This window comes from Vombatus ursinus, unplaced genomic scaffold, assembly GCF_900497805.2.
Source record: "Vombatus ursinus unplaced genomic scaffold, bare-nosed wombat genome assembly UNPS02014779.1, whole genome shotgun sequence".
Taxonomy (NCBI): Eukaryota; Metazoa; Chordata; class Mammalia; order Diprotodontia; family Vombatidae; genus Vombatus; species Vombatus ursinus.
The window spans coordinates 66,753,522-66,897,700 of record NW_020954557.1 but is presented as its reverse complement, the minus strand read 5'-3'; the positions used below and the strand labels follow the sequence as shown (position 1 = coordinate 66,897,700).

General features: G+C 36.9%; 1 protein-coding gene across 1 annotated transcript; it reads right to left on the bottom strand.

Moving 5' to 3' along the window:
• Positions 1-142,350: 142,350 nt before the first annotated feature.
• Positions 142,351-142,919, bottom strand: LOC114045812 (protein reprimo). Its single transcript, XM_027865991.1, has one exon. The coding sequence runs from the start codon at positions 142,695-142,697 to the stop codon at positions 142,368-142,370; it is 330 nt and encodes a 109-aa protein (XP_027721792.1). The 5' UTR covers positions 142,698-142,919; the 3' UTR covers positions 142,351-142,367.
• Between the last annotated feature and the right edge of the window lie 1,260 nt (positions 142,920-144,179).

The window sequence follows — 144,179 nt, the reverse complement described above, 5'->3', positions numbered from 1 at the left end:
CAAATACTAGGTTACTAGGGTAATTTACTTCTGTATATTGTTTACCTAATCTATTCCATTGATCAACCACTCTATTTGTTATCTAGTACCAGATTATTTTTATGATTATGATTACTGCTTTGTAGTATACTATGAAATCTGGTATGGTTAGGCTGCCTTCCTTAACTTTTTTTTTTTTCTGTTGATTCCCTTGCTATTCTTGACCATTTGTTCCTCTAGTATAATTACTCCTGCTCCAGATGAATTTTGTTATTATTTTTTCTAGCTCTGCAAAATGGGCAACTGGATGGCACAGTGATGGAATGTTGGGCCTGGAGTCAGAAAGATCTGAGTTCAAATCCAGCCTTAGTCACTTTCTAGCTGTGTGATTCTGGGCAAGTTACTTAACCCCATTTTCTTCAGTTTCATTATCTGTAAAATGAGCTAAAAAAGGAAATGGCAAACCACTCTAATAACTTTGACAAGAGAATTCCTAAGAGATTTTCCCTTTCCAAGACCATTTCAATAGCAACTCGGAGCATTTTTCATATGATTGTATTTTGATTTTTTGTCTGAAAACTGCTTGTTTATATCCTTTGACCTTTTATCAGTTGGGGGATGACTTGTATTCTTATAAATTTGACTCAGTTCTCTATATATCTGAGGAATGAGGCCTTATCAGAGACATTGGCTTTAAATCCTTCCTCCCTCCAATTTTCTGCTATCCTCCTAATTTTGGCTGTTTTGGTTTTGTTTGTGCAAAATCTTTTAAATTTAATATAATAAAAATTATACATTTTACATTTCATAATGCTTTCTTTATCTTGTTTGATCCTAAAATTTTCCCTTATCCATAGATCTGACAAGTGAATTATTCCATGCTTTCCTAATTTGCTTATGGTGTCACCTTTCCTGTCTAAATCATGTTACTATTTTGACCTTATCTTAGTAGATGTTATGAAATATTACTCTATATCTAATTTCTGCCATCCTGTTTTCCAATTTGTTCAGGAGTTTTTGTCAAACAATTAGTTCTTGTTGCAAAAGCTTGGGTCTTTAGGTTTATCAAATACTAAATGACTATGGTCATTTACTACAATGTATTGTGTATCTAATCTATTTTGCTGATCCTATTTCTCAGACAGTACCAGATTATTTTGATAATTGCCATTTTATAATACCATTTGAGATCTGGTACAGTAGAACATTTTTCTTTATATTTTTTTCATTGATTCCCTTGATATTCTTGAAATTTTGTTCTTCCAGATGAATCTTGTTATTATTTTTTTCTAGCTCTACAAAATAGTTTTTTTTGGTGGTTTGTTTGCTATGGAACTGAATACGTAGATTAATTTAGGTAGAATTGTCATTTTTATTATATTGGCTCAGCCTACCCTGAACAACTAATCTTTCTCCATTTGTTTAGATTTGACTTTATTTGTGTGAAAAGTGTTTTGTAATTGTGTTCATGTAGCTCATGTAATTTGTCTTGACAGGTAGACTCCTAAGCATTTTATATTGTCCACGGTTATTTTAAATGGATTTTCTCTTTTTATCTCTTGATACTGAACTTTATTAGTAATCTATAGAAATGTTGATTATTTATGTGGGTTTATTTTATAGCCTGCAACTTTGTTAAAGTTTTTAATTATTTGAAGTAGTTTCTTTAGTTTATTCTCTAAGTAAACCATCATATCATCTGCAAAGAGTGATATTTTTGTTTTCTTGCTATCTGTTCTAATTCCTTCAGTTTCTTTTTCTTCTCTTATTGCTATAGCTAGCATTCTAGTACAATATTGAATAATATTGGTAATAAAGGACTTTCTTGCTTCACCTCTGATCTTATTGGGAAGACTTCTAGCTTATCCCATCATAGATAATGCTTGCTGATGGTTTTAGAGAGATACTACTTATCATTTTAAGAAAACCTCCATTTATGTCTATGCTCTTTAATGTAATTTTTTTAAAAATGGGAATGGCTGTTATATTTTTGGAAAGGCTTTTTCTGCATCTGTTGAGATAATCATATGATTTCTGTTGGTTTTGTTATTGATATGGTCCATTATACTTATAATTTTCCTAATATTGAACCAACCTTGCACCCCTGGTATAAATCCAACTTGGTTATAGTATATGATCCTTATGATATATTGCTGTAATTTTGCTAGTATTTTATTTAAATGTTTTGCATCAATATTAACTGGGGAAATTAGTCTATAGTTTTATTTCTCTCATTTTGCTTTTCCCACTTTAGGTATCAGCACCATATTTGTGTTGTAAAAGGAATTTGGTAGGACTTCTTCTTTGCCTATTTCCCCAAAGAGTTCACATAGTATTGGGACTAATTATTCTTTAAATGTTTGGTAGAATTTGCTTGTGAATCCATCTGACTGTGGGAATTTTTTCTTAGGGAGTTCATTGATGGCTTGTTCAATTTTTTCCCAAAGATAGGAGCTATTTAAGTATTCTATTTCCTCTTCTGTTAATCTGGGCAGTTTATGTTTTTGTAAATTTTAATCCATTTCACTTACATGGTCAGATTTAAGCATATAATTGGGCAAAGTAGCTCCTAATAACTGTTTTAATTTCATCTTTATTGATTGTGAATTCACTTTTTTCATTTTTCATATTGGTAACTTAGTTTTCATCTTTTAAAAAAATCAAAATAATCAATGATGTATCTATTTTTTTCGTAAAACCAGCTCCTAGTTTTATTTATTAGTTAATGGTTTTCTTACTTTCAAATGTATTAATCTCTCTTTTGATTTTTCAGGACTTCCAATTTGGTGTTTAATTAGGGATTTTTAATTTGTTCTTTTTCTTGTTCTTTTAGTCGCACACCCAATTTTTTTGATCTGCTTTTTCTCTATTTTATTGATGTAAGTATTTCCTGACATAAAATTTTACCTAAGTACTGCTTTGGATGCACCCCATAAATTTCAGTATGTTGTCTTATTGTTGTCATTCTCTTTAATGATATTATTATTTTATAATTTGTTCTTTGACCCATTTATTCTTTAGGATTAGATTATTTAGTTTCCAATTAATTTTTAATGTATCTTTCCACTGCCTTTATTGAATGTAATTTTTATTTCATTATTATCAGAAAAGCATACAGTTAATATTTCTGCTTTTCTGCATTTACTTGTGAGGTTTTTACACCCTATTACATGGTCAATTTTTTGTGTGTGTAGGTGTCACATATCAATGAGAAAGGTATATTTCTTGCTATTCCCATTCAGTTTTCTCCAGAGGACTATCATATCTAACTTTTCTAAAATTCTATTCACTTTCTTAACTTCTTTCTTGTTAATTTTTTGGTTATATTTATCTAGTTCTGAGAAGGGAAAGTTGATAGTTTTACTGTCTGTTCTTCCTGTAACTCATTTAACTTCTACTTTAAAAATTTATATGCTATACCATTTGTAGCATATAGGATTAGTATTGATGTTACTTCATTGTCTATGGTACCTTTTAGCAAGATATAGTTTCCTTCCTTATCTCTTTCCATTAGATCTATCTTTGCTTTTGCTTTGTCTGAGATCATGATTGCTACTACCTCTATTTTTGTTTTCGTTTTTTTTTTAACTCCAGTTGAAACATAATAGATTCTGCTCCAGCCCCTTACCTTTACTCTGTGTGTATCTCTGTGCTTCAGATGTGTTTCTTGTAAACAGCATATTGTAGGATTCTGGTTTTTAATCCACTCTGCTATCTGCTTCTGTTTTATGGGTGAATCCATCCAATTCTCATTTATAGTTATGATAAGTAACTGTGTATTTTCCTACATCCTATTTTCTCTTGTTTATCCTTCTCTCCTTTCATCTTTCATCTTATCTCTCCTCATTACTTCTGACCACCACCTCTCCTAATCTGCCCTCCCTTCTATCTGCCCCTCTCCTTGTATCTCATTCCTCCTATTTCCCTATAGGGGTAAGATCAATTTCTATATCCAACTGAGTGTGTATATGGCTTTTTGGGAGCCAGTTCTAATAAGAGTAAGGTTCAAACATTGCCTGGCACATTCCTTCCCCCCATCTTCCATTCCACTGTAATAGCTCTTTCATGCTTCTTTTATGCAAGACAATTTACCTCATTGTATCCTCCTTTCCCTCTTCTCCTAGTGTAATCTTCTTTCTCACCCATTAACTTTGGTTTTTTTTATATCATACCATCATAGTCAACTCACAACTGTACTCTCTGTTTATATTCCTTCTAGTTGTCCTAACAGTGGTGAAGTTCTTAAGAGTTACGAGTATCATATTGCCATGTAGGAATACCAACAGTTTAACCTCATCAAATCTCATGTTTTCTTTCTTGTTTACCGTTTTTATGCTTCCCTTGAATCTTGAATTTGAAAATCAAATTTTTTTGCTCAGGTCTGGTCTTTTAATTAGGAATACTTGAAAGTCCTCCATTTCATTAAATGTCTATCTTTTCCTCTGAAGGATTATACTTAGTTTCGATGGGTAGGTGATTTTTGGTTGTAATCCTAGTTCCTTTGCCTTCCAGAATATCATATTCTAAGCCCACCAGTCATTTAATGTAGAAATTCCTAAATTCTGTGTAATCCTGATTGTAGTTCAACAATATCCTGGCTGTTTGTTGTATTTTCTCCTTGGCCTGGGAGCTCTGGAAGTTGGCTATGATATTCCCAAGAATTTCCATTTTGGGATCTTTTTAAAGGAGTGATCAGTGAAATCTCTCTATTTCTATGTTGCCTTCTGGTTGTAGGACATCAGGGCAGTTTTCCTTGATAATTTCTTGAAATATGATACCCAGGCACTTTTTTTTAACCATAATTTTCAAGTAGTCCAATAATTCTTAAATTATCTCTCCTGGATCTATTTCCCAGGTCAGTTGTTTTTCTAATTAGATATTTCACTTTTTCTTCCATATTTTAATTCTTCTGATTTTGCTTTATCATTTTTGACATCTCATGTAGTCATTGACTTCCACTTGCCCAATTCTAATTTTTAAGGAATTATTTTCTTCAGTGAACTTTTGTACCTCCTTTTCCATTTGGCCAGTTATATTTTTTAAGGAGTTGTTTTCTTCAGTTAATTTTTGTATATCTTTTCCCATAAAAGCTTCCTTTCCTCAGCTGTTGACTCTTTTTGTCATGATTCTCTTGCATTATTGTAATTTCTTTTCCCAATTTTTCTTGTACTTCTTTTATTTGCTTTTAAAAATCCTTTTTGTACTCTTCCAGGAGCTCTTTTTGGGCCTGAGATCAATTCATATTTTTCTTTGAGACTTTGCATCTAGCCATTTTGACATTATTGTCCTCTCCTAGGTTTGTGACTTGCTCCTCCCTGTCACCATAGTAATTTTCTATGGTCAGGTTCTCTTTTTTTCTCATTATCTGCCTATTTTGTGACTTTTTAACTTTATATTTTACTTGGGCTCTGATCCTGGAATGGAGAGTGTAACTGTCCCAAACTTCTTGTGCTGGGCTTGGGGCTTAGCTGCTGTCTTGCACTTGAGGGGGGCCTCCCTGCTGGCCTGCCCTGGGAGTTGGCCTTACTGTTGGGTTGCACTGGAGGTGGAACCTTATTGGTAACCTGCAGGGGGAGGACTCATTGCTGATCTACACTCCTGCTGTCTTCCCTGAAGACTCTGACTTTTGCTGCTGGTTTGCATTGGGGTCTAGGTCTTGTTGGTGTCTTGCGCAGGGGCTGTGGGCCTCACTGCTGGCCTCCTGGGATGTGGCCTGCTGTTGACTTCCTTGTGAAATCACTCTTTCTTCCCACAACAGCAAAACAGACCTTTCCTGTTGACTCTCTGAGCTGGTAAATTGCTTCACCACTATAAAATTAATTCTGAGACATTATTGTAAGCTTGTTTGGAGGGGAATTTGGGAGGGTTCAGGTGAATTCTTGCCTCATTCTGCTATCTTGGCATTGGAAGTCTCAGACCACATGTTTAAGTAATGTTTATTATCTTTAAAATCTTAAAGAGAAAAAGTGACTTGAGACCTAAATTCTTATTGGTATATATTTTATCAAAACATGTGCTAAACTCATCAAAGTCACATCAGTCCTAGGTTTATTTTCTTTTAAAAAAATGTAACTTATCTTTTATATTATTTATGTCTCTACAGCTTTATTTCATTTCATTGTAGTCAGTTTTTACTTTAAATTGTGTTTGCATTCTGCTAAACCTCTTTAGATCAGAATCCCATATCTGATATGAGGTCGTACCAGAGCAATTTTAATTGACTTGCATGTTACCTTCAGGTTTAATATCTTCACTGGTTCCATGATCTTATTCTTAGAATCCCTTTGATTTGGTATTTGGTTTTCATTTTGCTTTTTTTCCACTACCAGATTTCATACTACTTTAAAAGAATTTAGGTTCCCTTTTGTCTTTTTCTTAGATTTCCTATGTTTTTTGTCCTGACTGTTGACTTTGAGCCAGTAATTTCCAATCTTGACTTTTTCATCTTCTTTGGTTTTCACTACCAGATATGCTTTCTTTTTGATTTGATGCTTCTACTTTTTCATCATTTTCTATTACTGCTTAGCCTTTTCTCAACCTCCTGACTGTTGTTGATCGTAGGGCCTGATGCATTTCTTCTTAGAGCTTCAATATGGTACCTACTTTGAGAAAAACTTCTGTCATGAGCTTGCTTTCCTCTCCTTTCTTCCTTTTTATGTTTCTTTTTATCTATTTCCTTTCTTGCTCCTCCTTTCTCCGTTCTTGCTTTTTTTTTAAAGTCATCACATTCAAGATTTTCAACTTTTTTCCTTAAAATTTATTTAAATTCCTCTATAGTTCTTTAATTTTGGCAAAACACATGTTGTTTTCCCACTGAGCAATAATATACTTGGTATTGTGAATATCCTATTGTTAAAAGGCTTCACAAAATTCCTTCTCTTTCTTGAGATGCAAAACTCAATAAATGATTTTTGTGGATCTAAGGAATTCTTTTATTTTAAGCTGTTCAGCAAGTTTCAACTTCCACATTTTCCTTCTGAGCCCAATTTTTCAATTTGCTATAGGAATGCATCAATTTTGCCAGCCAAAATTTAAATTTTCTAATTCTCTCCCCCAACTCCCATAGATCCGGCTACCCCAGAAAACTACTGACTGGATTTTATTCAGTGTCAAAATGAGGAAGCCCTCTTTGAATTCCTCATTCCATTTTTGCAAATAAGCTTTGCATATTAAGAAAGTCTCTTTCATAACCATGCTTTTGCGTAAGAGCTCTTCTCATACTATTTCCATAGCTTTCATTACATATTTTTTTTTCTCAAGAGTTCAGGTCTGATGTTTGTAAACAATTCACTGGAGCAAATCCACAAAAGTAGCATTTAAAAAATAAAAAAAAAAACTGTTCATGTTCCCACCATGTATCACTAAGCTCATGAGGAAACAGTTTCTTTTCCTGGTCCATTAACTCAAACAACTTCAACCTAAATTAGATACTTCTTTTAGGTGGTGGCTTGTAGGCCAAGGAATTCAGAGAAGAAATCCCCATAACACTGACTCCCTCTAGCCCACACAACAGCTGTTGTGGAGAAGGAGATAAGAGAAACATATAGACTGATTTTCTAAAGCCGTCTGTTATTTAAAAGGAAAAAAGAGATAGCATAGTACCTTGGGATTAGAAAGCTTATGGAAAGAATTTTTTTTTTTTGCTTAGAATTGTGAAGATGAGAGCATGTTTAGAGGCAGACCTCATAGAACCAATAGAAACAAAAGGATTTAAAATGTAAAAGAGTGAGGGAATGATTTTTGGAACATGCTGAAAGAGACTGAGGAGGATAGAACCAAAGGCATATGTAGATAGAATAGCATCGGAAGGAAGTGGTGCCACATCTTCCCGTTAGATAAGAGGAAAGAATGAGGAGGGAAGATACTGAGACATTTTGAGTTGGTATAGGAAAGAAACTAAGGACACATGCCTTGAGTGACCTCAATAAAGCAGTGCTGTCATCTGCTCTAAGTGTGATTCTAAGGAATTTGGTTTGAGGACTTGAGAAGAGAGGAAATGGTTTGCAACAGCTTCAATTCAAAATGGTCAAACCAATCTGTAGCCTCACTTGATGTGAGTATCTCCTCCAACAATGTGAAACATATTCCATCCTGGGCAACTCTTGTCCATGCTCTTTGATAAGGTTACCAAAGAGTGTTCAACATTGTACACAGCAACAGCAACATTGTGCAATGATTAACTATGATAGACTTAGCTTTTCTCAGCAATACGATGATCCAAGACAATTCCAAAAAACTCCTGATGGAAAATGCTATCCACATGCAGAGAAAGAACTATGTAGTCTTAATGCAGATCGAAATATACTATTTTCACTTTTTTTGTTTTTTCTTTCTCGTGGTTTTCCCTTTTTGTTCTGATTGTTCGTTTACAACATAACTAATGTGGAAATATATTTAATATGATTGTACATGTATTACCCATTGCTTGCCATCTTGGTGAGGGGGGAGGAAAGAAAGGGAGGGAGAAAAATTTGGAGCCCAACATTTTACAAAAATGAATGTTGAAAACTCTCTTTACATGTAATTGGGAAAAAAAGGAATACTATTAAATTAAATTAAATTAAAGAAATACTATTAAATACTATTAAAAGAAAAAAGGAGTATTCAACCATGATGCTGTGTAGTCTCTCTTGTTTTCTCTTGACACACTGAACACTTATTATCTTTGACTCTTTGTCACCCTTTGTGTGATTGTCATCTTAAAATCTTTGAAGACTGAAATGTTCCATAATTTGAAGCCACAAAATAGGACTTGAAGGATATTAATTATTTTTTTAAAGATGGGTCTTAATTTCAGGAAGAAGTTTGGAGTTGCTAAAATAACTTTGCAACTTCCCAAAGACAATTCTTTTCTTCCTGTTCAATTCTGTTTATCCACAGTATGTGCCCAAAATATATTTGCTGAGAGATAGGTTCTACAGATTGCCCAACCAATTACTTATCACAGTCTGAACAAAGAGGATTCTTTATCCACTTATTTTTTTCCTGGATAAACAAGTCAAATTTTTGAGTGCTTGTAGATAGTTTTTTATTTTATATTTTTTAAAAGTTTTTTTTTTTGCTTGTAGATCTTTTGCAAAGCATTTTGATATTTAATCAAAAATTCCATTGGCAAATAGGAGCGTCCAGAAGACCTTACAGTGAAGACAGTGAATCTCTTTCCAGCTTGTAGTCTACTAACTCTCCACCACAATAAAAAGGAACATCTTTGATGAGCCTATATTTCCTCATTTTATGCCTTGCCTTCCCATGATGGTCTTTGAATACTTTTATTTTGCTTTTATATTTTTTCAAAAGTATTGTATAATTTTGATATATGCATTAGAGGCATCTTGTTTTTTTAATTTTTTCTTTTAAATGATATTTTTGTCAATTACATATGAAAACAATTTTTAACATTAATTTTTGGTGAAATTTTTAAACTAATTAATTAAGTTATTTTTAGTTTTCTACATTCACTTCCACAAGATTTTGAGTTCCAAATTTTCTCTCCATCTCTCCCTTTCCCCCATTGGAAGACAGCATGCATTCTGATTACCCTTTACCCCAATGTGCAACATTTGTTTTTGAGCATTGAAAATCGTGTTTTCCTTTACTGAATCAAACACATTTTTACAGTCAACAAATAAGAAGCACTGTTTTAATCTCTACAAATTTCAGCCCTTCACAATCTGGCTCCAGTCTATCTTTCCAGGTTAATTCCACATTACTTTCCTTCCTGAACTCTAGGCTCCAGCCAAGTTGCCTCTACTTGTTTTCCCCAGAGAATCCATTTTTAAATATCATGTCTTTCATGGCTGTTTCTCATGACTGGAATGATTTCCTTCATCACCTTTGCCTTCTGGAACCCTTAGAGGACTTCAGGACTCAGCTGATGTGCTACTTCCTTCAAGGGGCCTGCCTATCAACTGATTCCTTTAGTTGTTATTTCCCTGCCCCTTCAACTTGCCCCACCAAATCTCCGAACATGTTGCATCTTTCCTCATCCTCTGGAATGTAAGCTTCTTGAGAGCAGGTACTATTTCACTTTTGTGTTTGTATCCCTACTTTTTATTTGAATTGCTTAGCAAAGAGCCTGCCACATAGTAAACATTTAATAAATGTTCTGTCTGTCTCTTTCTCAGCAAGTAGAGTGCCTGGCACAAAGTTAGTACTTAATAAATGCTTATTGATTGATCAATGGGAAAGAGGTGGCCTATTGTATGATACTACTTATGAAAGTCTTCCTCTAATACACTAATCAAGGATGCCCTTGGTGTTTGTGTGTTTTGTTCTCAGGAAAGTAGATCTACCACTCCAGCAGCCTTTTTTTTTTCTCCTTAGTCAGGGATGGGGTAAGATGGTTTCAGATTTTTTCCCATTGATTTTCTTACACTTTCTTCAATCTCTCAATATCTTTAAAATTGTTTTACTTCTAGCCTAGCATGTCTTCGTTGTGCATACTTGGTCTGGTCCAGCTGCTTTTTACACCTTTATTTTCTTTAGTACTCTTGCTGCTTCTAGTAAAACCAAGGCTGGGATAATAGAAGATGAATGTGATAGTTCTGTGGTCTATAATGGTAAAAGGGATTTGTTACAAAAATCCTAGAAGAATTTGAAAATCTTTCAGTTACTGGCTCTCCTTTTTGTCATTCCATTCTTAATGAATTCTGCATTAGTTTGCTTAGTTGAGTCTCTCATATTTTTGTCAACCTAGTTTTCTTTTCATGTGTCTCATGCTTTATGAAATGATATTCTTCAAACCTTTCATCATTTTTCTCTGTAAAGTTTTACAAATCAGTTGATCCAAGTCAATGTGATACATAATACTATGCTTTCTGTTGGCAATAATTCAATTTGTTTGTTAAGGTAATTTTTGAGGGGGAGGGAGCTTGGTCTTTCATCCTCCCTTTTGTGCCAATTAATTTAAATACTTTCTGCTTCTGTTTGAATTATTAAATGTCAAGATAATTTCCACCATCAAATCTTCTGACCCGCCCTTTTTTGGGGGGAGGGGGAATGTCAGTAACTCATTAAAAAGTTCAGATTTGAATTGTTTTAGCTACTTCATATTTTTCTCATATTTTTTCTAGGTTTGTATGAATTTTGATTTTTACTTTAAGTCAATAGTCTGACTGTACACAGAGTGGATTCAAGAATGAATGTATCTCATATCAGTAACAAGTTGCTTCTGAACTGTTAAAAAATATAATACATTTCTTTTTTGGGGTAGAAGGAGTGATATTATTTGGTACTTGCCTTGCTAGCACTTTCTAATTATTTTGTCTTGAAGAAAGTATTCATATTTTATAAGGATGAGGCTTCTATATAGTTTGCCAGTCTTTGACCTCTCACATAATTTCCTCTGAAATAATACTTTCCAAGACTATTATCTTTGACATCTTTGAAAATTTCGTACTTTGCGTTGAAGTCAGCAAGTATAAAAGAAAACGTTAACCCAATTTGTAGTGTCTTATATAGTTATCAATCATACATTTCTCCTCCATCCCCTGAAACAGATGTTAGTAAATAAGCTGCAATTATTTTCATGGTGGACTTTTTACAAATATTTACCCTTTATTTCCCTAAGGAAAACATGTCAGCCATTTTTACCTATAAATATTCCCCAGGATTCTGTCCTGAGTTTTCTTCTCTTTCCTTCTCCCTCTGTATCAGTAGTGTTAAATTCAAATAGAAATGAACTCATTAAACCATACATAGGAGATCCCTTTAGGCAGCCTATTCACTTAGAAAACCACATAGTAATATTAACTGTGTTTTATTACATTTTTTACTTATTTTATTAAATATTCCCAATTATATTTTAATCTGGTTCATGTTGTACTCTGGAGTGTTGTAGGTTCCATGTGTCTTAATGCCCTCTGCTTTTTACTATTTTACTTAATGATCTCATTAGTTCCTATGGATTCAATTATCATCTCTATGCTGATGATTCTCAAATCTACTATTTCAGTCCTAGCTTCTCTGTTGACCTCCATTCTCTTTTTTCTAATTGTCTTTCAGACATTTTGAACTGGATGTCTCAGAATCTTAAATTCAACATGTCTAAAACTGAATTCATTATCTTTCCCCCCAAAATCCTCCTTCCAAACTTCCCCATTACTGTCTACATTCTTCTAATCACAATCCAGCTTCATCATCCATCTCTCATTCTCTCTTATCCTCCACATCCCATCTCTTGCCAAGATCTGTCAATTTTACTTTCCTAAATGTCTTTCTCATATGGTTCCTTGTCTCTTCTGAAGCTGACATCATGCTGGTGTAGGCCGTTATCACATCATGCCTAAACTATTGAAAAAACCTGCTGGTTGTTCTGTCTGCCACAAGTGTTTCCCCATTCCAGTCCACCCTCCATTCAGCTGTCAAAGTGATCTTCCTTAAGTGCAGGTCAATTCAAACTTCAGTGGCTCTCTATTACCTCTAGGATAAAATATAAAATTCTGACATCCAAAACTCTTCCTGACCTCTCCTTGACCAGTTCTTTCTTCTTACATCCTTTATACTCCTTTATCCAGTGACACTGGTCTTCTTGCTGTTCTTTTAACAAGAGACTACATCTCTTGACTCGAGGAATTTTTTTTTTCCCTTAGGCAATTGGGGTTAAGTGACTTGCCCAGGGACACACAGCTACTAAGTGTGAAGTGGTTGGTCTGATGATAGATTTGAACCCAGGTCCTCCTAACTTCAAGGCCGGTGATCTATCCACTGTGCCACCTAGCTGCCCCATGACTAGAGGAATTTTTACTGGTTGCCCTCTATGGTGTGGAATGCTTTCCTATCATCTCCATCTCTTGGCTTCCCTGGCTTCTTTCAAGTCCCAGTTAAAATTCCAGTTTTCTATAAGAAGCTTTTTCTAATCCCTCTTAATTCAGGTGCCAGCTGTCTAGTGATTGGTCCCTCCTTTTCCTGCATATAGCTTCTTTGTACATAGTTATGTTGTCTCCCCCATCAGATTGTGAGCTCCTTGAAGGCAGGGACTTTCTTTTGCCTTTCTTTTTATATTCGGTGTTTAGCACATTTCTTGGCACATAGAAAGTGCTTAATAAATGCTTATTGACTGATTGGTTGATTTCCATGTTTTCTGGTTTCATTATAGTGAGAATGTCAAGACTGATGTGATTCAGCTCCTCTAGTAACATGTCTCCTTGGATTTTTGGCAAGGATATCACATTAGGTTTAACACTTAAGTTAATGTTTGTAGATAAGTCTAAAAATGTGTAATTTTTAGCACCTTTGTGCAACCTAAAAAACAAAGAAAAATACAAAGTGGGACTGTACTTTTTGTTGTTTCTTGGGTTGCCTCACCCAAAGAATTTGTCACCAAGCATTTTGCTTCCTGATGATGAATCTCCTTAGGTAGAGTAGTCCTTGGGGCAAAAAAGAAAGGCTATAACTTATTACTCACATTGTACTTGAAGCCATGGTAGTAACTGCTAGAGCTTATATTCTGCTGCAAAGACTTTGATAACCCAGGGTCATGCCCAAATCATGGTGAAACATCTGTGGACAGCACCATAAAATATGCAAATAATAAGTGCTGAATAAAATTACCAGCAGAAATGAAGACCCAGGTAAGGTCGTACAGTATTCATTTCAAAGCAGACAAAATAAGCAAGATTTATTAGGGAGATTTAACTGTAGGAGTTACCTAGTACTGAAATTTAAAAGGGTAGGAATAATAATAGGTAAGGGGGAAGGAGGAACTCTACATTGGGGGCTAATTGAAGTGACTGACTTTGGAGCCAAGACAGCCTATACAAGTGAAGACAAAGTGTGGAAGGGAGATAGACTCTGAGAATAGGAAAAGATCCACAGATCAGAGGTCAAGATGTTGGGAAAGAGGTTTAACTTGTCAGAGTAAGAGGAAAAGTAAGAAGACAAAAAAGGTACAAGACAATTCTAAAGGTGAATAAACCTGCAGGCCTTTTGGAAAAACTTCTGGTTGGTTCAAAGAGAATCCATGCAATTACAAATCAATAATTACCAAGTTGCTTTAGGGAAAGCAATGTTATTAGTGGGGCTAATTGAGATGATTAGGGAAGTAATCAAGCTTCTTTGTACTCAAAATAAAACCATTTAGTGTGAGGTATTATTTCATTTACCCTGATTAGTGTTTTTATTTAGAACAATGGTGGCACTTAAGGTAAATGATGATATATACTACAAAATTGTAAGGTGAATGGGAATTAACACTATCATGTCTATCTATGTACAAAGCAAAAACTCCCCTCAAAGGGGAGTGACCCTTTGGAATCCACATTTTGATTGGTTACAAGTGAAATCACTTCCACAGAAAAACTAAATAAGCATCAGCCCTCCTTGCTATATAACTTCTATCCTTGACATTACAATGGTCTTGGTTACTTTAATAAATTGGAGAAAAAAAGAAAAGAAAAGCTAAATAAGGTACAAGTGGGACACAACATTCATTGTGGCTTACTGTATACCTAAGGGAGGTATAGATGAAACAGCTATACTCAGAGGACAAGTCCCCACAGGCCAATAAAAAGAGGAAGCAAAGGCAATGATTACCTTGGATAACTCTGGAGAACATTTTCTGGATGGAGTACAGGTCCAGGAGGAGCTGAATTATCTCAAGTTGTCTCTTCTCTTTGACCTAGTCATAACTCACTTTCGGCCTACTCTAAACATGTGTAGTAGATATCATATACTATACTGTAAACTCAAAGACTTTTCTGATTGTCTTAGTCAACTTTTGCCATATTTTCATCCCCGACCTTATAGTGAGATCATTGAAGAAAGGCAATGTGAGATAGTGCATTTAGGGTTAACCCTATGATTTGAACAGAGTGAACCTTAGATATCTTAAGTTGCATCTTACTTCTCATTTGATACTTATAAATTATTGTCTTGAAAGTCAGTTATCTTTTCATAGGTATATTTCTTATTCTTATGATTAGATTTTAGGATCCTTAAGGAGAGGGACCAAGTTTTATTTAATCATTATATTCCCCAACAGTGATTGGCACAATGCCCTAAACTTAGTATATGCTCAATATTTATTTGTTGAACAATTAATATATTTCTTGAAACCATAGAACATTTATTCTCAGCCTTTTAAATTTTAACAACACTACTTGGTTTCAAGACCATTTGGAAATCTCAAAAATAGAAGATTCTGGATCAGAACTCAATCCTTACATGTAATAAGAATTTAATAAACTCTTGTTGACAAACTGAATCGAACCAAAAGTTGGAACTACTGACTTTTGAGCTTAATCCAGGGTACCATATTGTAATTCAGCTGGACTAGCAGTTTGTTTTATAAAGTGAGAATAAGATAATAAGCCCTAAGTGCCTAGCATGTGGTAGTAAATAAAGCCTTATTGATTGATTGATTTTTCACATATCTGAACTATATAGATTTTTTTTTTATAAATCTGAATTGTCCCTGGGCAGAAAAAAAAGATAAAATAGGACATTCAATGATACAAACTATCTTTACCTGTGAGTATAGGGAAAGATCACTAATTCTGGAGTCAGAGACCTGGGTTCACAACTCACTTCTGTCTCTTACTATCTGTGTTCCCTCAGATGAATCACTTAGCCTTCCTAGGCTTCAATTTCCTCATCTGTGTAAGGTAGAGGTTGTGATAGCTTCTTAGTTTCTTTCCAGTTCTAGTTCTATGATCCTATGTATCAGGCAACAGTGATATTGTTTGCTACTCGTTATTCAGCATCAAATTTAGTGGGTAGGTAGGTGAGGAATTTGCTTCTCACTGATAATACATAATGAAAGATAGGAACAAAGTCCAGGAAAACAGAGGATTCTTTTATTTGGCTTTTGTTCTGGGTCAAATTCATCTGAATGCAAGCTAAAGAAGTGGGCTTTGTTCAGTACTAGAGAGCTTTTGTTGTGTTTCTTTGACAAAATTCACCTCTCTTTATTCTTGCCCAAAATTGGTACTTGGTGCATAGAATTCATATGAATGATTAAATGGAGGTCATGCAGAATTTATGGCCTTAAGTTGTATAGATGTCTAGAATAATGTACTGTGATTCAATCAAGATAGCAGAAGCTTAAAAAAAAAGCTGAAGACCCACATACGGCTATGGTGGTGGAGAGGTAGGTAGATGCAAAATATAGTCTGGAGAACTGGAGATGGTTCCCCAACATGTATTCCCTACATGTTTACTCCCATAAATATTTCCTTATCATTATCATTGTGTATGTATGTCCCTCTTATTGCTGGCATTGTAATTTATAGGAAAACACCTGTTATGTACATCAGGATATATTGTTAATTTGCTTACTATGCTATTTGATTAAATGTCTTTTGTTTGAACTAATGTATTCTGGTTAGCTGGTAAAATTAAACACGTTTATTTGTGTTCATGTATTATGGTTTCAAATAAGTGTTCACTCAAAGTATCTTGAACCTGAGAAATAGTTCTTAGGGACCTGTGTAAAACCAAAGGTACTCCAGGGGACATTCCCACATAATACAGCATTTTATTGTGATGTTGGCTAGACATATCTGATGTATTGTTATCACATGAAGGTGATCTTATGCTTCCAAAGGCTATGACAGGCAAGCATAATCTCTTGGCAGGTCATACCAAACTGGAAAGTCTAGAAACAGGGCTTAAGATGGAACTGTATGACTTTTGTCCAGTCTAGCTGAATTGGGGTGGCTCAAAACCCAGAATTCGGCTATCAGGAAAAGTCAGATTTTTCTGGAATGACTGTCTACTCCTGATGATCTCTACCTAAACCCCTCTCTTCTCTACTACTCTCCTTTCTACCCTACTCTAAAAATCAAGGATCATTCTTAAATTCAATAGCATGAAGTATTTGTTGGTCTGAATTAGAGCAGATAATTGCTTCATCTGGACACATTACATTGGCTATGCAAGTGAAGTCTAGATATAATTGACCTGAATATATTGTGAATTTTAAATATGACAAATTAGAAATATTTAGGGAAGGGATATACTTTTTATTTATATTAGTATTAATTGAATCAGGGTTCAAATCCTACCTTTGACATTTACTAACTGTATGACCTTGAGTAAGTCATCTAAACTCCCTAGGGATTGTTTCTTCATTTATAAAATGAGGGGGTTGGACTGAGTGACTTTTCACGTCTCCTCCAGGTCTAAATTTTTCATCTTTTATAGGGATAAGAACTAGATCTGTGATTTCATTGGAATAGGGAACTCCCACATGAGAAAACTCCCCACTACTAATACAAATCAGATCATTCTCTTCAATTTCTACTCCTAGAGCCTAGGCACATGAAGGTTAAATGACACATAGCAAATATGTGTGAAAGGCAGAACTTGAAACCAGGTCTTCCTGGCTCTGAATCCAGCTCTCTACCCATTGTCTCATGCTGCTCCTTATGACCCCATATAATGATAATGAAATCTTCAATAAAAAATATACCAAGCATGTGTCAGACATTCCATACCATAAACCTTGACTCCTATGGGCATTCAATCAGTGTTAAATTCTACGGTATGAAGAGTGAAATATTATCAACAAAAGAAATTGCTGCAGATGGCAGAGTCTAAGCTAAGCTGAATTTTCTATTTGTCTTTATTGAATCAAATGAAAAAGATCTTTTCATTAAGGAAGCATACAAAAAACAAAATGTGATGCCATTTTATCCATATAGCAAGTCTATAAGCAAACAAAAGATGAATTCTGACTTTTTTTTTACCTAACTATATTTCAATCTATTTGAGAAATCATTTCATTTGTTCAGGTTGTTGCAGCAGCAAATTCAAGAATATAATAGACAGTGTGTCTCACATCTGCTCTAAAGCCAATTTGAATTGGATAATTTTATCATTTATTTTCACAAATAATCATGCTTCTTAAAAAATGCTGCCCATCCTCCAATTAGACAGAAAGAACCCCTAATATTTCTACTTAGTAACCATTGCTAAGGAAACCAGTTTCTTGGTATCCATGCATTCCAGAGTTCAGTAGATAGGTCTTTCTTAAGCTTCCAAAATATGAAATGAGAGAAGGGCAAGGCCCAAGATATGTAAATAAAAGCCATGTTTGATTTCCACACCCACACTCTGCCTCTTTTTTTCTATATGTAGGACAAAGGAGCTGTTTGTTTTCTCCATTTTCTGAAAGAAAAACTCTGTTTTATTGGACTTAAGAATTGTATTAACAATTTGACTGAAGTTTATTATTTGAGACCATGAACTTCTGTCAGTTTGGATGTTGTTCCTGGGAAAGAACCAAATCCCTGCTTGAAAGAATGGTGTGATTCATTAGGTAGGGAGTATAATGTAGCACTTGTAGTAATAAAATTTTTATTTTCATCTATGATCCTATGGTTGATTATTACCAGTATCTCCTTAGTGATCCTTAATCTTTCAGTTTTTCATTTCTTCATCTCTAAAAGGGGCCAATAGCAGACAGCACCTCCATAGGATCATAGGAAGATGAACATAAAGATTCTCTGTAAAAGCTTGGTTCTTGCACTGTTGAAAAGGCATCTGTGGTAAGAAGACATTTCACAATGTTTATATTTATATTCAGTATGCAGGCCAATTTAAAAAAAGCTCAATGGAACTGGGATCTTTCTTTGGTTAGATGAATTTAAGATGCCTTGCTGGGGAATGAAGAATATTTTTAATGGGTTGTGGATATTTGAGAAAACATAGTCCAATGATCAGAAGTAGGTAGATGTGGAAATGATGTAAAAATATACACAAGGCAGAGAGTTTTAAACTTCATGGGTAAAACTTTGGAAAATAACAGATTCTGAGGAAGTCTTGATAGTAAATAGAAATTTTCTTACTCTGGTTTGCAAAATTACAAGATATTTTTGCAAAGAAGGGCAAAGAATCAAAATAGATGAATTATGTTTTGCTGATAATATTCTTGGTACCTAGTGGGAATTCTCTGTTTGAGAGATCTTGGTTGGTTACTTTGGAGCTGAATGTGTCACAAAATAAATGGTGATTAATTAATAGGACCACATGAAGTCTGCGGACATTCTTTCCCAATAAAAATCTCTCCAGAAAACACCATCAGAAGGATTTGATTCTGAAATGCTGGCAGAACCTAGTAAGTGTACTGGCTTTTAAAAAATATTTATTTTCAAGATGACTTTGGAGACTGAAATGCTCTGAATCTGAAATGCTGGCAGAACCTAATAAGCATACCAGTTTTTAAAAATATCTTTAGTTTCCAGATGATTTTGGAGAGATGAACCACTCTTGAAAGATTATTTGTTCAGGAACTCTGCATATAAATGGAAGAAACTTTAAAATATTGTAACCATTTCCTATGACAAGAATTCAGGAAATTACCTCAGAACAGAAGAAAAAACAGAATTATGAAAGGTAGAATTGAAAGAAGTCAATAAAGATAACTGAAGTTAAGCCTTATTCTGCATTTGAATGGAAGTGAATCTTTATTTCAGGAGCAGGTGGGGGCTGGCTGGAAGTGCAAAATGTTTCTATGAATTCTTGTTTGTTTGTTTTTTTCAAACTTCCACAAAGGAAACCTCAGTCCTGACATCTATTAAAGGAAACTACATTCTCTTCTGGCTGCAAAGCTCTAAATTCAGCAGTGTATGTTCCAGCTGTAATCACTTATTAGATAATTGAAAAATACTGAAGCATTACAAGAACATCTTCCCCCTTCTGCTTCAATGGAACGGGCATTTAGCACTTAAGTCAGGAAAGCAAAGAAAACTTTCAATCTTAAGCTGGTTATCAGTTTGAACTAGGAAGGGTTGGTAAAGGAATTGTTAATGTCTTTTTTATGTTTCTTATTTTTCTGAAGGAGGAGGCCACACTCAGTGGAATATCTAACTTGTTGAAAAGAGGGAATAGGAAATAGCTGTTCTCTTAAGATAATTGGGGACATTGTGAAAATCATACAAGGAAATTCTAATCAAGAATAGTGGCTCATTCCTTAGTTTTTCATTGAGCCAAGTACAATTAATAGCCCTCTGAACTTAGCAATGGAGCCAAGTGGTGTGAACGATAGGGGCAGATCAGGGTAAAGGTTGGAGGATGCTTTTATTGTTATACTCCTCTGACAACCCATGACATTTCACTTATGCTTCTAGACAAACTAGTTTGGGGAACAACTCACACTCCAGCTCAGCTTGACTATAAAGTGCATGGTAGGGACTAGATGAACTAATTCTAGGAAGTTATATTGGGACCACATTGGAACAAAAAAAGTGAAATTCCAAATAATTATAGCTCTTTGTAGGAACAACACCAGCATGTTCTAAATCATGTTCCCTAAGGCAATGTCAGTGCAAGTTTGACAAAAATGTTATTTCTCTGAGCTTTATTTTCCTCATCTGCAAAATAAGGAAGTTGGACTAGATGTTCTTATGGCCTCTTCAAGATTCAAAATTCTACTTGGTTTTATTCTATTCTAAATCACCTGCCTGAGGCATGGCTTGTTACCTTGTTCCTTCCCTACCAGATAAGGGGAAATGGGTGGAGGAAAGGGGGGAAACAGATGGCTAACCAGCCTTCCTCCTTTTATCTATTCCAAAGGAAATGGGAATCTGCTCTGCAGCCTTTCCAGGTTTACACTCCTCTCTTCACTCTTTCTAAGTGTCACAAAAATAATAGAATTTATATGACACTTTAAAATTTGCATTTTCCATATGTTATGTCATTTGACCCTCACAACTTTGTGAAGTAGGCACTATTATTATTTCTATTTCCCAGAGGAGAAAAATGAGGTTGAGAGAGATTAAGTGACTTGTCCAGAGTCAGACAGCTAAGTAAGTTTAGGAGGCACAATCGAAACACAGCTCTTTCTGATTCTAAGTTCAGTCCTTTATCCACTACTTCCAAGCTGCCACAGAACCCAGTAGGTACCAGCCATATGGACAATGCAACAGTCAATCCTAGATCACTCTCCTTACCCCTCTTTGTTAAATTCTAGGATTTTAAAATAATAACAGCAAACAACAATGGTGTTAATCCATACTTACATAGCACTTTTTATTTTGCAGATTACATTCTGCACAGCAATCCTACGATATTGATGATACCAGACCATGAATGGATTATGAGAATGACATGGTGGTTCCATTGGATATAAAGTCCAAGGACCAGGGTTGGAATCTCAGTTCTGTTTCTTATCATTTCTGTGATCTTGGCTAATGCCATTTTGCTTCTCTAGCAAATGGGCAGGTTTTACTAGATGACTTCAAAGGTCCTTTCTAGCCCTTTAGTGTTTGTTCGGTCATTTCAGATGTGTCTGACTCTTTGTGACCTCTTTTGGAATTTTCTTGGCAAAGATACTGGAGTGGTTTGCCCTTTCCTTTTCCAGCTCATTTTATATATAAGGAAACTGAAGCAAATAGGGTTAAGTGACTTGCCTAGGGTCACACAGCTAGTGAGTGGCTGAGGCTAGATTTAAACTCAGGGAGATGTCTTCCTAACTTCAGGCCTGGCATTCTATCCACTGGGCTATCTCACTGCCCCCTTTCTAGCCCTAAATACTCTGAAATATTTTAAAGACTAATTTTGTAAAAAGGGGGTAATGTAAAGTTTTTAGAGGTATCATGTTTTCCCTTATGGAAATAGGCTCATTGTCAGTATAGTCATCTGCAATGGAGGTACCTCTGAAAATTCTCATTACAGTTTAACAAGCCAAAAGGTGCTCATTTTCACTAATATATAGACATAAAAAGATCACATTCTATATTAAGTACAATGCTGGAACCAGATCTTTTACTTTTATGTTTTCCAGACTTTGGATTCCAGTTACGCTGTGTGTTCATGTGTACATAGAGCAGATTGTTTGGAAAATTAGACAGTTGTAAGTAGTAGCACTTACTGTTGTAAGACACATTCTTGTAGCTACAGCATGAGGTGTTGTTATTCTGAAGATTTAGTAGAGGAAAGAAAAGTTAAAAAAAAAGAAAAGAAAAGATGAACTCAAGACATTCAAAAAAGATGTTCACTTGCAGGAAGCATAAAGTGTAAGAATCAAAAAAATGGCATGTTTCTAATACCTATATTATTTTGAATGGTAAAAGAACCATATACCTTACATATGATGCATTGCAACATGTGATAGGAATATCTACCAAACTTTTCAGTAGCCTTGTGACCACAGGATAGGAAGGATAACCTTGCATTTATTAATTATGCCACAGAATCATATAACAAATTTAGAGAGAGAAAGGGACTTCAGAGATAATCTAGCTAATTCCCTTTGAGGGATTTAAGACCCAGATAAGTGGCACAGTGGATAGAGCACCAGGCCTGGAGTCATGATGACTTAAGTTCAAATATGGCTTCAAATACTTGCTACCTGTGTGACCCTGGGCAAGTCACTTAACCTCTGCTTGCCTCAGTTTCCTCTTCTATAAAATTGGGATAATAATAGCACCTATCTCTTAGGGTTGTTGTGAGGATCAAATGAGTTAACATTTGTAAAGTGTCTGGCACACAGAAGGTGCTATATAAGTGCTAGCTATTATTATTATATATCATTATGTGTAAAATGATTATGATAAAGCATGTTGATAGAAAGTTAGGAGTATGTAGCACTCCACTGGAGATTTGTGAAGGAAAGACTCTGCTTCTATTTCAGAGCAAGTACTGATATCCTTTGATTGCTTCCTCTGCTATGAGGACACTTTTAATTGCTTATTAAGCTACAACACTGTGGATATACCAAAAGGGCAACTTCTCCCCACTCCCCATCACGTTTCTCTCTCCTGCTGGCCTCAAGGTGTAACAATGGCTCTCCTAGCCCCAGAGGACCAATGGAGGGATGCCTTTACCCCACCTGGCTGGCCCATGACTTCCAAGGCAAGCCTGTATCTGGAATGGTCTTCCTTCCTTTAATATGGTAAAAGAACCATATACCTTACATGGGCCTTGTGAGATCTTGAAATTCAAGTGGTACCTTCCCTGTTTTCAGATATCTGAGCAATAGGGTCCTGGCTACTAGGACAGCTGCTGAGAAAATTGGCAGGGAGAGCAATAAAAGTAGGGGCCTCAGTTTACCAACCAAAAGGAAAACAGTTACCCACAGAGAAAAAATTCACCAGAAAGAGTCCACTTGGCATTCATCAGGCTGTACTCAGTGGAGGTCAAATGGAAAATAGCTCTTGAGAAGCATCATTTCAAAGGTCCTAAGGAGACTTACATATAAACTTCTCAATTGATTGTAATCATCCTATGATTCTTTATTGTTCATTATTTGTTTCTTTCCTTTGTGGCATTAAAATTGCCTGTCCTATGCCTGAAAAATGTTTATGCTCTGGTACTCCCTGGGTAAGGAAAAGTCTTTTTATTAGTGTCAAAAATAGAATTATTCTTCAGGAATCCAAGGTAAGCATGGAATTGGAGTCCTGGGAGGCTTAGTTCCTCCCTGGTGAGCAGTCCAAAAATGGGAGAACAATGACCTAGGATAAACCTTGATGACAGTTAAAGGAGAGGGATTGGCAAAGGTCACCAGCCCCTGTGGCCTCAGCCTTGTTAGATTGCTAGAATTAGAACCCATGCATTCTGATTCCCATTCACCTCTTAATCTAGAATCCAGGATTCTTTCCTTGACCTAATGCTGGCCCTCACTATTGAAAGTGCCGATGGGATGTATTTAGAGTTCATAAATCCCATAAGAAGTAGCTGTTGATTGTAATGTAGGAAGTTTACTTTTGGGGTGTCAATTGTATCTTTCAAGCCCACCTTTACAGAGAGCTCTCTCTTCTCCTCTCTTATCTCTTATCACTCAGATGCCTCTGCCATTATATTCTTTTTCACCTCTGTCTCACATAATGAGGTGTGCCTTTTTCTGGCCAATGTTAAACTCTTCTACATACACAAGTGGTCTCATTCTATCCTGGCTTCTCCAGTATATTTCTTCTTTAGTCATCCCTACTTGCTCACTTATCCTCCATCACTTTTTGTCAACTACCTGCTTCCCCATTCCCTACAAACTTGCCCATGTCTCCCTAATTCTCAAAAAACCCTTACCTTTCTTTCTTCCTTTTTTCCTTTCCTTCCTTCCTTCCTTCCTTCCTTCCTTCCTTCCTTCCTTCCTTCCTTCCTTCCTTTCTTTTTACTGAAGAAGAACCAATGTCTGTACTTTACAAAAAAGGATAGGGAAGAGATTAGAGTCTGCAAACTCTAGGTTAATGAGCTTTCTGGAAAAATTATAGAACATATTGTTAAAGGGATAAGTAGAGAACATACAGGAGGGGAAAGCAGTGACCACCATGAACAAGCATGATTTCACTGAGCAAGAACAGGTAATGCCAAGCTAAATTGCTTCCCTTTTTAGACAGTTATTCTATTGGTAGATCAAGATAATGTTTTAGATATCATTTACATAGCTTTTAACACAGCATTTGACAGTCTCTCATGCTATTTGTGTGAAAAGGTGGAGAGATGTGTAATATGCCAAAATAAAATTAATTCCCAAACTGATTGAACAGCTGAATTAAAAAAGTAGTCATTAGAAGTTTGATGACAACTTTGTCTTTAGCTTCTACCACAACTGAAATTGCTCTCTCTCTCTCAAATTACCAATTTTTAATTTTATTTTTAATTTATGGAATAAAACAAGCATTTTCACAATTGTACAATAAAAAAGATGATTGTGCATGAAACTGCAAATCTACAGTGCTCAACTTGCTATTCCTTTCAAATATACCACAAAGTTATCATGTAAATTTCTTCTTTTTTCTTTTTTCTTCTTTCCCCCCTGCCCTAGAGATGGCTACCATTAGACATAAGTAGGTATCTATCTATATCTATATCTATGTAAATTATTCTATACATACTTCTATTCATCAGTTCTTTCTCTGGATGCAGGTAGCATCTTTCTTCATATGTCCTTTATAGTTAATTTGGGTATTTATAATAGTCAAAATAACTTCTTTGTTCAAAGTTCTTCTGAAAACAATATTGCTGTTACTGCACAAAATGTTCTCTTGATTCTGCTCATTTCACTTTTCATTTCTTATACCACAGTACTATTCTATCACAATCATATACCACAACTTTTTCAGTCATTCCCCAATTGATGAGCATCCCTGCAATTTCCAGTTCTTTGACACAACAAAGAGAGTTGCTACAAACATTCTAGAACATCTAGAACATTTTTCTTTTTCCTTAATCATCTTTGGAAATAGACCAAATGGTGTCTATTTGGTGTATAGGTTGTTCAATAACTCTTTGGACATAATTCCAGATTGCTCTCCAAAATGGTTGGATCATTTCACAATTCCACCAACAATGAATTAGTGTCTCAATTTTTTTCACATCTTCTCCAACATTTGTCTTTTCCTCCCATTATTTTAGCCAATCTGGTAGGTGTAAAATGATATCTCAAGTTGTTTTAATGTGAATTTATCTAATCAGTAATGATTCAGAGTTTGTTTTTTATATGACTATAAACTGTTTTGATTTCTTCATTGAAAAACTGCCCATTCATATCCTTTGACCATTTATCAATTGGGGAATGACTTGTATTCTTATATATTTGACAAAGTTCTTTATATATATTAGATATGAAACCTTTATCTGATAAAGTATAATTTTTCCCAAATTTTCTGCTTTCCTTCTAATCTTGGCTTTATTTCTTTTATTTGTACAAAACCTTTTAATTTGATGTAATCAAAATTATTCATTTTACACTTAATTTTGCTCTCTGTCTCTTGTTTATTCATAAATTGTTCACCTATCCATAAGTCTGATAAGTAATATATACAATGATTTCTTAATTGACAAGTCTGATGGCACTTTTTTCAATCTTCAGTCTTCATCCTTTTTGACCTCTGATTTTGAGTATAACTACAATAAAAGATGAATGCTTATTTTTTCAATGAAAACAAAGTTGAAATCAAAGTGAGACTAACAGTGAATTTACTCTGCTGAACAGTGGATAGGACAAAGCAAATGTTTAATGTTATATGTGAATGAGGTAAAATTTGAGTCAACTATGTCAAATCTCTTTGTAGGGGCAGCTAGGTGGTACAATGGAAAGAGGACTGGACCTGAAGTCAATAAGATCTGAATTCAAATCCAGCTTCAGACATTTATCGGCTGTATGACCTAGGCAAGTCATTTAATTTCTATCTGCTTCAGTTTCCTCATTTGAAAGATGGGGATAATAACAGCACATACTTCCCAGGATTGTTGTGAGGATGAAATGAGATAATACATGTAAAATGATTAGCACAGTACTTGACACACAGTAAGCCCTATCTAAATGTTAGTTATTATTATTATTATTATTATTATTATTATTAGTGATATGTCACTGTTATTGTCAGTCTCCACGGGCTTATGACACAAATGACTTATGCTACCACACTGCTTACTCTATTTGTATTTGAAGAAGTTTTTTTTTGTGGGAGAAGTTAAAATACCATAATATCTTCATTTTCCAATGTCATTCATTTTGTTTAATATAATAAGCTGGTTCTTCTCCCACAAACCCTGTAACTTTTAAAAAAATGAAATGACCCAAGAATGGTTATAGATAATATTTGAAAATCTTAACAATTAAATTTGTTTAATTTTCTTACATTTTTATTTTTATATTTTAAGTAAAATAATAATCTTTCATAACAGATAAATGCATATCCAGATCTAAATGGAAATTCACTGGTATCGATGAAACTAGTACAAATAGGGAAAACAGCTTAAATGAGAGATATAAAAACTAAAAGTAAAAGACTCAAATCCAGAAAGTATGATCAATTATATCTACCATGGAATGTCATAAATACTGTTACAGGTGGAAACAAAAGACTGTTGTTTGATTTGTATGACTCCTCTAGCCACAGATAGATCAAAATTCAATAAATCAAAATGATATCTTAAGTGTATATTGTTCCCATTGGTGAAGATACCATCACTGCATCCATGTGGAATCAGCAGTCTTTGCCTTTCCTACTCATGACTCACTGCTGTTCACTATTACTGAGGTATAAGTAGGTCAGGAAGCCACTCCATTGCCATGACATTTAAAGACAGTGGCAAGACACTTGTGGAGCCTGAAGTGACCATTCACTGGATCCATATCACCCTCACCAGCTACAATGTGAAATCGCTGGAGAATGTGTGTACTGACCAATGAGAGGAACAAAAGAAAAGAAATTGAAAGTTAAGAGACCGGTTCAAATGTTCACTAAGACACTTTGAATCACAATTAGAAAAACTCCTTGCGGTGAAGGGTCAAAGACTTGGGATCAGTTCCAGAGGAGAATTCACAAACACCTTATTGATTTGCACTGTCATTCTGAAATTGTTAAAGAGATCACTTCTGTTAGCATTGAGCCAGGTGTAGAAGTTGAAGTCACCATTGTAGATGCCTAATTAATCATCTCTTTTAATAAATTCATTGCAACTATTAAAACAGTATATATTGACTATGCTGACATAGAAGGATATATTGACAAGATGAGAACTTTTCCAGATAAAATTGTATGCTTTTAATGAGCCAAAAGAAAATTTAAAACAAAAAGACAACCATATCTTTAACATCAAAAGAATTACTTCCATTGTACAGAATTGAGTGTAATGGGACAAACCCCTTTTGTTAGTGATTTGGTGGAAACAGTTGTTGACAAATGATATTCAAAGCAACTTTAAATATTTCTATTTGTAGATAATATAATAAGAAGTATTGACCATATATTAGAATACCTTGGTAATTGCAAAACAACAACAACAGCAGCAATAACAACAAAACCCTTTCTGTTTTGGATTTAAAGTAAATGAAACAACATGTAGTGAAAATACTCATTTAATGACACTATGCTATATTATTGAAACTAAACAATTTGGGAGATTTGTTACTTTGTAAATCTATCTATGTCAATTCCATATTAAGAGAAAATTTCAATATGATTTACTGTGTTAAGGAAAATTTTGTTACGTGGGGGGAATTTTCTTGTATTCTGTAGTAACATAGTTTAATTGGTATCAGCTTGAAATTCAGGACTCTATCTGAACAAGAATGGTTAATGGAGTTGTCTTATGATAGTAAACTGAAACAAGTATATGGACCTGAAAAATCTTACTGTGTTTTGGCTATATATAAATAAAGAGATCTCTAGCTTCACTATTTTTTTCTGAAGAGAAAGATAAAAATTCCATTACCATTCACTAATACTTTACTTACGATGGATGAGTTTTTATGCTATAACTATTAAAGACAAAATATCAATCCTGATTAGTGGTTAAAAAATTATGAGCTAATGATATAATTAATGGCACCATATTTTGAGAAAGCCCATATTAATTATACAGTTGAGTTAGGGGAATGGCTACCCCAAGCCTGTAAAGACTTCCCCTGGTGGAATGTGCTGATGAGAACAATTTGTTCTAACAGCTATGAAGGAAGTTGAAGCAAGCACTGTGGAGCGCTTAGAGCTTGGCCAGACATCAAAGACACCAAGGTCATTCACTGTATCCTGGGCCATCACCAGTCATCTTGACTTGTCTTTCCACTGGACTTCAATGACTCTGGAACAGAGTGAGGCTGATGACTTTGTGTAATTCTGCCTCACTTAGATCCAATTCGTGTATAAGTCAAGGCATCACCCCATGATGTCACTGGTCTTCTTTGAAAATGAAGGATGAACAACACTTGATGTTAGCCAAAAAGCTGAGAGGTAATAAAGGGACCCTAATTGTAAGTTGTGGTGCCCTTTTTTCACTACCTGTTTTCTCTCCTTTGATCTTGAAATTCAAACTTCTGAGAAAGAGAGAGAAGTGTTTAGTAGGATCAGGGACATGATGGAAAGGCTCAGATACCACAACCAGTGCTGACCAGAAGAACCATGGTGCCATGAGAACATCTGAGTTTGGAACAGAGATGGCATCTTGGGGGAATTTGGTAGGAGTCAGTCAATAAGCATTTATTAAGCTCCTATGTGCCAGACCCTGTGGAATATTGGGATATGAAGAAAGGTCAAAGACAGTCCTTGCTCTCAAGGAGCTCTCAGTTTAAGGCAGAAACAACATTCAAACAACTATGTAAAAACAAGCTATATACAAGATAAATAGGGAATAACCAATAGAGGGGAGGCACTATAATTAAGGAGATAAGGAAAAGCTTCCTGTAGAAGGTAGGATTTTGTCTGAGACTTGGAAGAAACTGGGGAAGCTAGAAGATGGATATGAAAGAGAATTCCAGGCATGGGGGATAGCCAGTGAAAATGCCTGGAGTCAGGAAATGGAGTGTTTTGTTTGAGGAATAAGAAGTAGCATAGACTTCCAACTATTATGAAACCTATCTGGCTGGTGACTTAGAGGAAGCCATTTTCCCTTTGAAGTCCATGAGTTTGAGATGGGAAATAGAAGCCATTACTCTCCTGAGAAAAAGAGTAAACATCTCTCCCTGTTCACACCTGAAGATCTGGAGGGAACAGATGGTTAGAGATGAATGTCCTTATAGCACTGCTTGGTCTAATTTGTTTTTCAATTAATTCTATATTCAATAGACTATGTGATCACAGCATGCCAAATCTTTGAATCTATATGGTTACTGGGCACATCTCAACTCCCTGGCTTTGCTGGATTCATTCAAGTCCCAGCTTCTGCAAAAAGACTTTTCTAGTCCCCTCCCTCATTAAAATGGGAACTCCTTGAGAACAGGGGACTATTTTACTTTTCTATTTTGTGTCTGTAGTACCTAGCACAGCGCTTTGCACACAGTAAATGCTTAATAAAGTCTTTATTCATTCATATGTTCACTCATCCATTCAGTTTAATGCCCTCTCTTTGAGATTATCTCCTAATTTCTCTATATACATCTAGTTTGTACATAGTTGTTTGCATGTTATCTCTGTCATTAAATTTTGACTGTTTTTATCTTTCTTTGTATGCTGGTGCTTAGCACTTTGCCTGGAACATAATAGTTGTTAATAAATGCTTCTTGACTTGACTAGTAATCAGAGAGAGTAAAATTCGCTATAGAATTTGGTCCTTGACCTAGGTGCAGACAGCTAATGTCACATTTTAATATTTTGAGCAATAGTTTATTCTGAACCCTAGATTATATTCAGATTTGATCAGGAAGGGGTAAATCAAAGCAGTTTTAAGATTGTTCCCCAGTGGGGAAGCAGTCTAAATTTTTGCAAAGTAAGTACCCTGTGATGTCCAATGGGAATACTATAGCCTTTGAGGAAGGGTTATTTCCTGTGTGGATCAGAGAGTAACATTCAAAGCCTGGGCTGGTGACTTACATAGAACATCACTTAGTGGTCAATTCAGATACTGAACTTAGCTAATTAAGCTCCCTTGTTGGATAATTTACACAGTGCCATGCTATTTTTCTGTGGCCTTAAGGAAAGTGGCACTTGAGTCATAAAACCAAAGGGTTCCATGTGAGACCAGTGTCACAATTGAATAGAAACAGAGTGGAGATTCAGAGAAATAATAATACTGCAGTTCAGCTGCCAAACAGATTTATCACCAGGGTATAATAGACTGTCTGCTGTTCACAGTTTAAGTACAGATATGGCCAACAGCTTGGGATAACATGGACATATTTTAAAATACATCTTGTGATGATACAGGCTTTGAGGCATTTCTTCTGGCAATATTAAGTAGCTTTCAGAAGAACTGGTACAGTATTCTTCCTTAGTCTGTCATTCTGAATTTGAAAGATGCAATGTGCTTAAGGGAGGGATCTTAAAACCAATTCCACTTTCACAAACACTATGACTTCCTTCAGGGTCAGGAAGGAGTTTCAAAATATAAGGCTGAAGTACCTCCATTTCATTCTCACCAGGAATGAAAATTAAGATGAGATTCTTTATGTTTTTTTTCCCCCTGTAGCTGTTTCTTCCAGGCCTTGGACAAAAAATAGAAGCGTACACACGCTACTCTAAGCAATAGTTTTCTACATGGTCAGAAACAGTGAATGGTGTCATTGTACAAGTTTTTGGAATAGGGGCCAGAAGTACAGGTCAGGATACTCACATCCTTTCATCTGAATATAAATTAAATATGTTGTAATTTGCCCTTAAGAGATAGTCTTGAACGTCAGGGTCAGTAACATCCTCATGATCATGAACACAATGAAATAGGAGAAGGAGCTGCTGCTTCCTCAAACCCTCATTCCTCCCTTTTCTCCATTTCAGATTTCTTCTCCTCTAGGTGTGTAGCTTATCTTTCCTAATCTCTATTTCAGTCTCATGGCCAATTCTTTCCCAGCATATGTATCATATGCATTTCAGACATGCCTGGATCAAGATAGGAGCATTGGCAAATGATCATTAATGGTGTCAGGGTTTGGATTTAAGAGGCTATAACAATAGTCTATATGAGAGATAATGAAGACTTAAAGCTAGGGTACTGGCTGTGTAAGTTTAGAAAAGGGGGCAGATATAAGAGGAGTGGTAGAGGGTAGAAGTTATAAAATTTGGCAACTGATTAGATATGGAGAGTGATGGAAGAGTTAAAGATGACTCTGAGATTGTAAACCTCAGAGATTAGAAGAATGGTGGTGCCCTTGACAGAAATAGGGACTTTTTGGAAGATGGATGGACTTTTCTTAGGGGAGGGATGAAGATAATGAGTTCTGTTTAGGAAATGTTGAGTTTGAGGTTCCTATTGGATCTCCCGTTTAAAATGTCCAACAGGTAGTTGATGAGGAAGAATTGTTGCTCAGGAGAGACTAGGCCTGGATATATAGATATGGGACTCATTGGTATAAAGATGACAATTGAACCCAAGGGTGATTATTAGCACTCATTCCACTCAATCTTGGCCTGTGGTAGTCCTGGATGCTGAAAGGAAACCATCCACCACTGATTTTCATTGCATTTTTTGGATAGGTTTACTTTTAGCTTTGCTGAGTGTTTATGTTGATTATGTCACTAACCCAGTCAGTACATATTTTGGGAGCATAAACAAGATGCAGTTTATACTGTCATAGGTTCTCAGGGCAGATTGTAATGAATATAGTCTTCTCCCTAAATTTCCTTTTTTTTCTTCCAATAGGAAACCAAACCCAACAAGCACATATTTTATAGAAATGTATGTGTGTGTAACAGCCCATACATATAAACTCATCTATTTGTAGGCCAACATATTGAGAAATATACAGAAATGCTGAGATGCAGTCAGAGATGTTGAGTTACAGTCATACAGAGCTGTAGACAGATGTGCTGATTAGCTTTGTGCTGGATAGTCTTTCCCCAAAGAAGGAAAATATGAGTGGTCCTTCAGAAGCCAACAATTTCAACTTATAGTTGTAATCTTTGTGTCAAAGACTATAATATGAAGGCCAGGATAAAACTCTCTGGAGGCTTTTCCTCCAACTCTTCTGGCTTGTAGCCTTAACAAGAAACCAAAGATTCCATATGTGTGAGGGGAATTGTAATGTATTGGAAAGTGTATTGAACTTGGGAAGATTTTTAACCTTTTTAGTTACTTATCTCTAAAATGGACATAATGCTAGTACTACCTATCTTTCAAGGTGTTGTAGGAAAACTTTTGTTAAACAAAGTGATATAAAATGTGAGATTTTTTAATTGTATGCCTACTCAAAGAAAAGTTAATTACCCAAGTTTAGAAAGTGTTTATTTCATTGGTAATGGTTTTGCATACACACACGTATATATTTACTTAGATTATATTATATTTATTACATGCATGTATACACAAATACACATGTTAGTATGATCATCTGGTTTGGTGAAAATGGAGTTCAGGTAATTTTACAGATATTTAGTTGATCTGTATTAGATACTCAATGGTACAGTGGATTAAAATGCTGGATTTGGAGTCAAAGGACCTTGGTTCAAATTCTAGCTTTGCTACCTACTACCTGTATGACCTTCAGGAAGTCTCAACTTCTCTGGGGCTCAGTTTCCTCATCTGTAAAATGACATAGTTGGATGTCATATCCTTTGAGGTCCATTAATCTCTAAATCTATGATCCTATGATCAGAGCCCATTGATTTCCAAAATACTTTACAGTGAGTCCACAATTCAAAGAAATCTAGTATGCAATGAAATGTAGGCTACACTAGAATAAGCAATCATTAGTTGCCAAGTTGTATGTAAACCCCAGTCTCCTTCAGGTCCCTCCCTTTTTTTTTTATACAAATCCTGTTTTGTCCAGCTATTCCCTATGGATCAAAGTTGGGGAAGCAGAAGGATCTTCACTGACACTTTTATCTTTGTGATCCTGCTAGCAAGGATTTTTACAATTTCTCAGAAAAGTCAATGGCAGATTTAATCTCCCCATACCACTCCACCCTGTGTGCATTATGGACAAAACTTACCAATCTTCTGTTCTTCCAGGTTGCCACGGTTCTCTTTTTGCTTCACTTCTATGAGAACCTTTCCCTTTTCTCTCTTTTTAAAAATCTCTTCCAGTTGCCAGCCTCACCTGTCAGCATACATTGGGGCAAATACTTTATTTTTCCCAGTTACTTAAATGGGAAATGAAGTGGAAGGTTAAAAAAAAAAAGAAAGGCTTCACCAAATAAGCACCTATTCCACAAAGTGCTGTGTTCTATGTGCTACATAAATGGAGTTTTGGTCTGCAAAATACAAGCACACTAAGGAAGAGATCCATTGCAATTTAAATTTGAAATGATCTGTATTTGTAACATTCATAATAGCAAAAGAAAGACATGAGATAATCAAGACTTTGAGAACTTGGCTTAGAATTGAGAAAGATGGAGGAAAAAAAGCAGAACTAATTCCCATTTGGGAAGGGTTTTGTTTATCCTACTTATTTGAAATCACTGCCAACAGTCTTAATTATTTTGAATAAAAATTCTCCAAATTTGGGCTGAGAAAGATGTGCTTACCACAAATGGTCTGGTTTCTGCATATGGGAATGATAAACTGTGTATATATAAGCATTTGAGAGCCAGAGTGGATAGAGAAAAGGGAAAGGTTCTCATAGAAGTGAAGCAAAAAGAGAACCGTGGCAACCTGGAAGAACAGAAGATTGGTAAGTTTTGTCCATAATGCTCACAGGGTGGAGTGGTATGGGGAGATTAAATCTGCCATTGACTTTTCTGAGAAATTGTAAAAATCCTTGCTAGCAGGATCACAAAGATAAAAATGTCAATGAAGATTCTTCTGCTTCCCCAACTTTGACCCATAGGGAATAGCAGGACAAAACAGGATTTGTATTAAAAAAAAAAAGGGAGGGACCTGAAGGAGACTGGGGTTTACGTACAACTTGGCAACTAATGATTGCTTATTCTAGTGGATAGACAGCTGGCCTCAGAGACAGGAAGACCTGGTTTCAAGTTGAGCATCTGATACACATTGCCTATGGTCTTCAGCAAGTCATTAACTTCCCAGGCAATACCCTAAGACTTTAAGTTGCAAAGAATGTACGCATATACATTGACAGATGAAGTTCCTCAACGGGAGTTCTCCAACACCAAGGAAGTCACAGATGTAGTCCAGAGAAAAATGTGTAAGGCCACACAGTAGTCCTGAAGTACATTGAGAGGAGAGTCTGGAATTGTGTTAATGGCTTGGAGAAAACATAGTGTTAATCAATCAGTTTCCTCAATTACAGACTCTTCCACTTAAAAGTATATTAAACTGTGTAACATGCTATATAATATATGTTGTCATCAATATGAAGTCTTCAAATTGCTCAGTACATCAGAAAATGTTTCTTCTCATACAGTCTAGAGTCCCATTTCAGAGAAATAATTTCACACAAGGATGCATAATGTGATCATACAGTGAACTGGAGAATACTCATACAACAAAGTGTGACAGAAGATTTGATAGAAATGTAAGACCTACATTTCTATTGGTAGATATGAAATACACAGATGTTTCACTGGGTCAAGTGATGATTTTCAGATTGGTGATTTGTCTTCCATTGGGGGTGAGAGGAGTCAAGACTTCAGTTCATTAAAAACTGTTTTTTCCTCTTTGTTTAGTCTTCATCACACCCCTCATTAAGATCCTGGAAGAGCCTACACTCAGTCAAAATAGAAGCTTCCCATGGCTGGGAAGACATTGGATGCAAGAGTCAAAAGTCAAGTTTACTGACAACCACATAGTCATACAAAGAGTTTAATTATAAACAGGAATAATGACATGAAATACCACAGATTGAAAAGATATGAAATCACATATCTTTCCCTGGACCACAAATAGAAGCATGAACTCAGACAAACCATGGATTACATTGATTTTAGTATTATCATAGAGAGCCAGAATCAGTAAGTATCTTTTCTTCCCTGTACTATGTTTATAAGCATCATTGCTGGTGGAGATCTACTCACTAGATTATGGGATTTCAATTTCTAAACCCTATTCAATCCACTTCAATTCAATTCAATAAATATGTTGCTCATTAGAGTTCAAATGTCTAGCCAATATCACTGGGGCCACTTGCTGCTCTAATGAAAGATGCCATTAAAATTGTTAGGGTCAAATATTAAAATTATGTTTTCATATACTCTGCTTGGGGGAAAGATGTATCCCAGAAGTACTTTGCATGGCTTTGTCTTTGTGCCTTTAAACCCGCTTCACTGTTGGCCATAAATTATACTTTTATCTCAGCAGCCAGGTGACTGCCTTATTTGGTCATGAAGATTAGTTAGCGTGCACCAGGCTCCTTAACAGAGTTGTACAAAGCAAATGAAAAAAAGCCTCCTAGAATGGCTGTGGGAGTTTGATATGGGAAGAATAGAGTTACTGGCTACATGGAGGTAATGTGTGAATGCAGGAACCTATTGCCTTGTAACAATAGAAACATCAATGACAACAATGATTAACTTTTCTATAGCGCTTTAAAGTTTGCAAACAACTACATACATTGTCTCATTTGAACCATAGAACAACTAAGTGAGGAAGGCATTACAGGTGTGTTTATCCCCATTTTACAGGGGAGAAAATTGAAACTCAGAGAGTTTAAGTGACTTATCCATGGTCACACAGCTAGAAAGAGTCAGAAATTCAAACCTAGGTTTGTCTTTCTCCAACCCTAGTAGCCTATCCAGCACTGTCTCTGTATGTAGTATGCAGTAGCTGCACAATAAATGTCTGATGACATAATCTGCTGATTAAATCTAATATATATTAGATTAACAATATATATTCAATTTATATTATATTATAGGAATACATTTTAAAAATCTGTATATATGTATACATATAGGATATGGATTTCCATCCATACACATATATGGTGCTCCATATCCATATATATCCATCTATCTATTAGCTATCTGTCTATCTATCTATCTATCATCTATCACTCAGGAGAGACTAAGCCTAGATATATAGATCTGGGATTCAATGGTGTAGAGATGACAATTGAACCCAAGGGTGATTGTTAGCACTCATTCTATGTAACCTTGGCCTGTGGCAGTCCTGGATACTAAGGCTAAACCATTTATCATTGCTTTTCCCTGAATTTTTTTAGTTGAGTTCCTTCTCGCTTTACTGAGTACGTATGTTGAATATATCATTAGTGAGTCAGTATATATATTGGGAGCACAAATAAGATGCAGTTTATACTACTGTAAGTTATATATACTTCTGTATATCTATATATTTTGTTTATACATAGTTGTTTGCATGTTGTCTCTCCCACTATATTGAGAACAGGGACTGTGTTCTGCCTTTCTTTGAATCCCTGTCACTTTGTACAGTGCCTGACACATAGTATGTGCTTAATAAATAAATGATCATTGACTAAGTACAGAGTGGGTAAATGAATGAAATAATGAATGAGCATGATCTTATTGCTGCCACCTTGAATGTTATGTTCAAATTTATGTTACAGAATTGTCACCAATTTGGTGAAAAATGAAACATGAAATTTAAGAAAATATGTAGTAATCCATTTGCATTTTAATATTATGCATTTGTTCATGTTATTTTCCATGTTGGAATTATTCTGTTTTTTTGCTTCCAATCAATGGAGGTGATACAAAGTTGAGGAGCCTACACACACACACACACACACTCTGTACCATTCTAGCTTTCAGCACAAAATTTACTCCTTACGATGCTGCTTTTACAATATGGAGGAAGCTACCTATGGCATATGATTTCAGAGGTGCCACAGGAAGGAAGGAAACATATATTAAATGTCTACTATGTGCTAAGCATTTTAGAAATGTTATTTCACTTGATCCTCAGAAAAACTCTGGGAGGTAGGTGCTATTATTATCCCCATTTTACAATTAGGGAAACTGAGGCAGATAAAGATTAAGTAACTTGCCCAGGATTACCCAGCTAGCAAGTGTCTGAGGCCAGATAAGAACTCAGGTCTTCCTGCCTCTAGGCCCAGTGCTTTATCCACTGTGCCCCCAGCTGTCTCAGAAGCCCCATATTCAGAAAAAATCCTCCTCTGCTACTGACTTAAACTTTAAATTATATCTTTCATCCCTTAGTTTTGGCCTCTTATGCTCACTGAAATGTAAATTGCTCTAGGAAACAATACTTCAAACTATCAGTTTTTTTGTACTTTAGTTGGAATAAAGTATCTAAGAGGTGTCTTAAAAGCTGAGAAGGGTGAGGCAGAGAGAGTTTAAAGGCTCTAGGCAAGTGGAAAATAGGTATAAAAAAAGGACATTTAAGGGTATCTTTAAGAAACTTCTACTTTTTCATAATCTTGTCTAGGAATTAGCCTTTGCCTTCAGGGAAAAAGAAGACAGTGTAGTAAAGATTACTTTAAAATTACTATTATGCTTTTCCTAGTCATAGGTTCACAAATTTAGAGCTGAAAAATACTTTAATAGCATTGAGTTCGGCTCTCTTATTTTGCAGATAAGGAAACTGAGGCCCAAAGAGGTTGAGTGACTCATTCAGGGTCATGGACAGTAAAGGGCAGAACTAAGATCTGAACCCAGGTCCTCTGACTTAAAATCTCATGCTCTTCTCATCAAAATATAAAAGAATTCAATCAGAAAGAGCTTTGCTAGTTAATATTCTCCTGACTACTGAACAGATGAATAAAATGGCTGGTTTTTATAATTGAATAAAAGTATTGGGATATATGCTCACCTTTAGTGGTTTTACTGAGAATATCTTTGGGACAACTCAAGTGAACGATAGAATGACAGGGAAGACACTCCATTTTGTTCTAATAGGTATCTATATTTTTAAAGTCTTTTAAGCTGTGTAATTTGGAGAATTACACCTAGAAATTCAGTATGATTAAAAATGATATTCTTATTTTTTTATGGGTTGGTGTTATATCCTTGAGCAACAGTTTTGTCTACGATAATGCTCTTTTCTAGCCCAGTTTATTTGTTGATTTCCAGGCTATGGGGGGAGGAGGTGTGTATTTGTCATACGGAAACTTTTCATCTATTAGTTTATTGTCATTCATTATAATTAATAATGAGATACTGTCCTCAGTAATAGCTTCCTGAAAATAAGACTTTTTAAGGACATGAAACAGAGAGTAGAGGGTATAGTTCTATTAGAAACATGTGATGAACACCATTCCATAGTTGGTGGCACATACTTTGTGGTTTCAGTAGTTATGGAAAAATGGATCATCAGCATTGAAATAAAGGGCATTGTGTATTATTGTTAACTGGCCCAGGAGCTGTAATCAGCTTCTGCCTGAAGGGGTAATAAGAGTTCTTAGTCTGAGTCTTGGTCAGGAAACCAGTCCATGAGGAAAACCAGGAATAAATGGAGAAAAAGGACAAGGAACAGACAGGGAGGAGGAATAAATTGAGAGCAGGCACCAAGTAGAGTTGTGATCTTTAAGCAGGACAATGACCTGTAACATCCAGGGATGTAACCCCAAATCCATGAAACACAAGAATCCGGGGGTTTTGGATGAGTTCTACAGAGCTAGTACCTAGGGGATTTCTTTGGATATTTTGTGCTGTGAGATGCCTCCTTTTTAAGACCTCTTGAGAATACAGTGCTAGCCTTCCAACAAACATCATCTGGATCTGACATTATGAAATCTTGAGACTTTGCCTCATGCCACATGTCATAAAAAGTTAAGAAATATATCCAAGACATAGAGCCAAAAAGACTTCAGTGGTCTGGGAACTTGTCTGATGTAAGCTCCTCTGGAAACCTATGAACTACAGTTAAGATTGGAAAAAATGACTGACCAGTAAAGGTAAGCCCAATGTACAATATAATAATAGTACAGTTTCATAATGAATAGATAATATGTGTCAAAATCATGTATATTCAATGTTAAAACACATGAAACAACAGACAATGGAAAACAATGCTTATTCAAAGTCTTACAGACATAAAATGTGTTTTATTGAATAAACCAATTTATATAGTAATTTTACTTTGTTCCAGTTAATTTGCTATACTTTTGTGTACATAATTTGCCATATACTTTACAAGATGTAGTCATGTATCTAGAAGTGATTTCTATCCAAATATTTCAAGGAAATGCTATTGCTAAGTAAATAGCAAGTATAGGTTCTCTCTTTTTCCCCAACCCCAGTTCATAGTGCCTGAAGTCCCAGAAAACGTGAATCAAACAGATGGAATTTTTTTTCATCCACAAGATGAGACTGAGTGTGTTCTAAGACTATAAAACCTGAAATTTAAAGACTAGCTTCTATATTTTGTGCTTTTGGCAAAATGTCAGTTAAGGGGCACCTGAGGATAGCAATTTCTGGTTTCTCTACTTCTGATTTTTCCAATTGAAAACACTGAAAATTCCTGAAAACAGATAAGAATTTAATGACAAAAGAAACTGATTTCAAAACTCTTACTTGGCCCTGAGCCTGTTAATAAAAGAAGCTAACAATCTGGCTAGAGCCTTCATTTAAGCACTATCCTCTTTTTGTGTAAAGACTAATCAATCTGCTCTTAAAAGAAGCACAGTTATTACAGGGATGGAGTTACAGGTGAAAAGAAAGGGAAACTGTATTACATAATGAAGAAAAGATTAACAGGTCATCAAGTGACATAAATGGAGGCTTTATCTGTCCTGTAGTAAGGGGACAGGCTTTTGTACTCACAGAAATGGTTTGCTAATTATTGATCACATAAGCACCTTGACCTTTCATCATCTTTGGTACTGAACATGTTTAGTAACTGGGGTACCTTTCTTTCACATATTGGGCCCCTAGATTAGTTACACTATTTTCAAGGTCCTTTGTGGGTCAACATCCACTAAAAACCAGTTGCTCATGAACTCAGGAGTAAAAACTGCTATTTCCTTTTTTTCTCTATTCATATGAAGGACACAATTAGTTTAAGCAAAGATATTTAGTGAAATAACATTGAAAAATCACTATACAATTTTCCCTCTATAAACCTGTCTCACTTCCCCCCACACATACACACTATTAGTGGGCTGAGTGAATATGCCTAGGGACACCTGTGTATGGAATATGTGTGTGACCAGATGCACACATGAAGGGATAACTCATACCTCAAAAACAGCAGAACTATTGATGTCTTCTGGTGATCTCATGATGTGTTCTCACTGGGTCTCTTCCTTGCTGGGTGTGGCATAAACACTGGGTGAATTTCTCCACTAGTTGCGATTCTGTTTAGTTTTATGATGACTGATAGGCATGAAAGTATTTACCCAGCCATGTTCCATGCTACAGCTTCTAGGCTTCAATTTTTTAGTGCTACAAGTATGCCCTCTCACCTCTAGTATGCTAGGGAATAGTGGCTAGAATTTCTATCTGGTAACGGCAAACTATAAGCTCTTTGTCATTGCCACCATACAGCCAACAAAAGCCAAGAAGACTACTCTGAAGCTAAGACACTTTTTTGACCCTTGTGTCTGGTCAGAGATTACAGCTTTCTCTCCCAGGCAACTATCTTCATTTAGCGTTAGGCATTCCCAAGAGTCTCTCTGGCTTTGCATTCAAACGACTTTTAGTAGGAACAAACAGGTAAGCTAAGGAGGCAAATTCACTATTCTTCACCCAAATGGCCTTCGTTTCTATCTTTTTGATGCATATCTGAAAGTAGTGAAACCTGTTGCTTTGGGGTAGTATCATGGCCAGTAAAATCTTTGCTGCCTACCTGCACATGGAAGAAAAATATGCTTATTCCTTTAACAGATATTTTTGAGCATAGTATGACACTAACCTGGCACAGCCTCTGATCTGAAGGAGCTAATGGTGGAGCTAATAGGGAGTCACAACATGAAAAGAAATTGAGAAATATTACGAGATTCCAGGACCACTTCAGCCTTCATAAATGGTTACCAGGAGTTCATATCATCTGAAAGTTCTCTCAGTGCCTGAAACACAGAATGAATACTTATAAATTCTTTTTGATTGATTGAGTGATCTGGAAAGAATTCTAATAAACAAAAAAAAATGAATGAAAACCCACTATTCAATAAGCGTTTGACCAGACAAAATCTTGATCTCTAACTTAATTGCCAATCAGATTTCTAGCTACTTCAACAATCATGAACTTGGGAAAGAATTGGAAAAGGACTTAAAGAGCAGAGAAAAATAGCCTTCACAAAGATCATAAGCTTTATTCCCATGAGAGGAGTCACTTTCAAACCCTAAGACTAAAGCCTGTTTATTTAGTATTGTCAATACAATCTGAAAAAAATTAATTTTAGAGTAAGTTTAAGAAACTAGGGATGTTTATCATAGAGAACAGAAGCCTGCAGGGGGCGTAGGGGGCAAATATTTTGCTGTCTTCAAAAATCTGAAGAACTGAAATGAAGCTTGATATGATGGGAAGAGAGTTGGCCCTGGAGACAGGAAATTGGGTTCCAGTGTCACTTCTGCTGCACACTACCATTGTGACTCTGGGAAAAACCACTGAACTTCTCAGTGCCCCCCAGCAAGTTCTAAAGGATCTAAGTTACTGAGAAGTTGTTGATCTCTATTGTTAGAGGACATTCTTCTCCAGGAACTTTCTACACTGATAAAATCTCAAGCACGATCCAGGAAAAAAAATGGAGCTCATAATGTGGAAAATAGATTGATGGGTTGGACTTGTGCTTGGCCTCAGAGGGCAGAACAAGGAGCAATGGATGGAAGTTGTAAAGATTCAGATTTTGACCTAATGTCAAAAACTGCCTAAAGTAGCTTTCCAAAAGTTGTATGCACTACTACAGTAGGTTCCCCTACAGTGGAATTCTATAAATAGTGGTTGGATGGCCTTGTTTTATTTTATTTTTTCTTGCCACTAGTTACATATATTATAGTATAGATTTCTTTCAGGGCATGTATTAGACTAGATGGCTACAGAGGTTTCTCAGAATTCTTAAATTATTTGATATTGTGATTAATTATAATAGCATGACCCTTTTCTAGAGAGTTGGATACTTCCATTTCTGTCTTTATTGTATTAATATCTTCCTTCCTCCATCCTTTTTGGCTTAGGGAAGTTACAGACATGGGAGACACAGACCCAAAATAATCATACCCAAGTACTTAGAGACAATAAATAAAGAAATGATTGAGTGTATCTTGTCAATCTCTGGGCCTGTGGGACATAGGACACTTGGCTAGTGCCAGGAAGTAGGAAGGACACTGAGAGTTTTGTTCACTTTACTTGAAAAAAAAATGAAGTTTTCTTGGGAAATATGATACAGCAATATGGCAGATGAGCTCTTTGGAGAGGATTTGTTGTGACATGAAGACTTTGCTCAGGGCTAAGTTAATGTGTTTTAAAAACTTCTGATACAGATGTGGCATAGCAAAAATCAAAGGACTCAGAAAGTTTGGAGTCTATAGCTTGTTAATGCTGTGCTACAGACTCATTACTCTCTCAATATCTTTTAGTGCTCTCTGTGCCCAAGATATCAGGCTGCTTGCAGTGTGGCCTAGCACAGAATACTTCAACATGAATACACATAACACAAGTAAGTGCACACAAACACACAGGAAAAGACATCAAGGAACAACAGAACTCTATATCCACAGTGTTTTATTATCTCACATGGTGCACTATCTTTACTTCCTTTCAGCCCCCTTTACAGTAGAAATAGAATGTTGTTGTTGTTCGGTCATTTCAGTTGTGTCTGACTCTTCATGACCCCATTTGGGGGTTTCTTGGCAAAGATACTAAAGTGGTTTGCTATTTCGTTCTCCAGCTCATTTTATAGATGGGAAACTAAGGCAAACAGAGTTAAGTGACTTGCCCAGGGTCACCCAGCTAATAAGTGTCTAAGGTTGGATTTGAACTCAAATTTTCCTGAATTCAGGCCCAGTGCTCTATGCATTGCACAACCTAGATGCCCCAGAAGTAGAATGGGCCAATTTAATAATCACTTGCTCAGAAGCTCTACCTCTTTCTGTTTTTACCTGCTGTTTGTAGGCAGCTTCAGAATAAGGAAGACAGGTTGGTATAGTCCTTAGGGCTGTTGCCTTCAGCTGCAACCCACCAACTCCACAGCTGTTATTTTCCTTTAGAGAGAGAGATACATTGCTTCTTTGTGTACTCTGGGAGTTGGAATGGGAAATCTCAAAGGTCCTTCTTTTTGCTTGTTATTCTGGGCTGTTAACATCAACTCATTTCTCCTGGACCAGTCGTTATCATAAGTTAATGGCTGATGGACTAGTGTTTCTTTGTTTAGTATGTTCTTTGCCTTCTTTCTATTGTTGCTCCTTATTTCAGAGAACTAGATCATGCTTGAGTCTATTCCAATTATTTCTTCTAGTCTTTTAGGTCCTACCAAAAGAATTACTATCTAGTGTTCTTTTAGGAAGGGCACTGAGGGACGAACTGCTGACTTTTGTATCCTGTTCTTTTACGATGTCTTTATCTGGTTTGCAGGAGTGAACTTAAAGGTCTTGCCTACTGGGAAGTTCTCTTTGGCCCTATACATGAGGAATCTCAAATCACTTTCTTCTTCACCTAGAGGATGATTGTCTCTGTATGATCTTGTAACTTCTGATAGGTCTTTGTATTTTTCAATTTCTCCTCCCAAGAGTAGTTGAAATTGCTTCCTGTTGATGTACTACAGTATTAGGGGAAGGACTTAGGCCCCCAATCCCCTACAATCCTGATCTGAGAGAGGTGAATTGATCTGCATTCCCATTAAGTTGGGGTGGTGGGGTACTTCTTATCCAATTTGACCCAGTTATCAAGGCTAGCACACAAAAAATAAGAGTCTTAGAAGGTTCAGATGGCTTTGCCATAGACACTGAAGTCTGTTCATTTCTCCTGTTCTAGTTGTGTCATTCCCCTATTTTCTTTAGCATGGCAGGTTTTCTATTCAAAAGACTTGGACTCAAATCCTGTTTGTATTATTGATGTGATCTTGGGCAAGTTATATAACCTGTCTGGGGCTCATTTTTCATATCTGGAAAATAAAGGGTTGAACTAGATTATCATTAAAGACCCTTCTAGTTCTAATTCCTGCAACCTATGACCCAATGATACTTACCCTAGGCTTTCTAGCACTGACAGATTAGATAATCCTGAGTCAATACAGATCATATTGAAGTCAGCGATGCCAGCACTGAACTCTGTCATTTTCAGGTAACTTTCAGCTTCATGAACTAAGTTTTCAATGATATCTCCCTTCTTTTTTGGTTCTCAACCTTGTCCCTCTTCTAGTCCAATTGGCTGTCATCCAGCTAAAGGAATATGTCCAAGAGACTAGTAAGAGGTGAGTGCCATGCCATAAATTCCTCATTTAACCCCTTGTTAGAGATTTAAATTAACTCTGCCTCTTCCTAAACTCAAATAGTTCTCAAATGGCAGAATTTATTTATGTATGCAAGCAATGATATCTTTTTCTGCCCTATACCTAATAAATTAATAGTGTAACCAAACATTGGTGGACAGTACGCCTTAAAATGTTGTTTATCTCCAAATCAGGAATTAGCTACTTTTTTCCATTAGAAAAACTGCTCAATCCATTATGCTCAATCTAAATTTTTCTGATAATAAAATCTACACTTGGAAGGCCTATTGCAGTGGTTCATGAGTGAGTCTTGAATGCTAGTTCACAATAATCTAAGAATAGTTTGTCTACTTATGTTGCTTTTAGAAATTGTGCAAGAATAGAAAGTCTTCCTATGTCAGTTGCAAAGTCACCATATCCCGAGGCATGGATAGAGTGAAATGTAGTCACTTCTATGAGATGCTTCCGCAAGGTCACAAACTGAGCAACCCACCCTTCACTGTAGTTTCTGTGCTACTTCCCCAGTCCCTGAATAACCTTCATTAGACCCTTATGAGAAGAAACTATACTGAAGAGTGCTCTCCATGGTGCTGGTATAAGATTACTGTCAGAATGCCATGACCTCTGACTCAGGCATAAGTAACAGAATACAAGGGTTCAGGAGATATTGTCAAGGATGCAGCTTGTTGCTAACAGATTGATTCATCACCAGCAAGACATTTCATTGTTTGCTTGCAAAATGCCTTAGCGAGCACACAGCATGTGGCAATACTCAAGACTCAAGACTTTATGGACACACACACACACACACAAACACAAAGCTGAACACAGAGACACTCAGAGAGATCCACCGAGGTATTACAAACTCTTACAGCTGGTGTTTTAGGTTATGAAGAGTTCTTATTTGGCATATATTCTCTCATTTCTCCCTTGATAAACAGCTCTGAAACAGTAGCATTGTGGGCCAAGCTAAAAACACTAGCTCAGATTTTCTGCTTCACTTGATTCCTGCAGGCACCTTCAGAGTAGTGAAAAGACAAGTGTAGTCCTCTGGGCTATTGCCTATAGCTTGTATTTCCCACCTGCATATCTCAGTTGCCCAGGCTCCCTTTTTGTGGTAAGAGAAAGATTGCTTATTCCTTCAGGCTCTGAATACAGGTATTTTATAGGCTTCAAATCTCTGTCACTTTAGCATCTAAACATTACCTATCCTTGCCCTTCAATTGATTGGAATTTTTCAAAGAATGCAAACTTTGTTATGTGTGTGGTGAAAAATCTATAAACTTTGAAGCTATTCTAAAAATATGGAACCCACTGGGGACAGTGGGAATAAAAGAGCAAAAATGGCATTAAATTAGTTTTTCTGTCTGCTGTCTGCAGAATTTAAGTCAGAAAGTTTAGGACTTTTGAGTGGCTATGGTGGTGAGATGTTTTGAAACAGACCATTGCTAATTGGGGTTGGAAGAAGTAAGCATCTTGATTTGGAATGCCACCAAGCTGGGGAAAAATGTGTTTTGTTTTTGTAATTAATCTGTTCTGTTGCCACAGTACTACAAGATGAAGCCATGATGAAAACAACCAAGTGAAACTTATGCAAGTAATTCAAGAAGAAAAATCTCATCACCAGTTAATGGAGCTGGGATTTCATTTATAAACAGAAGGCATATTGAATGCATAAGACAATGGATCAGGACTCTCATATTTAGCAGGTAACAGTTGTTTGAAGAGTAAGAAAACACCCACTAGTTTTCAGATTGCTTGCAAAACACACTACAGTCTCCCAATCTAGTTATTTCTTTATACTAAAAAAATACAATTTTCTCTCAATATTATCGAACATGGAGCTTAAGATTATTGGTAGATTCGACAGACCCTATCCACAGAGGCTCCTGTACCTGTATAAAATCAAAGTATATTAAACTGTTTTGTGTCAATGAATGAGATCAAATATGAATATATGTAAAGTATTTTTCCAACATTAAACCATGAATGATGCTGCTGTTGCTGTAACATCATGTAATATTCATGTTAATGTAATATTCATGACATCCCATAAAAATGTGAATTGTTATAAGTCTGTGGTCTTATCTTCAGTTGCCTTTCTGTCTCTGGCAGTAGAGGCTCCACACCCCTCAGGAAAGTCCCTTTCTGTTATAACTCCTTGACTTGGTTCCTGAACACATCAATTTGTCCTTTTTGTGGGATTTGCTGCTTGTAGAAATGAGAAGCATTTAGGTTCATTGGACTGTGGAAAACCCTTCAGCTTCAGTGATGAGTCTTCAGCATTAGATCAATAATAAACACTGTTGCTGTCCATCCCTCACAAGACTAATCCTCATTACAGATGCTAGGTGTGGGCTGGCTCAGTCAAGATAATGGATGCCAATAGGCTGAGCCTAGTCTATTTACTCTAATTGTGCCACAATCTAGCTAGAAGATTATTGTAGTTGCCCTGTAAGAGACAAACAACCATTCAGATTCAAATGGTCAAGAGCAACGGGTGTAAGTATTTCAACCAGCAGGGCTCCTCAAACTGTCCTCAATGTTATAGCATCCAGGAAATGACTCTCAGCATTGGTTTCATTTGAATCAAATAAAATGCCCAGCTTAGGTAGGGGGCAATCCTTTAGTTCTGAGCTACTGAGGCCAAATTTCAGTTGGTTTAAATTAAAGTCTGCAATCATGTTAGAACATGTTGCTATGATTCTTACTATAGCAATTATAGACCCCTTTCAGGACAAATAATTTTTCCAGGTAGCTCACCAGAGTTTTAGCTCATTCCTTAAGTCATAAATAAATAACCTAAAATGGGTTCCAACAGAATTAGTGGTGGAAATGAAATATAGATATAAAAGTTACTTACTATTAAAGTCAGCAATAACCAGAGCCCTGTATTTAAATAGTCCATGGTTTATAACCAGTTAGTTTTTCTATATGCAAACCACCATTGCATTAAGATAAAAAGAATTTATTTAAGTATTCCTTGGAAAAAGCTAAGGCACCCAAATCCATATGTCTGGGCACCTCTGTTTTAAGAGAACCACCCATATGATGCCTTCCTCTTATACTTCTGACTTTTGGGGTTTGATACAGTATGTGAATATTAATAAATAGTAAGTATGAAGCAAAATAATTTAATTATCACTTGTTGGCATCCTTGATCTAAACTATATGAATCTCTCTGCCAAGGGTACAAAGGCATCATATGGCCAAGACTGGCACACTGGGATTCTAACACTTTAATGCCAAGATGGATAATTCTTTTTTTTTTCCTCTCAAGGACAACTGACTCATAGGAAAAAAAAAAAGATTGGTTAAGTGCCACTGACAAGTAAAAAAGCAACAAGATTAGGGTTGTTGTCCAAGATTTTTGTTGTCATAATTCTTGTTTTGAGAAATGCAAAAGCAAAATGTTCAGTTCATTCTCTATTGTGCCTGTCTTTAAAAAAATCAATCACATAATAAAAGAAGATACATCAGTTCTACATTATTGCCAATTAAATGGGGAGATGGGCATGAGGAAATAACAGAACATGGAAGAAAGAGAAGAAGAGAGAGGAAACATATACATTCTGGGCATACATAGGGAGCAGGCAGTGAGACAGTGAAAGGAGTAGAGCCAGTATTTCTACCAGGGAAGCAGTAAGTACAGAGGCTTAGAGGGATGGTTTGCTTCCTCTACATGTGAGAGGTTGTTGGCTTGACTGTGATAATCAGCTGGACCTGACCTACACTGATTTCAGCTTCTCTTCACTGCAGGAATTCAATGCTTATGGCCCTGGCCAATTGGAACAGTGATTTTCCTGCCAGGGACCTCCCAATGGGTTCTTTGTGCTGCCCATTAGGAAGATCTTTTCACAAGAAAGCAAGCTTGGCCTCCTAACTTACCCAATCCTTTTTCTTTTCATTTAGATGAAGGACCTTTTTTCATTAAAAGAACAAAGGGTTCTTTTAACAATAAACAAAACCTAAAAACCTGTTTCATTGAATGTTGTATTTTGTCTTATGTTCCATGGACATAGGTCTCCCCTAATGTTTAATGACATTTTATACATTGCCTTGAAAACATTTTTATTTTCTCTTTTTCATCTCCATAGAGTCCTACTTTAATTCTTCATTGTGTAATGGAGATGACCCATAGGTGGCCAGTGAAATGGAAAGTCTGGCAGCTTCTACCAATCTGGAAAAATGGGAACTATGCTAGTTCATAATTACTTTTCTTTTCAGGTGATGAAAAGGGAAAAGAAGATATCTTTTTCAATTCAGAATAGGGAAATGTGACCCAGCCCTATTAATCACTGGGGAAGTGATGACAAATTGATATTCCAATACACTCATGCATTCTGGTGTAACAGAAAGTTAGGGCCACATACTGGTCAGTGACTTCAGGGCTTTGACCCTCTCATTTCACTTAGGAAAGGAGGACTAGTTTTCCAGTTTATGTATGACTATCTAAATCATAGCATCAAGACAGTTTACCAGTGGTTGAAGAGCAGTGAATGCTGATCTGGATTTCTGCCTGCCATTAGGCATTTGCCTGTGTCATGTTACATTCACAGTTACAGAATGGCACTGGCACTAGAGTCAGAGGACTTGGATTCTAATTCTACCTCTGATGTTTACTTTCTATGTGGCCTTGGGCAAGTTACTTTAACTCTCTTGGCTTCAATTTCCTCATATTTCAAATCAGGGTATTGAACTAGATGTCTTCTAAGGTTCCTTCTAACTCTAGAAATGATCCTATATCCATTCAGATTTAGCAATCTGAGTTAGGGAAGTGATTGACATCAATGGCTAAGAATAAAAGATGTCCAATGACCAGAGAACGTCTTGGGATATCTTAGTTATCTCTCAGATGATCTTGGCCAGTGAATAGGTAGCGAGAGTAGAACTACCAGGAAGTATAGTAGGAGGATAAGAGAACACATTTAGCTATTTCCAAAAAGTGTCTGATGGAGAGTAGCAAAAATGAGAACAACATGGGAGATGGAGATGGGGAATCAGGTTCATGAAAAATAGAGTCAAGTCAACAAGCATATATTAAGTGCTTACTATGTACCAGACCTTGGGCTAAGTACTGAGAATATAAATACAAGCAGAAAGAAAGACTTTCTCTGTTCTTAAAGAGTTCACATTCAAAAGGGGAAAGACAACACATTGAACTGAGGTGATGTACCTGAGCAGAGACATGGTGGAGAAAATCCAGAGAATTATGGGTGGACACCAGAGAATAATAAAGACATGATTGGCCTAGGAACTTTCCTTAAAATGGAGGTTCTGGGAGGAACCAACCAATTAGAGGAAGGGGCTGCAGGGGTAGAGTGAATTGTCAGTGTGAGAAGGCCAAGATTCAGGGGCACAGTGAACTCACTGAGTGACAAGGCTGCTGGGGGATGATGGAGAAAGTCTGGACAGTCAGTAATAAAGCCTAGAGAAGAATTTATTACTCAAAGAGACATTGGATAGATCAAATGGCAAGAATGACATATGGCAAATCACAGCATTACAGAATCTAAAAATGTTAGGGAGCTCAAAGGCCATCCAGTCCAATCCCTACCTAATCAAGAATCCCCTCTACAACCTTCCTAAAACATCCACCCTCTGCTTGAAGGCCTCCAGCGGGGGAAGATGCATTTGTCACCTCAGGCAGCCTATTCCACTTTTAGATAAAACTATTACAAAATTTTTCCTTACATCAAGCCAAATTCCATTTCCCTACATATTTCATTCATTGCTCTTAGTTGTGCCCTCTGGGCCAAGCAGAGCAAATATAATTCTTCTAACTTATGATAGCCTTTCATATACTTGAAGACATTTATCATAGGTCTAGAGGTAGAAGGGAATTCAGGCATCATCTGGTCCAGCTCCCTGATCTCTGGGCTAGACATCCTTAGTTGCTTTAATTAATTCTCAGCTCACTGTATTTTAAATTTCCTCCACTTCCTGATTACCCTCCTCTGGACATACTCATCAATGTGGTGTCCAGAACTGAACACTATACTTCAGATGTGGTTGGGTCAGGTAGGAGTATAATAGTACTATGAGTACTCTCTTTCTGGGTTCTAGAGCCTTTCTTTCTATATGGCAATCTAACACTTAACAAAAGCTTAAGATATTTGATAATTTAGAGACAATCTAATGGCCATATTAAACTTGTGTTTCTCTAGCTAGCTCCTTTAAGTTTAATCTCTATCTTAAATTATATCAATTTCCCAAGCTATTTTAAGAGCTCCTAAAGTTCTGCCTAATGTATTAATAGAGTCTGTGTGAATAAATTTTGATACTAGAAAAAGTTCATGGGGAGAGGGATTGCTCTATATTGTAAACAAACTGGAATTATCTGAGGCATAGGTGTCAAACATGAGAACCACAACAATCCTGAGTGCTGCTGGAACTAGATTAAGATATAATTGGGAAATGTTTAACAAAATAAGTAAAAATACCACATAGTATAGATAAGATTACATTTAAAAACTAAGTTGCCCACAAGGATCCTCAAGTGTGATTTAGTGGTAACCATTTCTATTTGAGTTTGACACCACTAGTCCGAGGTACTAATAATGAAGTTGCTGGAAAGAGATCATTGTAATGCCTTTAATTATCCTTATCTGGGCTAAAGATTCTCTCTCTGCACATAAGAACTCTATCCCTTCCAATCCCCATTCTCTGTTTCCCATATATCTCTTACACACCCCTTACAAACCTCTGTTTCCCTATAATCCTTACACACATGAGGTATGCTATCACTTTCATATAATCCTATATGTGCATATAAATATATATATCATATATGTATATATATGTATGTACACACACACACATATATATTCCTCTTCTTGTATATGTATAAATATGTATATGTATAAACATATGCAGATACATAAGTATATTACAAGGATACTCTCAAGGTCTCTTTGGAAAACTTTTTAATTGATGTCATGGGAGACACTGGAACAGGACCACCCAGTATGGTGTGCCCTCATCAAAGAAGGTGCTGTGCTCTATGAGCAAAGTAGAATTGAAACAGCTCAAAAAAAAAAAAACATGAGATGTGCAAATCTACCCTAAATGTTTATGTGGCCTATTTTACCAGACTTGTGGTACAGCATTCCGAGTTCATATTGGTCTGATCAGCCACAGTCAGACACACTGTAACTTGACTCTAACATAGTTAGGACATTTTGGTCCTCAAGAATGAATGACAGCCATCAACCATATATGTATATGTACACATACAAACATACATACATACCAGCATCTTCCTTCATATATTCATAGTCTGTCTTCATACTTTTATTTTGCTCAATGGATCAACTCACTACCTCTGTGATTCTGGAACTTTTAAGACATTTCCTTCCCTGACTATGATTCTCAAGTGTACATTGTCTTCATGTTGTCTTCCCTCATTAGATTATAAGCATCTAAAATTGAAGAAACTATCCTATGTTTCTATTTATGTCTTCAGTGCTTTGAACAGTGCCTAGTGCATAATGCTTAACAACTGCATTTTCATTCATTTTTTCATCACCTTATCACCTCTCATAATATGTCTCCATCACAACTCTCTGTCCCCCTCATATCTTCTTCCCTCTCTCTGTCTCTCTCTGTCTATCTCATCCCACACTCACTGTGTCTAACATGTAAAATTGAGATTCATCATCTCACCACCTTATGTCTTATAAAAATACACTGTAGACATTTCTCAGATTGTGTGATACACACATACACACATTGTAATCTTTCCTCTAGAACTGTATTTCTAATATACCCCACTAACCCCTTCATATGTCATGTCTGACATGGATATATGTCACCATCTTCACCATCTTCTTTCTTCTCACCTTTTCCTATCTTTGGTTTTGTGGTAATTTTTTAAATGTCTCTTGAAACCAAGAATTCCATTTCCCCATAAATCAAATTTTAGATCCCATAAATCAAAATTTAAGGGTTCTATCACTATAGTTTAAGCTCCAAAATAAATATTTCAGGATAGATCAACTAGGTAAACTCTATTAGATAATCAGGAAATCACATAAAAAGATAATGACATCACTGCCCCCTGCACAACTGCCTTCAATGAGTTAAGATTTAATGTTAAGTCCTTTGATTTTAGAGAGGGTAGGGGGAGAGGAAGGACATGTATCTGAAGTGTTTCTATGTTTTTTTGCAAAACTATAGTTGAAGACAATGTTCATTATGTTACCTACTCAATGTCCCTTAAGGAATGATGAGTGTGATAAATTTCTTCTTGAATCCAGTGCCAGGAAAAAGTGAGTCTTTCCAGATAAATGTGCATGCCTTATTTTATCAGACAATGGGGATGATATCACCCAGTGTATTTCTCTTTTCCCTTTAGCTGCCAGGAAGGTCAGAGTTAAGTCCAATCCTAAACTACAGTAATGAAGTCACCCTTAGTTTCTGGTAATACCTATTTTTCTAGTCCTTCTAACTGCTGGATTGCTCTGTTTTTGGTTTTAATTTGTATTGTTATATATGTATTTTAACCTTGAATGCTGCCCTAAATAATTTTTGGAAAGAAATTAGGCAATCATAAAACATTCAAGACACACAAAAACTATTTCCCATCCAGTTTTCATTGCCTCAGACTTTACTCCACTCTGATTTTAGAACTAGTGTAAGCTAAAAGCTTGCTAAAATCTTTCTCTTCTAGAGCCTGAACTCTTTGAAATATTTCCATAGGGGCAGCTAGGTGGCATAGTGGATAGAGCACAACCCAGGAGTCAGGAGAACCTGAGTTCAAACTCAGCTTCAGACACTTCCTAGCTGTGTGACCCTGGGCAAGTCACTTAACCCCTATTGCCTCCAAAAAAAGAAATATCTTTTACTTAGGCCTCTACTCCACCCTGAGCTTTTCTTCCAGAACCCTGTTCCTAATAACTTTTGCCCCACAGAGATGGATTGTAGTCTCAGTAAAAAGCTGATACATCCTTGCCCCATTCCCCTAAAGATGGGCCGTTGACCCAGGAGGCATTGTAACCAATGCACATCTAAACTACCCCTCACAGATAGGTCTCCCTGATAACTAATCCATGTTCAGGGCATATTAAGTCAACATCCATTTAAAAACATAGCTTTAGAGCCTGCACTGATGTATTTCTTTTACCAAGGAGCCAGAAACTGCATCATTTCAAAGTAAATGGCATTTAGTTAATAGCATAGTAAAATAAATGACAATAAAGATTCCCTGCATATCCTCTCTCACAGATTATTATGTCACCCTAAGGAGAGGAGATGTAAACCAGTAACGCCCCTGGACAACTAACATGTATGAAGAAAGCACACATGAAACGAACTCACATAATTAGGAAACTTACATAGCCAAGACAGCTCATATTGCTATGATGGCAACCCCACTATAACCTTTCTCAGTTTTCATTACTGATGCTTGTTTCTCTATGGAGTCATAGATGTCCTCTGATGATGTCATCCATCTGTGAGCTGCTTTGTCCACTCTGCTAGACTTCTGCTATTCTTTCTTATCAACTACATTGCTTTCTCCTGGAATCTTGGTTGAGCTGCTCTCACCTGCTACCTCTAATGAACTGCTCTCTACCTTTCTTCTGGGACCCTCACTGATCTAGTTTTTCCATTGTTCTGCTCTCTGCTGCTCTGTGAAGTCATCTGCTGGCTTTCAGCTGCTATGTAGTCTCTTCCTCCACAATGGGAGTACTTGTCTATTAAGTTCAATGCCTCTACAACTGTTCAAATTGTCTCTGTCCTAAATTCTTATTTGAGTTATGATAGAAACATTCTTTTCAATGTCTTCTGTATTCCTAGTCACTTGTCTGAATCTCTGCAATTTATCTCAGGAGCAAGACTAAAGGGGCAAGGTAGAACTGGGGACCTTTTCCCTACTTTTTACCCAGTAATCAAATTATCCCATTCTCTACACTAAAAATACCACCAAACTCGCCTTCATGTAGCCTGGTCAGCATAGATCTCATCGGGAGCAGGGAGTCTGTGGGCGTTTCACAGATATTACAGTATAATAAGTATATTTTTACTGTTAGAGAGCATTGGTGAGGGCTTTGTTACATGGAGGACATGAGTCATTTGCCTTGTCTGTGCTTTTTGAAAAGCTATCTTCATAGGGCCTTTCTGTGAGTTAGTTCAACAGAATACCTGAAGTAAGGGCAAAAACCAGTAGAATTTTTCAACTCTCCAAGTATTATTGAACTACTGAAAATAGCTAGTGGAAAGGGCATGATTTCACAACATATTTTTAAAGAATTGTGGAAAGAGCATGTGAATTTATTGCCCCTATGGCTAACTACTAAGGGGAAAATAAGTGCATATGAACTATACATGATTGAGGTGAAATTCTTCCTTGTGTGAATGTTAAGATTCTTAAATGCAATTTTTTTTTCTTTTAGTGGGATCATATTCCTGAAATTATAGTCAAAATCAATGGGAAAATTATTGAGAGTGCAAATATTTGCTGGGCATGTAAGTTTTCATCAATATATCAAAGGCAAAAAGGGATGAAGAGGCATGTAAGAAAATGCCAAAAATAAGTATATGAAGCTTTTGAGTCCTACCATAAACACTGCTAGAGTTTATAATGATGTAAAGTAATATAGAGGCAGACCCACTAATTATAGCAAATACATCATGTATTGTATTCGATTTCAGCTTCATTAACATTAAAGTGACTTCTTCAGGATTGTTCTCCTTTCTCATTTTTCTTTGGTAGTCATTGTTTCTGTTGGTCATATCTCTGAGCAAAATTGTTAAGGCTCATCTCAGACATCTTGAATTTCTACTCTGGGTTTCACTGAACCTTATTTATTAGATTTTCTTAAGGCTAAGTCAGGAATAGTTGAGTCAGTGAATCAATAATGTAGTTCACCTCAGCTAGGTACCCTCTTCCATGCCCCACATGAGACTTGCTCACCAGGCAAAGAATATGTGTTTTAAAAGGAGGACCAAAATAAATGTGAGAGGGACACTTGGAGAAATGGCACCCATGGAAGGGGAATCTGTACCTTCTACCTCAAGCAGTGAAGATAGAACTGGGAGAGCTAGGTTATTTTCATTTGCCCTGTACAAAGAATTTCTTCCTCTCATATTTGTCTATGAAAAAAGTTGTCATTTGGTTTATGGATGTCAACTCTCAGATTTAGCAGCTCCTTTGAGAGAAGAAGACCAACCATCCCCTAATTCTGAAGCTTTTGTGGGTATTTCTTTCTTGGGTGGGTTACAATATTAATTTTAGTACCTGTGAGCACTCTCTCTCCCAAGTGCCACTATGTGTCCAGGCTATCCCACATCCCAGGTTTGGGCTACTATGATCCACATTCACTCAAAATCACACTAAGGAGACTTTACCAATGAGTTTACCATTTCCAGGGAGCCAGAAGAAACAATTCAAAGCAAGATCACTTAGGAAAATATAGTAAGAAAAGCTGCAATAAAATATTTTCCTAATAATCCAGAGAGCATACTTCCTCCACCAATACACACATCACCAAGAAGAGCTGAAGGTCACCCACTTTATATTTACTTTATGTACATTTTTTTTGTAAGAGGGAACAGCAGTTTGCTCTTCCTTGGAGAAGCTGCTACCACCTGGGCCAGGTGGATTGCTTGGCCACTTTTTTTTCTTTATCAGGGTATAGAATCTCTGCAGGATGGGTAGATTTGCTGAACTCCTCTGGCTTGCTCTTTCATGAACAACTTCAGTTTTTTTCCACTTTTTTTTCCGCTTTCAACCACTGGCTTAGCTAGGTGGTACTGTGCTTTTTTTTTTTCAAGTAGGGTGCTACACAGTTTCAGCTAGGGTCATTAATTTGTATAATGCTTACTATGTGCCAATTCAAATCCACCTGATTTTTTAGACTGGGACTTGGTCCTTCCTGACATTCTCCCAGATTTGTTCACTCCTTCAGGGAACAGTTCAATTGTGTTTTTGCTTTGCTTTTGTTTTAGTTTTTCTCTTCTTCTTAAAGTGACGCCTATAACAAGAATCTTCAATACTATAGATCAAGCTTGACCAGTCAAAGCCCCAAAGCAATTTAAATGGTGGAAGGTTCTCTAGTAGACTTTAAGGGCCTTACCACTAAGGGGTGGAGTGGAGTAGGAAGAAAATCATAACCTCTCCCCCACTCAAGTTAGGCTAATTTTTCCTTAAAATCTATTGAATTCCTTGAGTCTTGGTTGACTTAGGTGGCTACTTTACTGACTAGATAGGGTCAAAAATAAACCAAAGTAGCAAAAATACAATGAAAATCCCCATAATTAGAACCTGAGAACATGAGGGTCCAGAGGCAGTAGGATCATGAACTACACTATACCACATGGGGGAAAGTATACCACTGAATTACATATTCAATAATTTTTCAAATTTATAGACTCTCAACATATTTATTTAGAAGAATTGAAATAATTTAGGATTCTGCATCCTTGCTGAGTTAACGGGTTTTCTAATGGAAACCAGTAATGCTTAGCTGTTGATCTAGGAATAACTTTCTAAAACTTTAAACCCCACTTTCTAAAACTTTAAACTACAGCAATTAAGGTAAAATTTCAATAGGTATGCAGATGCTTTGACCTGAGAGTTACACTCTGAATTGAGGGTAAGCAACAGGCCTCAAACCCATTGGTGAGATAGGGATATGTCCACCTCAAGCATGTGAATACTTCTTCTGACAGACTGGGTAGATGAGAACCATTTGTTCCCGTGGTTATGAAGATAGCTGAAGCAGGTGCTGAGGAGCACCTAGGGCTTGGTTAGACATTGAAGATCCCCAAGTTATCCAATGCATCCCAGGCTTTCACCAGTCATCCTGACTTTTACCTTGCCACTGGACTTTGAAAACTCTGGAATAGAGAGTGAAACTGATGACTTGGTGTCCAATTCACACTCAAGTCAAATCAGGAACCTGTGATGTCATTGGTCCTCTTTGAAAATGTAGGGCGAAGTGGATAGAGCACTGGCCCTGAAGTCAGGAGGACCTGAGTTCAAATCCAGCCTCAGACCAAACACTTGACACGTACTAGCTGTGTGACGTTGGCAAGTCACTTAACGCCGATTGCCTCACTAAAAAAAAAAAATTGAAAGACGAACAGCAACAACATACTTGGAATTGTAAGGCACTCAATCTTTGAAAGCATCATTTAGGAGACCAACAGTCATTTTAAAGTAGCTTTTAAAAAACTTAAAAAGGTCAACAGCAAATATACTTGGTTTAATACAGCAAAGCTAGTGTGCTTAGAAGTTATGAGGCATCTTAAAAAGCCACAATTTTTCAGTGATAAAACTTCATAGTAATAACAGTAACTAATAACTATATAGCATTTTAGGAGTTGAGAGGCTCATTACATGTATCATCTCATTTTATCCTCATGACGACCTTGTAAGAGAGGTACTATTGTTATCCCCATTTTACAGAGGAGGAACCTGAGACAGAGAGACATTAAGTGACATGCCCAGAGTCACACAGCTAGTAAGCATCTAAGGCGGGATTGAATTTCAGTTCTTCTTGATGCTAAGGCCAGTATTCTGGACACCATGACACCTACTTGTCCTACTATCAGTAGCTGTGGTAATATTATACTATAGCATAAATAGTACCCTATTTATTTTTAAATTTGGTCCTTAACAAACACCATACAGTAGTCTTTATAAATATAATAAAAGAAAACTATACATGAAAGTGTAGATCTCTACTATATATTCTTTTCTTTCAAATATACCAAAAATTCATTATGTAACTTTCAAAACTGTACTACATATTTGTGATTCTTTATGTCTTTTCTGCTTTCCTCTACTTCAATTTTTTTAAGTGTGGCAATCAGGGTTAAGTGACTTGCCCAAGATCACACAGCTAGTATTATGTGTCAAGTGTTTAGTCTGAGGCTGGATTTGAACTCAGTTCCTCCTGACTTCAGGGCTGGTGCTTTATCCACTGCACCACCTAGCTGTCCCTACTTCAATTTTTTTTTAAAAAGATACTTCAATGATTCTTTTCCTCTTTTTTGTTTTTCTATTTTAGTTATTTTTCATTGATCCATTCATTCAGTTTCTACCATTTATTCATTTATTTATTCTCATATTTATCTATTCATTCATTTACTTATCCATTTGCTTATTAATTTACTTATACTCTCTCAATTTCTCTTCCCCTAAACAAAAATAAAAAAAAACAAACAATTCACCTAGTCTAGTTAAAATAAACAGTAATACTAACATTTTCATCAGTTATTATGACTCAGTCTATAAACCCTCTTTCTAAAGGAGTTTGATAATTATCTCTTGGTGACACTTAAAGTTCAAGGTGGTAATTACTAGGTAGTACTGGGATGTTGTTAGGTAGTGTAGCCCACATCAGAAAAATTCTCTCTAGTAATTGGTAGCTGTATAGTGAAAAGAGCACTGCTTCTGGAGTCAGAAGACTTGAGTTCAATTCCTATCTATGGCATTCATGTGTGTGTGACTTTTAGCAGGTCACAAACTTCCTGGGTCCAGTTTCATCATCTATAATGAAAGAGTTGGACTAGATGGTCTCTGAAATCCTTCCCAGATCTTTATTTATGACAAGAGAGAGAGCTATTGAAAATAGTGGATTTTTGCTTTTTCTGAACAACAAAACTACTAAAAATAAGGAAAATATAGGCTTAAAAAAGTAACCTATTCATAATACAAATTCACAGATTCTGCTTTTTCTGTTCTTTGCATATATAAAAATGTTATCTTCTTTGGTACTGGTTAATTTCAGAATGAAAAAAGAAAACTTGTTATGGATAATTATTAAATAGGAGATAAATAGGCTGTAAATGAGGAAGTAATATTTCAGTTAATTGAAAGTCTGAACACAACTCTATAACTGCTATCTCACTAAGATGTTTCTTGTGTATGCTATTTGACATACTTGGGTGGTTCAACTACTCTTACCCTTCCCTTCATATACGAAGTCTTTAGGAAAGTCTTAATACTTTTTTATATTATTAAAACTTGGAAATGTGGAAAATCATGAAACTAGTTAATTGTAGAAGTCTTTAACTAAATTGTAGGCAAGTGGGTTATGGTGGTGGTCCTTTATGCAGGTGGTAAATATCTGCACAAAAAAACCTACAAAAAAGTTGTAATAATACTATACTATAACATAAATAGTGCCCTATTTATTTTTAAATTTGGTCCTTAACAAACACCAAATAAAATGGGCATCTCCATAAACACAGTACAACAAAAGAAAACTGCACATGAAACGGTAGTTCACTACTATAAATAGCTTACTTCTCTTGAAATCTACAAGAAATTCATCATGTAACTTTCAAGGATGTACTACTTGTCTGTGATTCTTTGTGGCCTTCCTGCTTTGTTCTTTGAATTTTTTTAAAAAAGATATTTCAATGACCCTTTCTCTCTTTCTTCATTTTTAAAATTTTATCTATTTATTCATTGATCCATTTACTCAGTTTCTATCATTCATTCATTTGTTTATTCTCTCACATTTATTCATTCATTCATTCATTTATTTTTTTACTTATGCTATTTCTTACCTCCTTTCCCCCAGACAAAAACAAAAAACAAAGAATTCACCTAGCCTACTTAAAATAAACAGTAGCTCTCACAATTGCATATCCCCCCTCCCATTTTGTTCAGTCCTTTTCAGTCAAGTGTGACTCTTCATTGACCCTGTTTAGGGTTTTCTTGGCATCAATACTGGAGTGGTTTGACATTTCTTTCTCTAGCTCATTTTACAGAGGAGGTAACTGAGGCAAACAGGGTTAAGTGACTTGCCAATATAGCTAGTAAGTGTCTGAGGCCAGATTTGAACTCAAAAAGATGTCTTCCTGACTCCAGGCCTGGCACTACCTAGCTGACCATATATGCATATATATGTGTGTTTATATGTATATAAATGTATGCATGTACGTCTATGTATGTTTGTTTATGTATGTATATGTATCTCTCCAATGTATCTTGGATCAAAATGGCCAATACTTCATATTGAGAAAGTGTGTGGTGAGAATTAGTAGAATGAGTACAGAGGGAAAGTCAGATGAGGTTGGGAAGATGAGTGTAGCTGATAACAAGCATTGTGTTTGGTCTGGGATAAATCAGAAGACCCAGTGGATCTTTTACCTGCTTGTTCTCTTTGAAGCACTTGGCTCTTTGGATATGTGCAAATTGAGGGGGCTGGCTAAAGTGTTCTCTTAGGTTCCTTTTAAGTTTACATCCTATGATTCTATGTGTTGTATTTGTGGCATATGGACAAACTTATGAGAGTCTGTGTCAGTTTACTCTTGGGTGGTGTTGACCCATAGCCCCCATTCATGGTTTACCAAATATAATAATCAGAGCTGTTATCAAGTCCACAGCTGCCTATCCAAATTATCCAAATAAGCTTACTCCCAATTTGTCATTCTAAGAGCAAGGTGACCATTGGTGGGCATAGATGACTTGTTCTTTACCTGACTCACACTGGCGCTCAACTCATTAATAAAGAAGATGGCACATGGAAGAATAGATTGTTTTTTTGCTTTCTTTGTCTTCAGGGGGCAGGACTGGATGCAATGGGTAGAAATTGTAAAGAGCCAGATTTCAGTTTAATGTTAAAAAAAACCTTCAGAATTTAGCCAACAGCTCAAAGTTCATTTGCATAAGACTTTTTATTGGTAGAAATTGGTCATTCAATGCTCTGTGCCGGAGGGGGGGTAGGGTTGGCTGGAACTGAGGCAATTGTGGGAATTGAGTGAACTAGACTGACTTCATCTTATGGACTCAATTCTGAAGTTCCCTTTCAATTTAATTAGAGGTCTAGCCCAATTGCTGTCTAGTGAGAAAACTTTATTCAATTATGGAAATTGTGAGAAAACTTTAGTACATTGTTTGAACCTTGTCCTGCATGACTGGGAAGCTGGACCCTCTCTACTTGTTGCTTACAGACTAAGCAACTAAACACTGAGATTATGCTGGCCAGGAACCCACTCAGATCTGAAGATTGATGCAAGGAGTTTTCTCACAATTACACATTTCAAACAACCTATATGTCTTATCTGAAAACTGTCTCCATACTGGTAAACCAGTTATTGTTTCCATGTTCCTTTAATTGAATACAGACACTTGGTGGGAGTGGGACACCTCTTTTTCTGATTTTAGGGAATTGCATCTGTTCACTCTCCCCCACAACTCTTGAAACTCACTCATTCTCTTCCCAATTCAGAAATCCCCTAATCTTTCTTCCAATTAGAAAGCAGATCACCTAATTCTACATCCTGTTATCTATGCTATTTATTGTTATCTGTTGCAGTGTAGGATGTGTTCAAAGAAGACCAGTACCTCTGATGGGAGGGCTTACTTTCCACTTTTGGTGTCTACCTGATTTATCCAATTCTCACCTGTAGCTCTAAGAAGCTGTAGCATGTGCAGCAGTCACACCCCAATAGATCATTTGGGCAGATGGTTGAGGGTAACCAAGGAGTCTCATATGTTTCAGTGAGTTGGGGGGGTATCTACCCAAAGTATGTGAAGACTCCCTTTAGTGGAATGGGTGGATGAGAACAATTTGTTCCAATGGCTATGAAGATGGCTGACACAGGAACTGTGAAACACTTAGAGCTTGGTCAGACATTGAAGATACCAAGGTCATCCACTACATCCCTAGCCATTGCCAATCATCTTGATGCATGAATCAAAAAACATTAGCCATCTAATTTTACCATTTTTATCTACCTCAAAGTCCTGTGGGACTTTGACATAATTTTGTAACCAAAATGAATCTAGTCAACAAACTTAGTATGCCTACCAAAAGAACTGAACAACAGGCTCCTGACAATGTGATTACCACTTGCAGGAAAGTGCCACATCACTATCATCATGATGTGAATATCCCACCATGGAAATCCTGATGAAGTAAAAAAATTATGAATACCTGGAGACCCTCATCATCAATATGCCAAAAGAGGATAAGCTTATAATTCTGGGTGACTTTAATGCAAGAGTAGGCACAGACTACTAGACACGGCAGGGAGTCCTTGGGAGGAATGGAGTTAGAAACAGCAACAGTAATTACTACTGAAGACTTGTGCATCTCATGACCTTCTTATCACCAAGATTATCTTCCATTTACCTAAATACAATAAAATTTCATGGATGCACCTTTGCAGCAAACATTGGCATTTAATAGATTGTCATTGTAAGGAAAAGAGACAGACAGCACGTGAGAGTGACAAAGGTAATGTGTGGCACAGAGGGCTAGAATAATTGTAGACTTATCCTCTCTAAACTAAACATTCAACAAAAGAAGTGGCAAGGTAACTAACAGAAGACTTAATGTCAACAGAGCATGGCACTTCAAGTGCGAAAAGTTCATTGCTAACTTGGAGTGAGAGCTGAGTCAACACATAATTGGCAACAGAGAAACAGAAAAAGAGTGGGCAGCCTTTGGAGATTTGCTGTATAGCACCATATTTACTCATCTGGGCCAGAATACTTGCAAATATGAAGATTAGTTTGATGAAAATAATGGGGAAATTCAGAAGCTGCTAAACCAAAAACGAGAACTACACAGAGTTTACCAGCATGATAGTTCATCCATTTCTAAGAAGGTAGCATTTAATTCCAACAAAAATAAAGTGCTAGTGAAGCTTAGAGAGATGCAGGATTCTTGGTTCAATAAGAAGGTAGATGAAATTCAGTTTTATGTTGATAGGGCAATCTAGTTATGATGCCCTGAAGGCTATTTATGGGCCAAAGACATATGGTGCATCTCAACTACTCAGTACTGATGGAACCACATTGATTAGTGATAAGGACATGATCCTGGAAAGCTAGACTGAACACTTCTATAGTGTTGTCAACAGACCTTAATCAGTCAATGCTGAAGCCATTGACTGGATACTTCAGGTTGAAGTCAATCCCTCTCTAGCCAAATTTTCAACCGAAGAAGAGGTTTTGAATGCCATTAGGCTCCTCTCCTGTGGCAAAGTGCCTAGTGCTGGTTCTATTTCAGCTGAGATTTACAAGGTGGGGGGGGGTCCACCACTCATTTAAAAGCTGACTCAAATTTTCTGTGTTGTATGGCAAGAGTTATCCTCTAGGAAATCAAGGACGCCTTATTGTCCATCTCTATAAAAGTAAAGAAAATAGGTTGTCTTGTGACAATCACAGGGGTCCTCTCTCTTAGTCACTGCTGGCAAGATTATTGCTAGAGTCCTCCTTAATAGGTTGATGCTTCACCAGGAAGATGGTCATTTACCTGAGATCCAGTGTGGCTTCAGAAAGGGCTGAGAAACTATTGATATGGTGTTTGCTGCCTCACAACTCCAAGAGAAATGTCAGGAGCAGAACAGAGGTCTGTGCACAATGTTCATCAATATGACCAAGGCCTTTTGATACTGTCATTCACCAGGGCCTGTGGAAAATTATGGCAAAATTTGGTTGCCCAGAGACATTCATCAGTATTGTACAACAGTTTCATGATGGCATGTTTGTATGGGATCTGGATGATGGATGATGCTCTTGCATTTTCCCAGTCACCAGTGGAGTGAAGCAAGGCTATGTGCTTGCTCTCATGCTTTTTAGCATGATGTTTTTGGCCATTTTGTGAAATGCCTTCAATAAGGATGAACACAGCATCAAGGTCAGCTACCTCACTGATGGTAAATTATTTAACTTGAAAATGCAACTAGCCAAGACTAAAGTGGAAGGAGAGTCGGTGCATGATTTTTTGTTTGCAGATGATTGTGCATTCAATGCAGCCTCTGAGACTGAGAGGAATCAAAGTATGGATCGATCCTCTACTGCTTGTGCTAATTTTGGCCTAATAACACCAAGAGAACAGAGGTTCTCAGTCAGCCAGCACCACACCATGCATCCATGGAACCATCAATTACATAAAATGGAGAAATTTTGAATGCTGTGGATTCAAAGTATACTTGAGAGTATACTTTACAGAAATATACACATAGATGATGAAGTTGATGCACACATTGCCAGAGCTAGCTCAGTGTTTGGGAGGGAGACTCTGAAGGAAAGTGTGGAAGAGAGGAGGTATTAAACTGCTTACCAAACTAAAGGTCTATAGAGCCATTGTGCTGACCTCATTGTTGTATGCCTGTGAAACCTTGACAATATACTAGCACCATGCCAGGAAACTGAATCACTCTCATTTGAATTGTCTTAGGAAGATTCTGAAGATCAATTGGTAAGATAAGATACCAGATACTGAGGTCCTTTCTTGAGCTAAACTGTCAGACATTCAAACTCTACTGCAGAGAGCACAACTCTGATGAGCAGGTCACATTGTTTGAATGTCAACCATTTGTTTACCTAAAAAAGACTATTTTACAGAGAACTTACACAAGGGAAGTGCTCACATGGACATCAGAAGTGATACAAGGACATTCTCAAGGTCTCTGAAGAACTTTGGAATAAATTGCATGACATGGGAGACACTGGCAAAGGACTACTTAGCATGGGCTGCTTACATCAAATAAGGCATTGCATTCTATGAGTGAAGCAGAATTGCAGTAGCTCAAAAGAAATGTCAGATGCACAAATTTAGAGACATCTCCACCCCAAATATTCATGTGAACTATTTGTGCCTGACTTGTGGTAGATCTTTCTGAGTTCATATTGGTCTGATTAAACATGGTTAGACAGGCTGCATCTTGACTCCAACATAGTCATGGTCATTTTGGCCCTCTCTGAGAACTAAGGACAACAACCAACCAATTGTCGTCTTTTAATACATGAAAATCTGTCTCCTTCCGCATTAGAGGTCCAGTGCCAAAGCTTAGGGGTCCTGGTGCTGATTTGTTATGCAATTGGTATCCATTGATTAAAAGATTGATATGTTCAGAAATTTGAAACTTTCTTTCCTCAGTTACTTCATCTTTCACCCACAACAATTTTGACAAGCCAAGCCAGGTAGAATTGGACTGAGACCCCCCCAAGTCTACAAACTTACCAAAAAAAAACTTCCTAGAGTATTCTGGCTAATTTTTCACTGAAGGACTTTTTAATGGAAGACTGCCCTCCATCAAAGGGCAGACTCCCCTCAATTTCAAATTTTTCCAAATTAAGGTAAGGTTTACCCCAACACTGCTGGAGATGGTTTACGCCCATTCTGAAGGTTGGAGAAAGATTACTTAATTCATGAGAATCTTGAGGTTAGTTTTATCCCCATATTAAAGGGGGAAAGATTACTCCTTTTAAGGTAATGATGAGTTTGAGTAATAGCGAAATACTGATGGACTCTCCCTTGGATAAATTTTTGTTTGGCATGAGACCAGGGGAAGGACATGCAGTTAAATTGATACCCCTTAGGGAAATTCTTATTGACCTGGAACTTCCCATACAGAAGTGGATGGGGTGACCAAAAGATAGAACTCTCAAGTTATGCTAAAATACATAAAAATCCAAATGGGTTCCAAAATTGGCCTGAAGAAGGGATTTTTAATTATAGCAAATTAAAGACTTTGACTTTCAGTAGGAGTTAAGGAGTATGCATTTGTTGTATTGTTTTGTCTGTTTTTGTTTCTTTGTCAAATGCTTAAAAAAAATCTTTGTCTTGTGTCCTATTTAGTGTTGCTTGTAGATTCTGCTACCTTGAAAGATTTTTAAGGGGTAAGTACAGATAGCCCAGAGAGACTGCTGAAAAGCTACAGCCAAAATGTTTAATATGCTGAGGAAGATTAATGAAGTTTTATACTTGAAGCAGTTCTCCTGGCTTTCTGTAATCTGATGCTAAACACTCTGTCCCAGTAAGCACAACTAACTCACACTTTAGGTTTTTAGCAGGAGAGTAAGTTAAAAAAACAAAAACAAAAACAAAAAACTCTGCAAGATACTTTCTCTCTGTCGTTTCAACCATAGTTACATTGGGATTACAGAAATAAAGTCAGGTAAATGAATTAGAGATTCCAAATTATACTGACCACTAAAAACATTTTAATAGTTTTGGAGGTTTGAGTATTAAGGAGATTGGAGATTAATCATTTTAAAAATTGCTGGGGAGAATTCCTGGGACTTTGGGTAATTACAGGAACTCACTTCCTTCCTTTTGTCCCATTTGATAAGGCATTTAGCAGAGGCTTAACATGTGCTGAAATATCTTAGTGAATTTTGGGGTACTACTCTGCAGAATTTGTTTTAGTGAAAAATAAAAATTAAACTTTATGAAAGTTTTAGGGGCAAATAACACCAAAATGATTTTTTTCCCCTTGATGCTTGATATACTTTTTGCTTTAGTGTAATGAAGGCAGGTAGCTAGTTTGAAAGTAATCCCAAAGTGAAGGAAAAAAAAATAGGTCTGTAGTTTCCATTTTTAATTTATCTAAAACTAAAATAGCTTCCTCTTGTTAACCCTTTCTTGACTATGAAAAGAGAAAAGTTTATTTAAATCATGGAGCTACATAAAATAAATAAAATTTAATTAAAGAATGGAGAGGATAATTTAAATGGAAGAGGATTCTGTGGGAAGGTGATCAGGAACTACAAATGTCTTTTGGGAAGACTGCAGTAGAACTTTCAAAGCATTATAAAACAGAATTAATTGTTAAAGTAAACTAGAAGCAAGATCACCAAAGAAAATTAGAAAGAAACCATTAATTTGTAAGCTTTTTAGAAACCCAAAAAGGTAACAGGATTGCAATTAATTAGGGTTGTGTAAAATTTTGTGCTAAATTACAAAGGAGAAATTCTGTGGAATAAAGATTAGTTATTTAAATAGTTTGGGATATGATTACAAGATACAGTACTCTGCTCTTGAAGACCATTCCTGGGTGTATTCTCCAGTGTTTAAATCTCCTGAGCTCCAAAGTAAGGGAATAAGAATGCAAGGCTGCCAAATGACATCTCTCCCTATCTTTCACCTGTGGTTAAAACTGAAAAGCCTTGGGGAAAGGGAGGGTGGGGCTAGGTTATGAACATGAAAAGAATTTATTTGGTTCTTTGAGTGATTTTTAAAAGAAAAAAAAGTAAAAGTTTATGGAAAGATGAAAGTACTACTGCATACCTTGGAGTTTTGATTTTGTCATTGTAAATCTAGGTTTGATTTCATTGAGATTTTTCCTGTAACTTAATTATGATGTGGTGAAATGTGTTCTATTAATTGTGGCATTAAATGCAAAAAAAATGCTAGAAACATGCAGGAAACTTAAATTACACTCCAGGTCTCAGAAACTTATTAGCTGTGTTATCTTAGGCAAGTTATCTCTGTTTATCTCCATTTCCCGAAGTTAGGAAGAAAATAATAATGGTACCCATTTCCCAGGGTTATTGTGAGGTTCAGATGATATGATTGTGAAATACCTAACACAGTGACAAGCATATGGTAAGCATTATGTAAATGTTAACTATTGTTATTGCTTCTTTGAATGTATAATGTGTTGACTCTACATAAGGTTTTAGATGTAATTAGCATAAAATGCTGAAGGTGAAAAATAAATGATTTTTTTTATGTAAGACAATTTAGAAATGCATTAGGCTGAATTGATGTCATATGATTGGTAATTTTTTTTTCGTGTTTTAAATACATGGTATTGTGTATGTTATTATTATGCTTCTAAACATCTTTTTATATTGTGAAATGCTGTGAGAAACAACTGTGTCAGAAAACTTCATAGAAAAACAACTTCTTTTTTTTAAAATCTGGACACTGTTATATTATAAATTTAGCTGTTAAAAGAATGGGATAAAATAGATATTTGAAAACTGTCAAATATTTAATGGGTTATATTTTGTAACAGATAATAATAATTATTATACTTTACTATTTAGGGAATTTATACATTTATTATGATAAAGAGTGAGTTTTCACTTGAAAATTTTTGACTATCACTTATAAAAATTATGAAAATGTATAGGGTGGTTTAAAGCTGTAACTTCAATACATCAATGTGAGTCAACTATCAGTTATCTGCTGTGTTCCTGAAACCCCAAAATGTGATTGGTTTTAATTTATAAGTAAAAGATAAACGAATTGTAACTGTTAGGGGAACATCAGAAAATTAATAATATTCAAGCCTTAAGTTATGATTAGTGAAATTTTGCTATTTGTGGAAAAATTTCTTGGGACTATAATTTAATTTTGAGTTTTGATTACAGAGACAGTTGTCTGAATTGTTGTGCATACAATAGTCCTCCAGTCAAGGGGAAAATGGCATGTGCTATGGTCTGAGAACTACTACTGATAGATGTCTGTCCATAGGAAAAGTTGAGGGGTTGATCTTGGCATGGCCTAAGGTAGTATTCTCTTGACTAATTTTCCCCATTATATTATTTCCTTAATGAATTGTAAATTTCCCTACCTGGTTAATCCTGAGCCTGGCTTCTGATACCCTGTGACTACATGATTAGCTGTCAGATATAATATGTGTTTGGAATCAAATGGAGCTAAGAGAGCATTTCTCCTGTTATAATATATGTAAGGTCAGTCTGTACCCCTGATTGGACAAGTATTGACATTGTTATAACCATACTTCCTTTTCCTTTCATTGAAAATTTTTATGGGGCAGGTGAGCAGTAGAAGTTTCATAAACACAGTACTAAACCTATTAGTTAATAAACTGAAACTGGAACATCTCTGAGTTATTATAATAGGATGCAAGTATAAAAAAATCTTACAATTTTAATCTGTATTTATGGGCAAATGATAATATAAGGATGATATCCTCCTAAGGAAGGGAATTAGACAAAGTCATAAAATAAAGATGTAATGTTTTCTAATTAAACGAAGTACTAAATTTTGAGAAAGCAATAGGATTAGACTCTTTTTTTTCTAGGATATACACATTTGTGTATGATTGGATTCCAAATGTGTCTAATGGGAAATTCAGGTTTTGATTATGTTTTAGGAATAATTTTTCAAAATTGGATTAAGGATTTTACATATAAAATTACATTGATAATTGTAAAGTGAGTGAAATTATTTTTATCATTTTAAAGTATCTGTCTGATAATTTTCAAAGATAGAAAGGTTCATTTTACGAGTGAGACCCTCATGAATTTTTTTAGGTTCTTATATCAGGTACAGGGTTTAGGTAAAGATAAAAACAGCAAATGGTATATAAATACTGAAATTCTCTAAAGTCTCAGGTGAATTATAGGTTCATAATCTGATGTTCTTCTTATAGATCTGTTGTTAATAGGATCAAAACCATAAGGTTTGAGCTGCTTTCACCACATAAACTAGTTATTGGAAAACCAAATTTAAGAGATTGTATTAAATTGTATTGCTTTGTTACTGGCAGATTCTAGCAGAATGTTTGATCTGAGGCCAGATTTGAACTCAGGTCCTCCTGACTTCAAGGCCAGTGCTCTATCCACTGCACCACCTAGCTGCCCCAAGAGAAGATATTTGAAAGGATCAGATGACTACATGGGACATTTGAAACTCAAGACAAAATGTGTTAATTAAATGAACATTGGGAGTGGGTTACTAGGATACAAGATGACTTGATGTTATTTAATATCGATGATCATCATTGTATTACTTTGGCCTTTTGTTTCACGGTATTTATGTTTGATGAGCTTTCTTGGTTACCTTGGTGATGTGTAAGTATCCTCTCTCAAAATTAGTCCATTTTGAGCCCTTTAAGTAGTTTGATCTGTAGCCTCACTTATGTGATTCTGATTACAAATACATGAATAACCTTATACATTTGGCTAATAGATAAGTGATCCATGAGAGGAATGGACTGGCCACTGCCCCATGAATCAAAAGGGGGAATTAAGGGAATTGTGGGAATTAAGTGAACCGCATTGACTCAACTTGCAACTCAGTTCTGGAGCTAGATCAGTTCCTTTTCTATTCAATAGTTATTGTTTCTGTATTCTTTTGATTGAATACAGACACTTAGGGGGAATGGGACACTTCTTTTTTCTGATTTCAGGGAATTGCACTTGTTTACTGTCCCCCCAATTCTTGAAATTTATTCATCTCCTTCCCAACTCAGAAAGTCCCTCATCTTTCATCCAATTAGAAATCAGATTGCCCATTTATATGTCCTGTTTTGTATACTGTTTTTTAGTATCTTTTAATGTATAAAAATCTCCCCACTCCTCCACACCTGTATTCTGGGCCCAGTGCCAAAGCTGAGGAGGCCTGTTCCTGATTTGTTATGCAATCAGAATGCATTTCTTAATAGATCGATATAATTGGAAGCTCAAATCTTTGTTTCATCATTTAGTTATCTTATCATTCACTCATCACAGAAGTTGGAGGAAAAATCTTGGCTTCTTACTATATCTGGAGTAACTTCCCCCCAAATACTAAATACATAAAGACCACACATAGAGAATGGATAACAAACACATTTATCTAAGCTGATAAAAAGCAGAAATCAAAAAATTATACAAATGAGAATACTGTATACCATGCAAAACATGGAGTGAATGAATTCTTCCTCCAGGAGTGAGATATCTCAGGTCAAATAGGAGAGAGTGTTCCAAATTTTATCCAAGGGGAAATACTTCAAAATCTTTAGCATGGTAAACTAGAAATAGAGGTATGATTGAGATGCTGGCTCCTGTACATGTCAGAGACTTCCCAGAGGCTTTTCTTGCTATTAAGTATCTCTTAATGAAGAGAATCCTACTTTCCCTTCTTGAAGTTGGAAGCCAGAAGATCAAGACATCTCTTCCAAGCTCTTGTCAACTCAGGCACTGAGCACTGAATAACCAATCTCCACTGATTAGGAGAATCTTATGCAAATGGGTTTTGAGCCATTGGTGATAAGAACAATTAGAGCAATGCAAAAAAATTAAAATTTTTTAAATTTTAAAAAAGGAATAGTGGTCCTGGGGAGAGGAGGAACACGGGTGTGGTGGAGCTTGTAGTGTCAGTGGAGAGGAAATCCTCCTCACAGTTCCAAGACAGAAAAGAGTGCTTGTGGTCACTCATAGACCAGAGCACAGGCCAGGAAAGGAGTAAACACTTCGCCCTTGGAAGAACTGAAAATTTACAGGTGCCTAGAAGTATCTCTGAAAACAGCTGCACAAAACCCCTGAAGCTTGGGACAGTACATTCTCCACACTGGAAATAGACCCCTACCTTAACAAAGAGTTTATAACTCAAGTAATTGCCCAGAATCATGAGCAAGCAGCACAAAAAGAGTCAGATTATATTATCTTACTTTAGTGACAGAGAAGATCAAAACATAAAACCAGAAGAAGACAACAAAGCCAAAGCTCCTATATCCAAAGTCTCCAAGAAAAATATGAATTGGTCACAGGCCTTGGAAGAGCTCAAAAAGGATTTTGAGAAGCAAGTAAGAGAAGTAGAGGAAAAACTGAGAGTGATGCAAGAAAATCATGAAAAACAAGTCAACGGCTTGCTAAAGGAGACCCAAAAAAATACTGAAGAAAATAACACCTTAAAAAATAGCCTAACCCAAATGGCAAAAGAGGTCCAAAAAGCCAATGAGGAGAAGATTACCCTAAAAAGTAAAATTGGCCAAATGGAAAAGGAAGTCTAAAAGCTTACAGAAGAAAATTCTTCCTTAAAAATTAGAATGGAGCAATTGGAAGCTAGTGACTTTATGAGAAATTAAGGCACTATAAAACTAATCCAAAAGAATGAAAAGATAGAAAACAATGTGAAATATCTCATTGGAAAAACAACTGACCAGGAAAATAGATCCAGGACAGAGAATTTAAAAATTATTGGACTATCTGAAATCCATGATCAAAAAAAGAGCCTAGACATCATCTTTCAAGAAATTATCAAGGAAAAGTTCCCTGATATTTTAGAACCAGAGGGCAAAATAGAAATGGAAAGAATCCACCGATCACCTCCTGAAAGAGATCCCCAAAGGAAAACTCCTGGGAATATTGTAACCAAATTCCAGAATTCCCAGGTCAAGTAGAAAATATTGCAAGCAGCCAGAAAGAAACAATTCAAGTATTGTAGAAACACAATCAGGATAACATAAGATTTAGCAGCTTCTACATTAAGGGTCTGGAGGGCATAGAATATAATATTCTGGAGGACAAAGAAGATAGGATTGCAACCAAGAATCACCTACCCAGCAAAACTGAGTATAATCCTTCAGGGTAAAAAAAATGGTCATTCAGTGACATAGAGAACTTTCAAGCATTCTTGAGGAAAAGACCAGAGTTGAAAAGAAAATTTGACTTTCAAATACAAGACTCAAGTGAAAGATGAAGAGGTAAACAGGAAAGAGAAATCATAAGAGACTTATTAAGGTTGAACTGTTTACATTCCTGCATGGAAAGATGATATTTGTAACTCATGAGTCCTTTGTCAGTATTAGGGTAGTAGGAGGGAAAAAAATTATATGTATGTATATATATATATATATATATATATATATATATATATACAGATAGGTAGATAGATAGAGGGCACAGGGTAAGTTGAAGATGAGGGGTTGATATCTGGAAAATAAAATTAAGGGGTGAGAGAGGATTATAGTGGGAGAAGGAGAAAGGGAGAGTTAAATTGGGGTAAATTATCTTACATGAAACAGACAAGAAAAGGCTTTTACAGTGGAGGAGAAATGGGGGAAGGTGAGAGGTAATGAGTGAATCTCATTCTCATAGGATTTTGCTTAAGGAGGGAATAACATACACAATGGGGTATGGAAATCTATCTTACCCTATAGGAAAATAAGGGGGGGAAGGGGACAAGAGAGCAGGGGGATGATAGAGGGGAGGGCAGATTGGGGGAGGGGATAATCAGAAGCAAGGACTTCTGAGGAGGGGCAGGGTCAAAAGAGAGAATAGAATAAATGGGGGGTAGGATAGGATGAAGGGAAATATACTTAGTTTTTCACAACAGGACTACTATGGAAGTGTTTTGCATGACTACACATCTATAACCTCTATTGAGTTGCTTACTTTTTCAAGGAGGGTGGGTGGGGAGGGAGGAAGGGAGAAAATTTGTAACCCAAAGTTTTAAAAACACATTAAAAAAATAAAAATAAAAAAAATCCAAAAAAAAGAAGGGACAATTTCCTAACCAGGTCATCATAGAAGAAGCTATCATGGTGGAATCCCAAGAATGGTGTGTTTTGATTCAGGAGAACTAGATCTCCTACTTACTAGTTTTTTGACCTTGGACAAGTCCCTTCACCTGTCTCAGTCTTAGTTCCCTAATTTTTTAAACAAGGATGGTAATATTTGTACTGTGTAACTCTCAGGATTATTCTGAGGGAAGCATTTTTATAAATCTTATAACTATATAGACGACTAAGCTATTGCTCATTTTCTTTTAAATATCATAACACATTGCAGACATAAAAAAACCACAATGAGACCATTTTAACTAATTACATGCTAAGCAGTAGGTGTGTTTTCTGAGAACCAGTTGATGTACAACTATGGAAGATAAGCAGTAAAATAACTGATTTTATTTCTTCAATGCTTAGGAACCATCAACAAAGAAAGCATTAGGGGCAGCTAGTGGTGCAGTAGAAGAAGCACCAGCCTTGGAGTCAGGAGGACCTGAGTTCAAATCTGGCCTTAAACACTTGACACTTACTAGGTATGTGACTCTGAGCAAGTCATTTAGCCCCATTGCCTAACAAAAACAAACAAACAAAAAAAAATGAAGAAAGTATTAAATACACAACCAATAGCAGAAAAAAAAGCAGGTAAAATTGTAAACTATATTATTTAAATATTTAAAAATACATCTATTAATTTCAATAAGATTAATCTGACCCTGGCTGACAAGCATCCTTTAAGATTGTTTTGTACTGTGTGTTTTTAATTATTTCCTGCTGTTATTGTTGTTTATAAATTGTCAGGGTACATGTCATTGTTCTAATTCTGCTTTTGTCACTATGTCATTTCATTATATTTCTTTGCATGACCGTATTTCTTTGTGTTCTTCATCTGATAATTTCATTTGGTACAGTAATATACCATTTTGTGCTCATACCACTATTTTTTTCAGTCATTCCTCAGTCTCTTAACATTAGTTGTTTCCAATTTTTTGCTATTATGATTAAAATTGTTAAAGAAAATTCCATTATTTACTGAAGCACAATTTCACACCGCCATTTACTCTTTGACTTGAACATTATAATTGTAGCATCAGTTAGAGCCATAACTAGGGTAGGGCAATGGGACTGCTCCAGTGTGGAAATTTTAAGACTATTTACAGAACTGTCTAACAAATGCATTCCTTTTACCCTCCCCAACCTCACTTCTTACTCTGCCCTTGTGATGACAGAAGTAGCATACATTTTGGCTCCCTCATCCTGGGGCAATACAGAGTAGGGGCAACAACCTAAACACAAGGGTGCTTACTCACCCTTTAGCTATTTAGAAATCCCATGGTTGTCATGGGATTCACTTCCTCCCACTAGCAATCACACTCAGGTGAGCCTTACTCTCCTATCAGTATTATTTGTTCCATGTGTAGAAATTGCTAGTTATCATTGACATTAGCAAAAAAGTCTCCCAGATTATTCTAGTGTAATGGAAGATTGGCCAATGAGCTCTGTTCTTATTATCATGCAGAATGCTTCATAGATTAAATTCTCATGTGGACTTCAGAAAATGTGTAGACCCTGGGGTGGGGGGGAGAGGAGGATCTGTGGCCTCAAGGCCACATGTGGCCTTCAAGATCTTTGGGTACAGCCTTTTGACCGAGTCTGAGTTTTACAGAACAAATTCTTTTATTAAGGGGATTTGTTCTGTGAAGTTTGGATTCAGTCAAAGGGCCACACTTGAGGACCTAGAAGACCATATGTGGCCTTGAGGCTGCAGCTTCCCCTCTGCTATAGACATACTGTAACTGATTCTGGTGCACTAGGTGGTGAGAAGTCTTTTTGACTGGCTTTGTTACCAGAGCTAGGATATATTCAAGACACTAGTCACATGGTACCAGGTTTAGTTTACCTGTTTTAGCTGCTGTTCAGGTCAAGGAGACAATGATATAAGAGGAGAAGTACTGGACCATCCATATCTGAGAGCAACATGTAGCCCATTAAGAAAGATCTTTCTTTGACTCTGTTTTTCTCTTTATGATTTTAGGTGGAGGATATTGGTGATGTTTTTGACCTTGTGAATTTCATGGAAGCTAGAACCCATGACAGGACTTTCTGGAAGCCAGATGTTGAGATGCAAAGTCCAGAACAACTTGTTTGACCTTACTGATCGGGGTAGAGATGGGAGCTCACTTACCCATTGGCCATGCCACATTTGAAGGTGAACTTGGTGGAGTGAATGCTGTAAAGAAGAGGCATTAAGTCTGAGCCCATTTCCTTCAGCAATGGAGGACATAGGGAAAAGCCTCCCTTTAGGTTCTGGGGGAGGGAAACATCTGTACATCTGTTCTTAACTACCTCTTTAAAGTACATGCCCCCTTGTAAAAGGGAATAAATATTGACTAACTACAACAAAGGAGTTAAATATTGAGCTAACAGTGAGGAGACCATAGCAGAATGGGGTCTTGAGCCAAAAGCATTTGAAAAAGAACCCTAGAACCTTGAGGAAGAGATGCAGCCATCTTCACTCTGGGAGAGCAAGGCCAGAAGTATCATAACACAATATTATGTTTACCCTCCAGGAACCCATGAGTTTCTCACTTATCTTTCTGCTTTTTTAAGAACATATATAACAAGTCAATCCTTTTATTATTCTTTTCTTTGTATGACTTGGATAGATAGCATAAAAATAACTACCAAAGAGCTGTTCATAAATTTCTAATTCAAATCAACAACCTTTTTTAGCCTACTGCTAAAGTAGAATCCATCAGAGGTCTCTAATCTACCCATGAGAGGTCACTTATGTCTGCTGTTTGTAAGCTGCAGAATGTTATTCCTGAGTAAATGTGAATGATACTTAAGTGATTCCATTGGAACCACTGTTTCTATGCACACCACAAATAGTATTCATGAACCCCCTTATAAGAAATAGCAAAATACCATCTGCAAATGGTTTGAAACCAATCTGGATGAGAAATGGTTTAATAACTTGTCCAAAGTTATATAAATAGTAAGTCAGAGTTAGGATTTGAACCCAGGTTCACTGACTCTAAATATAGTGTTTTTCATTATACTATACTACCACTCATTCAGAGCACAATGAAAACTGATTAGAGGTTTCATGGGATTTTCACTGAAGTGGTTTCTCATGGTCACATGGATATCAGATCTAGGGTAAACTTCTAGGTCTCCTGACTCCAAATCCAGAAAATTCTAAATCAAAACATCAATCAATTTATGGAAGCCAATAAAATGTGTCATCTGATCAGAATTTTAGATTAACATCTACCTGGGTTTTGTTTCAAGTTTTGCTCTATAAATCCTTGGTTTTCCATTCTGAAGCCTTGTGAGTTATCCAGCATCCCCTTTCTCTTCCTAACAAACTTTTCTCACAAAACTCCAGTGTAGTGATTATTGACATCTCATTGCAAACAGTGCATGGCTTTGCTTTAATTATTTCAGTGTCAGTACTGATGTTCATTTTATCTCCTGGATTATGAATTAGCAATAACTTAGAAAATAATAGCCTGTGAACATTTTCCATAGATTTGTTTTTGTTTTACCTTTTGAAATATTAAATATTCATATTCAGCCTCAGTGGAGTTATCTAATAATTTAGTAAGATTACATTGCATTTAATTATCTCTAAAATTTTTTGCTATGTCTTTCAGTTCTTCCTTGAGGCTAGTTTAAAACAAAACAAAATATGCTACTATCTCAAGCACTGGAAAATTTTCCCTGTCCATCATGAAGCAATGCAAACTCAGAGACTTTATTCATCAATGAACCTGAGAATGTAAAAATTGGTTGGGGATAATGATTTGAGGGTATATGTCAAGGGAAAACAGATTCTACTAACTATTCCAAGGGAGAGGAAATGGTAAAGCAGTCTCATTGGAATTATAAACAGGATGTGAATCATTGCACATTTTTACTATCCCTGCTTAAACAATAATAAATTGCACAGTTTCTAGGTTATCATTTTCTAGAGTTTTCCATACTTTATGTTAAATTTCAAGGAAGTAATCTAATTTATTTCTATGGTATGTCTATTCAGTGTCAAGAAGAATGACGTAAGGGTTATGTGAATTATCTTTTGTAGATAGTTTCTTTCCTAAATGGTTTATTGTCAACACTTTTTTGTTTCTTCAATATATTTTCATGACAAAAAATAAGCTCTTCTTTATTTTGTTTTTTCTTTCTACATATTACTTATAATTTTTTGAAATCTAATACAAAGTAAATTAGCAATCCTAATATAAGAAGTCAAAGTTAATCTCATAGGCATCACTCATAGGCAAGACCTATAGAAATAAAACTTGTCACTAGAAAGATATACCTTGTACAGAAATTTTAGAATAGGTGGAGTGGTGGTGAAGTAAAACATATTATGTAAGACAATATGCTTATATGAAGAAATACAAGAATAAAAAGGGAGACATATGGTGTTAAAGCATTGGGAAAGATCAATGGAAGTAGAAACACAAGTAATGCTGTCTTCAGATTATTACAAAGTACCTGGATAGAAAGAGACAAGGAATTCAGAAATCCCAGCTCACATGTCAGACAAAAAGGCATAGCATAATTGTAATGTGGGGCTCTAGTTATCCTGGAACTTGTCCAAATCAGAACAACTAATAATTTCTTGACTTGCTTAATCATAATTTCACACTTTATAAGTTCAAGGAACCATTGAGGGTAACTTTGATTCTGGATTTTCACCAACAAGGAGGAACTAGTAACTGGTATAGAAGTGGTAGCAACCTTGGAAGGAAGTAACATATTGATCTTAGAATGAGAGAAAAATAAGAAAGGGTGGCCGCAGTCTGCATGCTTTATAAATTTTAGAGAGATTTCAAATGGTTAAGAGAAAGGATAAAGTGGATCCCTTGGATGAGAATTTTACAAGGAAAGTCAGCCCAAGAGGAATGAGAAAAATCTTGTGAATTCCAAAGACAAACAGTCTTGATGAGGAGAAAACCAAGTTGGCTACAAAGCCTGATATGCTGATGTGGTTGCACATCATCTTAGTTGTTAATGCATCTCCTTTTTTTAAAAAGAGACAAAATATAAAAGGGTAAGGTATAGAAGATGAAACAAAAATCTGTCACAGTATTATTGTAGCCTGGGAATGGCCACATGATCCACTTATCCTGGCAGTATTACCTGTGGTGGGATATTCCCCCAAAGCCATGGTTCCTGCACCACCTTTTTCTTTCTTTGGGCTGCTCATTAACTCAACTTTTACCCACTTTGACAGATCTTGGGTATTTTCTCAAAGCAGGGAGCTGGTCATGGCCATGACTACACTGGTTATTGGTTGTTGCCCTTCATTTTTGAAGGGGACCAAAAATGACATCACTATGTTAGAGTCAAGTTACAGCGCATCCAACGGTGGCTGATCAGACCAATATGAGCTTTGAATGCTCTGCCACAGGTTGGGCACAAATAGTCTGTGTGAAAATTTGGGGTGGATTCTCTAAATTTGTGCATCTCACATTTCTCTTGAGCTACTTCAATTCTGCTTTGCTCATAGAGCACAGCACCTTCTCTGATGAGGGCATGCTATGCTGGACAACCCTGTGCCAGTGTCTCCCATGCCACACAATCAACTCCAAAGTTTTTAAGAGAGATCTTGAAAGTGTCCTTGTATTGCTTCTTCTGACCACCATATGAGTTGTGCTTGCCCTGTATGAGTTCTCCATAAAATAGTCTTTTTTTGCAAGTGTACTCTTGGCATTCAAGCAACATGGATAGCCTATTGTAGTTGCACTTTCTGCAGCAGAGTTTGAATGCTTGGTGGTTTAGTTCAAAAAAGGACCTCTGTGTCTGGTATCAAACCTTTCCAGGTGATCTTCACAATCTTCTTAAGATAATTCAAATGGGAGTGATTCATTTTCCTGGCATGGTGCTAGTATACTGTCCAGGTTTCACAGGCATACAACAATGAGGTCAGCACAATGACTCTGTAGACCTTCAGCTTGGTAGACGGTCTAATACCTCTTCTCTCCTACACTTTCCTTCACAGCCTCCCAAATACTTACCTAGATCTGGCAATGTGTGTGTCAACCTTATTATCAATGTGTACATCCCTAGAAAATATACTGCCAGGGTAAGTGAACTTATCCACAGCATTCAAAACTTCCCCATTTGTTGTAACCGATGACTCTACATATAGATGGTGTGGTGCTGGCTGATGGAATACCTGTTTTTTTCTTGGTGTTAATTGTTAGGCCAAAATTAGCACAAGCAGCAGAAGATTGATTCATACTTTGTTGCATCTCAGCTTCAGAGGCTGCATTGAGTGCACAATCATATGCAGATAAAAAATCATGCACCAACACTCCCTCCACTTTGTTCTTGGCTTGTAGCCTTTTCAAGTTGAAGAATTTACTATCAGTGAGGTAGCTGACCTTGATGCCTTGTTCATCCTCATTGAAGGTGTTTGACAACATGACTGAAAACATCATGCTAAAAACACGGGAGTTGAATATGAATAAGATAAAAAAAGGACTTGCTACAATAAATACATTTAAGGCCAAGAGCAGATTCATAGTCGGCAGGTAATACTGATCCTTTATTAAAAAAAAGATTGTTTTTAATCATGGTAATATTAGGGACACTAGGGCATCTTACAGAAGCCTTAAATGAAAGATAATCAAATTCAGATAGCTCTATGTCTGTGTTTGGTATGTGTATACATCTGTCTCTGTGTGTGTGCATGTGCATGTATGTGTGCACCTATCCATGCATCCAGTGTTTAAAGCATGTAGAATAAGCATGGAGACATATTGGGGAGGATTTGCACATCTTGAAAATATGCTTGTTGCTTTGGTATGTAAACTATTCTTCAGCATAAATGCATTCATACTTTAATAAAAATATGTTTGAGTTAATAAAGCTCAATAGTTTTATACTCTTTTTGGTGTAAAATGCCAAAAAAAAAGCTTGGGAGCAACCACACAGTCTTGTTTAACTCCATTGGTGACTGGGAAAGTGCAAGAGCATCATCCATCATCTAGAACCTGGGCAAGCATGCAGTCATGAAATTGACATTTCAATACTGATGAAATTCTTTGGGCAACCAAATTTTGACATAATTTTCCATAAGCCCTTATGACTGACAGTATGAAAGGCCTTGGTCATATCTACAAATGTGTACAGACCTCTGTTCTACTCTTGGCATTTCTCCTGGAATTTTAGGCTGCAAACACCATATTGACAATTCCTTGGGCTTTTCTAAAACCACACTGACTCTCAGGTAGATGACCATCTTCCAGGTGAAGGATCAGCCTATTAGGGAGGACTCTGGCAAGAATCTTGGCAGAAATGACCGAGAGAGAGACCCTCCTATGATTGTCACAGGACAGTCTATTCTCTTTACAGAGATGGACAATGGAGGTATCCTTGAACTCCTGGAGGATAACCTCCTCTTGCCATACAATCCACAAAATTTCAGTAAGCTTTTATATGAGCAATGGGACCCCTACTTTATAAATCTCAGTTGGTATATAATGAGCACCAGTTGCTTTGACACACAAAAGAAGTCTAATGACATTCAAAACTTCATCATTGGAACTTCAGCTAGGGAGGGATTGTTCAGCCCATCTCTCTAGGATCATGTCCTTGTCACTAATCAATGTGGCTCCATCAGCACTGAGTAGTTGAGATGCACTATAGGTCTTTGGCTCACAAAAAGTCTTCAGGGAATCATAAAAGCTCTTTGGATTGTTCCTATCAGCATAAAACTGAATTTCATCTGCCTTCTTATTGAACCAAGAGTCCTGCATCTCTCTAAGTTTCATTTGTACTTTACTTTTGATGGAATTAAATGCTACCTTCTTAGAGATGGATGAACTATCTTACTGGTAAACCCTGTGAAGTTCTCATTTTTTCATTAAGCAGCTTCTGAAAAATGGGTATCCAGCTCTGGCCTTTATTTGCCAGCTTTGTTTCACTCAGGGCTCTTATTTGAATGTGATACCCACTGAGTTCTCTTGCAACAAGAACTGCTCGTCTTTCAAATCTACTGGATTTTCTGTTGTCTATAAGTACGTGCACATTCCATGTACCAATGGTGAGTAGAATCATCTTTGTAGAAGTTTTTGTACATTTTTTTTGTGTTTTGACTGCAGGGTGGGATCCCTGCCTGCTGTGGTAATCAGGACAGGGTTGGGTAAGAAGATAATTTTAGGGTACCTTTTCTAGCCCATTTCTCACACCAGGAGGAGAGCAGTGTGATCCTTAAAAGGTTGTTTAGATATCTAGGGGGCAGCCAAATCCCAGTACTGCTTCCAGTGAGAAGATGACCCTATGGCCTGTGCCACCTATGTGCAGGGTTGTGACTACAGTTCCCAATGTATCTGCATCTGCTGCTTCATCACTTGCCTGTCACTACAGGACTTTGAGATTGGTAAAAATGATAAAATGGTATGAGTAATGTCTTTTCATTCAAGTGAGGCAGAGTTGCATGAAGCTTCACTCCCTCCTCCAGAGTCATCACAGTCCAGTGGCAGTACAGAGTCAAGATGACTGGTGATGGCTCAAGATGCAGTGGATGACCTTAACATCTTTGACATCTAACCAAGCTCTAAGTGCTCCCCAGTGCCTGCTTCAGCTGCTTTCATGACTGTTGGAACAAATGATTTTTGTCTGCCCATTCCACATGTTTGGGGTAGACACCCCTCCCCAACTCACTGATGGGTTTGAGATCCCCTTGGTTACCCTCAACCTGGTTTAGCCCGTCTTCCAACATGGTTTACCAGGGTGTGGCCGCTGTGCATGCTACAGCTTCTTAGAGCCACAGGTGAGAGTTAGGCTGATCAGGTGGACATCAAAAGTGGAAAGCATCCCTGAAAAGGCTTGACAGCCCTCACACCAGAGGGTCTAGTCTTCCCTGAACACACCCTACACCCCATGATCACCCTAGATTCTAGAGGTAATCTTTGTAGAGGGGAAACCTCTGTTTACTTATCATTGTGTCTTCTGAGTCCTTCCCATTTGCACAAAGTAGTTACATTATTCTTAAATATAAATATATTAGTTCTTAAATATAAGATATTTAGTAAATGAAAAGACAAAAGCAAGAATAACCATAACATTTACTCAATAGAAGGCAAAAGCAGGAAAAATGTGAACATAACCATCCATTTATAAATGTTGGTTATACTTTTTCACCAATGTATAGTTTCCATGAGGGGTATGGGTGGGTAGTGGTCCCACACTGACACAAACCTAGTTATGAGGCACTTGGGTAGGAAACCTATGCCCTAGGCAGCAACTCATGACTCTGGATTAAAGGCTTTAATGTCTTTGGTCATTTGAGAAGCAACATGAGAAATTGATACAGCATTGACTTTGTTATAAGACTCAGAGTCTTCTCTGAATTCTTACTCCTTGTGTAACCATGAACAAATTACTTAACCCCATTGGGTCTCAGTTCATCATCTGTAAAATGAGGTGATTGAACTACATGGCCTCTGGGTATTTTTCCAGCTCTCGACCTAAAATCTAAGATCTTAAGTCCTCTCAGTCTGCTCAATGCATCACCTGTTGAGCACAACAGCTTTTCTGTTCTCTGCTTCTCTTCTGGTCTTCATAGTTCTGCTAGGTAAAGCCACTTCTCTGTGACTCTTAAGATGCTGAAACTTGTCAAGCTAGCTTAGCACATAGTTATCCTTGACAGTGTGCTGAGAAAGCAATACACTCTATAAGCAAAAATTTACCAGCATTATACTATTTCAGTGAACCAGAAGCTCTAAGCCTGAGGTCTACTTGCTACTGAGTTCTCTTGTAACAAGAGCTGCTCGTCTTTCAGGTCTATTGGATTTTGTGTTGTCTATAAGTATGTGCACATTCCATGGACCAATGGTGAGTAGAATCATCTTTGTAGAAGTTTTCGTACTTTTTTTGTGGGTTTCTTTTTTTTTGCTGGACATTGAAGAGCAAAACTGAGTAGTACAGCCAGTTCTACACATGGGAGAATTCTGGTTTTATTCTAAGCAGTTCCCAGCAATAATGCTTCTTTTCCAATCATTAGAGATCCCAGTAAAACAACTGAAAAGCCTGTCTTCCCCTTTCTCTTACCCCTTTTCTAAAGTAGAGGGCAGTAAATGGAAACAGACACACCTGAGAGGGTTCCCCTCTTTTAAACTGTAAATGGTGGCAAAGGGCACCTTTGTTCAATCATTCAGCTCTCAGCAAAGTAGTACATCTCTTCCAAACAGCATAGGTCTCAGTAAAGCAGCCGAAGAGCCTATCTGATTCCAGTCAGATCTTTTAACTTGAAGCAATTACTATTCTCTCCTTGTATGTTCTATTTTCTGATGCCTTATCTTCTATAAGCAGCTTCTCTTGTAAACTTCTGGGTCTTCTGGCCCTGACTTCTGACTTCTTACTTTGCTCAGCTTCCTACTTCTTATGAGTCAGAGCAAAAACCCAAATACTGTATACTGTTCTATCAGGTATGGCACAAACAGACAATATGTTTTCCCAAATTCCACAACAGTTCTATGATTTATAGTTTCTCATCTATATCCTTCAAAACACAGAAAAGTCACATGTTAAAGGGCTGGTAGGCCGCAGTGACTTACAGTCATCTTCACTTCATTGAGTGCTCTTGTCTTACACCAGCTTTCAGACATGTCCTCTCAATACATTATCAGATAATGTATTTAGTTCATCAGAACTGTCAAGCTGCTTTTTTCATGTTAATGTCCTCTTCCTATAGTAAGTGAAATGTCCATATACTAGAGGGGCAGTATTTGCACAGGTAATATTAACATTTCTAAGATTCAGAATGAATTGAGCCTCAAGGAAAACAAAAAGGTTTTGAAGGCTATGTTGGAGAAAAAAAGGAGGAACTCCTCCACCTACTGTGGGGGTGGAAGAGATTATGATAAAAAATAACAGAGAAAAAATGAGGCTGTCCAATTCTTATTTTTTCTTGTATTTCCTCAGTCAAGTAGAATGATCTTTGGACTCAAAGGGAAGCAATAGCTAAGAAGCGAGATAGTAAAAGAGTACCAGAGTAAAAAGTAGTGTCCTTCTTGAGTTCAATAAACCAGGTGGATCCTTATGAACTATATCCCAGGATACTGAGAAAAAACTGGTGGTTGTGATTGCTGGAGATCCTGTTAAAATTTTGCAGAAGATTGTGGAGAACAAGGGAATTGAAAGAAGACTGGAGATATTATCCTGACTGTGAAGAAAAATAAAGAAATAAAACTGGAGCCCTTAAATTGTAAGCTGATGACCTTGCTACTGCTATCTTTATATATGCCAACACTTTGAACATATTATTAAAGATACGGTTAATGAACATACAGAAAGTGAGCCTACCAAGGCTTCATTAAGAACGGATGATGCCAGCCTAAACTCATGTCTCTCTGTCTTTTTTTTTTGACAATGTGACTAGGTTGGCAAATTAGGGGGACTGTTACTGATATAGTTTACTGATATAGTGGCAAAGCACTTAAGAAAAATTTCCATATTTTCCATACTTAGTAAAAAATTGAGAGATGAAAACTAATACATACAGCTAATAGAACTTAGTACAGCTAATTGAACTTAGAACTAATTGGATAGCTAAATCCAAAGAGTGATTATTAAGTGTTCAATATTCTATTGGAGTGTCCTGTGCCTTGATGCTTGGCCCTACATTATTTAATTTTTTGTCAATAACTCATATACTAGCATAGATGTCATGCATATCAAATTTTCAGATGACATAAAGTCATAAAGTTAAGAGATAGTTAGAATACTGAAAGGCAAAAGGAGGCTCAAAATAATCTGGACAGATTAAAACACTGAAACATTTCTTTGAACAAGGAAATATTTAAATTTGGAGGAAATTTTATTTTTTCCTTAATTAATTTTTAGTTTTCAATATTCACGTCCATAAGCTTTCCCCCCCTTTTTTTGTAGACAGTGGGGTTAAGTGACTTGCCCAAGATCACACAGCTAGTAAGTGTCAAGTGCCTGAGGCCGGATTTGGACTCAGGTGCTCCTGACTTCAGGGCTGGTGCTCTATCCACTGCACCACCTGTTTGACCCCATAAGCTTTTGAGTTTTAAATTTTCTCCCCCTCCCTCTCCAGCTCCCTCCTGAAGATGGAGTACAATCTGATATAGGCTCTACATATACACTCCCATTAAACATATTTTCACATTAGTCATGTTGTAAAGAAGAATTAGAACCAATAGGAGTACCCACAAGAAAGAAGAAACAAAACAAAACAGAAGAGAAAAAAAGAGCAAATAGTATGCTTCAATCTGCATTCAAACTCCATAGTTCTTTCTCTGGATGTGGATAGCATTTTCCATCATGATACTTTTGGAGATATCTTAGATCCTTGTATTGCTGGGAAGAGTTAAGTCTTGAAGTTAGTCATCACAAAATGTGGCTGTTACTGTGTACAACATTCTCTTGGTTCTGCTCACTTCACTCAGCATCAGTCCATACAAGTCTTTCCAGGTTTTTCTGAAGTCTGCTTGCTCATTGTTTCTTGTAACACAATAATATTCCATTACATTCATATATCACAATTTGTTCAGCCATTCCAATTTGGAGGAAATTTTAACAGAAACCTTTTGGATATTGGTTAAACTAGATGTCTACTGAAAATACACTTAGGCTGAAAGTGCAAGAAGGTGGTGGGCACAGGTAGACAGCAGTTCATCTCTACAAAAATTTAGAGATATTTAGTGGACTGTCAGCTCAATGAGTCAACATCAAGATATGGTAGTCAAGAAAGCAAATGAGGTCCTAGATTTCATTAAGGGAGGAATAATGCCCAAGATTAGGTAGGTAATAGTCCCACTGTGCTCTGCTCTAATCAGACTTCATCTGGATTATTGTGTTTAATTTTGGACACTATATTTTAGGAAGGATGTTGACAAACTGGCAACCATAAAGAGGAGGTCAACCAAGACTGTGAAGAGAGAGTATGGAAATATGTTGCAATCAGTTAAAGGAATTGAAGATGGTTAGCATGGAGAGGAAAAGATTAGAGGAGGGAAAAGGAGCATGACAGTTGCCTTTATGTATTTGAAGAGCAAGAAGAATTCAAGTTTTCCTGCACATCTTCAGAGGGAAGAATTAGAAGTAAAAGTTACAAGGCAAATTAACCCTTCATATAAAGAAAAAATACTTTCTCAAAGTTTGAACTTTCCAAAAGTGGAATGGGTTAGCTTGAGAATGAATGGGTTAGCTGGTGAGTTAATTGGCTGTCACTAAAGTTTTTCAAGCAATGATGAGATGATCAATTTTCAGGTATGTTATAGGGGGCATTCTTTAGTTAAGGGTTTCACTAGATGGCCTCTGAGGTACCTCTCATCTCTGAGAATCTATGAAGGAGAAGAAATAGTTTCTAGCATCCAGTTGTGTTTTACTAAGCATTTCCATATTTTATTGCTTTAAGACAGCTTTTCTAATTCTTCCAGGTATGGGTGGGAGTAGGTAAAACACAGGGAAAGACAAAGGAGGGCTGAGTCTCTAAATGCTTTAATAAATTTGATTCCACAAATTAGAATAAAAAATTATAATATTGTTAGGAAGCCTATGTTAAAGAGCTTGCATTTAATCCAATGTGCTAGGCTGGCTTTCATTTAGGCAGGTAGTTTAGGTCCTGCTAGTTTAGATTAAATAATGGAACACAATGAGACATTCATTCAAGAGTTAACAAAAACAAATTTACTTAGCTAGAGAGGAGAAAGATATTAAACAAGGCTAGGCAATGAAGACATCTTGGGTCAATTTGGCAGGGCAAATATTCTTCGCCTGAGTTGCCCATTGTGGATCACAGCCAAGCACCAGAATGAATCTGTATAAAGTTCTTCATGATTCTTTTGTACTCAGGCAACCAGGAAGTAATGTCAGCAACCTGAGCCACTCAAGTACCAAGAATGTTACATTATCCTTTAAATAAAAACTAGTGTGACTTCCATGGGAAAGAGAGTTTTCCACAACTGGCATCAAAATTTATTCCATCTTTGGATGATTAATTTTAATGTCCCACTCTTTGCTTAATAAAGCTTAATGTAGTAATGAAATGAAAAGGAAATGCAGAACCTTGGTTTTATGCATCGAGAACTTAAATTATATGTCTTCTGTCAAATATCATCAATGGTTTGGATTACTTAAAATGAATGTTGTTTGTCTAATCATAATGTTAATTGATATTGATAAGTTATTCTTCCAAAGCTTGCTTCCCAGTCTGCAAATTGGGCAAATTATGGTTTTCTCTGTCTCTGTCTCTGTCTCTCTCTCTCTGTGTCTCTCTCTGTCTTTCTCTCTCAGAAGTCTACAAATCTCTATCATGTCACAGATAAATCATTTCCACACATGCTTTTTCAAATAGTTAAAGAATTTCATGAATGAAAGACAGATATGCAACTATTTCTGTACTGGTTTTGACTGTCAAAGAATCAGATGATTTCTAGTGATCATTTCTCTCTCCATGACTCAAGACATTCGTTTTAGCTGATGCCTAGTTCTAGCTAAAAATATAAAAGAAGCATAGAAGATATCATTGGCTCATCAACACACAATATCCCTGGACTCTAGCTTCTTCTCTTTCATTTATACATATAACTACAGAATCAATATTCCCAAAGTATAAGCTTTACTGTTTTATGCTTTTGCTCAATAAACTCTAGTGGCTTCTTATTTTCTCTCAGATCAAATATAAGCTCTAAACTCTGGTTTGGCAACCAGAGTCTAACTTATTTTACTTAACTGATTTCACATGAATCCTTATTATATACAAGATGCTCTAAGCCAAATTGATTAACTTGCTTTTCTTCATAGGTGACATTTTATCTCAGGCCTCTCTGCTTTTACAAAGTCTGCAATCCATATCTGGAATGCTCTCTTTCCTCACCTGTCTCTTAGAATCTTATATTTTCCTTCAAGGCTCAGCTCAAGCTACCTTTTACCCCAAATCATTCCTGATTTCCCTATGCCCCAGTTAGTGAAATGGATAGGCCACTGGTCCTAGAATCAGGAAAACCTGAGTTCAAATTCATCCTCAACAACCTATTAGCCATATGACCTTGAGCAAGTCACCTAACCTTTGTTTGTCTCAGTTTCCTCAACCATAAAATGAGTGCAATAGTAACATCTACCTCCAAGGATTGTTGTGAAGGTCCACTGAAATAATATTTGTATAATGCTCTAGTATACTATACTAGTACAGTTCTTGGAACAAATATATACTTAATAAATGCTTGTTCCCTTCTTTCCTTCCTCTCTTAATCCTTCCACCATTCCCTAGCCCCAAATTACTTTGTATTTAAGACACAAAATATAATATATTAAATATAAAATATATATATAGTATCACATATGTACACATGTGTGCATATATACATATATATGTGTGTGTGTAATATTTATCTGTGTATTCACTGTTCCCCACTCTTCAATAGAATGTAAGCTACTTTAGTAAAATAATTGTTTACTTTTTTAATTTTTTTATCCAAAGAACCTGGCATGGTGCCTGATATAGTAAGAACTTAATAACTGTTTGTTCCTTTCCCTCACTTAATATTTATTGAATAAAATTGAGCACTTTTACCTTATAACACTTTATTTTAGATTGCTTTCCAACTCATATCATTTGGTGTTCTTTGCAATATCTTTGCCTTATTTACCATTCTCTCTCTTTCATTTTCTTTATCCCCTCTCTCCCTCCCCGCATTTATATAGCTTGGAAAAGGAAAGTCAAAGAAGTTATGATGTCTGGTGTGTTTATCTCCAAGAGTGGAATAAAATTTAGAGGCTATAAACTGGTTTGTTTCTGGCAAAACTAGTAGTGATGTGATGTAATGGAAAGAGTAGTAGCTAGGAGCTGGTGACCTTAATTTCTGATTCTAGTTTTCTTCATACGTGTGACCTTGGCCTAGGTGCTTCACATTCATAGATTTCTGTTTCCTGGGGTTGGACCTAGATCAGTAGTTCTTAAATTGTACTCCAGGTCCCTGAGGGTCCCCAAGACCCTTTTAGGGAACCTGCCAGGTTAAAATTATTTTCATAATATTTCTAAATTGTTTTAATTTCTCATACAGTTAATGACAAAAGATACAACTCAGATAAAACAAAACTCTTCGTGGGAACTCCTCAGTAATTTTTAATTATGTAAAGGGAGGCAAGAACAAATCCTTGAGAACAAAGAGTTTGAGAATTGAACTAGATGATCTCAGAGGTTTTTTTCAGCTTTAATAATAAGGTTGTAACATGAGTGGGATATGAAACTGATATAGAAGCATTGCAGAAGCATAAAACTAGCGTCATTGGATGATTCCAAGCAGTACCTTGAGTTTGTCTAATTTTATGTTGAAAACTCTGGGTGAAGACTCTGTTTAGATTGAATGTTCTGGACATTGCCTATCCTGTTACTGTAACTAAATAAATATTAAATCATGGTGCAAATACACTGCTCAGTATATATTTTAAATCACAAGCAAAATAATGCATAATAATAGAAACATTCGTCTTTGGTCTTCATTTAATTTTGTCACTAAGGGAGCCACACAATTCAAATGATTCGGCTTCAGACATTATGCTGCATAGGAGCACAAGGAACTAGTTATAAGTTTCTGTATGTATATAGGAAGATACAAGTGCTTGCAGACAATGCAAAGATGATAGAACATGATAGCTAATCATATATAAATGAACAGATGGATTTAGGACATTTTGTAATAAATCAGTTACATTGTTGTATCAGAATGGGACCAGGGAATTGTGGGTGCAGGACAGCAAGCCAACACAGGGAGAGATGAAGCAGGGCTAAGAGCTTAGAATGAAAGATAGGAATGAGAAGATGGTCAAAGAAAAACTTAGGACTGGGAACAGAACACATAATCTAGAGTAAGAACATGTACACGTACTTAATGTTAAAACAGACAGCAGGTCAAGAATACAGCTAATCCTTCAAGGTGTGAGCAGTCAGGCAAAAACTAAAGGTACATCTAAGCAGTGAGTTTGGAATTGAGAGATGCTGTGTGAGAATTGGGAATCAGGGGCCCTAACAAGAAGGCTGAGTATGAGGAGTCAGGAGCCAGAAAAAAGTCTGGTCTATTTGCATGGGATACCAGTTGTACAAAAGATGTTGATATTGATTCTAACCTTTTTTTTTTTAAACCTAGAGAGAATTGTGTGTGTACATGTGTGTATCTGTAAAGGCAGAAATAAATCTCTAAATTTGGCTAGTTTGGGTAGTGATTGAATTAGGAGCTGAGGGAACAGATCAATTTTAGGTTAGACAGTTAACTCTTTATGCTCATTCAGTTATTAAATTTATTTATTTTGACCTAGGTATGAGGATAAAGGAGGTGAGGTATAAAGTATCTGTGCCTTGATATATTCAGTGGCATATAGTTTAAACATAGATCTACTTTGAGAATTAGGAATAGGTAGTAATTTAGAGTTGACATCTAATCTGTAAAGAGGCTTTCACAAAATATTGGATCTACCTATAATGACTTACTAAATCTGAATGTTTCAAAAATAATGACTAAATCAATCTAATCTATTCAAGAGCATTTATATTGCTATAAAATATTATTTAAAAAGGTTTTACATGGGATTTTTGGAGGAATGATATATGGTGATAAGGTATTGGCTTAGGGCAGTGGTTCTTAACTTGAGATCTATGAATTTATTTGTTAAAATATTTTAATAACCATATTTAAATTTCCTTTGTATTTTGTTTTGTGCATTTTTTGAGATGGGGTCTCCCTATCTTATCTAGGCTGGAATTATAGTGGCCATTCATAGGCCCAATCCCATTGCTGATGAGCATGGAAGCTTTGATCTATTTTATTTCCAACCTAGGCTGGTCCACCCTTCCTTAGGCAGCCTGGTGGCCCCTCACTCCCTGGAGCTCACTGTATTGATAATAGCCATATAGCTGACACCTGAGTAGCTCTCTTTCTACTGTAGCTCAGATTATCCAAATTCAAATAATCCACCAGCTTCAGCTTCCATAGTAGCAGGGATTACAGGTTGTACCACTCTGCCCAGTTATTTTATACTTAAAAAAAAATTCTGAGAAGGAGTCTATGGGCCTCACCAGAATGTCAAAAAAGTCCATGAGGCCAAAAAAGTTAAAAATCCCTGGTTTAAGGGAATAGAAGTGGGTCTTATAGATGTAAGGTACAATATGTAATAAAACATAAAGTCCACAGTGGGAACAGGAAACAAACTGAGTCAAGGTAAAGTTGGCTTGACAAAGATATGAATTATATTAATACAATATCCTAGGAAGTATGATGAGTCACTCAGTAGCAAAGTTCATTCTTCCTACTCTGTAAGTAAGAGTGCAAGTAGTTCATGTGGAGTCAATTATTTCTAAATGTCTCCAGAACATTTCTATTTAGAGATCTTAAACTTCACCTTAAAGTTGTTCGAGCTGGAGTTCCTTGTTGTTGTTTTTTTTTTTTTTTGGTACTAAGGAGACTAAGGAGCCATGTCAACAGCCTGAGCCTTAGTTTCCCAAGATAATTAAATCTTGAGGACACTTTCAATAACTATCATGGAAAAACTAGCTCAATTCACATGGACGTGACCTTAGGTTGTTGTTCCTACCATAGGTAGGTATTAAGACAAGGAATGTGTAAAAACCAATTAGAGAAGCAAAGGAGAGATGCTGAAGATAAGATCAAAGACTGGAGGGAAAGGGGGTCCCTCCTGACCACCAGAAACTTGACTGAATTGTTCAAGGTCAGAAATGATGGGTATAGATGAGGCAAGATGGAAAGGGAGCAGGGAAGGTTTCTCTCTGTTTTTAAACTACATACCCATTTTGTAAGTGATGAATTACTGATGAGTGATGAGTAAGAGAGAAGTTGAAGAGAAGGTGCCAACCTGAATTGATAGAGTAAATTTCCTCACTCAGAAGCTCAACAATTATTTATTAGGTGCCTACTGTGTACCATACAATATACAAGCACTAGGGATACAAGGAAAATAATAAAACATTCTAGTAGGGGAGACAACATGTTTAAATATAACTACATACAAAATATATGCACAATGAAAGTAAGGTAATTAGAGAAGGTAGTGTGCTAGCAGCTGAAGAAACCAGGAAGGTTTTAAGAAGAATTCAGCAACTGAGATGAGTCTTGAAGAAAAGCAGGTATTCAAAGAGATAGAGGTAAGGAGGGAGTGCATTCCAGTCATGAAAGTCATTCAGTACAAAGTTATGGAAGTGGTAGATGGAGTTTTGTTTGTTTGGAACAGCAAGTAGACTAGTATGGCTGCATCAAAAAGTGAACAAAAGAGGAGTCATTTGTATGAAGTCTGGAAAGGCAGGAAAAAGCCAAGTTGTGAAGAAATTTAGATGTCAAACCTGGGTGTTTATATTTCATCCTAGAGGTAATGTGGAGCCAATGGAATTTGTAGGCCATGGATACAACATTGTCAGAACTATGCTTTAGAAAAATCACTTTAGTAGCTGTGTGGAAAAAGGATAGGAATGGGAAGAGGTTTGAAACAGAGACCAAATGGGAGGCTGTTGCAATACTCTAGATGAGAAATGATCTACTGTTTGTCTCGTATGTAGCTTGTTTGGACATAGCTGCTTTCACCCCCATTAGACTGTGAGCTCCTTTTTTGCCTTTCTTTTTATCCTCAATGCATAGCCAAGTTTCTGGCATATAGGAGGTACTTAAAAATGTTTATTGACTGACTGAGGTCCTGAACTAGGTTGGCAACAGTTTTAGTGGAGAGGAAAGGTCATATATGAGAGATGTTTTAGTGATAGAAACAGCAATATTTGGCATTCAATTGTATAGGCATAATGAATGAAAGTGAGAAGTTAAGAATGACATTTAGGTTTTGAACCTGGATGACTGGGTATCCTTGACAGTTATAGGGAAGTTTGTAAGAGATATGGGTTGGGAGAATGAATGGAAAAGAAATGGAGATACTGTGAAAACATATTTTTTTAAAGGAATTTGGCTGAAAAAGGGAAGAGAGAGATGAGACAATAGTAATTAGGGGATATAGCTGAAAAGGTCCCAGGGGATCCCAAGAACTGCACAACTCTAAGACTAACTACAGATATTAATTTAATGTTGGTCTTATTAATATTTTTTTCTTTAGCTAATGACCAAGACAAAGAAACATTAGTAGATAAATTGGACCACACCTATATTGATCTTTTCATTACAAATGAAACCAGATGATTTAAAGAGATAGCAGCTAAATGGCCGAGCAAATCATTGAGTCTGAAAAATAAAAAGTGGATGAAAGTAAAGAGATTCACTGTCACTATTTTTTAGAGAAGTTTAGCTGATGGAAAACCATCATCACAATGAATGCAGAAACTGTCTAAACCAAGAAAAAAAATTCTTCACCGAGTTGACAGACTCAGTAGCCAAAGATAACACTGGCATTGAGTACAAATTCATCTGTGCAACATTAAGCAGAAGGATAATGGAAGATAATGGGCAGTAACAACTCACAATGGATCAAAAAAGAGCAATTGAGAAAATGATCATAAAGAGAGATTGTTGTAAGATCTGAGTTAAGCTAGATTATACTATCCTGAAAAGTATTTGTAGATGAGACTGAAAGGAAGAAAACATACATCAATTGGAATAGATTTTTTCATGTTTCCAAAGTAATCAACTGTTAGAAACAGCAATAATGGAACTGCTGCACTAGGATTTTTACAACCTCAAAACCCAATGTCCCATATAAGAAAGTGACAATAATACTTAAAAAGATAAAATCAGCAATTATACTATGTGACCAGATACATTCAGAAGAATTCCATGCTGGAAGTGGCACAATGTATAATTGTACCCAGAGATCAGTTTTAAGCTTGGGAGAATTCCCTGTTGATGCTGGGTTATTCAAATAACTGAAATCCAAAATACATCATTGAATTTAAAAATTATTGAAAAGAGTAATATTAGCTTAAGCATCAATAATAGAAAATCAAACTGAATGAAAAATAAAAAGATTATGGTATGTAGCTAGGCTGACAGACTGATTGAGTTTCAATTTATATTGGACTTTGCATTGGTGCTATGATAGACAGTGAGTAGGACCAGGATTTGAGTTCATGCAAGTGACTGAATTGAATCTCCTTTTACAAACTATGCCATACTGAATGATACTAAGGTTCACATTCCTTACCCAAATAGTCCTATGCAAATCATGGAATGGCTATGAATCAAATCCAGTATAGACAACTAAGTGGCACAGTGGCTAGAATGCTAGGTCTAGAGTCAGCAAGACCTAAGTCCAGATTCAGCCTCAGACACTAACTAGCTGTGTGATCTGGGCAAGTCGCTTAACCTCTATTTTCCTCAGTTTCCTCAATTGCAAAACAGGGACAATAATAGTACCTACCTCCTAGAGTTGCTGTAAAGATCAAATGAAACAATACTTGTAAAGTCTTTAGCACAGTGTCTAGCACATAGTAGGTATTATATAAATTCCAGCTATTATTATTATTAATCATGGAATATCATAATCTTAAAAGAATCAAAATTGCACATGGTGTAAAGCTCAATGAAAAGATGCTACTACCTACTTATGGTTCCGATGAGTAGTGCCAATTATGATGTGTTCCTCAGAAGTAACATTAAATATCTCATTAAAGATATGCATGACTGGGAAAAAAGGTAGATATTTACAAAGAGTGACAGACAATAGATTCACAACCTAAGTGATACAGTAGTATCTTCAGGATATTACACACACACACACACACACACACACACACACACACACACACACACATGCACACACATGCATGCACCCGGGACAGGGAAAGGTCTCTAATGTATTAGTGGATCTTCCATAAGCAATTTTATAGACAGCCATGGAAGTGATTACACAGGAAAAGAAGGCATGGTGGAGGACTCATGATCTGCTCTGAAGGAAAGAGCTTCCGCAGATAGATTCACTAGCCAATCCAAGCAAGAAGGGACTGAATTGAAAAGGCTGAGAGATACCATAGTGAAAGAGTGAGAAGGCACCCAAAACAATGGCTTGGTTGCCACAGTTCTAGCAGCTTTGTCATGTCATGTGCTAATGTCATCAATGGGAAGGAGGGTTGGAGAGTCATGTTTTCTTTACTAGGTGGGGGGTTCACATATAATGGTGGGGCTGAAGAGGCACTTATTCTAGAGTTGAAAATTTTGTCAAGAATAGGGCCATGATCTTGACCTTGAAGGGCTGATTATCATTGGTTTCCAATTATTACAAATTATTACAAATCCTCTTTGCAGTGTCATTGCTGAAGATCATCATAGTCAACAAAAGTATTTTTGTTGATCATCATTGATGAAAATATGTTATGTGCCAGTTATGGATAGGATACAATGCCAGTGAGTGACATAAAAAGAGATATAAGGGATGATTCCTGTCCTTAATACATTTACAATCTGACTGGTTCACCACAACATAATAACAATAAAAGTAGCATATGATAATTGCTATGAATCATAGAAAGAGAAAGGGCCAGGAAAGTTCAAAGAATTGAGAGACCTCTGTGGGTTAAGAAAGCTGGAAGAGACTCCTGGAAAAGGGGAGACTTCATTTGAAGATTGAGGAAGACAACTTTGACAAATACAGGTGGTGAGAGGTAGGGGAGAGAATTCTAGAAAGAGAGAGCACTATGAAAAAATGTATTGATCTGCGCAGGCTGTGTTTCAGGAAATAAGGAGTAGACAAGGTTGACTGTAGCAAAGGCAGAACTAAGCATCATGGTGTCGGACACCTCTGTTGGGATATAATAGTAGAAGACCTTGAATGCCAGACTAAAGAATTCAATATGTTACTATATCATATAGAATTTTTAGTCAGTTAGCCCGTGAGCATTAATTAAGTTCCTACTATGCACCAGGCATTCACTAAGTGCTGGGTATACAAAGAAAGATAAAAGACAGTTCCTGATCTTAAGGAAATTAGAGTCTAATGGGGAGACAACATGGAAGGCATTGTACAAATGCTGAAAGTTTATGAGTCACAGTATTTATTGATGAAAAGTTGTATTTTAAGAAGATTAATGTGGCTGAAATATAGGAGGGGGAAAAGATTAGAACCAGATAGATCAACTAGAACACTTGCATTGGTGAGTTGAGTAGAGACTGGATTAGGGTGGTAGGAATTGGAACAGCAAGGAAAAGGTACTGTTGCAAAAGAACAAACACAGGATTTTGTGATTGATTCTGAAATTAAGTCTGAAAAAGAAGAGGGTATATAAAAAGGAGAAACCAGTCAATTCTTTGCATTGATATGAGAGGAAAATTTACTAGAATTTCTTTATGTATCTAGTGAAGGGTTATAAATAATCACTTATCCTTCACAAGGGATCTTGTTGTTTGGGGGGGGGGGGGGGCTAGATTTTTTTCTTTCCTATTTATTTATCCTATGATTTTTTTTTTCATAAAACTGGGACAAATTAACTTTTTTGTCTCATGTAGTTTTCGTTTATGATTTTTTGTAGCTCTAGAAAACCAGGCTCTGATAAAGCCCATTATGATTAAAATGGAGATACTTTAAACCCAAATCACTCTGACTTTCACTGTTTGACCAATAATAAGTCCCAGCCCAAATCTCACTTGTTCATTGTTTGGGTTTTGATAGCTCAAAGTGAGTGTAAATAGCAATTGTTTCTGTTCTGGTCAGAAATTCTGAGAGTCTTCCACTTCCAGATTGATTCTTTTGTGAAGGCAAAGTAGCCCATTTTTTGCCTCAATTCTTACCTAGCCTTTAACTACTGAATAGGCATTGCCTCAGGCAAATTGAGACCTGAGAAAGACCTTACTCTAAACAGACCAAGGTTCCCCACTGAGTCTGGGGCCATCTAGTCATCTTGACCTATGTCTAGCCAGTGGACTCCAATGACTCTGGAGAAGAGAGTGAGGCTGATGACTTTGTGCAGCTCTGCCTCACTTAAATCCAATTTACTTGCAAGACATCACCCTGTTGATGCAGTTGATCCTTTTCAAGAATGAAAGAATAACAATGATGACAACAACAACAACAATAAATAGTGTAACTATTTGACAACCTGGTATAGTGTATAGAGAGCTAGCCTCAAAGATGAAAAGACCTGAATTCAAGTCCAGTTTCTGACACATACAGACTCTGTGACCTTGGGCATGTTAAACCTTTACCTCTCAGTATTCTAGACAACTAAGTTAAGGATTCTTAATCTTTTTTTTTCTTTTTTATTGGAAGTCTGGTGAAGACTAAAGAACCATTCTCAGAATAATGTTTTTTGTTTTTGTTTTTTTTTAATGAGGCATCAGGGTTAAGTGACTTGTCCAGGGTCACATAGCAAGTAAGTGTCAAGTGTCTGAGACTGGATTTGAACTCAGGTCCTCCTGACTCCAAGGCCAGAACTTTATCCACTGCACCACCTAACTGCCCAAGAATAATGTTTTTAAAGGTATAAAATAAAATACACAGATTGCCGAGTAAACTAATTATATTGAAACACACTTATAAAAACATTTTACAAAGGGAAAGAAATCGTGGTCCTCAGGTTAAGAACTCCTACTCTAAGCCTGTAGGTTAGAGAAAGTGCCTACCTCCACTGGTAGAAGGGGTTTTTTCACCTGGAAATTCCTGAAGATACCAATGAAGTTATAGGTTCTGTCTTCATCCCTGTTTGTTAAATATTATCCAAGGAAGAGAAATTGTGGGGCAATTATGATTACCTAAGCCATTCCATTTGAAAGCAGTTTCATTTGGTGCAATCTAGGTTCAAATGGGAGAAATAATGGTAGCCTTTATTACCTTATAGAAAATTGTTAGTGAATCTACATTCCTGAAGAAATAATGAAAATAGCCTCTTGGGGCTCACAAAGGCCAGTGAACTATAATGGAAATGACGAGAAAGCCTGAAACTTCTCCTATTGAATTTAAACTGAAAGTGGTTGTATTCAACTTTTGCAGTGAATGGCTTATAGACTACTGTTGCTGGTATTCCAAGTGAATAAGGTAATTGAAAGCATGGTTTGTGTCTCTTTATATGCATTTAGCTTTAACTCTCTAAATTCAGGCAACAGGATGGAAAGGCTCACCATTTATGCTAAAATGATGAGAGTTTTGCATGTTTGGTCACATCTACCAGAGAAAATGGCATGAATAATAAAAGGACAAATTATTTTTCTATATTTGTCTACAGAGCTTGCTACCAAGTGAGGCAGTGGTGGGCGGGGTGAGGGAATTGAAAAGAAAAATTTGAAAGTAGGTCTATTTTTATGTGTTCCTATGGCTCTTTATTAGACTAGATATCTTTAAAAAATATATACAATTTGTCCCCAAAACAGTTGGCTTGTATTTTTGTTCATACAAGTCTGCATTGTCTTTTGTCTTTCTTTTGAACATATTGTCCTGAGTAGGGTGGGGTAGACACTTTTTTCCCCTGCGGTAATTTAGTTAGCCATTTCCTTGAGCCAAGCATTCAAGAACACTTGAAAAACCAACTCCAAATCTGTTTGCTCACTCATCTGCCATCATATTGCATAGGGAACTCCTGGTTCTCCAAGTAATACTTGTAAATTAATTAGTCCCTAAAATCTTCCTTCAGCTTCCACTCAAAATCCTATTATCATAAGACAGATAGGTCCCTTTGACTTAATATGGGTACCTGATATCCAGCGATTCCATGGGTGATAGATACCTTTTAAATGATCTTCACTCCTGATATATTGGTGGGGAATCTGGATGAATCCACATGTCATATCTAATAGGCTCCATCAATCCTTTACATCACATCAAATTATTGAACACAAAACCAAGGTATGCCTGGACATCTTGTCATCTGCCTGATCACTGTTTCCCTTTTACCCATCTGGAACAGGTACCTTTATGTTCTGCCCTCCAGAGACCATGCCCTCTTTCCTGGCTAAGGTAATCTATTCAACTTTGGAACTCCACACTGGCAATGACCTGTCCTTTTTAGTTAGTGAGTTCAAATTCAGTTAACCTGAATAAGCTTCGCATCTAATTCAGTTACCTTACTGGAAACTTAGATTTATCAAGCTCTGTAGTCCTCCCCCAACCTTCCCAATTTTCAACTTTCCCCCTGGGGGGGGCAGTAATCAAATCAATATTATCTTTACCACTAGAAAATGCATGGTAATCAGCTACTCATCTGCTTTTTTAATTTTTTTTTTTTTTTTTTTTTTTAGTAATCCCTACTAGTGATTTCCTAGATCTCTAATCTCTGGCTACCACTTGCTCTATACGTGTAGTCTTCTATTAGAAAGTAAGATTTTGAGGTCAGAGACGATCTCATTTTTTGTCATTGTATCCCTAGTACCTAGCACAATGCTAAGTAACAGGGAATGAATCTATGATTTCATTCATATAGGGAATTCCTTTAGCATTTTCTCTGTAAACTCAGTAGGTCACTTGAGCAACAAGCATTTAATAAGCACTTACTATGTGCCAGCCACTATACTAAAAATGGCATTACAAAGAAAAACAAAAAGAAAAGAAAACAAAATCAAAACCCAAAAACAAAATAGTAGAGGCAAGACTTAAACCCAAATCAGCTTGATTTTGAGGACTGTTTTCTCTTTCATTCTTCATTCACCCATTCAATTAGCAACTGCAAGCCTACTTCCTACTTCAGTCAGTCAGTCAACAAGTATCTATTAAGCTCTTACTATGTGCTTATTATTCTTTATTTTCTAGGATTTTGAAAAATCGCTGGAAGTCCAAGGGTAGGAAATGGCTACTTCTGGCCCACTAGAGGAGGTTCTTTCTCATCTTATTCTCACACAGCTTTTTTCTCTTCCCTGTCATTCATTTTATTGTCACAATTTTCTGTCAGTTGGAATAGAAAAGAGAAATTGATTGAGACAAAAATGAACTGTGGTAATAGTAAGATTTCCATTTTCTATTGTGAGAAGGAGCCTAGCCACTGGATATTGTTATTCTAATTGCTTCTCTAAGGGCCTGGATTATCCTTCAGATAATTGGATCTCACATTAGTAGGTCTTTAACAGTTTTAGCTAACACTTAAACTCATACCCAGGAGCTATCTGAAAGCTAGGACAGAAGTTTGACCATAGATGGGAATGCCTCTGGCTCCTCTTTTCTTTGGAGCTAGACAGATGGATTTTTCTCAGCTAAATGTTCCAAATAATTTTTAAACAGAGCAATGAGGATAGCAAATTACAGTAGCATAGCCTGGAGAGTCACTGTAAAGTCTGAGCCAGGTCAGAATGGCCAGTCATTGACTAGGAGAATCTAATATGGACCATGTACCCTGGTATCTTTTTTTCCCCAGTTTTTTGATCACATCAGTCCCTCTCCTCTAAGTGCTCCATTTGAGGTTGCAGCCTGAGGCCCTAAAGTGAAAACAACATGCTTTTCCAAAGAGAATCTTACCTCTGCTAAGTTTAGAAAGGCTTTATGGATTTTAATCATAAGTAATTCATTCAGAGAATATACTAGCTAAGTTAACTCATCATTGTCTTTAGTACTTAACAAGTTTCCCTGTGGGATATTCATTCATTTCATCAAAACTTCTTGGTACCATTTTTAGACACTTCTACTTTGATTTTCAACAAATGTCTTTTAAGAATATACTTCCTGCAGAGCACCATCCCAGGAGCTGGGGAAGATTTGTACATTAAATAAATTACTGCCCCTCCTCTTATTCCCACAGTCTCCTAGAGGGATGCAACACATAAGGAAATCACTCTAATATGAACTTAAACAAGAGAGGCAGTGCGGCACAAGGGATAGAGGGTTGACATCAGAGCCAGGAAGACCTCGATTCTCATCCTGTCTCTGACACATACTAATTCTCCTCTCAGAACTCTAATCAATTTTCTAAGACTATTAGTTGCAAACAAGATGCTGACATTCATTAAAAGTTATACAAGTTCCCTATACAAAAGAATTTGGAAGACTTTGTCTATCCATAATAAAACAGATATTTGGTCAACACTAGTATGGTGATGTGTGCTAGGGATAAAGAGTTTAGATAAGTCATGTTCTCTTCCCTGGTTTAACTTTTGACGTAAAAGGAAGGTATAATCTATCGATTAAGGTATTAGCAATGAGAAGAGAAAGGAAGAGAAAGATAGAATTTCTAGAGGTAAAACTATAAGAATCAATAACCAATTGGATGTGCCAACTGAGGGAGAAGGAAAAATCAAAGATAAATCCAGTTCAATTCAATATTTATTAAATTTGAGGTTCCAAGGAACCTGCATCCAGGTAGAGAGATTCCTGTAAGCATTTTGAGATGCAGTTCTAAAGTTCAAGAGGTAATTAGGGATGGGAGTAGGGAAAGGAAGGTTGGTAGGAAGCAATATGCATTTATATAATACTCCTTAAGTGCCAGGAAATGTGTTGAGCACTTCACAAAAATTGTCTCAGGCCTAGAGATTCAGATTTGGGAGTTTCCTGAAGAGAGATGGTAGATAAAACTGCAAAAGGAAGCCAGATTTTGACCTTATCTTGGTATATGGTGTGTGATATTGGTTGATACCTAATTTCTGCCATACTGTTTTCCAGTTTTCCCAGCAGTTATTGTCAAATAATGAGTTTTTATTCCAAAAGCCAAGGGAGAAAGAAAAGAGAAAGAAGAGCAGAAGGTTGAGCATGGGGCCTTGAGGCTGGAGAAGAGGAGGAGGGGACAGAAAGGGAGCAATTAGAGATCTCGCAGGAGAAAAAAGTCAGAAGATAAAAAAAATCAGAAGATACTGTATCAGGGGGAGTGCAGCAGATCAGGAGACAGAGAAAAGAGTATTCAGGAGAGTGTTGTCAGTTGTGGCAAAAGTTATAAAAAGATCAAGAAGGATGAGAACTAAATTTAAAAAAAACCCAAGGCTTTGGATTTACCAATAGTCATTGATTTCTCTTGAGAAAGTATTTTTTTGTAGCATGGTGGAAATAGTAACCAGATTCTAGAGGGCAGAATTAAACAAAATAGGAGGTCACATAGAAAGCTTTATGGTTTGCAACATGTTTTTTCTCTTAACAGAAGCAGCAATGTGGTGTGGTGGATAGAATTCTAGGCCTAGAATCAGGGAGACCAGTTCAAATACTGCCTGAGACAGTCACTTCACTAAACAAATCACTTAACCTCTGTCTGCCTCAGTTTCCTCAACTGTAAAAGGGGGATAAAAATAGCATTTTCTTCTTAGGTTTGTTGTGAGGATCAAATGAGATAATGTTTGTAAAGTGCCCACACATAGTAGGTACTTAAAAAAATTTTTTAAATCAATTTATTTATTTTTACTTTTCAACAGTTGCTTCCATACATTTTTGAGTTCTAAATTTTCTCCCCCTCCCTCTCTGCCTTTCTCCCCACGACGGCATGTAATCTGATATAGGCTCTACATATACCTTCCTATTAAACATATTTTCACATTAGTGATGTTGTTAAGAAGAATTAGAATCAATAGGAGGAACCACAAGAAAGAAGAAACAAAACAAAACAGAAGAAAAAAGCAAACAGTATTCTTCAATCTTCATTCAAACTCCATATTTCTTTCTTTGGATGTGGATAGCATTTTCCATCATGAGAGTTTTGGAGATATCTCAGATCCTTGCATTGCTGAGAAGAGCTAGGTCTATGAAAGTTAGTCATCACAAAACTTGGCTGTTACTGTGTACAATGTTCTCCTGGTTCTGCTCACTTCACTCAGCATCAGTCCATAGATGTCTTTCCAGGTTTTTCTGAAGTCTGCTTGCTCCTCATTTCTTATAGCACAATAGTATTCCATTACATTCATATGCCACAACTTGTTCAGCCATTCCCCAATTGAAGGGCATCCCCTCAATTTCCAATTCTTTACCACCACAGAAAGAGCTGCTATAAATACTTTTGTACATATGGGTCCTTTCCCCATTTTTATGATCTCTTTGGGATACAGCCCTAGAAGTGCTATTGCTGGGTCAAAGGGTATGCACATTTTTTAGCCCTTTGAACATAGCTCCAAATTGTTCTCCAAAATGGTTGGATCATTTCACAACTCCACCAACAATACATTAGTGTTCCAATTTCCGCACATCTTCTCCAACATTTATCATTTTCCTGTTTTGTCATGTTAGCTAATCTGATAGGTATGATATGGTAATTCAGAGTTGTTTTGATTTGCATTTCTATAATCAATAGTGATTTAGAGCATTTTTTCATATGACTACAGATAGCTTTAATGTCTTCATGTGAAAACTGCCTGTTCATATCCTTTGACCATTCATCAATTGGGGAATGACTTGTATTAGAAATTTGACTTAGTTCTCTATATGTTTTAGAAATGAAGCCTTTATCAGAGACACTGATTGTAAAAATTCTTTCACAGTTTTCTGCTTCCTTCTTAACTTTGGTTGCAATGGCTTTGTTTGTGCAAAAATTTTTCAATTTAATGTAATCAAAATTATCCATTTTGCATTTCATAATATTCTCTATCTCTTGTTTGGGCATAGATTTTTCTGCTCTCCATAAATCTGACAGGTAAACTATTCCTTGCTCTCCTAATTTGTTTATAGTATCAGCCTTTATACACACACACACACACACACACACACACACACACACATATTGTGTACCCATTTTGACTTTATTTTGGTATATGGTGTGACATTTTGGTCTATGCCTAATTTCTGCCATACTCTTTTCCAGTTTTCCCAGCAGTTTTTGTCAGATAATGAGTTCTTGTGCTAGAAGCTGGGGTCTTTGGGTTTATCAAACAGTAGATTGTCATAGTCATTGACTACTGTGTCTTGCATACCTAACCTATTCCACTGATCCATCACTCTATTTCTTAGCCGCTACCGAGTAGTATTGATGATTGTTGCTTTAAAATACAATTTAAGATCTGGAATGGCTAGGCCACCTTCCCTAGAATTTCTTTTCATTAGTTCCCTTGATATTCTGGACCTTTTGTTCTTCCAGATGAATCTTGTTATTATTTTTTCTAGCTCTATAACATAATTTTTGATAGTTTAGTATGGCTCTGAATAAGTAAATTAACTTAGGTAGAATTGTCATTTTTATTATACTAGCTCAGCCTACCCATGAGCAACTGATGCTTTTCCAATTATTTAGATCTGACTTTATTTGTGTAAAAAATGTTTTGTAATTATGTTCATATAGTTCCTGGGTTTGTTTCGGCAGGTAGACTCCTAAATATTTTATAATGTCTACAGTAACTTTAAATGAAATTTCTCTTTTTATCTCTTGCTGTTGGGCTTTGTTGGTAATATATAGAAATGCTGATGATTTATGTGGGTTTATTTTATATCCTGCTACTTTGCTAAAGTCATAGTAGGTACTTAACAAATTCTTGTTCCCTTTTCCTTCCACAGCTTTATAAGGTAGGCAGTGCAAACAATGCTTGTCCCTATTATCTCTAGTATCAAACACAAACCTTTCTAGTTGGCATATAAAGCCCCTCACAGCCTGGCTCCAACCTACCTTTCTAGCATTGTTATACATTACTCTTCTCTATGAACTAATTCTCCAGTTCAGCCAAACTGGCTTTCTTGATGTTCCTCATACACACTATTTCATCTCCCATTCATACCTTTTCATAGACTGTCCCCCATTCTTGGAAGGCACTTACTTGCCTTATATCTCTTAGAATCAGTGATTTTCTTCAAAGCTCACATCAAATATCACCTTCCACATGAAGCTTTTTCCTGATTGATTACCCCCAGCTACTAGTGCCTTTCCCCTAAATTGACTTGTATTTATTTTGTATGTCCTTATATGCACACATTATCATAGAATAGAGGGCATAAATTTAAACCTAGAAGGGATCTCAGCAGTCATTGAGCCCAATCTCTTCATTTTGTATTTGAAGAAACTGAGGCCCAGAGAGGTTAACTGACTTGCCCAGAGTCACACAGCTACTAAGAGGATATGCAGGATTTGAACTCAGTCAGGTCTTTTTGATTCCAAGCTCTCTCTCCATTATGCTACTTAGCCACCTATGCATTATCCATGTATCTCTTTAGGAACTAAGCTTCCTAAAGGAAGAATTTAATTTTTTTCTTTGTATCTCTGGTGCTTAGTGGATGTTTGATGAATGAGTATTGATTGATTGATAGATTTATTTTCCCTATTTTATAGATGAAGGAACTGAGTCACTGAGAACTTAATTAACCTTCTGAGATAGGGCTAGAATTCAGGTCCTCTAATGCCAGCACCAATGTTCTTTCCCTTTATAGTAATACGGAAAGTAGGAAGAAAGCAGGGTTTAGGAGAGAAATTCTGTTTTGTACATATTGAGTTTAATATGACTACTGGACATCCAGTTTGAGATGCTTGAAAGGCAGTTGGAGATATGCAACTGGAGGTCAGCAGGAACGTTGGGGCTGGATTGGTAGATTTGAGAATCATCAGCATAGAGAAGGTAATTAAATCCATAGGAGCTGATGAGATCACTAAGTACAGAAGGAGAAGAGAAGAGGGCCCAGGATAGAACCCCGGGGGACACCTGTAGTTAGTGGGAGTGATCTGTAAGGGGAGCCAGGAGACAGAGGAGAACTAGGAGAGAGTGCTGTCCTGAAAACCTAGAGAAAAGAGAGATTTAAAGAGGAGAGAGTGATCAACATCATCAAAATCCACCGAGAGGTCAAGGAGAATGAGGGTTGAGAAAAGGACATTGGATTTTGCAACTAAGAGACCCTTAGTAACTTTGGAGAGAGCAGTGTAAGTGGAATGATAAGGCTGGAAGCTGTAGTGTAAGAATTAAGAGAGTGAAAGGAGAGAAAATGGAGGTACCTATTGTGGACTCCCTTTTTGAGGAGTTAGTCACAAAGACAGAAGAGATGTAGGACAACAGTTTTCAGCCTTGGAAACATCCAGTGAAGGTTTTTTCAAGATAGGAGATACATGGTTGTGTCTGTAGGCAGTAGAGAAGGAGCTTGTATTTATTAAGAGCTTAACAGTGTTTGGCATGTAATAGGCACTTAATATATGCTTGTTTCCTTACTTCTGAAGCAAAGAGGAAGTGGGGACATTACGTATAGACTACTTTTCTAAGAAGTTGTGGTGAAAGGGAGGAAAGAAATGAGATGAAAGCTCCAAGGGAGTAGAATCACTCTATTCTCGTAGTCATTGGTCTGAAAAAAGAGAATCTCCTTGGTGATTAAATGAAATTTAACTACCTGAAACCTAAGGAACTATCTCATGTTCTTAATCATAGAAGAATACATTTCAATCTCAAACACACCTGAGTGTATTAAAATGTTGAACTACCTTCCCCTCTCCTTAATTTGCATCTAAATGTGGGGTGTGGAGTTCATTTGTTTCTTTGATGATGAATTTTTAGCGATAATTTGGACTCACTGACAGTTCTTCTCAAGTGCAGAAAAGTCCTATTAAGTGATAAGAGCATTCATTGCCTTTGGAGTCAGGGGAAAAGGATTCAAATCTGGATTTTGCCACTTATTACCTGTGTTATTTTGAACAAGATGCTGAACTTCCCTGAGCTTGTTTCCTCATTTATAAAGCAAGGAGTTTGGACTAGGTGATCTCCAAGGTCCCGTCCAATGAACTTCAAGTAGCTACTTATTTTAATTCCCCCTTGTTGTCTGCAAATCCCCAACAGGCAATGTCTGGATAACTGTCAAAGGACCCTCTCACTCCAAATTCATGGAACAGATCTGGGGGACAATGTAGATTCAGACCCTTGTGATTCATTCTTGTCTAGGCTAGCTCAGAAGGTTAACTGGTAAGTATTCCAACTAGAGAATTCAGTCTTGCTTGGTGGTTTAGGACCTGACTAAAATGAACCTTTGGCTCTCTCTGGAGAGTGGACCCAAACTTATGTCATATTTTTTTTTGCTACTTCATAACTCTGTATTTATGGTTTCAGTACTTGAAGTAGTTTACCCCCTACCCCATTAAGATATTTTCCCTGCAGCAGCCCTTATTTTATTCTTCTAACCACAAGCCATATGCTTTGCTTGAAATTCATATGGGATTACCTATTCAATCTCTGTCTTAGATATTTATAATCATGAAATTCCTAGGCCAAGTGGAAGCTATAGAATTCAAGCTAGCAATTGCGGAACAACAATGCTGTTGTTTGTCTTTTGAAGAGGACCAGTGACATCATAGAGTGATGTCTTGGTTCAAGTGTGAATTAAATTTGTGAGACAGAATTGCACAAAATTGTCAGCCTTACTCTCTATTCCAGTTATTGAAGTCCAGTAGCAAGACAAAAGTCAGGACTGGTGATGGCTTGGGATGCAGTAGGTGAACTTGGAGTCTTAGATGTCTGACCAAGGTTTAAGCACTCCACAGCGCCTACTTCAGTTGCCTTCATGGTGGCTGGAACAAATTGTTCTTAACCACCCATTCCACAGGGGAAAGTCTTCACATGCTAGGGGTAGACATCCCCCTAACTCATTGATGAGTTGGAGGCCTGTTGCTTATCCTCAACCTGATTTAGCCCATGTTCCATAAAAGTTTTACTGGGGTGCAGCTGATGTACATGCTGGGAAGGAAAGGGAAAAGAAGAAGGAAGGAGGGAAGGAGCTGCATTGCCCAATTGTAACTGGCCAGTTGGGTCCCCAGTGGAGCAGCTTGGACTACTCACACGTTGTTGTTTGTTCCTTGTTCTTGAAGAGGACCATGACATCAGGAAGGTGATGCCATGACTTGAAAGGTAATTGGATTTAAGTGAGGAAGGGCTGTGCAAAGTCACCAGCCTCACTTTCTCCTCTGCAGCCATCTGGGTCTTGTGGCAAGATATAGATCAAGATGACTGGAGAAGGCCCCCAATGTACATGCTACAGCTTCTTGGAGCCACAAGTAAGAGTTGGGTGACAGGTGGACACCAAAGGTGGATGAGCAAACCTGAAAAGGACTAGGGAAACCCCCATACCACAGGGCTAGTTCTGCGCAAACACTCCATACACTATGGGAAATAATAGTGCAGTACTCAAGGTATTCCTGGATACAGTAAAGGAGTTACTGGACCAAATCAAGAAACTAATTCAGTCTTTTAGATGTGGACACTCAAACTGAGAAGGGACAAGGAGAGCAAACCCGGATTTTACCCTTCACTGGTCAAGTCATGTGGACTCTGCTGGTTCAGGGAAAAGGTTCAACTCTATTTCTAGTTTGTTCTGGACTTGGAGGAGTCCCTGGACCCCTGGATGGAACTAAAAGTTCAGACCATCTCGAGAGACCTAAGGGACAAATAGGGGTATAACAATAAGGGGTGATTTTGGGGTTGCCTAATAACTCAAAGCTGTTTCTTCTTGTGAGAACTGCATAAGTCACTGAGTTGGAGGTTCATTAATGGGAGAGTTGATGGATTCTAGAGTAATTAAAAGTTCTTTCTCCTTCAAGGAGAGTTTTCAGGAGAATACTGCATATATACATGTGTATGTATGTGTTAACAAAAATTACAATAAATAGAAACAAATGTGGATTAAATACCTTGTCAAAGTTAATACACAGCTTTTTTTTTCTTCAACAATTGGCAAACAAAAGACATTACAGCTGCATGTATAATCATCTACAAGAGCTTTTTGTTTTGTTTTGTGTATTTTGTACTGGTTTGTTTGTACTTTGTTTTGTTTTCTTCCTTCATCAAAATGTTTATGATACAAATCTAAAACAAAAGGAAGCAGAAAGGCTTGGCAGAGAAGATGACTTCTGAGCTGAGTCTTGGGGGAAGATAAGGAAACAAAAAGAGAAAGCAAGAGCTCATAATGTAGACCTAGGATCCTAGAACTACATCTCCACTTGGAGCATATAAACACTTTTGTGACTTGCTTCTTCTGTCTGAAGGAAGAAATTTTCTTTGCTCTTAAAGAAATATGAAATAGACCATCCCAGCAGCTTCCCAGCTAGGAACTTATTTAAATTATGCTGTAGCATTTCTCTTAGTAATGTCCTAACAAAGCTTTATCAACTCACATCTGCAAATTTTATCATCCACTTTAATATAAAAGACTTCTTTAACTGTTTTTTGAAAGAACCTGAATTCCTTACACACAGGAGATCATTTTAAACTTCATGTAAGTGAAGTTTCTAAACAGAGGTTGAATATGGTTTCGTGAACTCCTGTCACTCCCTGATAAACTACCCCAGGCTCCAAAGGATACTATTTTAGGGAAAGTGTCAAGCAAAATTATGAACTCAAAAATACCCTGTGATCTTTATTTTTTCTTTCTGCTTCATTTCCTTCTTTTGGTGGCACACTTTCCAACTATGTACAGCTTTCTCATCCTGTGTTCCCATGTTTTCTCCTCCCTTCTCTGAATCAAACTTTGATTTCATGTACATGTACAGGCGTAAGTGGCTAGTAAGGGCCAATGTTTTACTGTTTTCAGGGTTATTTGAATTTTAACAGGGGACACAATTTTAAATCAACTGAGTTAGCTTCAAATGATGGAATTTTCTTCACCAGCAAGTTGGGTGCCAGAGATATTTGAGGGAGACGGAGGCTTCCTTGGAGCTCTTAAAAATAGCATTAACATGAGGAGACTGAAAGAGTTGGGTTTAGTCAGAGGTTATGTAACTCCAATCTGATTTCTGTTCCTCATTGTCTAGGTGACCTTGGAAAATCACTTAACCTTTCTGGGCCTCAGTTTTTTCATATAGAAGATGAAGCAGTTTGATTTGATGACAACTAACATTATTTCAAGCTCTGAATCTATGATTTTTCTGGCCATATATTCTGTATACTCTCACAGGGTTGGCTCTCTTCTAAAGTAGATGGAATCTTGGCTAAATCAGCTTTGTATCTCTGACATACCTCAGAAAGGGTATGTAAAAGAGAAATGGCTAAATAGAGATTTTTATCTATAGCTACTCAGTGTATCTTCACTGGTTCTGGACAGGTCTTGGTCAATATCACCCCTAAGAAAATGAAGTTCTACTTGGAACAGCGTAATTCACAATGAAATGGACCAATTGTTGTTCAGTTGTTTTCAGAGGCATCTAACTTCATGACTCCATTTAGGGTTTTCTTGGCAAAGATATTGGAGTGGTTTGGCATTTCCTTCTCCAGGTCATTTTATAGATGAGGAAACTGAGGCAAAGAAGGTAAAGTGACTTGCCCAGGGTCATGCAGCTAGGATATGTCTGAGGCTAGATTTGAACTCAGGAAGATGAGTGCTTCTGACTTCAGGTTTGGCACTCTATCTACTGTGCAACCAACTGCCCATTGGACCAACGGAGAACCCTTTTTCAAGGGTGTCTATGGTTAATGGTACCTTTCAATTTGCATATGTTATCAAAATGCATGGCCAATTCAATTTGCTCTTTATGCAGAGAGAGCTTTAGACAAACTTCACAATGAAAGATTAGGAATTTCCTATATTTCCTATAAAGCTATAGGAAATTCCTATAACACAGTGTTTTCAAGAAAGGCAGATTGATGATTATTATTATTAATATGTAGCATATACTCCATGGGCAAGTATATACTACAATATATGCTACATATAGTGTATAATATACTATAGTATATATAGTACTATAATATATACTAAGCAAGTACCTACTTGTTTCCTAAAGTAGTCCTGAGCTATAAGCAGATTTAGCCAAATAAAACAATCCTCAGAAAGAGACAAATCACCTTAATCTAACATGGAGATAAAAAGGAATTTACAGGTGCTGTAGAACAATTTGAAATGTGTCCTTCTTTTTCTTACCCTTTTCTGTTTTCCCTTAGTTATCTCTTTTAAGTGGTTATGCTTAGCTTTAAAGGCTCTCTATAACCCGATCCATCTGTAGTCATTTCACCTTCTTCCCACTATTCTGTAATACGAACCATCTGTTTCAATCAGTTCAGTCTCCAAACTGGTTCCTGAACATGCTCTAGACTTGTGCTTTTATCATACTATTTCTCTTTTTTGGAATTCTCTCCTTTGGACCAAATTCTTAAGCAAATTCAACCCTTCTTCAAAGGTCGACCTATCTTACGTTCTGCTTCTTCCTGCTCTTAATTTTTTCTTTCCTTAATACTTCTATTGTATAAATAGTCATACCATTTAGCATTTAATTATTCTGTTTTTAATGTATTCTCTTTGTCTACCTAATGAGACAACAAGTGCCTTGAAGGAGGAACTACATCAAATACTTTATCTGTATCTGCTAAGAAGCCTAATGCAGTGCTAGGTTCACAATGAGTCTTCAATATGCATTTTTGGTTTATTAATTAATTTTCTTCACACTGTTCTCACAAAAGTCATTGGAGATCCCATTACAGTGTAGAGGATGAAAAGATGCCCAGGCTTTCTTTGTACAAAAAGCAAGGTGAGTTTATCATGAATTTTGGCAACATATTCAAATTTAAAGGTACCATTAACTCTAGACACCCTGGGGGAAAAAGGGTGCCTTAATATCCTATTTCATTGTGATAGGTGTCTATGGATCAGATTTCCAACTATTTGTTGTTTACATACTAAAAAAAAGTAATCCTCTTCTTTCTTTCCTTCTTCCCTCCATTCCTTCCTTCTTTTCTTCCTTCTTTCCATCTACCAGGATAAAATAAAGATTATATTACCTAATTTTTCATTGGAGCCTTTCAATGTAACTGTCTATCTACTTTAGATATAGGTTGTCAGAATTCATTTGTTGTCTCAGCACTAAAATTTAAAAATAAATGAAGAGGCATGGTTCTTGTGGACTATTCTGAAGAGCTCATCTCTGTTTTATTGCTTCTTATGCCCTCATTCCCTGGGCAAATGCAGATGTAATTGACTCTGCTTATGACTCTTAAAAGCCGGACAAGTTATTTTAGGACTCCCCACCCCCCAATATAGCAGAACTGAATCAATGGTAGTTTATGCAGTGTTGCCTAGCATAGAAACAAGGGCTCCTTTAATCAACCACCCAAATGAATGCGACTAGAGTCAGGAACAAAAGCTATTGCTCTCCCAAATCCTTAAGTCACAAGAATCAAAAGAAAATTGAACCCCAGATCAAAACTACTGAGCCTATACTTCTGACCTTATGTATCTAAAGGGATTTCAGATGTATTGCAATGCACAGGACTTCTATAAGAGGTTAGCCTGAAGTTCACACATTTGCCTATAAAAGTAAACATGATCAAGAAGTCTCTGTCATCCTTGCTTATCAAGAAAGTGAATAAGAAAGAAGGCTGTCAAATCAAAGCAAAAGTTGACACTTATTGGCATCATAAGAAATAGCTTTGACTTTTTTTAATTAATTTATTTTGATTTATCAATAATCACTTCCATATGCTTTTGAGTTTTAAATTTTTCTCACCCTTCCTCCCCACCACCCTCCCCAAGATGGCACACAATCTGATATAGGCTATACATTTACATTCATATTAAACATATTTTCACATTAGTGATGTTGTAAGTAGAAATTAAAACCAATAGGAGGAATCATCAAAAAGAGGAAACAAAACTCAACAGAAGAGAAACAAAATAACAATTCGGCTTCCATAGTTCTTTTTTTGGGTGTGGATAGCATTTTCCATCACAAGGCCTCTGGAGATGTCTTAGATCCTTGTATTGCCAGGAAGGGTTAAGTTTATCAATATTAGTCATCACACAATGTGGCTGTTATTGTGTACAACGTTCTCTTGGTTCTGCTCACTTCACTCAGCATCAGACCATACAAGTCTTTCTAGGTTTTTATGAAGTCAGCCTGTTCATCATTTCTTATAGCACAATAGTATTCTATCACATTCATACACCACAACTTGCTCAGCCATCCCCCAATTGATGGGCATCCCCTCAATTTCCAATGTTTTGCCACCACAAAAAGAGCTGCTATGAATATTTTTGTACATGTAGGTCCTTTTCCCATTTGTGTGATCTCTTTGGGATATAGCCCTAGAAGTGCTATTGCTGGGTCAAAGGGTATGCACATTTTTATAGCCCTTTGGGCATAGTTTCAAATTGCTCTCCAAAATGGTTGGATCATTTCACAACTCCACCAACAATGCATTAGTGTTCTAATTTTTCCACATCTTCTCCAATATTTATCATTTTCCTGTTTTGTCATGTTGGCCATTCTGATGGGTGTGATGTGGTACCTCACAGTTGTTTTGATTTGCATTTCTATAATCAATAGTGATTTAGAGCATTTTTTCATGTGACTATAGATGGCTTTAATTTCTTCATATGAGAACTGTCTGTTCATATCCTTTGACCACTTATCAATTGGGGAATGGCTTGTATTCTTATAAATTTGACTTAATTCTCTATATATTTTAGAAATGAGGCCCTTATCAGAGAGACTGGTTGTAAAAATTCTTTCCCAATTTTCTACCTTCCTTCTAATCTTAGTTTCATTGAGTTTGTGCAAAAACTTTTCAGTTTAATGTAATCAAAATTATCTATTTTGCTTTTCGTAATGTTCTCTATCTCCTGATTGGTCGTGAATTCTTCTATTCTCCATAGATCTGAGAGGCAAACTATTCCTTGCTCTCTCAGTTTGCTTATAGTATTAGCTTTTATATCTAAATCATGTACCCATTTTGACTTTATTTTGGTATATGGTGTGAGATTTTGGTCTATGCCTAGTTTCTGCCATACTCTTTTCCAGTTTTCCCAGCAGTTTTTTTTCAAAGAGTGGGTTCTTATCCCAGAAGCTGGGGTCTTTGGGTTTTATACTGGCCGCACGCCGACCTTCTGCCATCCGTATGCCGGTACCCACTTCTCTTATAAGAAGCACACTACCAGAGTCTTACTCACTCCCGAGTCTTTGGTCCTCAGCCGGATCACCACACAGAGACGAGCCATCGGGAGGCACCAACACCAGAGCTTTATTCAGAGGCCAACACAGCAAGCCATCATAGCAAGCCCAAGCAGCAAGGCCAGAGCAACAGAGCAGGAGCCAGGAGAGCCCGCGTGTGATCTGACTACGCTTGTTCCTAAAAACCTACCTAGCCCCTCCTCCCCAGCCCGCTTACTAGCCAATGATTGTAGGGTCAGATACCGGAAGGGGCTGTCTGAGTTTAGCACACCAAGGGGGAGGGAGTGACGTAGGAGGCTAGGACCGGATATAGGAAGGAGGCATCTGGGATTTAGCGCATAGACAGAGTACGTGACCTAGGAAGTCAGACTCAGGCACTGGGAGGAGGGGCCTGGGTCAGTGCTGCACAAAGGGACCCAGGAAGTCAGGAAGGTCACAAGAGGAGTCTGGGGATGACGTTGCATATAGGGAGGGGATGAAGCAAAGGGAACTCAGTCCTCTGCCATCCCACTCCCACATGGCACCGCCCCTTGCCTCAGGAGCTCAAGCTCCAGCTACTTCCTTGTACCCAGCTTATCTCACAAGCACCGCCCATTGCCTCAGGGCTTCTCCATATCCAGCCCATCCCAGTACACCATGACTCTGCCTACCACAGCCCCTGCCTCGACTTCCAAAATACCCAGATCTTACCCTACCCTTGCCACAGTGCCCAACCTGGTAGCTGCCAACATCAGACAGTCCCTTACAGGGTTTATCAAATAATAGATTACTATAGTCATTGACTACTGTGTCTTGCATACTTAACCTATTCCACTGATCCACCACTCTATTTCTTAGCCAGTACCAAGCAGTTTTGATGGTTGCTGTTTTATAATACAGTTTAAGATCTGGAATGGATAGGCCACCTTCCCCTGCATTTCTTTTCATTAGTTCCCTTGATATTCTGGACCTTTTGTTCTTCCAAATGAATCTTGTTATTATTTTTTCTAACTCTATAAAGTAGTTTTTTGGTAGTTTGATTGGTATGGCACTGAATAAGTAAATTAGCTTAGGTAGAATTGTCATTTTTATTATATTAGCTTGGTCTACCCATGAGCAACTGATGTTTTTCCAATTATTTAGATCTGATTTAATTTGCGTGAAAAGTGTTTTGTAATTGTGTTCATAGAGTTCCTGAGTTTGTTTCGGGAGGTAGACTCCTATATATTTTATGATGTCTACAGTAAGTTTAAATGGAATTTCTCTTTCTATCTCTTGCTGTTGGGCTTTGTTGGTAATATATAGAAATGCCGATGATTTATGTGGGTTTATTTTATAGCCTGTAACTTTGCTAAAGTTGTTTATTATTTCAAGTAGTTTTTCCCTTGATTCTCTGGGATTCTCTAAGTATAACATCATGTCAGGTGCAAAGAGTGATAGCTTTGTTTCTTCTTTGCCTGTTCTAATGCCTTAAATGTCTTTTTCTTCTCTTATTGCTAAAGCTAATGTTTACAGTACGATGTTGAATAACAGTGGTGATAATGAATATCCTTGTTTCACCCCTGATCTTATTGGAAATGCTTCTAGCTTGTCCCCAGTACATATTATGCTTACTGAAGGTTTTAGATAAATGCTATTTATTATTTTAAGGAAGACTCCACTTATACCTATGCTCTCTAGTGTTTTTAATAAGAATGGGTGTTGTATTTTGTCAAAAGCTTTTTCTGCATCTATTGAGATGATCATGTGGTTTCTGTTAGTTTTGTTGTTGATATGATGGATTATGCTGATAGTTTTCCTTATACTGAACCAACCCTGCCTTCCTGGTATAAATCCTACCTGATCATAGGGTATCATTCGTGTGATAAGTTGCTGTAATCTATTTGCTAATATTTTGTTTAAAATTTTTGCATCTATATTCATTAGAGAAATTGGTCTATAATTTTCTTTCTCTGTTTTGACTCTTCCTGGTTTAGGTATCAGCACCACATTTGTATCATAAAAAGAATTTAGTAAGATTCCTTTTTTACCTATTTTATGAAATAGTTTATATAGTATTGGAATTAATTGTTCTTTAAATGTTTGATAGAATTTGCATGTAAATCCATCTGGCCCTGGAGACTTTTTCCTAGGGAGTTCATCAATGACTTGTTCAATTTCTTTTTCTGAGATGGGGTTATTTAAGTATTTTACTTCCTCTTCTGTTAATCTGGGTAATTTATATTTTTTGTAAATATGAATCCATTTCACTAAGATTGTCAAATTTGTTGGCAGATAGTTGGGCAAAATAATTCCTAATTGTTGTTTTAATTTCCTCTTCCTTGGTGGTAGTTTCACCCTTTTCATTCTTGATACTAGTAATTCGGTTTTCTTCTTTCTTTTTTTTAATTAGATTAACCAAAGGTTTATCTATTTTATTGGTTTTTTTCATTAAACCAGCTCTTAGTTTTATTTATTAGTTCAATAGTTTTCTTAATTTCAATTTTATTAATTTTTCCTTTGGTTTTCAATATGTCTAATTTAGCTTTGACTTTTTAATGAAAACCTAGAAAAAGACATTCATTTCCCCTTGCCTCCAAGCAAACTCATTGAAACAATCCTAAACTAAGGAATTATTCTCCTATTTTTAAAGCATTTTGAGGATATTGTAGCCTCCAGGGCCACCATCTTCAGAATCCAGCCCAGTGACTCACTCATTTCATTATTGGGAAGACCTTGCATGACAAATCACCCCTCAACTTATCCATGGTAATGGAAGAATAAATGATGCTGAGAATATGAAGCAATGAATAAACAAGAAAGTATTTTATCCTGTCCTAGACTATGCTAAGAACATATAAAGAGCTAGATACCCCCAAGCAGGTTTTCTAAGTGCTCTTAATAACACGCTCAAACAATCTAGGGAATATAGTATGGGAAAGAACACTAGATTTAGAGTCACAAGACCTGGATTTAATTCCCACCTCTTCTACTCTCTATCTTTAGACAAGTTGCTGCATTTCTCTTGACTTGTTTTCTCACCAAAGGGGTTGGACAAAGATGACTTAGTTCCTTATACTTCCAAATCTTATGATCCTATTATTTTGAAGCATATTATGCCTGCATTTTATAAAAGGAAAGTAGGGTAGAATTACCCCTTGAAAGGAATTTATGAAGAGCACATTTAAGTATCCTTTACATTAAGTCTCCCCATGTTATTAAATTCTCATTTCAATTTCTCATTATGGTCTGGAGATGTTCCTGTATCTTAAAAGGTTATATCAGCTGAACATAGACTGACAGATACTACCAAGCTGAAAAGATTTTGAGTATGGGACTGCTCTTACATCTGAGGACCAGGCTAGCTAAGTTTGAAAAAGCTTATCAACAGAGTGATGAATTTTTCATCTGTGGTAACTCACTAAGGTTACATCCCAATATGGTAGAGGGGTTGTGATCTGAGTCAATGTTGGGAATGCCCACACCAGTGAAATCATGGAAACCTTCAACTCTATTTAATCAGACTTGAGCATGGGGATAGCAACATAATTCTAAAGCAAAGACAGGACTAGAAGAAATGGAATTAAATTTTCAGCAGAAGGGAAAGTCCTTCCTGATTAAAATCACTCTTGATATCCTAGAACAAGCTACCTTAGAAACATATGATATCTTATCTTAAGATGTCTATTTACAACTTGGGCTCTGTCATCATGGGAACCCAGAAAAGATATACCCAAGTTTAGGGCATTTGATTGTCAGATCTCATTCATTGTATTTACCTTTACTAGCCAGCCAGAGAAAATATTAATTTAAAACAAAATACATTTAATCTAACAGCATAGCAAATAAATTGACTAGAAAATATCCCAAAACACATACATACACACAAATACTCATACACACATGCACTGAGTATACTGAGCCTCACTCTAAGCCTAAATTTAAACCTAGGTCAAGAGACAGAAAATATACCCTGAGTTGAGGAAAGGAGGGGCACCCTATAATTCCAGCTAAAGGATAGAGAGAGGAATTCACTCATGTGAATCATCCGATAGTTTCCAATTCATTTCAATGCAACAAGTATTAAGCACCTACTATGTGCTCGATAATGTATTAAGTATTTGTGTATATGAAAACAAATTAAAAAAATAACAACAATCACAACAACATAAAAATCCTTGCCTTCCATTCAATCCAACAAGCATTGAGTGAGCACAGTACTGGGGAGTTGTAGTAAAAAGAAAAAAAAATGAAAACAGACCCTGAACTCAAAGAGTTTATATCCTCTGTGTGTGTGGGGAAACAAATATGTGAATAAATAAATAAATACAAAATGATTTTGAAAGGCTAGGAATGTTAGCAATTGGGTAGTTTATATTTTTTTTATCAAGGAATACAGCCCATGAACACATTTAAATACAGGATAAATTTAATGAGAAAAGAACACTAATAATAGGAGGATTAGCGAAAATTTCCTGTGGGAGATGACACATAAATTGACTCTAGAAGAAAGCCAGGGTTTCTAAGAAATACACATTAGGAGAAAGAATGTTCCAACCAAAGGTGAGAGCTTTTGAAGAGGCACAGTCAGGAGATGAAATACTAAGTTTCAGGGAACAGAAAACAGGTTCAATTTGGATGGAACTTAGTGTTTGTGTAGGCAATTATTGAGAAATTAGACTGGAAAAGTTGCCTGGAGCCAAATGGTGCAGAGCTTCATATGAAGAATAAAGGAATTTTATTTTATCATGGAGGAAGCAAGGTGCTGCTAATAGCTCTTAAGTGATATAATCAGTACTTTAGGAAGAGTATTTTGTTAACTGTGTGGAGGATGGATTGGAGAGTGGAGAGGCTAGAAGCCACCAGTCCGATTAGGGGGCTATTTCTGGCTAGAAGTGATACAGTCCTGAAAAGGGACTGGTGGCCATGTGAGTAGAGGCTTATGGCTCAGAAGATAATACAGAGTTAGACTTTCTGTGATTTGGTAATTGATTAGATATGAGAGGTAGAGAAGAAGAGCTATCTATGATTCCAAGTTTGCAAATTTGAGTAACTGAGACAGTGTTGGTGCCCTCAAAAGAAACAGAGAATATAGGAGAAGTGGGTGGGTGGGAGATAATGAGTTCTATTTTGGATATATTGAATTTTAGATTGCTTTAGAACATAGTTAGAAATATCCAATAGACAGTGGTGATATATGTTTGGAACTCAGAAGAAAGATTCTAGTTGCAATTACACACACACATATGTATACCTATATCTGGTAGTTGTCCATGAAGAGATGATATTTGAGTCCATGGTAACTGATGAGGTCAATAAGTCAAAAAGTTTAGAGAAAGGAGAGGAGGCAGGACAGACCCTTAGAGAATACCTGTGAACAGGGGGTGGGACATGAATGATTTTCCTGCAAAGGAAGGATACCTTCAAGACACAATCAGTCAGATTGTAGGAGAACCAAGAGAGTAATGTCAAGGAATGTGAGAGAGGAGAAAAGTATTCAGAAATATTCAGAAAGAGGGGATAGCCAATAGAGTCAAAAGTTTTACAGAGATCAGGAAGGATAAGTAGAGAGAAAAGACTACAAGATTTACCAATTTAGAGGTCAGTTGCTAACCTTGGAAAGAGAAGTTTCAGTTGAGTGATGAGATCAGAAACCAGACTGCAAGGGGTCAAGAAATAATTTGGAAAAGAGGTTAGTTGAAGAAAAGAGCTATTTGTTGTTTTTAGAAAGTTGTGTGTGAAAGGTGGGAGAAATATAGGTGGTATCATAGGAGGATATTGGGTTTTTTTTGAAGTATTCTTGCTAACTAACTGGGATAATCTGTGTGGTAGTGGAAGCAATCAGGCACCCATCTCCACTCACCTATCTCTCCCATCACCCACCCTGTACACATATAGATGTGACCTCTGGGCATCCTTCTCCCCTTCTTTTGATTGATGGAGGGTGAGACCTGGCCTCAAGTCTTGGGAAGACAAAGATCCAGACTCCTCCCCCAGAGGCAAGATGTGGGAACAGGAGTTTATGTTTGAGTGTATGCATGCCACAGTAGTCTTGCTCACACCAGTTTGTAGTTGGGATGGGAGAAAAGAGTGTATTGTCACTGACCTGGTGTTTATATACAAGGCCCAAGATATCCATCTCTTCCTTTAGTTCTTGCCCAGACAAAGGATTATGTGGGAGGAAGTGGGAGTTTATGGTATTAGCGCTACTGATGCCAATAAGATGCCCCTTCCTAAGCTTTCTCACTTCACATCTGATCTTCTCCTGTTGGGGAAGAAACAGGTCCCAAGTAGATCAGGGCCTGGACTGGCAGCATGACACATTGCTAAGGGTTTATTCTTATCCAACACTTCCCACACACTCCCAGATGCCAGCTTGCCCAACTCTGAATTTTAAAGATTGGGAGCTGTCTTCCATTCCCTGGTCGTATTGCCTTCTTGAGTTTAGCTTTGGTGTGAGGTACTCAGGATATTGGAGCTACAGCAACTCAGAAGTTCTGATCTCAGTGAAGGGGCAATGTTGGATAAACCAACCACTAAAAATCTGGGTGGTTACACCCTCTCTTATCACTCTACCCTTAGGAGATCTTTAGCTGGTCCCCAAGCCACTTGTGGTATCATCATGGCACCTTCTAAATTCCTGGGACAAAGTCTTATTTGTTTGAGTCTAGTTATAAAGCAGTCAAAATTCATACAGAATTTACTCTGATTAAAGATGAACAGAATAGTCAAATCTCTTGTCTATTGGAGAATACCCTGCTACTTTCTTATTAGGTTGACAGAAGATATTTCTCAGGAAAATGATCTTCACTCTTACATGTGTCTTTGCTATTGGAAACCTTTCTCTCTAGGCCAGGAATTTAAAGGCAAAGTACTGAATCATTACTCTCCCTAAAAAAGCAGACTTGTACAATTTTCTTGAGGGGCACAAATTATTATCTTGCTAAGGTGTGTGTGTGTGTGTGTGTAGGTCTTTTGACAGCACATTGAAAAAAAAATCTAATATTCTTCAGATCAGGGTCCATGCTCAATTCTTCCAATTTGGCTTTCCAAACACAAGACTACAACAAAATCTAAACTCCTAATATGTGTGTGTATACCATTAGGCTTAGCTCTATTGCATTTTGATTTTTTTTCTGGAACAATCTATTTATAAACTTTTTAAATAAAATATCAGGTTATTGAGTGTAGCAGAGACAGAGGACATTCGATTGAATGATTTATACATCTAGAAGCAGCCTCTTTGTACATAAGAGAGAAAATGCTTTTTAAGAAACATAGACACTGCACCCAAAGGATTCTTTCGCTCTGGATTTACAGGTGCTTCTGGGCCACTTCATTTTCCCTTCAGGGGTCGGCAGGAGTAAATTTACACAGTCACTAGATTTTGGATAAAGTAATGTAGTACTTTAGTGGGAAATGTGTTAGACTTGGAATCGGAAGAGACCTGGGTTCAAATCTTCTCTCCAACAATTATTTGCTATGTGACAGTGAACAAATTACCTAACTTCTCTGGCTTGGTTTCCTTACCTGTAAGATGGGGACAATAATGCTCATAGTATACACTTTATTTTTTATTTAACATTTTATTTTTCCCAAATTATATGTAAAAGTAATTTTAACATTTTTTTTAAATTGAGTTCCAAATTCTCTCCCTTCCTATATAATAAATACTGTACATTGTTTTCAAAGATGCCCAACTTTTCTTTTCTTCCTTGTAGGTTTTCTTTTGTTCTCTGCTGTGCACTTTTTATTTTTTTCTCCTTCCTCTCCCCCCTCTCTAAAGAAGGCTACATTAAGCATGATATATATTTATACACACATATACATAGATATCTATAAACATACACACATATACACATATACACTCATACACAAATATTCAAGATTGTACTATGCTCATTTCCTCATATCATCTGTTTTACTGAAGGTTGATAGCACCTTTTTTCATAAGTCCAAGTCTTTCAATGTTTTTCTAAATCAACTAGCTCCTCATTTCCTACACCACAGCAATATTCCAACCCAATCATATCCTATCTGAGAGATTGTCTATGAAAGTACCCTCCATCCCAGTTTTCTGCATTTTTTCTATTCTTGGCTACATAGATTTTATTTCTACAAGAAAATTTTAATTTAAAATGATCAAAATTATTCTTTTTACATTTCAACAATGCTCTCATCTTACAATATAGTTTAAGGTCTGATACTGATGAATCTACTTCATTTACATCTTTTCCCCCTGGTTTATTTGAAGTTTCTGACCTTTTATTCCAAATGAACTTTGCTATTATTTTTTCTAACTCAGTAAAACAATTTTTAGTAATTTAATTGGGATGACATTGAATAAATAGATTAGTTAAGTAAAATTATTATTTTAAAATTATATTGGCTTTACCTACCCATAAACAATAAATATTACTTCAATCATTTAGATCAGAGTTTATTTGTATAAAGAGTATTTTGTTTATGTTCATTTAGTTTCTGTGTCTGTTTTTGCAGATATATACTCAGGTATTTTATATTGTCTAGGTATTTTAAATTAGTTAAAATAATATTGAATAATATTGCTGATGCAGTGTAGTTTTTCTATTTTTCACTTTTGATTAAATCTATTTTAACTAACTTTGTCTGAGATCACAATTACTATCCTGCTTTTTTTTTTAACATACTAAATTCTACTCCTGCTCTTTATTTTACCTTTGTGTGTATTTCTCATTTTTATAATGTTTCCTGAAAGCAACATATTGTTGAATTCAAATTTTTAATCTGCTATCCATTTCTGTTTTATGGGTAAATTCATCCCATTTGCATTCCAAGCTACAAGCATTTGTTGTGTATTTTCCTCCTTCCTATTTTTCCTTGCTATCCTTCTCACTCTATTTACCCTATCCCTTTTCACTCCTCTGCTTTACTTCTATCTGAAAACTAGACCTTTTATTCCTTAACCTACCTACCCTCTAAGAGTCCCTCCCTTATCCCCTCCTCCCACCTTATTTCCTTGCCCTCTTATTTCTTTCTGAATTAGGAAGACTTTTATACTCTTCTAGATATATGTTGTTCCCTATTTAACCCATTCCTGATAAGAGAAAGATTCCTATACTAACTGCTCTCCCCTCTACTAGCTTCTTCTGTATCAATTTTTCCTTTTGTGCCTCATTTATATGAGATAATTACTCCTTTTTATCTCTCCCTACACAATTTTATTTTGTTAGAATCACCCCAACATACTCAGTTTAGCCTACACCTTTCTTTCAAACTACCTAAATAATGACGACAATTATAAGACTACTGATAATATATTCACATATACAAAGTAAACAATTTGACCTTATTGAGTCCGTTATAATTGGTCTTTAATGTTTACCTTATGTTTCTCCTGGATGTTATATGTCGAATTTTCCCTTAAGCTCTGGGGTTTTTTGTCACAAAAACCTAAAAGTCTTTGAGTTCATTAAATGTCCATTTTTTATATATTTGTATGTATGTGTATGTATGTATAAGTATATGTATATATACACCTCTGTGTGTGTGTATATGGTCCAGGCAATGGACCAACTTGATGATTTGATTATATGTGTGTGTGTGTATGTATACACACATATGAATGTATATGTATATATATATACATACATACATATATGTGTTTATGTGTGTGTCTATTATGGACTAATTTGATGGTTTGATGGTGTGTGTGTGTGTATACACACACACACATTTATATATTTTATATAATTTGCTTTGTATTTATTTGTATATACTTTATATTTGCTCATTTGTGTTCGTGTTGTCCACACCCTCCTAATTCCCCTCCCCTAGCCCATAGAATTTCAACTTCTTAAGAGCAAAGAATACTTCATTTGCGTGTGTGTTTTCCTAATACCTAACGGTGCTTGAAATGTAGTAAGCACTAAATTCATGCTGAATTGAATTGCACTGAGTTGAATTACATTTCATTAAATTGAATTGAATTGAATTGAACCCACTTGGCTTAAAAGTGAGATGGCTCTTCCTTCTACCCCTAGCTTCCTAGTATTTTTAAATCAAATGAGATAATGCATATGAGGTGTTTTGGAAATCTTGAAGTACTAGATAACTGTTAGGTATTATTATTATTGTTATTAATAATAGTAATAGTAATTATTATTCTTAGATTGCATCAATCTCCCTAATGTTTACATTAAAATTGAGATTTTCATATAACAAGTCTGAAGAATATATATGCTTTTAAAAAGACCACCTTCCATGGAGGGTGGCACCAGGATAGAACAAATCATAGGATGACAGATCTTGCCTCAGAGGCTAGATGTTTTGGGCTTTTCCAAGCCCCTCAAAGCATATTATGTAGGGGTTGTAGTCATTTTACTCATTAATCACTCCTACATAACAGGTTGGTGTGGATCAGTTAGATAGAAGTTTACATTTTTGCTAATACAGTAATAGCCCTACACTTGCAGACTCCTTAGTTGGATCTAAGTGGAGAAAATATGAAATTTTGCTGCAATAATGTTGAAAGTCCCTCTAGGGGGTGTGAGTTTTGATTATATACAGTTAGTCTGAGTCTTTGTCTGAACAAAATCTCAAAAAATGTTTCAGAAGTGAAAAAAAAAACAGTAGAGTGGGTGAAGTGATGATGCTAAAGATGCCCAAAATACACTCACTGTAAATAGACGACTTTACTATGTTAAAGCTCAAACTAGTTTCACTAGATTTTTTTTTAAAGTTTGCTGATTAAGATTCTCCTACTCAGGAAAAGACCAGCTAGCTCCTATAACTGATAGATACCTATTATATAGCTCAGAAGGACAGTTTCTACTAAAGGGGATTGATAGCTTTGCATTAATAGTTTTATCCTTAAAAACTACCTGTCACATCAATTCAATTAAAGATCTATTTAGCAGAATATATGTAAGGCGATTTCTATACACATGATGAATATCCCCCCAAAATCAATCAATCAGCAAGCATTGTTTTTGAAGGAGGTGGCATTTAAACTGAATCTTAGCATAACCTAGTGATGGGAAGAAGAGAGTAGAGGGAGCATCCCAAGCATGTGGGATGGTCTGTACAAAGGCATGGAGAGAGGATGGAATGTCAAGTTAGAGGAATAGCGAGTAATTTTGTTGAGCTCTAGTAAAAGGGGGAGTAATCCACCTAGAAAGGCAAACAGAAGCAAGACTACAAGGGCTTTAAATGTTTAGCTAAGGATTCTGTCTTTTATCTCAGAGGAAATGGGGTAGCTTCTTGATCAGGGGAATGACGTTTAAATCTGAGGAGGAGAGAAGTTTTGTTGCTCTGCAAAAGATGGATTGAAGAAGGTAGGGACTGGATGGAGGAAGACCAGTTAGAAAGCAATTACAATAGACCAGGTAATTATGAGAGGCTGAAAAATGATGGCTATTGGTTTTTTTCTTTAATATTTTTTTCAATGATGGCTATTGTGAGTAGAGAGAAGGGTAGATATTGAGAAGGTAGAACTGACAAGACTTGTCAGCTAATTGGAAATGGTTGGAGGTTAGTGAGAGTGAAGATGAGGGAATGGCTCCTAGGTGGTGAATTTGGATGACTAGGAAAATAGTGGTGCTCTTAACAGAAATGGGAACATTAGAAGGAGGCTTGAGGGGGCATAATGAGTTCTGATCTGGACATAATTGAATTTGAGGCTTCAATAGGACACGAAGTGGGAGATTTCAAGCAGGCAGTTGGAGATGAAGGACTGGAGGTCAGGTGAGAAATGAAGGTTGGACATATAGATTTAAGAGTCATCTGCATAGTGATTATATCTGAATTTTTAGGAGATGATGTCATTGACAAAGAGTATAGAGACAGAAAAGAGGAAAACTCAGAAAGAATCCTGTATAATTGTGTAAAGGAGATTGAGAAGTATTAGTCAGATAAGGAAGATAATCATGAAAGAGCAGTGTCATGAAAACCTAGAGGGGAGAGAGTATCTAGACAGAGGGGATGGTCAACAGTGTCAAACACTGCAAAGAGGTCCAGAACGATAAGGATTGAAAAAGGGTCATTGAATTTAAGAATAAAGGGATCATCTGTGGTCTTGGAGAGAGCAATTTCATCTGAGTGGTGGGAGTGGAAACCAGATTTCAAGGTACTGAGGAGTGAGAAGGATGTGAGAAAATAGTAGCAAAGAGTTTAACTGTGAAAGATATGGGAGAAGAGATATGGAATCAAAGCTTTGAAGGATGGCAGAGTGGAAAGGGCAGGTAAATGCCTTGGAATGAGGTTTAGTGCTTTGGCAACAGAAAAGATGAAAGAATGCTGTAAAGTAATTATTTTAAATTTTCCAATCCAATACCACAGCTGTACATTTTGCTCTTATTTTGTTCTCAAAGATAGACAGCAGAAAGGCAAAACAGCCTCGAAGCTGGCCAAATACTTTAAGCCTTGTCATTTCATTGTAATTTCATTGATACATGGGAGCACCAAAAAGGTTATCTATTCCAGGCACATCTCACCATCCAATATAGATGAGTATTGAACCTGTACTTGCAGACCTCTAGGGATGGAGATTCCATAATCTCCCTCTCTACCCTGTTCCAGACTTTAATCACCCCTTATGGGCCAACAGAAGTCATAAACTGAAATCTTTCATTTCTCTTGAAATCATCCTGTTCTGGATTGCTGTAGCATTCCCTCCCTTTACCCCCCCCCTCCCCACCATGAGGTATTAAGCTCATAATAGATGACCGCATTAGTATTCAGTTTATTGCTTGATCAGTTCATATTTATCCAAATAAACTCATTGAAGTCTTTGTTTGCTTTTAGAAAAAAAAAAGTATGGTGTTGGGGAAGCAATCGTGTGCTTGCCTGAAACAGCATAGTGAAATTCAATATTTTCATGCCTTAGCATAGTAAGATACCATCTGCTGCAGCTAACTACCTCATATAGAAGGTAGGTATGAATAATCCCTTATTTTTTTGCAAATGTTTTTAAGAAGTTGTTTGTGATTCTGACTTTTTTAAACTGAATAAAAATTTAAAAGGAATACAATAGGCTGATATTTAAAGAAATCTCTTAGTTAATCCTTCTGCAAAATAACAAATCTGTTTATAATGTGAATGATAATTCCTTAATTTATAAATGTGGATATTTTTAATATGGAGTTTTTGTAAAGGGAAATAATTGAATTTAGTGTTTAATTAGAGACATGAATATATGAAGGAATGCTGCTTCTGTCAGTATAAGGAATTACTGGTGCAAGGACTTCCTCTACTAACTAAGAGCAGCATGTCTACGACTTTGTACCTAAGTCCTAGGGAGTTGCTTTCATTATGTAGAGGCTAATGGATTTGTCCAGAATCAGTCACAAAGTTATTAAATATCAGAGGCAGGATTTGAAACGAGGTTTTCAAAACTGTGCTGAGAAATCTAGCCACTACACCAGGCTACCTTTATTTCTTTTTATTTTTCTTTACTGAAATTGTGATTTCATTAATATAGAGAGTTCTTAATGAGGAGATCTTGCTTGTGCAGACTGGTACCTGCCCTGCAACTTGCAGTCTTTGAGAGTTTTCTGGGGCAGAGAGGTGAAGAGAATTGCCCAGAAGCACAGCCAATATATGTTAGAAGCAGGACTGGTCTTCCTAATTCTGAGACCAGCTCTCTATATACTATATCATGGCTACTTCCCCAGATTAGATAATAAAGTTTTTTTTAAAGCAGTTCTTCCAATAACCTTACTCTCATTAAAAGTCTGTTCTTCTAATTTTTTTTCAGAAAACACTATACACTAAAAATAAAGAGAAAGTTTCACTGATTTTAATAATTAAGCAAAGAGAAACCAAACCCTTAGGGCCTATAAATAACAGAATCAGATCCAACAAGCTTAAGCAGAACTAGAAAGGTAGTAGCTCATAATGTTGGATGTAATTGACACTTCAAATAGAGTAGAATAGCAGCAAAGTTCCTAAATCCCTGAATAATGAAGTTTGCTATGATGGCCAGACGTTAAGATATAAAAATATTAGAAGACAGAGAAACAGAGACATCCCCATTATTAGATAATAGAGAAAAACTGCTCTGGAGAAGCAACAGTCATCAAGCTGCTGTGTATAAAGTAATCAATCAAGGCTTGGCTAAATAATAAAACAAAATGCCTGGAACACAGTGCTTTACCATAATTCCTTAAAGGTAGGAAAACTTTGCCTTTCTCTGACAGCCTTAGATAAATGTGAAATATTTTGGAGCTAGTCCCATGCCCAACAAAAGAAGGCATCATATATAAACCAAGTGGAATCCTCTCTGAGGTTTATTATATACACACACATGTAAATACATATATATATATACACATACATGCATACACATATGTACATACTCATATATATATGCATGTAGGCAATACACATATGTGTATATGCATGTATATATCCCTATTGCAGTCAGAGACCCCCTGTTGGGAAAATCCAGTTTCATTCCTGAGCAGGACTATTGCAGTTGAAATATGCTTTCTTGTTGTGATGTGCTATATATTGAGAACTAAACTCCTCAAATGCTAGTCTTCTTATGGTTGAAAGATGCATATCCTATTACATACCCCTTGGCTCTGATTGTGAATAAGGCAAGAGTTAGTGCTGGTCTTGGCAGAGGAAGGTGTGGATCTTCTAGAAGCTGGTCATATTTAGCAATGTAATTTTCACAAGAAGGGAAAGTAGAGCCAACAATACCACTGGGGAGTCTGGAAAATAAGTGATGATGTGCAGTGATTCTGTGGCAAGCAGCTCTAAAAACCAAATGGTGAAGCAATTGTGGTTTGGAATAAGTTCAGTTGAATGGCAATTAAGAAAAAGAAATGGGAAGGTTTGGAAAGGATAAATTTGGTGCTGGGGAGTGGCAGGGCACGGAAATGTCTGTGTTATGATTTTCAGAGGGCTTCGTATCCATTATCTCCTTTGATCCTCATAGCAACCCTGTGGGAGAATTTAAACAGGTGGTGTTATCTCTGTTTTATTCATCTAGAGAATTTAAGTGGGCTTATTCACATACAGTGGGTATGTTAGATTAGAACACAGGTCTCTTGATTACTTGTTTAAGTTTTTTCCCCCTTACTATATGGCCACAGAGAAGGAGAAGAAGAGAGAAGAGAAAGTGAGATTCTGAGCATCACAAGGAAACAGTGTTGTTAGTGTAACCAGAAATTAAACACACACATATACACATATGTGTGTATATGTACCTTTACACACATATATGCATGTATATATAACATGTATACACACACACATATGTATATGCCTCATTAATGATTGTAATATCTGTAAGACCAAAATGGTGGGAACTGAAAGGATAGGGAACACCTGAGGGAAGATGAATGAAACATATCCCTAGGCTACTGGAAACAGAAAGTCAAGAACCCAAGGTCAGAGAGAAGACATAGTAGAATGGCAGCCAGCTCCTCGCTGGGGCCTGCCTTTGTCTGCTTCATCTATTCCTGAAATAATAAGGTAGGAATGTCAAGGACTAATCAGAAGTCCTTGATAGTGACAGAAAGCCAAATGTAAAAGAGCCAGTTTATAAACTTTGGGTAAACTAAAGCTCTCCCAAATTCCCAGGTCCTGTATCACAAGGGAAGCCAAAATCCAGAACCAGAATTTCTGAATCCAACATCTAATGATTTATCATTTTAAATTCCATATACCAAACATAAATATATTGGAGTTTTGATGTATTTCCTATATCCTTTGCCTCTTCAAAGGGTGGAGGATTGAATGAAGTGAGTTGTATTATTTCCTAGAACTCCTGCCTTTAGAATGTGCCCATGTACTGTCTGAGGTTAGATTACATCTATGAGAAGGTGTGAGCACACAGTCATGGGGTTGATATTCTTTTCTGAACTACTTATTGTTTATTGTTTTTAAAGATTCCGTGCAAAAAAAGAAAAAATACCATATACAGTATTTTTTTGTATTTTTTGTGTTTATGATGAACTCAGCCAACACCAAATAAAATAAGCATTTCCTCATATGAAGTAGAACCAGAAAAAGAGAATTGCATATGAGGCTAAATATTATATATGTACAGCTTGCTTTTCTTTTTAAAAACACAATAATAATACTTACATACTGCTTCATCTTCATGGTACTTTAAGGTTTGCAAAGCACTTTAATGATATTCTCTCCTTTGATCCTTACAACCACCCTGCAAGGTGGTTGAATTCTTATCCTCATTTTTACAGATGAGGAAAATGAGGTTGACAAAGAATCAAGTACCTGCTTAGACTCATATGATTACTAAGTGTTTGAGGTAGGCAGATGTTGCAGACTTCAAGTCCATCATTTTATGTACTGCGGTGAGCCTCCCACTCCACCCCCACTTTAATACCTATTTAAACCCTATTTGTATTTCCTCCTACTCTTTTCTGTGCATTTAAAAAACTTCAATTCACTGACTTTTTTTCCTTTTCTTTCTTTTTTGAGGGTCAACTCTTTTACTATTCCCATCTCCCTTCAAACTCCCCCCTCAATGAAAAAAAAATTCTCATGAAAATATGTATAGTCAAGCAAAACAAATTCCCATGTTGACCATATCCAAAATTGTATGTTTCATTCTGTATCTTGAGCCTGTCATCCGTCAGGGAGTGTGAAACATGCTTCATAATTATTCCTATGAAATGGTGGTTACCCATTATATTGATCAGAATTCTCAAATCTTTCAAAGTCATTTTTTTTTACAACATTGTTATTATTGTACTTTTTTTTCTCTGGGTTTTGTGTACTCTTTGCTTACTCATTCAAAAAATGTTCCCATGGTTCTTTAAAACCATCACTTTTATCATTTCTTATGTTTCTATAATATTTCATTATATTTATATACTATAATTTGTTCAGTCATACCCCAATTGATGGGTATCCCCTGTTAGTTTCTAATTATTTGCTGTAACAAAAAGAGCTACTATACTATCCCCAAAGTCTTATTGTAATTCTAAGACTTAACTTAATAGCTTTAAAGCTTATAACTGCACTGAGACTTTTGGGACACTATATTATTTACACTCTCCAAGTAAGCCTTTTTATTTGCATGGTTGAGAGTGAGGGAGGGGGACTCCAGTATGACAAGGTCATATGACTAGTACTCAGAGAAACAAAGTAGATTCTGGAGGAGGTAGGGTTCTGGTAGGTATAGGTCAAGGTTACATTGGATTGATTTGCCCAAGTCTTCACAAAAGATACTGCTTGGTTAGACCTATAAGTTCGACTCCTGCTTTTGACATTTGTTAGGTGTTTGGCTCTGAATAAGGCAATTAACCTGTCTCAACTTGTTTTCCTTTATGTAAAATGTGGATGATAACAGGACCTGCATTACCTACTTCACATGATTGTTTTGATGCTTAAATGTCATAATGTATGCCAGTGCTTAACAAATGCTCAAATGTTATATAAACATCAGTTATGATATCATTCTTAAAGAGCATCTACCAGATTCAGTGGGGAGAGTGCCCAGAGAAGATCTGGGTTCAAATCCTGTCCCACACACATGTTAGCTGTGTGACTTTGGGCAAGTCACTCTTTCAGCCTTAGTTCCTTCATGTGCAAAATGAATGAATAGGACTTGATGTGTAAGATCACTCTTAGTTCTTGGTCTATGATCTTTGAAAGCAAAGTGCCCTAAGAAGAGGATTTGGGAGCTTTAACTTCTAATTGTATTGCATGTGTTCTTTTGTTCTTCAACTCTCTCCCTGCCAATGAGTCATCAATAACAAAATATTCCTCTTATGAATTGGTAAGATGAAACAGATAATTTGGTAACTTATTTTGATTTTCTAAAGACTTAACAATTTCCTTTATTTCTATTGGCCTTCAAATTGAGGTTCCTTCCTCATTCTACTTATCTCAGTTCCTAAAGCTGTCTATGCTTCTGTTAAATGAGATCATTGATGTTTCGGTCTTTTGGAATGTATAAGATGTGTTAGGTCTACACTGAGAACTATTAGCCACAGTTCAAGATAATAGATAAAACAATAGAAACTTCAGGAATTGGATAAAAAACCTTACTTAACGATGATCATACTGAGGTAGTTCATTTTCTTAGTGTATATGTGTGTTCTTTTATACAAACAAAGAAATAACAGAAGCCAGATCATTTGAAAATACCTGTTATTTAATTTCAGTTGACAGATGTCCAAGCAGGTTAAAATGTTCACAAAATATTGAGTACACCAATAATGGAGAAATGGGGAGACTGAGCAGAAGAAAGAAAAGGTTGGGGCTTCAATCAATACACTTTAGGATATAAGCTGTATAGTACTGTTCAATTTATAGGAAAATAAATAAAGTAAAGGAGACACTTAAGATCCGAAGGGCTCCTTTTACCAAACCAATCAGACATTTGAAGTTTTGGTCTTTTAAAAATCAATGTTTCTTTCAAAGTAGTTTATCCTGTTCAAGGATGGAGAAGAGGAGACCCGTTCTAAACGGAAGTACTGCTACTGATGGTGGAAAACAAATAAACCAATAGAAAGGGGGGGAAGATTTAATGAGGGTGAGACTGTGTCCCTGCTGCCTAGCTACTCTTACTTTTGTACCCTTAATTTGACTCTTTGCCTCCACAATGAAGTCCTAGATACTAATTTACTCAATTAGTTGATCTGGACCACAACCTTTCTTTTAGAGATGAAACAGACTTCAGAGTGTCTAGTGCAATCCCCTAATTTTATACATGGAGAAACAGAGGCTCAGAGAGCCTAAAGCCACACACACAGTACGTAGCAGAACTAGGATTCAAACCCGGGATTTCTGATTCCATATCCTGTGCTCTTTGTACTTAGGTTTCCCTACCACCCAATTTGGATTAGGATAAGTGAGCAAAAGTGGCTTCTTCCTTGCTCTACTTCCCCCCAAATAGGTCATAATCCTTCTTTTAAGCATTTTAAGCACTAATTAGTGACCATGAAATTGCTTGGAATAATAAAAGGGGGAAAGTTACAAAGTTAAGGAAACTTTAAGAGCTTTTTTAAAATTATTCATATATTTTGTTTTTACATCCTTCATTTCCTAATACACTCCACCACCTTCCAAAGAAGGGTGGATTGGTACAAAGAATAAAAAAGAAATAGAGAAAAAAGTTGAAGACAGCATACAAATTGTTGCAGACCTGTAGTCCTCCACTTCTGCAAAGAATAGAAGAAGATGTAGTTTCTTATCTTCAAGGTCAAGCTTGTTCCTTATAATTATACAATGTTGTTTCATATTTTTTTGGCTGTTGTTTCACATTTGTGTGATTGTTTTCATTGCATATATTATTTTTTCTAATTCTTATTTCTCTTTGCATCATTTCATGTTTTTCCCCTCGCTCTTCCAAATTCTTCAGTCTTTGTTTCTTATTGTAGAGTAAGATTTCTTCCCATTCATGTATCATAGTATGTTTAGCCATTCCTAATCAATGAACCTATACTTTCTCCCCTCCCCCCCAGTTCTTTGCTACCACAAAAAAAGTGTTGCTACTGATAACGTGGTATAGATGAGACTTTTCTTTCTGCTTTCCATCTGGAGATAAATGTTTTGTAGTGAGGCCTTTGGGTTCAAGGCTATAAACATTTTAATCACTTTTTTCCCCTTTAATGTAGCTCCAAATTGCTTTCCAGAATAGCTGGACCAATTCACAGGGGAATTTTAACAATTAATTCAGTCTTTGTATACATGTTTTACAGGGAACTGGTTCTAATTCTTTTCTCAAGTTTTCCTTCATTGTATGGCTAACTTCCCTTCTTTCCAACCTTATCCAGGGATGACTGGTCTAATACTGGACAAGCTAGATATAAAGTCAAGGTAGAAGTTTATCTAGCCAATGTAGATTCTGTCTCGCAAAGCTATTAGGTGTCTTATCCTTTCAAGAATATTTCACCAGTAGTGTCGAATTCAAATAGAAATGAGGGTCAATAAAGTTTACATAATTATCCCTTAGGGCCACATATTGACTTAATTTCAAAATGTAATGTTATCTATGTTTCATTGTATTTTTATTTAATTTGTTAAATATTTTCAAATTCCATTTTAATCTAGTTCAGTCCACTTGGGAATATTAACTTACCTTGTATCTGATACCTCTGTCCTTTGCCAACCACAATTTTGGCTGTGGGAACACCAGGTTTTGGGGAGTACCCTCCTAACCATTTTCTATGCTCTCCATTTTCCCCTGTGCCCAGAGCCTTGCACTTAGACAAGGAGAGTTGTAGAATGGACAGGACACGGGATCCAGAGTCAATTCAATTGAATTTAGCAAAGCTTCATTAAATACTCACTAAAGTGCAAAGTCTTCTACTTGGCACTGAAATCCATAAGACCTAAAGGCAAATCCTGTCTCTAGCACTTAATGGTTGATTGTGGGACCCTGAGTAAATCGCTAACTTCTCTAAGCCTTTGTTTCTTCATCCATAAAAATAATGATAATATGTCTATACCTCAGAAGTTTGTTTTGTAATAATGTATAAAAAGCTCTTTGCAAACCTTAAACATTATATGAAATCAGTTATCATCATCATCATCATCATGAAACATTAGCTTTTCTCATCTTTGAACTATTAATTAATTAAACTCTTTGGCCAAGGATTTGTGGATCCCATAATGAAATATATTTTGCCTTCTTGATTCCTTCAGGTACAGACAAGTTCAAGGTCAACTAAACAAGAAATCTGTCTTGAGGTTCAGACAGGGATAACTTTGTGTTGTGCGTAAGGGAGAAATGAATACTTGTTGAGCTTACCAAGGGCATGTCTAATTTAAAAAATCCTGATATTCTTCAAATTTTCAGATTATTCAATCCAGTTGCATTGGGCACTCTACCTTAATGTGTCATAGTTGCTAAAAAAAACAAGAAAGCTTAAATATTTTTTCTTCCCCTCTGCTCTTGTCTTCCTACACTGATCTCTGGTAGTCATCTATTGTGTACCTATCTGCAAATTTCAGTTGTAAATTCCAGTAGTTCTGGTCTGGATAGTCCTATCTCCTATCTTTTTCCTTATCTGCACATATAGTGACAACCTCTACTACTTATTCTAGACCTGGGATCCATAAACTTGTTTAAAAATATTGCAATAACTGTATGTTAATATAATTTATTTCCTCTGTAATCCTATATATTTTACTTGGTGTATTTAAACATATTATTCTGACAAGGAGTCCATAGGCTTCACCAGACTATCAAAGGAATCTATGATACAAAAAAAAAAAAACAAATAAAACCACTAAGATTATTTTGGCCCCCTCCTAGTTAGAGGTGATATGGCTTAGTTAAGGCTATAGTAATTCCCTTCCTTGAGTTTTGAGAGTTTGTGTCACTTCTCAGGACATGCTTCCCTCCATAGTACATATCCTTTACCTACTTAAGGCATCAGTCCTTGGTGGTTGTTCTTCTAAATTAGAATTTCTCAGATACCCCAGTTATCTTTGGGGATAATGAAGTCTGTACCACCACTTTTCTGGGATTTTGTATAGGGAATCCCTACTGAGTTGTTGGGTTGAGCTACCTGTGATAATAGACATATCCTGGGGCCAATGGCCAATGGGTATCTTTTCCAGACATAGCTCTTCATGTAGGTATGTAGTTCCACCTATCTTCTTGTTTGTCCTCACATAACCCCAATATTCTCTTGGAATTTGACCTTCTTTAGCAAATATTATTCATATCTTTTATTTTTATATCATTCTCATATCCTTTTCCACTTCCCCATAGCAATCCATCCCTTTTAATAAAGAGCTTTAAAAAAAAAAAGAAAAAAATCAGTTCAGCAAGTTTAACCAAAACATTGATGGGAGTCAGTTTATATGATGTCCCACACCTATAGTGCCTCACTCTCAAAGAAGAGGAGATATATTTTCTCATCTCTTTAATGGAGTCAGGCTTGATCATTATACATAAATAATGAGTTGACTTTTTAGACTCCAGATTTAATTTTTAAACCCTTAAAATGTAATAAATCATATAAAATAAATACAGTAAATCATATTATAATAAGGATTGAATATGGTACCACAATATGAAAAAACTATAAAACTACTTTCATGCAGTAAAATATATTTATGCATGGGATAGTATAATTAAATCATTTCAATACACTCTACAGAGCAAGCAGATTTTACTCTTATCTTGGTTATCCTAATAGCAGTCTGAATAGTTTTGAGTATCTGAAAGCAAAATAAATTCAGACTATTATTGTCATTACTGGTGCCACCATAAATTATATGAGTAATTTTGTGTTATGAATTATGCAGCCACTTACTAACCCTAGGTTTTCCAAAATTTTCATACATAAAGGAATGATGCTAAAAAAAAATACCTTTAGAGCTTTTAAGGCTAATTTGATAGCTAACCTACTGCAAGAGAAATATTGGGGAAAAGGTTAAAAGCCCTTGGCTATCTCGATGAGTTAGCCTCAAATAATTAAATGTGAGCATTGGGAAACACTTGCAGCTGTGGGAGAGGACTTTAGAACATATCCCCTTTAAACTGTTTTGCAAATTGTCTGAATGAGATTTGGCAGGTAGATAAAAGACTCACGAATTCCCATTTGGGGGATTGCAGCAGGCTTGTTGCTTCAACAGGCTTTGAAACTAGGCTTGCGTCTATAGAACAGACCAAACCCTGCAATCCTTTCCTGGCATTACAACCCCCAGAGTGACCCATCTAATCAGCTGGGGGCCAAGCAAGGCATTAACTGCATACGAAGCAGCTGTTGTCCAAAATCACTAGCCCCAAAGGGAAATGTTCTCTTGGGGTGAAAATAGCTTTGTAATTGGCCTCCAAAATGCCCACATTCAACAAAACTATGCATTAATTTTGGCTTAGGATAAGAGGAATTACACATGAATAGATAATCTACTTCTTTCCCATTTTGGCTTCTTAAAACTTCACCTGGTGAGAAAAGAAAGTTTTGGGATATTTAAAGACTTGTCGATCACTTCTAAGGAAGTCATTTATACAAGCTCAGGGAGGTTCTGAAGAGTCATTTCATTGGCAAATAATGTCTACTATTTTGGAGGGTATTCAGAATATGAGAGCCAGGGCATGTTCCAGATATACAGTGAAATCAACTACAAAGCACATCAAGGAATGAAACAGACTAGAAGGACTAAATCTTAGAGCTAGAAGAGACCCTATAGATAAAATAATCCAAACTGCAGTTGAATTTGCCTGAAGAGGTGAGAATTTTGCCCAAAGTCACACAGTAGGTTAATGTCAGAGCTGGCATTAGAGCCCAGGTCTCTGAACTCTCAGGATACTGTTCTTTCCTCAACAGGGTACAAAATAAGTGTAGCGTGCCGCTTGCTACATTATCCCAGAGCAGGAGCTGGCTGCAGAGAACAGCTCCACAGGGCTGGGGTTAGAGAGAACAGAGGACTCTGAGGCATGAGTAGATCAGTCACCAGGAGGCTCCCCTGGGAGCAGAACTGACCTTTGGCTTGGCAGGAGAAGTGATTGCTTTTCTTTTCCTTAGACTACCACAAAGAGAGTGCATTCCAGTTTTTTTTTTTTTTCTTTTCTCTCCAGGCATGCTCTGGAAGATTTAACCCCTTTACCTCCAGAACTTCCACTGGGCCTACGCCCCCACACCCTCCTGACTGGTAAGTGTTTCATGTAGTCCACTATATCAGGCCACGCTAATGCCAAACATGACTCTTATTCCCAGGCCATTTATGCAGAAACCACCCTGCCATCCTCCGCTATTCCACTTCTGGTACCATAACCACATCAATATTGTTTTTACTGCCAGAAAAGATGTGTCAATTTACTCCCCTATGTACCTTTTCAAACCACAGTACCCCACCCTTGCTTGCTTCTTTCTTTGTAGGTGTTCCCTCCCTACTAGAATGTAAGCATCCTGAGGGCAGGTACTAACTTCAATTTTCTATTTCTCATTAGCATTTAAAATGCTTGGCACATGGTAAGCATTAATTAAATATTTTCCAATTTTTTCATTGATTCATTCGTACATTTGCTCTGAAAAGCAATAGCTCTGTATCTAATATAAAAATAATACGTGAATAATAGGATAAAGTTACTGGAGCAGCAGATAATTTCAGTAAAACTACCAGGAAGGAAGGTGGGTCACTCATTGTGTAGGGGTATGACAGTGTGGATTTACAAGTTGCTCCTCTTAGACATGCTGTTTCCCTAGGAGCTCTTTCCCTAGGACTCACATCAGACTAACCAAGCATCTGGAGAAATGTATCTCCTTTGGTCTCTTACCTATTGCCTAGGGTTCTGGCAATAAGAGCAGGTAGGCAAAATCATGTGGCTTCTTCCATCTGTCTATCATGTTTCCCAGTCTCTGGGGACTAGCTTTGCTTAGAGGAATTAGGAAGAGCATCACTTGCACTGTAGAATAATCCTCCTGTACCTTGTAGTGTGTCAGTGGGAAGGATTATCATCCCCTAGGCTCAGGGATTGATAAAATGCCATTTTCATACAGCTGTTAGAATTGGATGAAGGAAAATAGTGGCAAAGGCAGACAGGCATGAGGAAGGTTGGGAGCCTGGAGAAACCACTGCTGTGTGGCCATCAGGACATAATGGGTGTAAAAAGCTTCTTGCTCCCATCAGTGAATCTATAAAAAACAGAACCACTTGGCATCTCTCTAAGTAACAAATGGATATAGGGGCCATTTTTTCCCACCACAGATAAGATAGAAACTTATTGCTAGAGGCAAGTAATCCCCAAGGCTGTGAATTTTTTGTAACCTCTGAATTTTGTTATGAAGCATACATCCTAGACCTCAAACATTCACACATCTCCACATTCACATATAGATCTACCTATGTAAAGTGTAAGTTTCACAGGTCTGATTGGTATCAGGATCTCAAATGACTGGGGAGAAAATTTAGAGTGAATATTAAATGTAGGGAACCTACAAATGATCTAGAGGAAACAGAGGATGTAATAGACAAGGACAAAAATGAGGGAAGCAAAAAAGGAAAAGAAAAAGGTCTCTTGTCTGGAGCAGAACCCAAGTTTTTGTCACTCCATCACCTCCCAAATCTAGACCTGGTCCTGTGTTTTAAAGGAGATATATGTCATATGCAAATAAATGAGTTTCAAATTCCTAGGCAGGCTGGAATTCCCAAGGTGGCCTGAACTGTGTCAGCAGGACACAAAGGAGTTCAACCAGTCATACCCTGCTTATTTCTAAATGACTAGTGTTTGGCTGGATCAGTGAAAACAGTGATACATAGAGACACATCTTGTGAAGGTGATAGAGGAGCACAAACTGCATGACATAATGAATCGGCCCTGGACTTGGAATCATGAAGGCCTGGGTTCAAATCCTTCCTGAGAAACTTAGTAGTTTTGTCATCCTGGAGAAATCACTTAATCTTTCTGAGCTTTCATTTTCTTAACTGTAAATTAGGGGGTTGCACTGGGCCTAGTGATCCCTTCCATCTTTCAAACTATGATCATATCTTTAATCTCAAAGGACTGGGTAAATGTATGTCTTTTTTCCCTTGGAACCAATGGAGCAATAGACTTAAGTCTTCCTCAGTAAGATGCTGAGCAGATAAATCTTTAGTCCTTGAATACTAGGGCCAGAAGAAAATTCAGAGGTCATCTAGTCCAATCATCTCATTTTAAAGATGAGAAACTTGAGGCCAGAGAAGCAGAATGATTTGCTCAAGGTAACAGAGCCAAAATTAGAACCAAGATCTCCTGATTGCAAGTCCAATGCTCTTGCCACTATACCATACTATGGCAAGTTCCCTCTGTTAATTAAATTGTATGCTATTTTCCTACCAAGAGTGCCATACTTTTCCCTGCCCTGCCATTGGTAAAATGTAGTGAAAAATAGATTTAAAAATGTGCCCTTTGCATTTGAATATCTAGAACCCCAGGGAGGCCAATAAAATCTTATTTTTTTTTATAGCCAGATTTTCCATTAGCATTACAAGTAACCACCTCGGGCTTAATGGCAAGATTTGCTAGAGGGGTAACAGGGACATTTGGCAGCCAGGCAGATCACTGACTAGCACTTGATAGCCAGTGTCATTGGGTCAATGACATTGTTTATACCAGTTGTTATTCTAGAATAAATGAAAAGCATTTCCAGAAATCAGTGTCACTCCTAAAATCTCTTCAGTGAAATAATTTATACTGTTCCTTAATCCTATGGAATTAATAATAGATCCTTTAGCTTCTTGTAGTATTCCAGGACCCTGCCCTATTTTTAAGGATTAACAGCACAAATTGTAAAGCTTAAGCTTCAGTAAATGGTTCCTGTTTGCATCGTGCTTTCAAAAGTCGCTGATTCCTGCTGCTAGTCATCAAAACTGGGCCAAATGCCCAGACCCAAGTATGGCCTGTCTATGGGACTGACCACCTGTAGCTCCATCCCTTTTTCTGTTTTCTCTTCCTAACTTTTGAAGTATAAATTCCATGTCAACCCAGGTATTCAGGACCTTGGCTAACTCCTTTAACTTCTATTTGCTGGGAAGGAGCATGCCGTTTTATCAAGTTATATGTACATAGTTTAAATCCATCTGGGTGAGTGTATCTCTCTGTGTGACTGTGTGTTTGTGTATCTGTGTATGTCTGTATGTCTGTGTGTGTATTTGGTGTGTTTGTCTTTGTGTGTCTGTCTCTTTCTCTCTCTCTCTCTCTCACTTCCCTCCTTCTCTGTCTCTCTCCTCCTCCTTTTCCAAAACTCACATTGATCCTTTTTATAAGGAAAAAGAAAAACAGTGAATATTAGGCCAAGAGGCATCATAATAAGAATTGGTTTCAATAGTTTACCACAGAGGAAAAATATTATAGTCTAGTTATTTTTTCCTTTTTATAAACCAACCAGCAAACAAACAAACAAAAAAAATCCCATCAACTACTACAGAATACTTTTAGTAACGTTAGTTAGGGTAAAGTCACCTTCCCAGAAGACAAGTTAAGACCTCTCTTCCTTTCATTAGCTTCTTAGCCCTGTTTTCCCACTGGAGCAAGGAAAGGAAGTCTGACCCTCCCAAGGTAGGTTTCTTGAAGTCCTGTCTGATTCAGCCCACAGAGCCTAAATGAAATATTAAATAACAACAAAAACGATGATGATTTAATCGAAAACCAAAGCATGCTGCCTTCAGATGGCTTCAATAGGGTATTTAAGGATTCTTGGCATTCTTAAAAATGTCAGATTGCTTCACTGTTCTGTCCTTTCCCTCATCCACCTGCCCAGTCCCTCTGACCTGTGTCCTTAACCTGAGTTCTCCAAGCCCACTCTACTGTCCCCTACTCCCTCTCACCAGCGCACCCCTCTCCCTCACCCTCCTTTTCCTTAATCGCAGAAAGAGCACCAGGAGGTCAGCAGAGGGAACATTTTGTGAATATGCATTTATTACAGAAAATTTAAATAAAAAGGAAAAAAAAATAAAAATTGTGCCACAGATTTAAAGCACTTTTGCTGAGTGAACTCGTGCAGTACTCTCACATGCTACCCCTTCTGCTCCCCCGACCCCGTGGGCCAGCTCCAGGCCAGCCCTGCACACTACAACAGGCATAGGAAAAGCGGCAGTAGAAGACAATTCACAACATTCACATTTTTACTCCTGTCTTCTCCCCTCTACTCCCTCGTGAGCCCCATTCCCCCATTAATCCCTTTTCCCTCAAGACGACAAAACACCAGACCCACAGCCAAACAAAAAGGGTTGGAAAACACTTATAAATTTTTATAATAATTATTTCTTAAGCAAAATATCCCTTAAAACAGTGAGCTGCAATCAAAACGTAGTTACCGATTGTCCCCTCCAATGGAGAGGGGACTGAGTCTGGGAATGTTTGTTTTGCTTAGTTTACATGTCATTGTTGTGAAGTCTGTCGCGTTGTATATACACAGGTCACATTTTCGGAAGCGTGGCTCCAGGCCAAGCGACCAGTCGGATCGTTACCGGGGGAATTCGGCCATCCCTCCCCCTTCTCCACTTTCCCCAAGAGCCCGTCCCCACATGCAAGCCGAGATGCGTATCTCTCCCTTCGCCGTGATCTCCCCGGATCTCAGGCGACGGGACGTCTCCCAGCAACTAGAAAGTTATTGCCCATTGCTCTCCACCATCCACCCCATCCCTTTCTTTCATTACTTTTTGGCTGGACTGTCCCAGAAGTGCACAGAGGCTGGTGAGGTCTCTTCTTAGGGTGGGAGGCTTTCAAAGAACGGAGCGAGACTAAGAGGTCGCTTCATCCCTTAGATAGAAGAGTTGGTGACCGAAGCAGCAGCCAAAGAATCATTGGGAGGCTATCACTCCGGTAAGTTTCTTTCGCCAGATCTCAGATGGTTGAGAGGCGCGGTTGGGTTTGGCAAGGTGGGTAGGCCTGGGGGGAGGGGGAGAACAAGCTGTGGCGAAGGAAGAGGAAGGTCAGTAAGGTCCCACAACCACCGCCTCCACTTCCTTGGATGGTCGCCTATCCTTCACCAGGAAGTTGATCATACCCTCCGACTTGATGAGCAGGTTGCAGCCGAGGAAGAAGATGCCAAAGACAACGGTGAGCGACAGGACGCACATAACTGCTATCTGTACCACTCGCATAATGTACAGACTCCGTTCGTCCTGCCCGCTTTCCCCAAAGCCATCGTCTGTCACCACGGACGCCTGTGTACAGCAGCGCAGGACCCGCTCCAGCGAGTCACTGCTGTTGGCCAAGAAGAGCCCAGCCGCTTCCGTCTGGTTGCCCAGCACGGGATTCATTGCGCGCCCGGGCGCGCCGAGTGGCGCAGGGTCGGAGGGGGTGGAGAGTGGGGTGGAGGGAGAGGAACAGGTGTCCCCGGGGGTGGTGCTCCGACTTGGACACTTCGGTGCGTCCAACTCTCCTTTCTTCTTCCCTTTTGCAAACCACGACGGTCCCCGGGTTCTGGGAGTTTCCAGGATCCTTTGTGGTACTACCAACAGCGGCAGCTTCCTTCGCCAACAGCTTCTGCCAAGGCTCTGCTCTATCCCCTCCTGCTCGCCTGGGGTTGTTATAAGTTGACTGGGTTGGGAAAGCACTGACCGTGGGAGGTGTTGGCAGCTAAAGAGGTGGCTGCTCCGGGGGAAGAGCGACCCCCCCTGGTCCAGGCTGGTCTCTGCACCAGTTTGAATTGAATTCTTAGGGAAGCACTAAGGTAAAGCGGTTTGTCTCTCTTTCACTGTCCCCACTTTCCAACTCTGTAGGCCAGGGCGGGGGTCACCGCACACTTTTTGTTTGATGGATGAGTTGAGGTTTTTTTTTTTCCTTTTTTTTGGTGAGAGCTACAACCAGCTAAAACTTCCAGAGGAACTGGGTCATACTCACTCTTTGTGTCCTTTGTTTCTCCGCCCCTCTAACCCCTTGTGAGGAATAAAGGTGGAAATATAATGCAGGTGCCAGATGGTCCCTATTTCTACAGAGATCTCCCTGATCTATGCTTCCTTCTCACCCAGCTCAACTTCTCCAGGTACCAGAAAATTTTTTTAATTGAGTAGGGATGAAGCGGAGGTCCTTAAGAAAAGAAAACCCGGGTTTGCATTTTAGTATAGGAGGAAGTCCAGATAGTGTTAAAGGGTTGTTCAGTTTTGTTGTTGTGGTTGTTTGTTATTAGGAAGATGAGGAATTACTTTACTTTGCTGGGGTGGGGCAGAGTAATTAACTAGCCTACGACTACCCTAGCATTTATTAATAGCCTACTATGTTGCAGCCTCTGATACTGAGGATACAAAGAAAGTCAACACACAGTCCCTGCTTTCAAGGAGCTCACACTCTAGTTGGGGAGACACATGAAAACTACTGTGTATAAAGAAAATATATTTGTATGTATCTCCGAGTTGGTGATTAAGAGGCCATTGGGAAATTGAAGGGATGCTATAATGACCCTGAACAAATTGTTGTGTATAATTGTGATGGAATACTATTGTTCCATAAAGAAATGATGAGCAGGGTGGTTTCAGAAAAATCTGGAAAGATTTATTTGAACTGATGTAAAGCTAAGTGAGCAGAACCAGGAGAACATTGTACATAGTAATGTAATGATTATTAACATGAAGGGTTTAGCTACTCTGATCAAGAAAATGATTCAAGGCAATTCTGAAAGATTTATGATGAAAAATGCCATCAACCTCCAGAGAGAGAACTAATGAAATCAGAGTGCAGATTGAAGCATAATTTTTTTTCCACTTTCTTTATTTCTCTTGCTTTTTTTGCAACATTACTAATAT

What these genes read in the sequence shown, in the direction of transcription:
- LOC114045812 (XM_027865991.1), bottom strand. Translation starts at nt 142,697, where the DNA reads ATGAATCCCGTGCTGGGCAACCAGACGGAAGCGGCTGGGCTCTTCTTG.